General features: G+C 42.5%; 5 protein-coding genes across 10 annotated transcripts; 2 read left to right on the top strand and 3 right to left on the bottom strand.

Moving 5' to 3' along the window:
• Nucleotides 1-45,059: 45,059 nt before the first annotated feature.
• KCTD12 (potassium channel tetramerization domain containing 12) lies at nt 45,060-47,306 on the bottom strand. The gene has a single exon (XM_057424073.1). The coding sequence runs from the start codon at nt 47,057-47,059 to the stop codon at nt 46,058-46,060; it is 1,002 nt and encodes a 333-aa protein (XP_057280056.1). The 5' UTR covers nt 47,060-47,306; the 3' UTR covers nt 45,060-46,057.
• Nucleotides 47,307-48,004: 698 nt separating this feature from the next.
• Nucleotides 48,005-82,533, top strand: ACOD1 (aconitate decarboxylase 1). Of its 4 annotated transcripts, none has more exons than XM_057424057.1 (6): nt 48,005-49,438; nt 68,386-68,461; nt 76,720-76,881; nt 77,948-78,037; nt 80,018-80,223; nt 81,060-82,533. In XM_057424057.1, exons 3-6 carry the CDS (start codon nt 76,804-76,806, stop codon nt 82,075-82,077), a joined length of 1,392 nt encoding a protein of 463 aa, XP_057280040.1. In that variant the 5' UTR covers nt 48,005-49,438; nt 68,386-68,461; nt 76,720-76,803; the 3' UTR covers nt 82,078-82,533. The 4 variants fall into 4 exon arrangements, with proteins under 4 accessions (XP_057280040.1, XP_057280041.1, XP_057280039.1 ...); XM_057424058.1 differs by lacking the exon at nt 48,005-49,438 and adding an exon at nt 53,865-54,017; XM_057424056.1 differs by lacking the exon at nt 48,005-49,438 and having other exon boundaries at nt 68,357-68,461.
• A 1,315-nt stretch (nt 82,534-83,848) lies between these two features.
• On the bottom strand, nt 83,849-89,407 carry LOC130607148 (glutamine amidotransferase-like class 1 domain-containing protein 3, mitochondrial). Of its 2 annotated transcripts, none has more exons than XM_057424032.1 (4): nt 89,266-89,407; nt 87,635-87,806; nt 85,581-85,785; nt 83,849-84,137 (listed from the first exon to the last, which is right to left on the bottom strand). In XM_057424032.1, exons 1-4 carry the CDS (start codon nt 89,371-89,373, stop codon nt 83,945-83,947), a joined length of 678 nt encoding a protein of 225 aa, XP_057280015.1. In that variant the 5' UTR covers nt 89,374-89,407; the 3' UTR covers nt 83,849-83,944. The 2 variants fall into 2 exon arrangements, with proteins under 2 accessions (XP_057280015.1, XP_057280016.1); XM_057424033.1 differs by lacking the exon at nt 89,266-89,407 and adding an exon at nt 88,726-88,846.
• A 3,477-nt stretch (nt 89,408-92,884) lies between these two features.
• CLN5 (CLN5 intracellular trafficking protein) lies at nt 92,885-102,567 on the top strand. The gene is made up of 4 exons (XM_057424031.1): nt 92,885-93,034; nt 95,197-95,362; nt 98,014-98,239; nt 100,705-102,567. Exons 1-4 carry the CDS (start codon nt 92,916-92,918, stop codon nt 101,214-101,216), a joined length of 1,023 nt encoding a protein of 340 aa, XP_057280014.1. The 5' UTR covers nt 92,885-92,915; the 3' UTR covers nt 101,217-102,567.
• A 3,964-nt stretch (nt 102,568-106,531) lies between these two features.
• Nucleotides 106,532-120,320, bottom strand: FBXL3 (F-box and leucine rich repeat protein 3). 2 transcript variants are annotated; one of them, XM_057424029.1, is made up of 5 exons: nt 120,189-120,320; nt 116,083-116,446; nt 113,678-113,800; nt 111,178-111,349; nt 106,532-107,502 (listed from the first exon to the last, which is right to left on the bottom strand). In XM_057424029.1, the coding sequence occupies exons 2-5, from the start codon at nt 116,443-116,445 to the stop codon at nt 106,859-106,861; spliced, it is 1,302 nt and encodes a 433-aa protein (XP_057280012.1). In that variant the 5' UTR covers nt 116,446; nt 120,189-120,320; the 3' UTR covers nt 106,532-106,858. The 2 variants fall into 2 exon arrangements, with proteins under 2 accessions (XP_057280012.1, XP_057280013.1); XM_057424030.1 differs by lacking the exon at nt 120,189-120,320 and adding an exon at nt 120,026-120,080.
• Nucleotides 120,321-121,896: the final 1,576 nt, after the last annotated feature.

Consider the following 121,896-nt stretch of genomic DNA (forward strand, 5'->3'; position numbering starts at 1 on the left):
ATCTGGCAGGCTGCAATATTGTCCTAGAACTGTTACAGACACTGAACTAGAAACACCACACACAAAATAAGAATGAAATCTGCAAGGGCATCCAACAGGCCCCAGAGCTGAGAATTTTACAGCATGGATGTCGTTGGGTTACTGAAGTGCACGGTAGCCCTAACTATATCCCACTTGGCCTGCAGAGTCAGAATCACTGTCTAGAGCAATTACATTTGTCAGGATAGAGCTAGTCCTTCACTAGACCAGTGACATCTACATTTCTCTATTTTCTCTTTCTCTATTCATGTATATGTCTACCACTGTTTTATCTTAACTCCAGTACATATAAAGAATAACTCCACTGCAGTCAACTGGAATATAATATTTTGAAGAAAGCATGAGAAGAGAATCAGGTCTGTGTGGTTTAACCCCTGTTGCCAACTAAGCCCACATATCCACTCGTTCACACCCACTACATTCGGATGGGGGAGTGAAGCAGAAGAATAAAAGTGAGAAAACTTGTGGGTTGAGATAAGTCAGTTTAATGGGGAAAGCAAAGGCTACACACGCAAGAAAAGCAAAACAAAGAATTCGTTCATCACTTTTCATGGGCAGGCAGGTGTTCAGCCATCTCCAGGAAAGCAGGATTCAATCACATATAATGTTTTTTGGGGAGACAAATGCCATCACTCCCCCCCCTTTCTTTTTTCTTCCCCCAGCTTTATATAGCATGACACCATATGCTATAGGATGTACCTCAGGTCAGTTGGAGTCACAGCTGTCCTGCCTGTGTCCCATTCCAGCTTCTTGTGCACCCCCAGCTTACTTGTTGGTGAGGTAGGGTGAAGAGCAGAAAACAACTCTAAGCACTCCTCAGCAGAACATCCCTGTGTTATCAACAGTGTTTCCAGCAGAATTCCACAACATAGCCCCATACTAGCTACAATAAATAAAATTATCTCTATTCCAGCCAAAACCAGCGCAAGATCCAAAGTCTTCATTGTGTGCTTCTCTTTGTGTTGATCCATTCTTTAATATTTCAGTATGAGGCTATAAATACACCAAGAACCTCACAAGCCAGAGTAATGATTTTTCTAATGCAAACAGAACCAAAATTCCATTGATTGTTTTAAACCATGCAAAAGAAAATTGCATAAAAAGACAAGTTTTACCAAAGCATGAACACCTGTAACCAGCTGAATTTCTATAACATCATTGCTTTTAATTGGTTTTTGTGAAACTTGTTTGCCTGCATTTTAGGCAGCACTGGTCTACAGCTAGCAAATAGAAAATTAAGCTTCCTTCTCTTCCCCATCTGAATGGCTTGGAAGGGATGGAGCATATACTGACTTCAAAATACTACAAAAATTACTTCAGTCAGAAGGGTGCATCCACTTCACAGGGCCTCTAGTATTCAAAATCCAGACTTCAGCCTCAGCTTTTTAACCATAGTCATATAAAGAATTTATGTTAGTAATAAAGCATTTTAAGAGGTTCTTCACATATTATGACATTTGATATAAAAACTGAACTATCTATTTATTTGCTCTTATTTTCCTTGCTTAATGTTATTGATTCACTTTTAATATGAAAGTTAGTAGTGAAATAACTTTACTTATCTAGAGCTGCTTTTTCACCTTCTTGGGGGTTAGTTTCCTTTTTTCTCTCATGAGCACATCTGATATTATAGTAGAGGTATTCACCCCAGAAATCTGTTAATCAGTTTTGTGAAGTCTGGAATATTTTTCTTCTCTGTGAAGGCTCTCTTATTTGAATACTGCTATATCATCTGAACTAAAAATGAGTTATAAATTAGTTTTGCAGAACAAAGCCTTTGCTTTTAGAAAAAGTGAAATTGCTGTAGGTCACAATATTTTGAAGAGAACATTACCTAACACATTTATGCAGTCTTCATTTTAAACCTTTACTCAAATTATATCAGTTGAATGCAATGTTATATTGCAAATATTAGACACACTATTTCAGAAAGCACATATAAACATTTATTTTATTTTTTTTTTAGTAAAGACCTATCTAATACAAGTTTGTGGCCTTTCTAATTATAACCATAAAATAATTCTTTTCTTAAACAGGAAAGTAAATGACTGAATATCACAGATTTTCATATATTTTCATACTTGTATTTTCACATACACATGTCAAAAGAACTCATATCTCTGTGATGTCACTCATATTTAGTGATATGTCACAGTGATATGGTTTAGTGGTGGACTTGGCAGCCCTGGGGTTGGACTTGATGATCTCGAAGATCTTTTTCAACCTAGTCGATTCTATGATTCTATTATTCTCTTTTACATTGGATTTATTCTAGACAAAATAATGCATGTCATCTTGCTTTATGTTTTGTTGACTTTCCAATAATATGTCAGGGTTTAATCATCCCCCCTTTTTGTTTCAAGTATTTTTACATTATAACCCCTGAAGACAGACTGACAGCTGGTATATTGTAGCATAATAGTCAAACCTATGTGAACTGACTTCTAAGCTTAAATATCACAGAGCTAGAAGGGAATACAAGTAGTCATTAGTCCATGCAGGCCAGGTCTTTCAATGCAGATCATATTTTGTACATTCGTGATCACTCTTAATCCTTTCCTCTGAACTTGTTAGTTGCCTTTATTTAAAATGTATTACCCCAAAATTGGATACTGTTCTGTAACCTTGGTGATAACAAGTGGTATTTTATGCCTTACATACTAAATTTGCTGGGTATATAAAAACGACTTTTGCCTCTTTCCATCTGTGTGTTATGCTTACCTTATCATCTAATGCCGCCCCATCTGCTTTTCTGAAGTATTGCTATTTAACTGGATATTCTATTCCTTTATGTGTCTAGTTGTTTACTCCTGCCCAAGAATAATCCATTACACTTGTCCCTATTCAGTTTCATTTTACTATTTTCAAGCTACTTATTAAATTTTTAAGGTAATTTCGAATTCTATGTTCTTCTCATGCCACCCAGGTCCATGTAACTTGAAAATTGAATGGCTTAAACCACAACAGCATATTCTTCAGATCATTAAGAAAAAATATGAACACAGACTGAAGAAACATCTCTAGGGAACCATACTAGACATGTGATTTCTCTTCTTGCAAATCACTGATCATTATTTCATGGCTTATAAAACCTACCAAACCCTTCTGTATCCATACTATGTCAGTGCTTCAAGGAATTATAGCATAGCATGGGTTGGGTTGGAAGGGACTTTCAAAAATCATCTAGTCAAACACCCCAAATACAGATCATATTTTCCTATTTTTTAGTATAATATGATACATAAAGGCATTTATGTTCTCAAATCCTGTTGCCCTGCTATAGGAGGAAGTCACATGGATTTGAAATTTTTACATTGGCTGCTATTAACATCCTTGTTGTCTTCTAGTGCTAACAATTAGGTTTTCTCAGTGGTTCAAACATTTTGGAGGAGAAATTGTGCTCTTTAAGGACAGATACTAGCTTTCCCTTCATTAACCTTTCAAGACATTACCTGCCCATCACACACTTTCAAGTACAACAGTAGAATCTAATATTTCATCATGAAGTTCTTTAACTTCTTCATTAGGAAACTCATAATCCCTTGCTGACTTGAAAAACTAACCTCTAAATTGTTCCTTTTCCATTCAAAGTTGAGGTCTTTACTTATATCACTGGTATTAACTATAATACCCCTCAATTGCAATTGATCATTCCTTTAAAGACTGAGGCAAAAAAGTTATACAAAATTTGACCTTCTGAGTATCATCCAGCAGTAGCTTTTCCTCTCTAGTGAACAGCAGACCAATTCACCCATTCCTTCACTTTCCCTCTCTTACAATTGCACTTCTGAATTGATTGATATCTCTTGGCAGATGCATCTTGTTTTGAGCTTCGGCTTTTTTAAATTTTGTTCCTACATGTTCGTGTTATATTTATCACTTGTCTTCAGTAGTCTGACCTAGTTTCTGCTTCCATCTTGATTCTTTCTTGTGTTGGAGGTTCATGCACAGTTCGTGCTTTAATCAAACTGATCTCGTACTGCATTTTTTCTCTTTCATCACAGTGGGATAGTATATACCCAAGAATGGATATTATGCTATTGTGTGCATTATTTCTAAGGTGCTAAATCTTTAACACCATTTTCCTTGACACGAGATCTTGCTTACCCATTCTGTGAATATATTGAAGTCTATCTTCTATCACTTACCTGCTATTTCTCCTTCTGTCCTGAATGATCATGAACTTTTTTTCTAATGGCCACTCTTGAATGGATCTTCCAGACTCAAATTCTCATCCATTCCTCACAGTTGTCAATGAATGCAAAAGAATCTCCCCTTTATTTGCTTTCTTTACTTGTTGAATCAGAAGCATTCTCCCTGATGCAATCCAAAAGTTTCCTGAGTAATCTGCTGTATTTCTTTCACAGTAGGCATTTTTCATTATCTCCAGTCACCTTGTGTTTAATATAACAGTTCTTGCAACACATCACATATAATTTTTTCCTCAGTTCTTTTCTGTTTATGCTACAAAACTTGGAAATAGCATGCAATTCAAAGACTGAATTTTGGGAAAATTTATGTTGAGCACATGTTTTGTTTGATAGGCAGGCATATAAAGGTCATCATCAAAATAGCTTCAGTCATTGACAGCACCACCCAGAGCACATGTGATCTTGCAAGTAAGGGCATCTCACATGCTACTGATACGGCATTTGACATTAGGGAATGAATATGTCAGCAAGAAAGTCTAGATAGTCCATCTGCCTGTCTACAGTCAATCTGGTGTTTGCCTACAGGGTCTGAACACTGGAAATAAATAGTGAATCTAAGAGTATGCCAGGCTGCTTACTGCTCGTGTACATCCTGTTTAAACTCACGATAATCTCACTGAATCACACAAAAGACAGACCTGCTAAAGAAAAAGCAAGCCTTCTTGAACATAGCTGGACCTTCCCCGGGAAATAAAATTTTATTATCAAATTCCCAAAATATATATATAGGTAATTATGCTATCTTGGGTGCTATGAGCAGAAAGAACACAAGGAAGGGAGGAAGGGAGGAAGGGAGGAAGGGAGGGGAGGAAGGAGGAAGGAAGGAAGGAAGGAAGGAAGGAAGGAAGGAAGGAAGGAAGGAAGGAAGGAAGGAAGGAAGGAAGGAAGGAAGGAAGGAAGGAAGGAAGGAAGGAAGGAAGGAAGGAAGGAAGGAAAAAGGTAATGTAAAAATATGTTAATTTTATGACACTAAATGTAAACTCCTCTATTTTATTTAAACAAAAGGGGGTTTCTATAGTTCATAAAAATGCAGCATGAGAATAGTAATCTCATAAGATTATATATGTCACCTACCAGCATACAGGCCAAATGTCCATAGCAGGTGCAGATGTGGATGTTGTCATTTTAAGTCAAATAAATATTCATCAAATGTAATACAAATGATAAAACATACAGCCTGGAAGCTAAAGTTAGATCCTGAGCAGACTTCTTGCATGCAGTGACATAAACAGGATACATGAGGTAACACTGGGTTTCCATGAGATGTAAGGATTTTAACAGAATGAATATGAAATTACCCCATTTCAAGCTTGCCAAGGAGCCACAGATAAAGTAAGTGCCAATGAGAAAGGTATTTCAAGGGAAGGCAATAATGCTGCTCAAGCAGAACAAAGTGATGAAGAGTCTTCTTTTTCTTGCTATGTATGTAGCACAAATGAGTTTTATAACGGAGCCCAGAAGAAACCTTATTCATACATAGGTCTTGGGATCGTATCTTAGCATTTCAGTTTTCATTCTAAAAAGAAGTGTTTAGGCATTTTAAAAAAAGTTTTAAAATTTCATTTGAATGTAACCAATGTCTTGATTTCTGTCTGCATCTGTAAAGATCTGGAATTTATAGATGTGAAGAACACAAACTGGCCTATATATTATAATAAGGTCTAATTTTCAAGAAAGGTAAATCAATCTTTTTGACTTTTGACTTCTAAGTTTTAGATACATTAAGTAAAGATTTTTAAATCCTAGAAAGCTTCAGAGACATAAAACTTAAGAGAATATTACCAACTGTACCATAAAGCATGGAGGCCTCACCAGGGTACTCCTCGGGGTAAACATTCCTTGCAGGAAACCAAACCATGTGAAGGATGCAAGAGATGAGCTAATGCTTTCCGGAAACTATTTAAACCAGTAAATAACAGGTATATGCACTTGTCTTAGTGACTTAAAGACAAGTTTAGTACTAAAATAACAGAATGATCCAGCCTAAAACGGCTCCTTCTGTACGGAGCAAAGAAAAAACTCTCCCTGCAGGTGTATTATGTTGAAATACTTTCCTATCAAAGAATAGCCCCTGCCCATGGTAGGGGGGTTGGAACTAGATGATCTTAAGATCCTTTCCAACACTAACTATTCTATGACTCCACGAATAAGGAATAAATTGAGATTTCTGCTCCTGTACTAAGAACCACACATATTTTACAAGAGCTTGAAAAGCATAGTTGTTCTATAATCAGGAAAGTAAATGAAGCCCAGATCCATTATAGATGAACAATCTTCCCCTTCCGAGTGCCCCAACACTTCTGCATAACTTTAGTGCAACCCAATGAAACAAGAGGCAGTAAAGACATTGTTATCCTAGACAAATGCATGTGCTGAAGCATCAGTTAGATCCTTCAAGCTTTCTCTTATTTGCACCATTAGCATGGACCTTCTTTCCACTCAGACATCAGTTTTCATTACAAGGGTGGTAACACAACTGTCTCTCTTTGTAAATAAGTCTTACTTGTCTTCAAATTTGGCTTGAGGTGGGTCAACAGGCCCTAAACCTAGCAGGGGGAGGAATGTGATCTCTAAGCAACAGTTAGTGTTTTTTTCTTTTAAAAAAGAAATAAAATTTCCACTTAGAAGCCTTATGTCCTCAAACCGCTTTTCTAAAATCACAGATAACGCAAGCATTCTGTACACAGGTAGTACATACACTACAGAATGACAGAATATTTTAGCATTGTCCAGGGACGGTTACCTTAAGGTAATGTAACATTGGAAAACCTTGCTTTCTGGCTATTATTAAAAATGATACCATCAAGCATTTCCTTCCATTTTATTCTGACTATTTTATGCTTTTCTAAGAATTTTTATCTCTGATCCATATGAGAAAGATTTGATCTTATACCTTCCAGCATTACACAACTCCTTGGTGCCTGATCTGGTTTTATAGCCTGAGAAGAATGAAATTTTGAATAAACAGAAACAATTAGAAGAGGTGTTTGAAATGCCAAGGAGATTTCAGTACAGATGGTCAAAAATATGTGATAAATATGATTTGTCATACCACATGCAGACATAAAAATAAAGGAGCTGCCCCATCTGAAAAGAATTCTTTGTTTTATTTGGATTTGGAGATTTGGTTGTGTCTAATTGTAAAGTATCTACCTGTTGGGCCAGTTCTTCAAGTAGATGAATCAACAATTGAGGGAGTAAGGTGCTTTTGAAGATGTCCAAAAGGGGCTCAAATTCACCAAAATTAAGCGCTTGGTTATTGACATTATTGAATTTGAAAATTCATTTTAGTTGGAGTGGATCTCCTTCTGAAAGCCTTCAAAAGCATCTGACCTTTCTCCTACAATTAGGAAGGGTATTTAGTTTTTACAATAAAATATTTATTTATTTGCATAGAGAGAGATATAAGGGGGAATCACCAGGCACCTCGTATGAAGACGCAAGTGCTGGAGCCAGACAAATGGGTTTCCAACTATTATCTTTCCTTTTGGAAAACAGAATTAGGGAAAGTTTTTAAGAAAAAACTAAAGCAACAAGCTAGCCAGGTTGCGGAACAAAATAACGTTCCATTATTTCATTTCCTAACTTTCTTGTCATTAATGATATCTGTTGGCAAGCAAAAGTGAAGGTAAAATTAATACCTTTCCATGGTTAAATACTGATAAATGCGGTCCTTATTAAAGACAATGGTTATTACATATTCTTTATCTAAGGGTTTGCAAAACTTCTTATCTCTTCTCCTATCTCCATGTAAGAAAGCACCCTAAACTTGTCCTAATAAGTTCCCAAAGCTTCGTGTTAATGTTATAATACAGAAAAGGAATATGTTAGCCAGGCTGGTGCACAGAAGCAAAGGAACAGCTGACAAACAACCACTGTTTCTTGAGGCAGTTTCAGTAGTGGGAAAACAATACTTGGTCTGAACTCAACTACATAGGTGTAATGTCAAAAAAACGAAGTTTTTAAGGTCCATGAGAGTCACTAGAAAACTTCCCCAGACTTTGGATTACACTGTAACATATTTTCCAATGTAAATTGCTGAAGTGGTATTAGGGAAATAAACTTGTTTTCCTCTTCCTGATACACATTACCAAGAAGACTAAGGATCAGTCACAATGTAGACCTGTAAAAGATAAAATTTCTTTTTGAGTGCATACATACAGTTTTGGAATATTAAGCTGGAGGATAATGATCATACCACTTTTCAGGCTAACAGTGGAGACACTGTAAGTGTAGTGTGGTATCTGTAATACAAGACAGATGTGTATGAGTTGCTGACAACTAAGAGAAGAAATAAATGTTTCCCAGGCCACAAAAAGAAGATATTGAGTCTCTTGAACCATTGTTGTGGTTTAAACCCTAGCCAGACATTTTATTCACTCACTCCCAGTGAGTGGTGCCCGGCTGAGAGCAATCGAGCCCCCACCCCACCCCCCCAACCCCAACCCTCCCGGGGCTCTCCCCTTCCCCGCTCCCAGAGGAACAGGGAGGAGGATCGAAAGAGTGCAACTCCTACGGGTTGAGACAAGAACAGTCCAGCAACCAATGTACAACACAAATCACCACCGCTACCACCAACGACAACATTGATAAGAGAAAATAACAAGGGAAGAGAATACAATACCACTGGCCAAGAAACGAGTCCCATCCTGAAGCCCGTGTCCTTCCGGGTAACTCCCAGTTACCCCCCACCCCGGGCATGACGTGCTGTGGTATGGAATACCTCCTTGGCTAGCCCGGGTCAGGCACCCCATCTCTGATTCCTCCCAGCTTCCCCTCCTCCCTGGCAGAGCATGAGCCTCACAAAGTCCTTGGTCAGGGTAAACATCACTTAGCAACAATCGAAAACATCGGTATCACCAGCACTGTTCCCAGGCTGGAAGTCAAAACACAGCACTGCACCAGCTACCACGAAAGAGAAACATGACTGCTACTGCTGAACCCAGGACAACCACCTATGAAACAATTAAAAGGCCTGATTTTTGCCTCAAAATACGTACTAAGAAGAAAATCATGCAGAATGCTGATTTTCAGTATCTATGCCCTAATATATGGAGAATATATGTTTTAAAACTCTCCCTTTTTGTGTCCTCATTGGAAACTATACACATAGAAGCCAAGGGAATGCTACATTAATGGCACAAAGACCTCTGTATGGTGAATATGTTTATTACGGATGTAATTAATCCCTCAGGCAACTTTAGGGGAAAATAAATGCTGCTCCTTACAAGGTGCAGCATTGCAGCAGACAAGGACTGGTCCTTGACCACACACACTGCTTGCCCCCCTCCTCACTCCCTGCGTCTGCTTGGGACCCTTCCAACCTGCTCTCAGACACACTGTCCATACAGGTGGCTGGTCCCGGACTGTACAGATGCAACATTGCCTTAGACATTTACTTTAAATCAGCTAAGTCAGTCTCAAGGTGAAACAAATACCACACTATAAGCAGAACCACTAATTTGGACACAAATTCATTGAAGCATGTGGGTACAAACTAATGCGTGAAATTCTGTCTGAAGATGAAACATTTTTTTTACTGTGAGGGTGGTTGAACACTGCAGCAGGTTGTCCAGAAACGTTGTGGAGCTTCCATCCTTGGAAGTACTCAAAAGCCATCTGGACATGGTCCTGGGTAACTAGTTCTAGGTGACCCTACTTTGAGCACGGGTTGGAGGGCAGCCTCCAGAGGTGCCTGCCAACCTCAGCCATTCTGTCATTCTGAAAATCTCGTAACTGATGACTCCAGTCCTAGGCCAGCTGTTGTGATGCAAGCAGCATTACCAGTCTTGGATAAAGGGCATACAAAATTATCCAGCTATACTGCAGGTTAGTTCTGCAGTTAGTGTGCTCAATTGCATACAAAGGCAAAGACCAAGTGAGGAGAGAGCTGCTACTACTCTGGGTAGTTGGTGATTATTGTGTCTATTAGCTCAGCACTCCTTATCTGCAGTCTCCTTATAAGAAGGGTTAAATGCTACCTTGGTTTTCAGACAGGTCATTTGAAGCCCCTGGGATGTTCATGATGCTGATTTTCCTTGGGAGACTCACCTCAGGATTGCCATATGATCCATGGAGTGAGCAGCAACTGAGAGCAAGAGCCTAAAGGAAAGCGCTTTGCCTCACCAATGACAGTGAGTCTTTTACTGTGCTGACAACAGAGGAAATATAGGAAAACTAACTTCCCTAGCTTAAAATCAGCTTCTGCAGGTAGAAAGGGAAATGAAGGGAAACGTCAAAAGCTACAAATCCTAGATAGTTAACACAAAAGCAATCCGTAGTGCTGAGAATTAAGTCCTTGTTCGTGGATCAAGAATCCAAGAAGGCTGGATTTGCCAAAAGCAAAAGCCCTAATAATCTCTAAATTGAGGGCGGAAGTTTCCTTTCTGGGCTTTTAGACCATCTGAGAAAAACAGCTTCTTGTGGAAAAAAAAATTGCCTCTGCCACATTCTGGTTTGTTGTGCTAGCCTAGACTTGGAGGTTGTGTAAAGCAGGCCCTTCTGGTATCGGAAGAGCTTCTTAGAGCCTGTAAACTTCTCATAAGCCTATCTGTTGTTCTCAGCACTTCCTACTTCTCAGGTCCTTCCTTTTCTATATGAACAAATTTAACTTGTCTTTTGAAATCTCGTTACCACAAGATTGTTCCTTCCTGTGTCATCTGAGTCTTACTGGCTGATAAAGAGAGAAAACAAGTTTTAATGAAAAGTAGGATTATTAAACTGGAAGTTGCTTATACACAGACTAGTATTCCCAAATTAGAGCATGCACTGCCAGTTCCCAACTGCTGCTATGCCGTCAAGCCCTGTATGTGCCAATTGCCCAGACTTTTTTGGCTAGTAAGAGATCAGATATGGTGTTGTGGATGATGAAATGCCTCGTGAAAAAAAGGAAGTGGTGAAGTGACACAGATAAAACAGGACCAGAGCTAATGTATTAAAGCAAGCAAAAGAACCTTAAAACACATGCATCATAGTGTGTAGAAAGCTTAGCTTCACTCCAGCAGAAAGCTATTCTGGTTAATTCACATGATCATTTTGCTATTACTTTATCATACCAGCTCCTAATAACAGAAAGGCTTTTTTTACGTGTCTGATGGAAGACACTGAAAATAAGTACAAAAGCAAGGGACCCTTCAGGAAGGGATCCTGCTAGCTGACATTCCAGAAATTTCTTCTTGTTAGCTAAGTAAAAATATCAGCTAGAGTGAAGATATTTATCTGACATGTATTATGTGAGACATATGTGTGACATAGGAAGGGGGGGGTGACACACTATCATGCATAATTAGTGGCATTTTTCTGCAACTAATTTGTCTTCCTTAGTTTGCTGTCCTCCCTGTATACTGGGAACAAAATGTAAAAAGGCTGATAATAGAGATATGAAATCAAACAATGTAAAACAATTTGTATTGTCAAAAGTATTCTGTAGGAAATGTAATCTTTAGCTCCTTCTGGCATCACACAACTTGTTACTTGCAAGGCTAAAAGCTGGTTCCAGGAAGAACTGGAGATGAATATGCTCTTAACAATCTAAGGATTATGCTCAGATTGGCTGAAACCCATAAAAAGTCAGAGATCATGATGTGAGCAAGACAGTCTGCTTTTCTAAGCTGAAGTGGGAGTTAACTGTGCTGGGAAGAAATCAAAGAAAGGAGAAAATGCACAAGAAATTTCTCAGATTGTTTTTCAGAGTAGATTTATAAGAATCTGTAAATAAGTAATCTGTAATTAAGATATAACTAACTCTTTCCTGCTGATTGCCGGAAAAGTTAGGTATTTTTGTGTATCAAAAATTTTGAAACAAAAAACCTGATTCAAGCAGCATGCTTTTTGTTATGTGGATTCAAATTTATGATTATATACATGTTCAATTCAATGAACAAATAGTTGTTTCCCAGAGAAATGAGAATATTATGCCTACAGTGTCCATAGACTCTAGACACTATCTTTGTTAACTGGAAATCAATAGGACTTTACACACATACTTAACCTCCTGTGGCTTTATGATTTCAACAGGAAATCTGGCAACCAACAAACAATTTATGCTTTGGTATTATGCTGATTAGTACTGCAAAAGATGGAAAGGTCTGACCTGTGAGATTCTTCAGGGCTTGCCTTTTATAAAATCTTTTCATCAAGAAAGAAAGTGTTCAAAATATGATACTGCTTAATTGGATATATGCCAGTGAAAATAAATTACGTACACAAAGAGGTACTGAGGCAGAGCATCTATCGGGTGGTAGCAAAAGCAAGCAACACTCTCTTAGCTCATCTGATACCCATTAAAACTGTAGTGAGCAATATTCTTAAAAAGAGGTCATGTAGATTATTCCAACTCTGCTGAAAGATTAATCTCTTCAATAAATCATCATGAAGTTAATTATTTCTAGCCAACTTAAAAGATGTATGCTGAAGCAGCATTTTAAGTGATTAATTCCTTTATACAGTCATTAAATATTTATATGATAGTTTCTTAGGTCACCAAAATGTTAATCAGTGAAGGTTTATGAGTTTAATAGAAGGTCTATCAGCAGGAGCTACTTGTCAGTTTGCCCAGACCATTATATTGCCCAAAACCAGGCTTCAGCAAATATTTAACACAGTCATCAGCTCAGGATCTGTTACATTAATTGCACTTTGTAGCATTCTGTATTTATTTGTTACAGCAGAACAAATTTGGAGCAGGGCTCCCTTCAGATTTCCAAGGTTTTTATCCCCAGGAAATTACTGTTCAGGGTGAATATAAAACTTTTATCCTTGAAATTAATAGTTTTGAATGATTATTCTGGGCTTATTTACTTTATGGAACTTTTCATGGCACCAGGCGATCTCTTAATGGGGAAATGTCTTCCTGTTTTTAAGATCCCCAAGAAATAGAACATGCAGTCAGCAGATTGAGCCATCCTTTATTATTAGACAGTAAGGGTCAAAGCTGGGGTGGGGGATGGTTAAAAACTCTTTTTTGGACAAGTCTAAATTTTGCACCATTCAAAAAAGGAATGAAAAAAAACTTGCAGTGCATGAACCTAAAATTTAAAGTGCAAATCTTCTTGAAGAACAGTCTAGTTTTATATGCTTCCTTAGATACCCATTGATGGATATTGTGATACAAGACAGTAAACAGACTTTTGGTCTGACTCATGTCAGCTTCCCGCTTCCAGACCCTAAATTGCAGGACTGTGTATGAAGGAACCAGTGATGAGAACTACAAGCTACCAAGAGAACAGGAAGAACCATACTGAAGATGAAAATAGCAGAAGACTGATCAGAGGCAGGGAATGACAAGGAATGACCAACTAGACAAGGGCTTTTACCCTGGGTAATTGATGACTAAGAAGACAATATGACAGAGGGCTAAAAAAAGTCATGGAAGGGAGCAGGTGAATAAGTAATGATTATTCTTTTTCCATATAAGTACTAATGGTCATCAAACAAAATTATGTGGCAGGTTGAAAACAAAAAGGGAACGAAGATTTTTAGCGTGATATAGCTAAACCTTGGAATTTGCTGCTGCTAGATGCTGGAGATCTGAAAGGTTCATAGGCGTAAAAGTAACTACATATAAAGTCATGGACTAGAAATCCACTCAGCATAATTGGATAGACACGGCCACTGGTTTAGAATCTGAGAATGGTAATAGGAAATACCATTACATGTTTGCTTTACACTTATGGGCCTTGTATTCTTCCCTTGCTTCACCCTTTCTTCCCTAAATTTCCCTATTGCTCATTTCTAGAAAGACACTACTAGGCTAGGTGAAACTTCTACCTGACCTAGCATACTTGTTCCTATCTAGAATATTCCTCCCTATCCCCTCATTCCACTGATATTTCTCCCAAGTTGCTTTTCCCCCGCACTGCATATACAATTGAACAGTTAAGTACTTAAAACTTCAGAAACTAAAAAAGGCAGTATGTCTTTCCCTGTCACAATACATTTGGAAGTTTCCCCCTCAGCTGTTAGGCATCAGCTATAGAAAAAAATAAGAGAATTGTAAAAGATGCGGACAGAGGAAAAAACAAAAGGTATCTGCGGCTGCCTTAATAGATCAATAAACTAAACACAAACAACAATCTTGGGTTTCTTTATCCAAGGGCTAGGCATGGTCATGTAAACTCTACGGTCCCTCTTAGTCCCATGGCTCCTAACTAGGTAATTGCCAGCCTTGCCTACTTCTACCCTGGTCAATGTTCAGCCTCTGTTGGGATTATAGTTTCCTTTGCTAAACCCTTCAATATGGGTGGGTAAAGTTGATCTAGGGTACAGAGCTCTGGCATGCATTATTCAGCAGCAGTAAGGGCCAAGGGACTCTGCTGGAGATGCTAGCCTCACTAACGCTGCCAAGAGTGAAGGGGAAAGCAACTAGGCTACCCCTAATCCCTCACAAAAACTGATGGGTAGTGAGGTTACTGACAATTAAAGGAGAGGAAACCGGACTGCAAGAATGAAAATATCCCAGAAAGTCAAGCTCTTTTTCTACCCATACAAAGGAAGTGTTCTGTTATGATAATCAGACTAAGTTCTGATTTTCACTGCTCTGCTATACAGCTATATACTGTAAGGATTTACTAAAAAGTGATCATGTTAGTGTTCTTCCTGGTTATGCACCCACATCTTATAATGAAAAAATTATGTTAATGTCTTTGCTGTACTACATTGTTCTATAACTGAGAATTAGGTTGTGTTTCATTTTAAGCATTTTCAAAAAAAATACAGAAAATTAAAGCTTTTGCTAGCAGCATTGAGGTAAATTTTAATTCCCTGGTGGCCATTTAAGCCTCATCTCAGCATGTTTGATGTAGGAACAAACATTAAAAGTACTCTAGTACTTTTTTGTCAATGTTTTCCTGCATAAATCCTATTAAAAACATATATTATTTTGATCTTCCATGCAGAAAGTATAGTAAAAATAATTTTAATATTAAAATGACTCACTGAGATGTCAAAGATTAAATTAGAAATATCAGCTACCTATATTTTCCTCATTTACTTGCAGTTGGTCATAACAATCTGCAGACAATATTATGTGAAGTCATCCCTATTGTTTTTATTCCTGGGTTATGATACAATTTGGCATGGATTTTTAGCTCAGCTGCAAAAAGTAATGCTGGGCCATACATTTAGATTGATACGTGGCCTCCAGCAGATTTATGGGAGCAATGAAAAAAGTTTGGCAATTTTCTGTAATAAGGAAAACTGCATGCATTATGTAAATGATAACTTAGTGTGGTATTTGACTGACAAAGGGCAGGTCCAGTTCCTTTGCAGCTACTGCACAGATATTCTACTATATCAAATGAGAATAATTTTTAAGGAAGGAGATGTTTCTGAGCTGGAGAAAAGGCAGATGTAACAGAAGAGAAACAACTAAAATCTGGGCCAAAATATTGTCTCTAAAGGAAGATAATTTTTTTCCTCTGCATAAACACTTACATAATTATTCTTCAGTTCTTCAAACTGAAAATTTGCAAAAAGCTTTTTAGCGTGGCTTTCAGTAGTATAAAGAGCAAAAGCTCTTCAGGGTTTCAATTACGTCTTTGCAACAGCTGTAAAGAAGGTAAACATGAAGATTTTTTACAACATATGAAAACACCGTCATTTACGACTTATTTGTCATATAGGGAACAAGCTAGCATTGACAACAATTTGAAATTTTAGATAAATTAAAAAAACTCCAAAGTGGGAAAAATACTGTGCTATCAGGTAGCTGCAGCTTTGCCATGTGAGCTAATCATTCACATAGAGATATTTTCTAAATGTGTCACTTCAGACAGTAATGGCTTCTAATTCTAAAAAGCTATTTGCCTAGAGCAGTAGCTGCTATTGCTCTAACTTAACAACAAACCCAGTGCATCCTCCACTACTTTAGATGAGCAACGATACTTCGCTCTCATGTGCTATTCTTAAGATATTCACAATAATATTATTAACAAAATTTCCTTCAAAAATTTTCCACCTCTTTCCAGAAAATATAACTAATACCTTGTCTCATTTTCCTACTCCCCCACATTTTGCTGTATTTCAAAACCAAAGTTAACCAATGGCTGGTTATTAATGGAGGGCTCAGTCCAAATTTTGCTGCAGACAGACAATTTCAATTTAGCTTGGACCCAATGAATTGCTGATGAAAATAAAATAATAATTAAAAAAAAAGAAGGTATATGCAACTTCAGATTCTCTAGTAAAACAATAGAAAGAATGAAGAAATAGTTTTCTCTACTCTTTCTCCTACATGTACTGATCAGCTCCCTAGAAAACAGAGGTTTGGGGTGTGCCCATGAATACACCAGCTGAGTGGTGGGCAGGCTCAAGGACAGCACTAGAAAAAGAACAGACCCTTTTTCTGACCCAGAACCACTATTCTCATGTTCTTAACACATTTCAGGCTGGTTAGTGTTTGTGGACATATTTATTGTAACATGGGACATTAGTCAACAGTCGCAACACCAGTCAGTCACCAGCACATTTTTCATATGCTTCACAAGTGAAAAAATCCTTCACTATGAGGGTGGTAAGACACTGGAATAGGTTGCCCAGAGAATTTGCGGATGTCCCATCCCAGGGACCATCTGGGCATCAGTCAGCGAGCGGTGAGCAATTGTATTGTGCATCACTTGTATTTTTTTTTTTTTGAGTTTTATTGCTCTTTCTCTTTTTGCTATCTCCCTTTTATTACTTATTATTATTGTTATTATTATTTACTTTATTTCAATGACTGAATTGTTTTTATCTCAACCCACAGATTTTACCTGTTTCCAGTTCTCATTGCCATCCTACAGGATGCAGACAACAAAAAAGAGCCCCAGTGTTTGCTCTGAACTGCACAAGCTACAAAGACTGTATGAAGAATGCTCCCACTAGGTCTCAGCTGTGGGAATACAGAATGCAAACCTCCTTGATTGAAGAGGGAACTAAAACTAGGGTGGGATTTAGCTCACCCTAACCTCTGTGTCTCTGTCTGGACTAGGTGTCCACACAGCCATTATAGTGAATGGATATCAAGGGCTTGATGAAGCAGCCTACTCCTTGGCAGAATCTGGGTACGATCTGAGATTCTATAGGTATGTCATCTGGCTTCCAGCTGTCCCCTCCAAAGGGGAAGACTGTGCATAGGTCCTATGTCATATCTGCTAGGCTTTAGGTGCTAGTGTCATTAAGGCATCTTAAATGGCATTAAGCTGCCTGTGTGTAAGAAATCAAACTGAGGCTTTAGACAGTATCTATCTTCACCTAAGGTGTCCTAAATATCTCTGCATTTAGGACAACATGAACAACTTGATAGTCTGCTAACTGTAATTGCATCTTAGCACATTTTTACTGACTCACAAATTGCATATATTGTATTAGAGTATGTGGTCTCTGCATGGTTTCATACTAAACCCATATTTCCATCATGATTCAGGTCACTATTTACTCTGGTGAATCTGGAAGTTATGCAGACAAGCTTTATTGTCCCTGGTGCAGAATGGTGAGAGATCATCACTGCTCAGGAGGGCCCAAGAGGCTCTGTCTACTAGCAATCACCCAGCCAGGAGGACAGCACTGATGATTATTCTATAGCCAATTAGAAGAAACCTCTGAAGAGGTAGTCCTCCTCCTTATGGGAGATTTCAATTTCCCACACCTCAACTGGGAATACCATACTGTTTCTTGAAGGTAATTTCTTTATACAAGCACTCTGAGCCAACTAACAAACATGCCCTCCTAGACCTGCTTTTAGTGAATCAAGGACTCATGGGAGAGGTGGTGGTGGAGCCTGGCTTGGCCACAGTAATCCCAAAGACTCAAAATTCTGGGTGTGATGAGAAAGAAGTTCAGCACAAATGCTTCCCTGGACAGCAAGAGGGCAAACGTCAAGCTACTCACGGAGCTTATTTCAATGTCCCCTGGGAATGTGCTTTTGATGATTTAGGGGTCCATGAGAGATGGTCACTTTTAAAGAACCACCTTTGGAAAGACCAGGAGCAGCAATCCCATTGTGCCAATGGAAGTCGAGCAAGTGCAGCAGAAGACCAGCATGGAACTCCTCCTGGAACTGGGGCAGGAAAAGCAATTACATGGTCTCTAGAAGCACGGTCAAACTTCTCAGGAAGACTACTGAGCTGTGACTCACACATGGAGGGAGACATCACGAATGGCCAAAGCTCAACTACAGATCAAACTGGCCAGTGTTCTGTCAGACAACAATAAAAGGCCTTTGAAGTATGCTCACAGGAAGAGGAGGCCTAAAGAAAGTCTCAGACTGATACTTGATGAAGATGCTCAGTGAAACCTGGGGATGAAGAAAAGTCAGAGGCATTTAATGCTTTTCCTTTGCCCCAGCCTTAAATGTGCGTGGTAGGCCCGGGGCTGCCTGGTGCCATGAGTCCAATGGCTGCAGGAGCTGTGAATTTCCATTGGTGGATATTGCATTTGTAAGGGAGCAGTCCTTGGGGCCTGACGGGAGCATCCACCTCTGCCACAGACTGGGGCACACACAAACAATGTTTGTTATCATTCTTTATTATTATTATTTATTAATATGTTTGTTACTCTATTACCCTATTACTATGTCTTTTTGAAAGAAATTTTAGGATATAGTTTATGAAACACATTATACTACAGTAGTTATTTCATATTTTTTTTTAGTACACGCTTCATAGGATCATAGAATAGTTAGGGTTAAAATAGGATAGCTACAGTTGGAAACGACTTGTAGTAATTTCATGTTATGTCACAGGACTACTCTTAGAGTGACTTCTCAGCTATATTAGTAAAAAAGCAGAAAGAATTACAAAAGTCCTACCTCTCTACCTTGCCATCTGCATCCTGCAGAATGCGAAATGTTAAAGAAAGTATACTGAGAGACTCTATGGATTAGGAAAGAAATGACAGAAAGAGATTTATGAATGGAGAAAAAGAATGATAGTTTATCACATACCCAACTTGACACTTCTGAGTGAGTGTCAAGAAGGTGGATAATGCCAGCCAAGCTACACTGCCTTTTGGTACAGAAACAAACCCCTACACCTTGAAAAAGATTCAAATAAGCTGCAAAAGAGTAATGGCCTGCTATTGGAATACAGTTCCCTGCCTTAGACATCTGTTAAGGTTCAGAAGTACGGAGAAAATTGTTTCTAAAAGGAAGTGCAGACAGGCAGCAGAAAGGATCTTTGAATTGTATGACACCGTTTTTATTTGCAGCTGCTCATTCTGGTCAAAGAAATGCTGAACAAAAAAAAAAAAAAACAAAAAGCAAAAACCAAAAAACCTCCAACCAAGCAAAAAATAAAAATATAAAATATGAAAACACTAACAAAAAAAAAAAGCCATTTTTTGAAAAAAAAAAAATCCCTCAGATCCCTCTGCACTCAAAAGGGAGAAATACCAGCTCTCAAGATCTTAGTGTGATCTACCACAGATGTCCCAGTCCATACTGTGATACTTTATAAACAAAGACTATTTAAATGCCATTGGGAAATGATAGCAGGCATCTGCAAATAAAGCTGTCTCAAATCTGAGTACCAACAGAGTGATTTGGTTGTAATAGGGCAGAGTGACCGATAAACGCGTACTCCCCTTGCATTTGCCGGAATACATTGTACAGACCGCCTGCAGCTCTCAGCATTTCTTCACATGGATTATGCCTTCCTGAATTTTCTTCCCATTTACACACAGAAATAAAGTGTCAAATGTGTATCTGGGCAGTCTCTGTATTTGGATGTGTCCCTTCCCTTTTTATTCCTCTCTCCATCCCTGGGTTTCACTTCTCTCTCTCTGATGTAAGCCTTTTCTTTCTACCAGGAACTTTGCTGTTTCTCCTAAGAAACCCGAGGAGACACTTGCAACCACGTAAATGTCTTGATAAGGAAAGAACTTGAGTATGTTACTGGTTCTCCTAATTTGAGAAACAAAAAACACTACTTTTGCCCAGAAGGCCACTGGTTACTATGCTTTCATTCCATACTTCTTTACATTCAATACCAAAGTCCCAGACCTCTTGGCCATGTTGCTGTTCCACAGACTCTGTTAGGAGGAGAATCATTTAAAGACTGTAGGGAGCTTCCGTTTATAGAAAGGAGATTATTTTTTGCCACCTGGAAAAGCTAGAACTGGTAAGTTACATGGGAACGGCCACTTAAATCTATCTTGTCTAAAAAGTAGCTGATGAACTAAAACCTGTTCTCTGGCTGCAGTAAAAGCCTGAGCCCAGCACTTGTAGTTGAGAGAGCCAGTGACACCGCTTGTGTGCAGTGTGAGCAAATAAATGATCTGCTCAGGCAGGTGGCTGAACTGAGGGAGGAGGTAGAAAGGTTGAGAGCCATCAGAGAATGTGAAAGTGAAATAGATTGGTGGAGCCACGCCCTAAGGCAAGGGCAGAGGGAAGTGGTTGAACAAGTCATGGATCCCCTTCCCTCCTACCATCAGACAGAAGGAGTAAACTTAAGGGACAAGGAAGTATGGAGGGAGGTCCCTCCTCAGAGAGGTAAGAGAAAACCCTCGCAATCCCTTTCTACCTCCCAGTTGGCCTTGAATAACAGGTACGAGGTCCTGGAGCTACAGGGCCAGGTAAATGGAGATGGAAGGGTAGATCTATCTAGTGAGTCACCTAGGGCTTGTCACTCACCCCCATGCCTTAGAACTTCCTCAACCAAGAAGAAAAGAAGAGTAATTGTGGTGGGTGACTCCCTTCTGAGGGGAACAGAAGAGCCCATTTGTCGACCAGATCCATCCCACAGGGAAGTCTGCTGCCTACCTGGGGCTCAGATTAGAGATGTTAAAAGGAAACTCTCTGATCTGGTGCAGCCCTCTGACTACTATCTGCTGCTGGTTTTTCATGTTGGCAGTGATGAAATTATTACAAGCAGGGCAAGGGCAATGAAAAGAGACTTCAGGGCCCTGGGACGGCTGGTTAGAGGGTCTGGAGCACAAGTGGTGTTTGCCTCCATACCTGTTACAAGCAAGGGTGAAGAGATAAATAAGAAGAGTCTGCAGATTAATGTATGGCTAAGTGACTGGTGCCAAAGGCACAGTTTTGGGTTTTTCAATCATGGACTGCTATATGAGACGCCTGGTTTGCTGGTGGCAGGTGGGATACACCAGTCCCAGAGGGGGGAAAGGTTTTTGGGGCAGGAGTTAGCAGGGCTCATTGACAGGGCTTTAAACTAGGTAGGAAGGGGGAAGGAGAACTGTTAGGAACAAGCCCAAGAGAAACATGCTAGGGCTTGAAGGATGGCGGACTAGGGAGGATTCTCAATCTATTGTTTTATTTGGGGTAAAGGATAGCTGTTTAGACCCTGTCCTGCAGGGGGAAAAGGGTACCAGGGCAAGAGTTAGCAGAACTCACTCACAGAGCTTTAGGTTAGATTCAAAGTGCGAGGGGGTTGTAGCTGGGTTTGAACTAGTGGGGCATTGTTCTAGTATTAATGAAGACCAGAAGGCCTCCCGCCTTCAAGGGTGCCACTAGTGTGCTCAGCTCGCTCCCCGAAATGCCTGTACACCAATGCATGCAGCATGGGGAATAAACAGGAGGAGTTAGAAGTCTGTGTGCAGTCTAAAGGTTCTGATCTGGTGGCAGTTACAGAGACATGGTGGGACAGCTCACATGACTGGAATGTGGTCATGGATGGCTATGTCCTTTTTAGGAAAGATAGATCAGCAAAGCGAGGTGGTGGAGTTGCTCTTTATGTGAGAGAGAAACTACAATGTATTGAGCTCTGTCCAGGGGCAGATGAGGAGCAAGTGGAAAGTCTGTGGGCACGAATTAAGGGACAGGCTGGTACGGGTGATACAGTTGTGGGGGTCTATTATAGACCTCCTGATCAGGACGAAGGAGTTGATGAGGCTTTCTACAGGCAACTGAAAGCAGCCTCACGACTACATGCCTTGGTCCTCATGGGGGATTTTAACTACCCCGATATTTGCTGGAAGACTTACACAGCCAGTCATTCACAGTCTAAGAGGTTCCTCCAGTGCATTGATGATAACTTCTTAATGCAAATGGTGGATGTAGTACTCACCAACAAGGAGGGTCTGGTTGAAGCAGTGACGGTCAATGGCAGCCTTGGCTGCAGTGACCATGAGATGGTGGAGTTTAGGATCCTGTGTGGGAGGAATAGAATACCTAGCAAGGCCACAATTCTGGATTTCCGAAGGGCCAACTTTGGCCTCTTCAATCAATTGCTAAGGGAAGTATCATGGCAAAGGGTACTAGGTGGTAAAGGGGCTCAAGATAGTTGGTCAGCATTCAAGGACCACTTCTGTGGAGTCTCCTTCCCTGGAGACATTCAAAACCCGCCTGGACGCATTCCTGTGTAACATTATCTAGGTGTTCCTGCTCCGGCAGGGGGATTGGACTAGATGATCTTTCGAGGTCCCTTCCAATCTCTAACATACTGTGATACTGTGTGATACTGTGATCACACAGGAACTTGTCCAGGCGGGCCTTGAATATCTCCAACGTAGGAGACTCCACAACCCCCCTGGGCAACCTGTTCCAGTGCTCTGTCACTCTCACAGTAAAGAAATTCTTCCTGATGTTCACATGGAACCTCCTATGCTCCAGTTTACACCCATTGCCCCTTGTCCTGTCACTGGACATCACTGAAAAAAATCTAGCTCCATCATCCTGACACTCACCCTTTACATATTTGTAAACATTGATGAGGTCACCCCTCAGTCTCCTCCAAGCTAAAGAGACCCAGCTCCCTCAGCCTCTCCTCATAAGAGAGATGACCTTTTGAGGTCCCTTCCAACCCTTGGGATTCTGTGATTCTGTGATTCTATTAGCTGGCAATGATAGCCAGCTATCCTGGCTATTCCTCAGGGAAAAGAAAAACCCCCAAAACATACAGGATGTTGAGAACAAAGGGTTGAATGAAAACTAAAGTTCCCATGCTCTCACTCCAGTAAGAGGCAGCAAGACAGGGGCAGCTGAAGGGGGGTTGAAACATGTTCCCTCATCCCTATGGATGTTTTGTACCTATTGGAGCAAACTGGAATGCATGATCCGGAGCGCCCAAGTTGACCATGATGCCCTCTACATGGTCATTCTCAGTTACAATGTGCTGGGATGACTGAATTACGCTAAGAACTATGCGCTCATACTTACAAAATGTGCAATTCTGATTTTAGTCCTAAAAACAAGCACATACTTGGTAAACGTGACTCACTGCCTTTTTCTTCTGTCTTGAAAACTGTATTTGCTCCCCATGTGCTGGGAGAGGAGGGATATCTGGGAAATGGATGCTTATGGTATCAAAGCCAACATCAACAAAGACCCTAGGTACTGCTTATGCAAGTCCATTCTGCTTTCTTATCCCTTCCTTATCTATTCCAGTAACTCAGGAGACCTTCTTGCCATTGTAATACTCTGTGCCTCCTAAGAGAGGTCTTGTGCAGAAAGCAGCACGTGTGCCCCATGAGAGAATTTCAGAAAAAAGAAACTCAAATAAAATGCTGAGAAAGAGAATTTTAATAAAAGAGGAATGAAGTAGATGCACCTGTGTATGAATTTGAATTTGCCTGGTCCCATAAAGCCAGTGCTGGCTGCAGGTTCTAGCTGTTCCAGGAAAAGCCTCAAAATTACTCTATAAAGTTCATTAAATTTGACTGAGAGCAGATAACAGGCAGATAAAAAGTCTTCTAAAAATCTAACCATCAAAAATGGTAAATTTGTAAAATAACATTAGAGATGATAAATCATAGAATCATAGAATCATAGAATAGTTAGGATTGGAGAGGACCTTAAGATCATCTAGTTCCAACCCTCCTGCCGTGGTCAGGGACATCTCACACTAAACCATGCCACTCAAGGCTCTGTCCAACCTGCCCTTGAACACCGCCAGGAATGGAGCATTCACAGCTTAACTGGGCAACCCATCCCAATGCCTCACTACCCTCACAGGAAAGAACTTCTTCCTTATATCCAATCTAAACTCCCCCTGTTTAAGTTTTAACCCGTTACCCCTTGTCCTATCACTACAGTCCCTAGTGAAGAGTCCCTGCCTAGCATCCTTTAGGCCCCCTTCAGATACTGGAAGGCTGCTATCAGGTCTCCACACAGCCTTCTCCAGGCTGAACAGCCCCAACTTTCTCAGCCTATCTTCATACAGGAGGTGCTCCAGTCCCCTGATCATCCTCGTGGCCCTCCTCTGGACTTGTTCCAACAGCTCCATGTCCTTTTTATGTTGAGGACACCAGAACTGCACACAATACTCCAGGTGAGGTCTCACAAGAGCAGAGTAGAGGGGCAGGATCACCTCCTTCGACCTGCTGGTCACACTGCTTTTGCTGCAGCCCAGGATGCGGTTGGCTTTCTGGGCTGTGAGCGCACACTGAAGCTGGCTCATGTTCATTTTCTCATCGACCAATACCCCCACGTCCTTCTCCACAGGGCTGCTCTGAATCTCTTCTCTGCCCAACCTGTAGCTGTGCCTGGGATTGTTCCAGGATTGCCCAGGGAAGTTGTGAATGCTCCATCCCTGGCAGTGTTCAAGACCATGTTGAACAGAGCCTTGGGTGACATGGTTTAGTGTGAGGTGTCCCTGCCCATGGCAGAGGGGTTGGAACTAGATGATCTTGAGGTCCTTTCCAACCCTAACTATTCTATGATTCTATGTTCTTGGGTCACTCTGTAAATGGAATTTGGGAATAACATAAATAACGGAGAAGCAACTTTTAGATGCGTCAAAACAATGCTAGGAAAGAGCTGTGAACATACTCTTCTGGTACATTCTGTAGATATTCTTTGGATGTGCACCATAATAGATAGAACGAGATTAAACAATCAAAACAGAAAGTAACATTATGGCATAAATTCCCACTAACTGCATATCAAGAAACTTACCTTTAAAAATACTGTAATTCTAAATCCTCAGTTAGTTTCAGCAAATAAATGTAAAATCCAGAATGTAAAAGAGAGAGCATGGGTTTTGTCTAAATCCTTATGTACATCTTGCAGTGACAGCACCTTTTATTGAGAGCAGTAGGAGTTACACTTACACAGTACACCCCAGGACAGGAACCAGATATCTGCTATTAAAAAGTCAGATATAAACTCTAATAGGGAAAGAGAAGGCTATCACAACCCGTATGAGTCAAGAGATAAAAATTCCAAATGCTGTACTAATTGCATTATATAAATTCAATAAGGTAAGGAAAAAGAAGGCAAAGAAAGTAGTAGTCAGCATGATTAAAAATAAAATTATTTAATTTTATTAGGAACAATGTGAAAAATTGTATTGATTCATTACTAGATGGAAGTTGGAGGCTTGTTAGTTCAGGAAAAGTATAAATATTTTGCTCCACAGGTCTGTGGAGAATAATGAATAATTTCTGTTCTGAGCTTAATCAAAACAGAAAAGCAACAAGTATTTCTTTTAACCAGGTCTGGCCAATTTACACCTGGTATCTTTACAAGCCTGTGAAGTTACTGAGGCAGAATGTCTCAGAAGCCTGGGGAAGCTCCAAAGCAAGGGAAAAAAATGAGCAAGCTGTTTGTGTTTGAGGAGAGTAGTTAAAAACTTGAGTAATTTGAGAACTTGAAGGCTCCCAGCCTGTCATCAATCCTCAACAATCCATTTATCTAGCTGAAAACTACCTATCCAATGTAATAACTAGTAAGAAACTAGACTGAACATTCATGTGACCCAGTAATAAGGTTCACCAATATCAATGTGTAGAAAATAGATCCGCTTGTTTTAGATTTGCTTTGCTTTTTAAAGCTATTTAACTGGTAGAAGTTAAACAGTGGTATAATGTTTAATAAGAAAACAACTTAAGTACTGCTTTGCATTTGGACTGATAGACAGCATTTAGAGGACAGGTCCTCACAGCGATGGTTTACTGAGCATAAACTCCAGTGACTCTTAAATGCCCGGACTGCCGATGCAAACCTTGGACAGATGAACTTAAGGGGTAGGACAGGGAAATTTTACTTGCTTTAGTGCATTCCCTTACTAGAATGTGCAGTACCTGAAACCAGCACTTCAGAAGATGTAGATAAATTGAATTCACTTCAGGCTTCCATCTGCACCATGTCCCTGAATTGGTTCACTCCATGGTCACATAAGCAGTGCCAACACAGAACTGGTTTCAGGGACAAGTGGCAGGGAACTGAAGAAAAAGACAGGATAGTTCATCCCCAGATTTAGATCTAATGAACTGCCTCTCTTCATACATACCCTCCTACAGCACATTCTCTCCAGCCTCGTGGTGTCCATGAGGAAGGCCCTACAGACCCTTCTGGGTGTAAGCCAAAGCTGGTGACATTTGCAGAGGAGCAATTAATTGAGCACTGCTGTGTCTTCTTTTTCACCAGCAATATCATCCATGAGACTAGGTGACACTCTAACAGATTTCTCTGCCTGATTTAAAGGCTCTGCTCAGGGAAGGCCTGCAGTATATGCTACACAGAACAGTAGACTAGATGATCTAGAGATTTCTTACTGTCCTCAAACCCTTGGAAGTGATGTGTTGAAAAACATCCAATCTTCGAATCTGCAAGTAACCTACAAACTTTTATTTTAGAAACACAAAAATGTGGGTCCTGATGAGATCCATCCGCGGGTGCTGAAGGAGCTGGCGAATGAAGTTGCTAAGCCACTGTCCATCATGTTTGAGAAATCATGGCAGTCAGGTGAAGTTCCTGATGACTGGAAAAAGGGAAATATAACCCCCATTTTCAAGAAGGGGAAAATGGATGACCCAGGGAATTACAGACCAGTCAGTCTCACCTCTGTGCCTGGCAAAATCTTGGAGCAGATTCTCCTGGAAGGCATGCTAAGGCACATGAAAATCAACAAGGTGCTTGGTGACAGCCAGCATGGCTTCACTAAGGGGAAATCTTGCCTGACCAATTTGGTGGCCTTCTATGATGGGGCTACAGAACTGATGGACAGGGGTAGAGCAGTTGATGTCATCTACCTGGACTTGGGCAAAGCATTCGACACTGTCCCACATGACATCCTTGTCTCTAAATTGGAGAGACATCAATTTGATGGATGGACCATTCGGTGGATAAAGAACTGGCTGGATGGCCGCACACAAACAGTTGTCGACAATGGCTCAATGTCCAGCTGGAGAGCAGTAACGAGTGGTGTCCCTCAGGGATCGGTGTTGGGACCGGTCTTGTTTAACATCTTTGTCAGTGACATGGACAGTGAGATTGAGTGTGCCCTCAGCAAGTTTGCCGATGACACCAAGCTGTGTGGTTCAGTTGATATGCTGGAGGGAAGGAATGCCATCCAGAGGGACCTTGACATGCTTGTGAGGTGGGCTGATGCCAACTTCATGAGGTTTAACCATGCCAAGTACAACATCCTACACCTGGGTCGGAGCAATCCCAGGCACAGCTACAGGTTGGGCAGAGAAGAGATTCAGAGCAGCCCTGTGGAAAAGGACTTGGGGGTATTGGTCGATGAGAAAATGAACATGAGCCAGCTTCAGTGTGCGCTCACAGCCCAGAAAGCCAACCGCATCCTGGGCTGCAGCAAAAGCAGTGTGACCAGCAGGTCGAAGGAGGTGATCCTGCCCCTCTACTCTGCTCTTGTGAGACCTCACCTGGAGTATTGTGTGCAGTTCTGGTGTCCTCAACATAAAAAGGACATGGAGCTGTTGGAACAAGTCCAGAGGAGGGCCACGAGGATGATCAGGGGACTGGAGCACCTCCTGTATGAAGACAGGCTGAGAAAGTTGGGGCTGTTCAGCCTGGAGAAGGCTGTGTGGAGACCTGATAGCAGCCTTCCAGTATCTGAAGGGGGCCTAAAGGATGCTGGGCAGGGACTCTTCACTAGGGACTGTAGTGATAGGACAAGGGGTAACGGGTTAAAACTTAAACAGGGGAAGTTTAGATTGGATATAAGGAAGAAGTTCTTTCCTGTGAGGGTAGTGAGGCATTGGGATGGGTTGCCCAGTTAAGCTGTGAATGCTCCATTCCTGGCGGTGTTCAAGGGCAGGTTGGACAGAGCCTTGAGTGGCATGGTTTAGTGTGAGATGTCCCTGACCACGGCAGGAGGGTTGGAACTAGATGATCTTAAGGTCCTTTCCAACCCTAACGATTCTATGATTCTATGATTCTAAAAATTAGAGCATTAGTATACATGTGCTCTTCCTCTAACATTTACTAAAGAAACATGACTGTTTGGTCTGGGTATCGGCAACTTAGTGCTCTCCAGCCTTTAACATGACACAAGCAAGTCCAAGTGGATAAACATGTTGGTGCTCCAGCAAAACTAATAAAGCCTATAGAAGAAAAGGTGCCTTCACCCAATTTTATTCTAATTTATTCAGCATTTTTCATGATTTATTCAAACGCCAACATTTTAAGGAACTGTAAAACCATTTTTAGCTGAGTTGCCTTTATCACTCCTTCAGTGCCACAGGAGATAAGCTATTAGGAGCCTACTGTAAACAGCTGAATCTTTCCCATGTTCCAATCATACCCTGAGACAGCAGATAACATAAACACCGTGAAAACAAAACCTGGAAATAAATGGGTCAGAAGACTAGAAAAAGTGCCACTCTGTGGCTGTTGGGATACACAGAGCTTACCAGAATACAAATGCTGCCCTTTTATTCAGCAAGGAGCCAGAAGCAGGGCTATGCTTGCTTAGGGACTACTGAGACACTTTGGTTATGGCCGGGGAGAAGCAAGTCAGAAGGGGCAGTTCAGTGAGCCATCCTGGGGCCTGGGACACAGCTGGCCACCAAGCTTGGCTCTGACAGCTAGAAGGACCACAGCAGGAAGAGACTGCCATGTAGCACTTGTGAGTCATTGCAAGACCTTCTGGTCTTTGCAGCTTTTTGAAATACTTTGAAATGACTTGAGCTGTCAGCCACAAGAAGACGTGGACGTGAATTTTACAAGGTGAAAAAAATTGGGAGTGTTTGTACAAGATCACAGATTTGGGGGAGGGGAAAAGGAGGGAAATCCATAATTGGGATCCTTTTCTTAAAAAAAAAAAAAAAAGTCATATTCCTGGAACAATCTCTGCCCTTTTAAAAGAAAAAAAAAAAATTAACTTCAGGCTTCTAATAATCACAGACTTTGCTGTAATTTGAGGACAGAGACTGTCACTAAGCTATCTGGAAAATCTGAGTCAAAACCAGACTACATCCACATCTATGGAAGTCATATAGTTATGACAGTATGTTCTGCTAAAGGACACTTTTAACTGTAGGTGTACCCCTAAAGTTCAGCCACCACCAGAAAAACTGCCAAAACTGAGGTGGCTGCCATCTCTGAAACAAAAAATGTTGTTCCCATCACACCAGCACTGCATTCCCTCCAGAAGAATATGTGTGCAGGGAGAGGACTGGAGGAAAGGGCTCTTCCTTTATTTTACATTTATTTGGCTTTTTTATATCTGTCCTGGGTTCAGCAGTAGCAGTCATTTTTCTCCTTCTTGGTTTAAACCACGACAATATCACAGCCTGCTCCTCAGTAAACTAACCAAGATTGTGACTTTACCTCAAAATCACAAAGGAAAATAATAGATCATGTGCTCTCTATCGATGGATCTGCTTTTTGATCACAGTCTAGATACGCCGTTCTCATCCTCTCTGGCTGAACTTCAGTGAGTCAACGCTTAATTAAAACTCCAGTCTGAGGAATTTTTCCAACTGCAGAAGCCAAGTCAGAGGCTATATGAAGTTGGGCATCATCTGCATACTGACACTACAGGACGCACCAGCTCATTCCTATATGCTACTGTGCAAACTTTCCACCCATTCATAATATGTTGAACTAAAAAGCATGATAAAATACTAACCCACATTCCTAAGCAGGATGTACTCCTAGCTGTCATTTCCCAGCAGCTAATCACTAAGAGTTTTTAAAGGAAAAAAAGAATATTTATTTCATCCTGATGGTATCAAGTAAGACCTAGAACAAAACAAATTACATTAAGGACTATAGTCTTTCTGAGGTAGGTGCTAGGGCATGGGTGGTGTTACAAGATAGGAGTAATGCATGAATGTAGTATTTGCACTAGACAGAAAAATACCTTGGAATTTCTTGTGACACCAAGAATTTTTCCCAAAACTGCATGAGGCACCTCCCACTTTGTGCAAGGATTTTTCCTAGCTCATCTTTCCTCACAAGGAAATAAACCCACTTCAAAACACTGACTCTCTGTTACCAACAGTATTAATGGATGTATCAGATACTCCATAGTATGTGCTAAAAAGCTTTTAGAACAAGAAATGGATAACAGAGCTTAATTTTATTCCTTCTTAAACACAGTAGAGAGTGAACAGAGAGGAAATGTGATAATTTGACTGCGGTTATGACTGTCTCAGCAGTTGTGCTGCATGTTTCCAACAGACTACTTGCAATGGCAGTATTAAGGCTTCAGCAATCATACAAGATAGCTCTGTTCAGCAGCAGAGCCTTACATCTAGCACAGTTCACTGCAAGGAGAAAACCACATGCAGCTCATTATCATGAAAAACAAAATTAGCATTCACTGTCATAAAACTAAATGATAGTACTTTAATAAATATTTCTATTTTTCATTGGCAATTATGGTGAAGGTTTTCAATAACAATGATGATAATAATAATAGTAATAATAATAATAATAATAATAATAATAATACAACTTAGTCAAGTCTGGCCTTTCCTGAACATTTTGATCCATTTCTGCCAGCCAAAAGGGCAGGAGTCCTAAAAACTCCATATTCATAACAGAAAGTCCCTCCAACAGAGGCACTAGCTGACAGGTTTAAGACAGGCAGACAAGAAGGGCTGTTGCAACAAGTCTCAAAGGTGTTCAGGCTACATTTGAAAACACTGCAGAAATTTGGAGGATGGAAATATTGTTAAGACATTCTAGGCCACCCATTTGCTTGGCTGACTGGCCACTGTCACAAATGTAAGCGTGACTGCTCGCCTCCCCACTCTAGGGATTTAGTGCACTCAGGCTACTCTGTCTTCCTTTGACAAAAGGTTTTATACAGACAGTGCCAGACATTAATTGCAGCAATTTGTTGCCAGCCTTGCCTCCTAAAGGAAATAAGGCTTATACACTTGCATTGTCTATTTGGGTGGACATCTGTCCCCCTTAACAACTTCTGAGTTGATGGGTAGTTTCAGACACAATCGAAAGCTAAAAAAAATCACAGATGGAAAACAAAAGATGTCCTTGTGGGTGTCTACTAGCAACCACCCAGCCAGGAGGATAGTGCTGATGAGTTATTCTATAGCCAATTAGGAGAAACGTCTGGATAGGTAGCCCTTCTCCTTATGGGAGATTTCAATTTCCCACACCTCAACTGGGAATACCATACTGTTTCTTGAAGGCAATTTCTTTATACAAGCACTCTGAGCCAACTAACAAACATGCCCTCCTAGACTTGCTTTTAGTGAATCAAGGACTCATGGGAGAGGTGGTGGTGGGAGCCTGGCTTGGCCACAGTAATCCCAAAGACTCAAAATTCTGGGTGTGATGAGAAAGAAGTTCAGCACAAATGCTTCCCTGGACAGCAAGAGGGCAAACGTCAAGCTACTCACGGAGCTTATTTCAATGTCCCCTGGGAATGTGCTTTTGATGATTTAGGGGTCCATGAGAGATGGTCACTTTTAAAGAACCACCTTTGGAAAGACCAGGAGCAGCAATCCCATTGTGCCAATGGAAGTCGAGCAAGTGCAGCAGAAGACCAGCATGGAACTCCTCCTGGAACTGGGGCAGGAAAAGCAATTACATGGTCTCTAGAAGCACGGTCAAACTTCTCAGGAAGACTACTGAGCTGTGACTCACACATGGAGGGAGACATCACGAAAAGCCAAAGGCCACCTAGAGTCATTGGTTCTGCTGCTGCGGGTCCAGGTGGGTTCCCCCACAGCTCAGGGATGCACAAGCACAGCCGGGCCCTGCAGCAGCCACCTTGCTCATGCCTGACGCTGTCTGTTCTGCAGGGACGACCCTGGACACGAGCAGCAATGTTATCCTGACCCGGTGCTGCCTGAGACACTGCTGCAGGAGTGACTGAGGGTGGCCCAGAGTCATGGACAGAAGAAGAAGAGGGACCTCCTCCTCTTCAGGGACACCATGGTCATCGCCAAGACCAAGTAAAACTGGCAGAGCCCAGCTGCCTTTCCTCCCAAGCCCTGGCCCTGGCACCAGGGCACCAGAGCAGGAACAGCCAAGGAGCAGCCCCAGGCTCCCCAGCACCCTGGAGCTGGATGCACCCATGGCCGTTCCTGTGACAGGCCAATGCCAGAGCGGAGCCAGAGAGCTCAGCCACCTCCAGGTTACTCCCTGCCACTCCTCTCTGTAGACGTGGTAGCACCTGGTGACCACTGCTGTGCCTGGCCCTCGGCGTGCTCCAGGTGCTGAGCGGCGGGAAGCTGTCATCCGGGTATGCTGCCGGGGAGGAGGAAGAAGGGAAGAGCAGCAGCTTCCTTGTCTTCATGTGGCCCTGCGGCTCCTGCATTGTCACCTACTGGTGAGTCTCGGTGCTACATCACACCAGATGGGTGGGCAGCTCCTCTGTCCTGTCCCATCGATCATCATCCTGACCCTGTGGCTGTCCCCATGCGGCAGGGCTGTGCCAGCACCTGCCTCTGCGCACAGGCTGGGTCACAGTAGGCACTCAGGCTGTTTCTCCTCTCTTTTGGCAGCTCGCGGGCGGTGAAGGAGATCTGGGTCAGCGCCTTCTTTGGATAAACCCTGCCCCTGGCACTGCAGCAGGGGCAACACGTACTCCCATCATGGGCAAATGATCCACATGTGGCATCCAAAACATATGGAAACACCTCTGCTGAGCTGAGCAGAGGTGCCCCCACAGCTGCAGTCGGAGGTGTCCTACAGCTACAGGCAAAGACATTCCACAGCTGCAGGCAGAGATGTCCCTACTGCTGATCAGGCACATCTGGCAGAGCTGCTTTGTCCAGCTGTGTCCAGCCAACACCTGCCCAAGCCCCATCCTCGCTGCTCCCACTCCGCTTCCAGGCGGCGCTGGCTGGCTGTTCCAGCTGTTCCAGGCTGGCAGCAGGGGAAAGAGCTGGCTTGGGTCTCACACAGCTTCTGCTCTGCCTCTTTCCCAGGCACAGACCATCTGAAGGAGTGCAGGGAGCCCAGCTGCCCTCTATCAAGCTGGTGCTCAAGAAGCTGAGGGGCCACAGTGCTGTGAGTGTCCCTCCTGCCCCTGCTCTGCCCCTAGGGGCTGCCCCAGCGCAGCATCAGCTGCATTGCTCCTCACCTTCTGCTCTTTTTCGCTTGCCCAGGCAACAACACTGGTCACCGGCAGCCTGGAGAAGATGCTTCAGCGCCAGGCTCAGATCAGGGTCACTTGCAGTGCAGTCTCTCCCATCCCCACCTCTCACACATAGCCAGGGGCTGACACAGCTGCTGTAGGGCTCCTTGGTGAGCACATCGCATTTCTTGCAGGCTGGTGCCAAGCAGAAGCCACCTCCCATCCCCTCCCACAGTCGAGGTAGATGTGGCCATGTAGATGGTGAGTGTGGAGAAGACAAGCAGGATGGCCCTTCTCTCCTGCTGCTGCAGGCAGGCACGCATGCTGCGATGGGGCTGCTGCTGCCCTTCCCTTAGGGTACGTCCATCCTTATCCCTCTGCAGCAGGAGTGAGCTGAGCCCCAAGGCCCCTCAGTCCCAAACTACACCACCTCTCCTGTGCCCTGGGAGTCAGGAGTACAGCAATGAGGGAGTCTGGGAGCATTCTCCTGGTGCTTCTCCTCCAGGGCTCTTTGCTCTGTTTCCCTTGGCAGCAGGTGGGACTTGCAGGAGCACGAGGAGGCTGCCCTGGTCATTTGCGTGGCCAGGGACCTTGGCTGCAGCAGAGGTGCCAGGGTCATCGGACTCTGCTCACGGGGATGCTCTCTTCGGCCAGCCCCTGGCCACTCTCTGCAGCCAGGACGGCATGCTGCCCTTGACCATCCAGGTAAGACAGCCTGGACAAAGGGGTTCCCATCCCATCCATCGGCTCCTCCGGAGAGGGGCTGTCAGCAGCACCTGCCTTAGGACCTGTCTCCAGCCCAGCAACTCTCCTTCTCCATGCCCTCAGGACCTGCTGGCTCTGCTGAATGAGCACTGACTGTCCACAGAGAAGATCATCCATCTGGCAGCCAGTGAGCATGCCTCTTGCGAGATCAGGGAGGCCCTCGACAGCGGGCCGGAGGTCCAGCTGCACAGCTGTGGTGTTCTGTTCTAACCCGGGGTGGCCCAGCAACGGCCCCAGTGCCTGCAGGGACAGTGCTGTGCTCACAGCACCAGTGGCAATGGGGGTGCCGGTCTCCTGTAGCGGAGCACTCCTGCTCTGTGTGTTTTACACATGCGTTTACAAGAGACTCTTCTCACAGCTCTGCCAGGATGGGACGGTGGTTCTGTTACTGCGGGTCCAGGTGGGTTCCCCCACAGCTCAGGGGTGCACCAGCACAGCCGGGCCCTGCAGCAGCCACCTTGCTCATGCCTGACGCTGTCTGTTCTGCAGGGACGACCCTGGACACGAGCAGCAATGTTACCCTGACCCGGTGCTGCCTGAGACACTGCTGCAGGAGTGACTGAGGGTGGCCCAGAGTCATGGACAGAAGAAGAAGAGGGACCTCCTCCTCTTCAGGGACACCATGGTCATCGCCAAGACCAAGTAAAACTGGCAGAGCCCAGCTGCCTTTCCTCCCAAGCCCTGGCCCTGGCACCAGGGCACCAGAGCAGGAACAGCCAAGGAGCAGCCCCAGGCTCCCCAGCACCCTGGAGCTGGATGCACCCGTGGCCGTTCCTGTCGCAGGCCAATGCCAGAGGGGAGCCAGAGAGCTCAGCCACCTCCAGGCCACTCTCTGCCACTCCTCTCCTGTGAGATCAGGGAGGCCCTCGACAGCGGGTTGGAGGTTTAGCTTCAAAGCCAGCCCATGCTGCTCCTGGCTGTCATTTTCAAGGTGAGCCCTGCTGACCCGGAGCCCAGCAGCTCCCGGCTCTCTTGGTGCTGATGGGCACCTGCGGGAGCACAAGCAGAAAACCAGCCGCCTGCTCATGAGCCAGAGGGCTGGGGATGTTGTGGGTGCTCCTGGAGGCAGCAGTCTAAGCCTCACACGGAGCCCTTGGCACTGCAGGACCTGCTGTGCAAGATCCCCTCCAAGCTCCATGATATCCAGCTGTACAAGGAGTGGGTGAGAGCCATGGAGAAGACCAGCAGGCAGGAGAGGCTGGCAGCACTGAGAGAGTAAGTGTGGCAGCAGCCTGCCTGCTCCACAGGCACTGGCACAGGCTGGGGAGCGCCTGAAAATCAGTGGCCTGCCTGAAATAGCCATGGCTCCCGCAAGCCACCTCCTGCTGCTGTGGGGTTTATGTCTGGGGGGAAAGGGGCACAGAAATGTGTTTCTCTCCAGGGATCAATTCCCTCAGGCACTGGAGCTTGCTCCAGCAAGGGCCTCTTTCTGAAGGGCAGAGAGGGAGGGAAGTGGCAGTATCAGTGAAGGCAGTCCCCCTGCTGTAGATCAGGCGGTGGCCTTGAGTGAGATCAGTCTGGGAGACCTGTGTTGTCAACACTGACTTCATTAACGCTGTGCTCCTGTTCCCTCAGGGTAGCCTGTAAGTTACCTGAGGCCAGCTCCCGCTCCAGCACTTGCTGTCCCTGCTTCATAACATCAGCAGAATCGTGGCCACGACCAAGATGTCAGCCAGGAACCCAGCCATCTGTTTGTCACCGAACCTGCTGCTCAGCCCTCCCCAGAAGCTGCCCCTGGGTGTCCTGGTGCAGGAGACAGGGAAGGTACACTGTGTTCACTGGATGGCTACAGCCTCCCCAGCCCGCCGCAGGTTTGCTGCTCAGAGGGCCCTGGCTGCCTCCTCCCATCAGCAAAGCCGTGGGGCAGCACCCAGGAAGAGCAGCCCCACGGCTGCACGTTCCTGCACAGAAATGTGGGTCAAGCTGAGAAAGGCTGTTTGAGCCCGTACCAGCCCCCTCGGTGAAACCAGGGGTTTGCTGTGTGCAGGTCACGCAGCTCATGGAGTTCCTCATTGACCACCAGGAGGAACTTCCTGGGGAGGAGGTGGCCGGGCTGGCCAGTGAGGGGAACGAGGAGCCACCAGCACGGCAGACGGCACCAGAAACAGCAGAGGTTTGTGAAGTGTACAAACAGCATGACAACAAAAGCCTCCCCCCTCACAAGGTGGGGCTGCTGCCGCAGGGACAAGCACGGTCATCCACCAGCCTGCAGCTCTGCCCAAGTGCAGAGCGAGGCTGATGCAGGTTGGCCATCGCGCTTTGTGCGGTGATCCCAACATAGCTGGCTCAGCTGAGCTGAGCAAACCCATCCAAGGGATGTGCCTTTCAGAGCCAGGGTAGCAGTTGGGCAGGGAGGTCCTTGCCCCCTGCTAACTTGCACATTGCCATTGTAGGTGCCTCCTGTCACTCCCTAGAGTGAACAGCTCTAGAGCTGTTCCACGGAGAGAAGGTAAAACTACCTAGCTTTGCTGGGTTCAAGTTTGTCATGGTGTCACCTGTCTAACTATACTATTGAACGGAAAGGTTGCCAGGCTTTTCAGGGGACACCAGGAAGCAAAGAGCAACCTGTGAAGAGGGGAGTTACAGGCAAATCCATCAGTAAGAACAGAAGGCTGGCAACCGAGCTATCAGGGGTGGGCAACTGAGGGAATCCAAGCAGGGGAAGAAGAAAGAGGCACCCGGGTATGTAGCAGACCCTGTTTTCCATCTTTCAAAGCTCTGAGTATAGGAAACATCCCTGAGGCTCATAGGATGGTCCTAGACTGGAGGCATGCACATGCCCTTGGTGGAACATGAATGTCAGGTGCCTCTCTCCTGTGCTAGAAATGACCCCTTTTACAGCAAAATAAACAGGGGTCAAGTCCCGCCTGCTCCTGTCCTCATGGCTTCATCAGCACTTTGTGACTCTGCCCTTGTAGGCGCCCATTTACTGCTTGGATTCCCCGGATGAGCTCTGCCACCAGCACCACCTCAGCAGCATTGAGGACAGCATCACTGTGTCCTTCTGCTCTGGATGGAAGGCTCTACCAGCTCGCCCCAGGGCCAGAGCACCTCCCTCAGACCCGTCTCAGCCCTTGCAGGAGGCCTTGCTGGCTCACTCCTCGGCTCCACGAGCAAATGCCCACCCGCTGGCACCTCCCCAGGTGGGGAGCTGGCCTCTGGACTCCATCTACACATGGCCATAAAGATCATTTGAGCAGGATAGAGGACACAGCACTTATGCTGGCCCACATGTTTACTACGTTCATTACTACTATGTTCATTGCTGTGTTTGTTACTGGTATTTATTACTGTGTTTATTTTATGTGAAATAAAATTTAAGTTTGTGTGAAATTTCACCCTGGTCCCGTCAGTCTGCAGGAGCCGTGACTTTCCGTTTGTGAATACTGCAGTTGTAAGGGAGCTGTCCTTGAGGCCTGAATTTTCCTGAGGCCTTCAGACTCCTGAAGGAGTTAGCCAATGTCATAGCAGGATCCCTCTCAATCGTACACCAAAGGGAGTATACTTGGGAGCCTGGGGGAGTCCCTGCTGGCTGGAAGCTAGCCAACCTTCATCCAGTTTATCAGAAAGGCATGAGGGGAGACCCAGGAAATGACAAGACTCTTAGACTAACCTCTGTTTCACAGTAAAGAGAAGATCATCTGGGTGCTACTGAAAGGCATTTTAAAGGACAATGCAGTCATGAGGCACAGTTCACAAAGGAAAAGTCCTACTGAACTAATTTGATATCCTTCTCTGGTAAGGTCACTTGCCTGGTGGACCTCAGGAAAGCAGAGGATGGTGTTGTTCTGGATTTTTTTAAAGCTTCTGACACTGTCCCTCACATTAGCCTTCTGGGCAGGTTGCGCAGCTGTGAAAAGAACAAGACCCCGGAGTTCTGGGTGAAGAACTGGCTGCACAGGAGCACTCCAAGGGTTATAGCGAATGGATCTACATCAGGTTGGCAGCCAGTCCCCAGCGGTGTTCCTCAGGGATCAGTTCAAGGGCCAGTTCTCCATATTTTAGTCAATTATCAGGATGCAGGAGTTGAACGCACCACAAGTAAGTTTGCTGATGAAGTTAAAATGGAGGGAAACTCTGGTCTGCAGAACTTCAGAGCTCTTGAACACACTTAGAAACTCCTGGCAGGAGTCGTGCATATACAGAAACAAGGATGAATGATTATTTGTGGTCCTGTTCTCATTCTAACATAGCTCTGGCTGACTTGAGCCCAGGTCTGGGCTGCCCAGTATAACAGAGAAATGGGTGTAGAGAGGGGAGGCCTCCGGGGCCCCTGGGTTCCAGAACCGAGGTCACCGTGGTGTTCGTTCTAATCCACGGCTGGCCCAGCAACGGCCCCAGTGCCTGCAGGGACAGTGCTGTGCTCACAGCACCAGTGGCAATGGGGGTGCCGGTCTCCTGTAGCGGAGCACTCCTGCTCTGTGTGTTTTACACATGCGTTTACAAGAGACTCTTCTCACAGCTCTGCCAGGATGGGACGGTGGTTCTGTTACTGCGGGTCCAGGTGGGTTCCCCCACAGCTCAGGGGTGCACCAGCACAGCCGGGCCCTGCAGCAGCCACCTTGCTCATGCCTGACGCTGTCTGTTCTGCAGGGACGACCCTGGACACGAGCAGCAATGTTACCCTGACCCGGTGCTGCCTGAGACACTGCTGCAGGAGTGACTGAGGGTGGCCCAGAGTCATGGACAGAAGAAGAAGAGGGACCTCCTCCTCTTCAGGGACACCATGGTCATCGCCAAGACCAAGTAAAACTGCAGGGCCCAGCTGCCTTTCCTCCCAAGCCCTGGCCCTGGCACCAGGGCACCAGAGCAGGAACAGCCAAGGAGCAGCCCCAGGCTCCCCAGCACCCTGGTGCTGGATGCACCCGTGGCTGTGTCCACGGCAGGCGGGCGCCAGAGGGGAGCCAGCGGGCTCGGCCACCTCCAGCTCACTCCCTGCCACTCCTCTCTGCACAGGCGCCCGCTGCTGTGCCTGGCCCTGGGCGTGCTCCAGGTGCTGAGCGGCGGGAAGCTGTCATCCGGGTATGCTGCCGGGGAGGAGGAAGAAGGGAAGAGCAGCAGCTTCCTTGTCTTCATGTGGCCCTGCGGATCCTGCATTGTCACCTTCTAGTGAGTCTCGGTGCTACATCCCACCAGAGGGGCGAGCAGCTCCTCTGTCCTGTCCCATCGGGCATTATCCTGACCCTGTGGCTGTCCCAATGTGGCAGGGCTGTGCCAGCACCTGCCTCTGCGCACAGGCTGGGGCACACACAAACAGGGTATGTTTGTTTCTATTATTTATTACTATTATTTATTAATACGTTTATTACTCTATTACCCTATTACTATGTCTTTTTAAAACAAATTTTAGGATATAGTTTATGAAACACATCATAGGATAGTAGTTATTTCATACTGTTTGAGTATACACTTCATAGGATCATAGAATAGTTAGGGTTACAATAGGATAGGTAGTGTTGGAAAGGACTTCCCGTAATTTCATTTTATGTCACAAGACTACTCTTAGAGTGACTTTTCACCTATATTAATAAAAAAGCAGAAAGAATTACAGAAGTCCTATCTCTCTACCTTGGCATCTGCATCCTGCAGAATGCAAAATGCAAAAGAAAGTATACTGAGTCCATGGATTAGGAAAGAAATGACAGAAAGACATTTATGAATGCAGATAGATACTGACACAAAACAAAACAAAAAAAGAGAAACCACAGACAAAAATTAAAAAATAGACACACAAACATTGCTCCTCCCCCCCCCCCAAAAAAAAAAAACAAACAAAAAAACCAACAACCTAAATCCTTTTTTACAACTGCTCATTCTGGGCACAGAGATGCTGAACAAAAAACAAACAAACAAACAAACAAAAAGTAAACCCAAACAATAACAACAAAAAAAAATCCTTCAGATCCCTCTGCACTCAAAAGGGAGAAATACCAGCTCTCAAGATCTTAGTGTGATCTACCACAGATGTCCCAGTCCATACTGTGATACTTTATAAACAAAGACTATTTAAATGCCATTGGGAAATGATAGCAGGCATCCCAGTCATCTGCAAATAAAGCTGTCTCAAATCTGAGAACCAACAGAGTGATTTGGTTGTAATAGGGCAGAGTGACTGATAAACCCTTGCATTTGCTGGAATACATTGTACACACCGCCTGCAGTTCTTAGCATTTCTTCACATGGATTATGCCTTCCTGAATTTTCTTCCCATTTACACACAGAAATAAAGTGTCAAATGTGTATCTGGGCAGTCTCTGTATTTGGATGTGTCCCTTCCCTTTTTATTCCTCTCTCCATCCCTGGGTTTCACTTCTCCCTCTCTGATGTAAGCCTTTTCTTTCTACCAGGAACTGCTCTTTCTCCTAAGAAACCTGAGGAGACACTTGCAACCACGTAAATGTCTTGACAAGGAAAGAACTTGAGTATGTTACTGGTTCTCCTAATCTGAGAAACAAAAAACACTACTTTTGCCCAGAAGGCCAGTGGTTACTATGCTTTCATTCCATACTTCTTTACATTCAGTACCAAAGCCCCAGACCTCTTGGCCATATTGCTGTACCACAGACTCTGTTAGGAGGAGAATCATTTAAAGACTGTAGGGAGCTTCCGTTTATAGAAAGGAGATTATTTTTTGCCACCTGGAAAAGCTAGAACTGGTAAGTTACATGGGAACGGCCACTTAAATCTACCTCGTCTAAAAAGTAGCTGATGAATTAAAAGCTGTTCTCTATTAGCTGGCAATGATAGGAAAGACTCATCTTCCTCAGTGAAAAGAAAACCCCTCAAAATATACAGGATGTTGAGAACAAAGGGTTGAATGAAGTTCCCATGCCCTCACTCCAGTAAGAGGCAGCAAGACAGGGGTAGCTGAGGGAGAGTGGACCATTAGGCCCTCTAGGTGGTCATTCTCAGGTACAATGTGCTGAGATGACTGCATTATGCTAAGAACTGTGTGCCTCATGTATGCACTCAAACTTACAAACAGGTTTAAGACAGGCAGACAAGAAGGGCTGTTGCAGCAAGTCTCAAAGGTGTTCAGGCTACACTTGAAAACACTGCAGAAATTTGGAGGATGGAAATATTGTTAAGACATTCTAGGCCACCCATTTGCTTGGCTGACTGGCCACTGTCACAAAATTAAGTGACTGCTTGCCTCCTCAGTCTGTAGGGATTTAGTGCACTCAGGCTACCCTGTTCTCCTTTGACAAAAGGTTTTATACAGACGGTGCCAGACAATTAATTACAGTAATTTGTTGTCAGCCTTGCCTCCTAAGGAAATAAGGCTTATACACTTGCATTGTCCATTTGGGTGGACATCTGTCCCCCCCTAACAACTTCTGAGTTGATAGGTAATTTCAAACACAATCGAAAGCTAAAAAATTTTGCAGATGTTATGTTCTTATGAATTCCATTAATACTGCTGGCAGTGATGGAAAGTGGAAAAGAATCCATAGCTCGCTAAGGGAGAAAGGCAGAATTCAGCTATATCCTTCAGCACAGCAGAAGCTGGCTCTGCCAAAGAGCATGCCATCTTTTGCCTGGTAGACCTGAAGTAAAAGGGATGGGGTTAGCAGAGTTATTGAAGTGGTAGTGTAAAGGAAATGAGACCTAAGCCCTGAAGAAAGGCAGACTCAAAGTTTTGTTGCTCATGGGACAACCTCCCTTATAGTATTGTATGATAACAAAGCCCTCACATACTATCAAGCCATTAAATAAAACGGTTGATTAAACTTTGTTCAGCTGCTTCCTTTTCATTATAACCATGCTACCCAGGAAGGCTCTATTAAATACACAGATGCTTCACACACTTACACTAAAAATTCCTTACTAATTTTCTATGAAATTTACCACTGGTTTATTATAAACTATCAGGTTTGTAATAGTTCACTAGATATCACATAGTACCTAACAAGATCACCCCTTGTTCCTTAATAGAATTGCTAAGTGCATTTCTCTTGGATCATCTATATCCTTTGGTATTAATGTTTCTTTCATTAAATGAGCACTATATCCAATGTTATTATTCTTTGGCTTCATAAAAAGCATTATCATTTTATTTCAAGAATTATTCTGTGCTACTCAAGCTGTTTAATCAGTACCATTTCCTGAGGACTGATTTATATCGACCAGTGCTACAAAAATTCTCAGTGACACTTAAAAGGAAAGTCTGAGCATTATACATTTCTGTTTATCTTGCCACAGGTGCCACTAGAAATCCCTATATGCACAATATTATTTCCTGAATGTTTCTGCTTTACCATATTAATTTGGAGTCTTGATGAAGTTATGAATATGATACTGTGTAAGAGAGAGCAAAGGCAAACAACATTTTTACCAACAGTAAAAAGGACAGCATAAACCACACAACTGAGTTACTATTTAAAGAACAAGAATTTAATTTGGTATGCAGTGTTTTCCTAGGAGGATCTTTATTTCCAGTGTTATACATGTGAAAATAAGAATGAATGTGACTCATTATCTACATGTATAAAAATATAAACATTCTATCAAACATCTGCAAAGTCACTGTTCATGATATGCATCACTAGACCTATGCCTTAGCTTCTAATCAAAAGAGACACTGCCTTTTTTAATAGCACTTGCAAAACCACTGCATTAAATAAGAACATGAAATGAGAACAACAGCTACAAAATGTACACAGGACTCCAGTATTGTGCCTTCAGTTTCCTGTCCTCCTGCATGTCAACAGGTTAGCAGAGTCGTCATGGTTATCCTTTACTTGAGCTCTCAGTAGAAGAGACCAGCAAAACTCAGTGACTTTGCCTTGAGCGTTTTACCTTTAAGAAATTTTACTGAAATTACTGAGCAATGTTTAAGAAAAATATTGTCTTCTGTGGCAAACAATCAAATTACTATTACATTTATGGCAGCATCCTTTTAAGCCTAGATGTAGTGAGTTATCAGTAAATGTAGGGCCCCATTTCCTAATACTAGTAATGCTCAAGAGTTTTTAGCACAAACACAAAGGTTAAAAAATTGTCAGTGTATGGTTTTATTACACCCATTTTCACGTAAAATGTGAGAATTTCTGGGTCATCAGCCAGCAAACAGATAGGCAATCAGTCATCAAAATACAGGAGATCACTGTTTTAGAGATGCATTCAGGTACCTGTAAGTTTAGCTATGATTCACATTCAAGCAAATATGTAATTGATTTCAGTTCTACAAGCTGATATTCAATTTTTCCATAGAAACAGGTATAGGGAACAAGTAAAACATTACGATATTATGTACATAGTGTAATATGCAAATGCTCAGCTAGATATATTATGAAATTCTGTAGCACTAAAATGATTAAAAAACTAAATGATTCGTGTAAAATGTTTATATACTGTATATATATATATATATATATACACACACTAAATCCGAAGTTCAATTTAAAACTGCCCCTATTCATAGGTCCTATGATGGATATAGCAAGCTACCAGATTCTTTAAAAAAAAAAGAAAAAAAGCTATCTAGACCAAATTTGAACACTTCACTGAAAACTGATTTTATATAAAATCTTAAAAAACATACTTCAAAATTACTTAACAGAAACTAGAAAAGGATGGTCATTATTCTCAAGAACGGCATTGTAAAGACCTAGTAGCTGTGATCAATGTCCTTTCACTTGTGGTATAAATGTTAAGCACAAAGAAATCTTTTCAGAGTAAGGCATGGGACAAACAGGTTTCATTCTGTCTTCAGGTATATTGGCCTCTCACTCTTATTGCTCATGTAAGTTGGCAGGTATACGTCTCTCCTTTTAAAAATACTGCAACTATCTACAATACCCATTGCTTCCATATGTGTGTCTTCAATTTAATCAAATTGACAACCAATCTTGACAGTATAAAAAAAAAAAAAAAAAAAGCAAACAAAAACCAAACTGGTGATGCGGATTATTTCCAGTTTTATGCATTGTGCATAATGAAAGACCAAGTGGTGAACACAGAGGCTGAGCACTGAAACTCAATACATATGTAGGAATAGCTCTTTTCAAAGGAATTAAGGTTTTAAAAATAAAACCCTACTGTGAAATTCTTTGGTTAGAATACAAGTGCTGGAAGTATTTCTAAATTTGGACTTAGAACAATTTCTTATTTAAGAGTTTTAAAAATATAACTTCAAGCCTTTACTATGTACTGTTAAATCCCTCAACGCTCCAGATACATTTAGGATATTTTTCTGTGAAGGTCTGAAGGAACAGTATAGGATTTTTGATCAAGTTCAGGTTTCAAAGGAAAATTCTTTTGTACCCTAATCTTCATTAATTTATTGAGACTGAGCAGCTTGCTCAATCTTCCCTACCGTAAACCCTGCTGCTCAGATCATCTGTTCCAAAGCAAGCTATTGCTGCCTCCTCTGGGAAAGAAAAATGGTTAGATAATGCAAACAAAATACAGCTTGGAAAGGGTAATTTCCTCTGAAGAAACTTGGCGTCACTCTCAGTTTTGTAAGGATGGGGCTTAATTCTTTCTAAGAAGCACTAATTTTGGCCAGGAAGAGGTACTTAACTCTCAGCAGTGTCACTGCCCTGGTAGTACTGCCATGAAATCGAAGAAACTGGTTCTAAAAAAGTGGTTTCTGCATCAGTTCTGTTGGCTTCCAAGTTTTACAGCACTAACATGACCAAAACTAACAAGCAGGGTGCTCGTGATTACACTTGGAATGTACATCTGCATTAATTAATTCAATGTACATGATTTTAGCTTCCCAGGAAGCAGGTTCTACCTTCACTCTGGCAAGCCTGGCTTCATCTCACCCCCCTCATTCTGAGGGTACTTAAGGAAATATACATTGGGATTTCTAAGCATGTTATGGCCAGTAACTTCAAGAGAATTTTAAGGACTTCACCCATGAAAATTACGATTCACAAGCACTCTAATTTTTCAAAGCATCGTTGTTTTACCTCTCAAGGAAATATACATGTGTCTCTGAGGACACATTATAGTTCAAATGGTTGATTATCCAGAGAACTTGGCCTTTCATATCAGCCTTATGAACCTGCTTATGCAAGCCCCAGTCCAATTTAAGAACATGGAGAGGGGAGTTCGAAAAGATAGGGAGCAGGCAGGGGAGGTGGATGCAACCAGTCCTGAAGGGCCACATGCATGTGCCTCCTGCAGAATTGCTCATCTCTATAGATGAAGTCTGAGCAGGAGTGCCAACCCCTCACTGGCAGGTATCACTTGAATGTGACAGTCCTTCAGAGACAGGCATCATTTTGATGGGGTGAGAGGATAAAATGGACCACTGTGGGTCCACCCACAAAGGTGAAATCCCACTTAAGGACATGGGGATGAGAAAAAAACAGCCATTTGTCATGCTACCTTCAACAGAAATTGCTGAAAAGCAACTGGAAGGTTCCTCAGCCCCTAAATGGGTGGGTTTTAAAACACTCCACCCTGACAGAGGTATCCCTCAGCTTCTGTGTGCAGACAGGGGCAGGGGCTGGACACACGCACACTTTCCTGGGACAAGTATTTGTGTACTCCCAATACCTCTCCTTCCTCACTACCAACACAGCTACTGGGAGGCATTGGAGGGAAGATGACAGGATGAGCTGGCATACAGAGGTTGAGCAGGGACACGGTAGACAAAAAGGGACATGGTGGCCAAACGAAACATGATGACCTCCTGTCCCTGCGGCCATCAGGAGCTGCGTGTAGGAGTGATGGGGGCTGTGCTGGAGGCTGACCTGCACTTGTGCATGGACGCATGCACCGGGGTGAAGAAAGTGCAGGGGGACACTACCCCCCTCCACGTCCTCCTTCCTCCATGACGGGAGGGGACCATGAGTGTGAGGGTATGCAGGGGCCACCGCCTCATCCCCCCGCCACGGGCTGGGCAAATGCTCAGTCCCGGCAGAAGACATACTCAGTGTAGCTGGTCCAGATCTTATCCTCGGCAGGGCCGCCCTGCTCAGGGCCAAAGGCGCAGGTGCCGGTGGAGGAGCAAGCGGCCATGCGGAAACCGGCCTCGGAGAGACGGTCGAAGGCTTGCTCGAGGAAGTTGAACTTGAGGTAGTAGCGGGCAGTGTAGCGCTCAGGAGGGCGGTCGGGGTCGCGACTCTCATTCAGCGTCTCTCCGAAGACCTCCTTGGCCAGCGCCGTCTTGCCGCAGACTGTGATGCGGGCTACCCGTCGGAACTTTGCGTCTGCCTGCGCCTCCCGCCCTATGGTGTAGGACCCCCGGTAGCCGATGGTGATGTAGCCCGAGCGCCGTCCACCCGCCCCGTCCAGCGACTGCGAGGGCGTGAGCAGCGGTCCGCCCGAGGGGCTGCGGCTGGCGGTGGGAGACGGGGCGGACGCCGAGGCACCGCCACCGCCGCCTCCTTCCAGCGGCTCGGCCTCCAGACAGCCGAGAAGCGGCTGCGGCGGCTGCTCTTCAGCGCAGAGCGAGCCGTCGCGGTGCAGTGCGGCGGGGCGAGCGGCGGCGGCCCGAGCCTGCGCCAGGCGACGGGCCAGGTCCGGCAGCTGGAAGTACTCGGCCTCCCGCTGGAGGCGGCTGCGCTCGGGGAAGTGCTCGGGCAGCACTAGCTGCAGGTCCCGCAAGTAGTCCAGGATGTACCGAAAGAGGAAGCCGTCGCGGTCAAGGAAGAAGCGGCCCTTGCTGTCCCGGGGCAGCTCGCTGGGCTGCTGCTGCGAGAACATGCGCCAGAGCAGCGAGTCTCGCACCGAGACCACGGTGCAGCGCCGCGTCACGTACACCTGCCCTCCCACGTTCAGCTCCACGATCTCGGGGAAGGACGACCAGCCGCCCGCCGCCGCAGGCCCGCTCCCAGCCGTCCCGCTCCCTGCCGCCGGCGACACGCCGCCGCCGTTGGGCAGCCCGCGTGCGCTGTCCGCCAGGGCCATACCGGAGCGAGTCCGCCGCCGGCGTAGAGCCGCCGCCCTTTCTCCTCCTCCTCCTCTGGCCGCCTGGGCTCCGGCGGGGCCGCCGCCGTCCGCGAGGGACCTCGCAACCCTCCGCCGCTGCCCGCCGGAGCCTCCCGCCCCGTCTGTCCCCGGAGCCGCGCGGCCGCCGCCAACCCTCTCCCCGCAGCCGCTCTTCTGCCCGATACCGGCCAAGCGCCTCCGTCGGGCTGCGTGCAGAAAGCCCCGGCGGCGGCGGCGGGGCCGAGTTTATGTAGCGCGGCCGCACCTCGCGGGAGGCGGCGGGGGGGGGGGGAGCTGGAGGAAGGCAGAGCCGAGTGCACGGGGAGGGGAAGGGGACGGCCCCGCACTGACGCAGGGTCCCCCTTCGTCGTGTGTGACCCCCCCTCCCTCCCAGTCCTCCTTCCCCAGCTGCGGCGGCGATCATCTTCCCACCCGGTGGACGGGCACCGCTGTATGCAGCCGGCGGCGTAAAACCTTGCCCCTTCACCCCCCTCCCGCACCCCTGGGGCTTTCGGCTCGCTGCCTGGCGGCTTCCCAGGGGCGTCTCGTCTTTTCGCAGGCAAGAACCTCCCTCCGCTCGCCCCGAGGTGCGGGAGCGGGAAAGCCGCGAGACACTATTGTCCCGCCCGAGGAGCCGCGCTGAGCCCCCCGCTAGTCTTTCTAAGGCTTGTCCAAACCCTCGCCGAGCGAGACCCCGACGAGGTAGCCGTGTCCCCTCACTCCCGTCCCCTTGACAGGGGATAAACGCTAGCGTGCGGTGCTACCGCACTCGCCTCACCCTGATCCGCCGCCTGTTTCTGGGCTTGCAGAACACTCTCACTACGCAGGTTTTAAGGACCCCATCAAAACTTCTCGCTGACCCGGGACACCCCTTGGTGGCACCGGGAGCTAGCTGCATGCTGGAGTGCCCGCCGTCGGGGCTTGGGGGGAGAGGGGGGCCCCGGAGCGGATGGGGTCCCCTCGGGCTGCCTTGTCAAGCGGCTCTTTGCCGTGAGAGCTCCTCGTGTCTGCGTGAATACGCGTGTAATTGGGTGCTCTTGCAGCTCGGATTTCATTTGGATTAATTAGATAGGGGATCTGCGTGAAATATTAGCACCTATTTAACATGCATTGGCAGAGAGCATTGAAATTACGCTTCAGGCTTGAATTTTATCTACATTTCTGTGTCTCTTTGCAAGTAACAGTGAAGAGCTGCTGCCTCGCAGTACTCAGTTGCTCTCTTCTGGGAGTTCAAGTGTTAGTCTCCTCGAAAGAGCAGCTGAAAGGACAGGAAGGTCTGAGGATTATGAAGGCAACGTCAATGCCTTCCTCTCTGGACTGCCGGCTGCAAACGTCCTAATGCAGTGATCCACGAAGTAGAAATCAAAAGATGCAGAGGCAGGGGGGAAGAAGTCCTTCGAAAATTGAGAAATGGGAGAGTAAGGAAGGGCAAGTTCTCAAGAAGCAAGCTAAGTTTGCCCAAGAGAAGAAGAGGCAAAAGAGGAAGGAAAGGAAAAAGAGGGGGAGTTAAGAAACAGAAGTTTTAAAAAGCAAATGGATGAGAGAAAAAACATGTGTCGAGAGAGAGCTGAGAGGGAGATACTGTGGTCTAAGGAAGGAGATGGGGTGGGGCTTGGGGCATGGGACACTTGGAAATTACAGGAATTTAATCTGATCAGGACTCAAGAGTAGGATAGCGAAGATGCAGAACATTACTTTTTCCATGTGGGAAAGCCAGCTGCCAGGGCTTTGACCACCAAGTGTTTTCAGCTGTGGGAGCAAAATGGAAAATCAGGTTAATCTGATGTTTTGCTGACATTTTGTAACAAGCAGCTTGTTTGTCTCCTTTTTCTATTTATTTTTATTTTTAGGGGAGTAGGAGAGAGGTGAAAACAGCTCTGAAAGATCAGGGAAAATTAAAGTAAACCTCAATGAAGTTGATTTGTTACCCTTTGAAATACCCAAGTCTGTTGCTGTAGAAAAGAAAAAAAAAGGAAAATAATGTGATTTAGCTGCTAGCACAGAGGGAGTCTTTGTTTTCTTCCCTTATACTATTTTAGGTTCAATTCACCAGCCTAAAAGCACACAAAATTTTCACATGGCAGTTTGCTGGTAACAGTTTCATGGAGTTACTTTTACCTCTCAGTCTCTTAATGTGGCATCTCCCCCCACATCACCCTGCTTCTGGCCGTTCTTAGCAAGCAGCCACCTCAAGAGCCTCCCACAGATCCGTATTTTAAACTCTGCTTCCCTAGTGTGGGCTCTCTGTTGAGAGCACAGTGATTAAACTCTGCACCCAGAAGATGAAATCATATAATGTTTGTGCAGGCGCTTATTCACAGCAGAATTTGCACTGGAGTATTTTGTACCTACCAGCAGGTGAGACTTAGAAATGCTCCCATATATATAATATAGATATATATAGATATATATATACACACACATACACATATATATATATGAAGGGATAATTAATTAATCTATTAAACAATTTCTTTAGCATTGAGTATTAAAGTAGGCTAATAAAAACAGCACTAACATATTTATTATGCTTGAACTTTTTATTTGCCCTGAGATTTGTTAGATTTAAGACCAGACTTGATAAAATCTGAGCTTAATGGATCTTCCAGCTCGTGTTTTCAGAAGCTTCACAGGCAAGTAAGTTCATAGAAGCATAGAATCATAGAATAGTTTGGGTTGGAAGGGACCTCAAAGACTGCCTAGCTTCAAGCCCTCTGCTGTGGGCAGGGACACCATCCACTAGACCAGATTGCGGAAAGCCCTGTCCAACCTGGCCTTGAACACTGCCAGAGATGGGGCAGCTTCTCTGGGCAACCTGTGCCAGTGTCTCACCACTCTCAGAGTAAAGGACTTTTTCCTAATGTCTAATCTAAATCTCCCTTCTTTCATTTTAAAGCCATTCCCCCATGTTCTATCACTTTATAGTCCCTCTCCAGATTTCTTTAGGCACTGGAAGCTGCTCTAAGGTCTTCCTGGAGCCTTCTCCAGGCTGAACAAGCCCAGCTCAGCCTGTCAAGTTATGCTGCTTCTTCAGACACTGGCTCTCCAGAGCTGCACCTCCACCTGCCTGTCAACTAGAGGAGGCCAGATAAGAAGGACCCACCACATTCTCGTGCAGCAGCATGTCCAAAGTCATGCACATTAAGGGCGGTGAGTGAGGGGACGACACAGGACACAGACACACAGCTTTAACAAGCACCTTATTTGGGCCCCTATCCCAGATCTTTCTGTAGTGGTACGAACCGACCCACCCCATTGCAGTGTTCTGTGTGCCAATGTACAAACTGACGTGACCCCCCCGGCCACCGGAACAAGGAGCCTTCTCATAGGAAGATACTGCTCATACAGCCTGTTCAACAGTCCTGGGCAAAGGCCCAGCTTGCACTGTTTGTCTCTGAGATAGCTGTCATTTTCTGGGCTTAAAAACATGCCCAGCACTGAAATAGCTGGTGTGAGCCAACCTCTCTTCAGAAGAATTATCTTCTTTGGGCATCTGACTGCTGCTTTATGCATGTGAGGATACTTCACTTGGCTGCAAGGCTTTGATTATTGTAACTTCTTTCTTTAACAGATTTTTTTCTTCTTTTCACAAAATATTCAACTAACTTCTTCTCTGTTTCCTATCTCTGTTCATTTGGCTGCATTGGTCTCCAGTGAGCACAACTGGACTTCATCTGGGGGTATTATAATGGATATCAACTATTTTTACTTACGTGTCAGTTACCAGATTGTGTAATACAGTCATAATCTCAGTAGTTTATTTTTGTTTTGTCTGGGAGACAATGAAATACTAGTACATGTCACATTCAAGGTTGCCACAAAATGCCTCGTAAGGCATACACTCCTCTCTAAAGGGCACCATCATGACATTTCTGAGCAATAGCTCCTTCAGATAAGACAGTTGCAGTTTGGTGTTTGCTATTAGCTGCCGACCAGAAGTAGCTACGTGTTGATGCATGCTATCTTAATCTGATGGGATCCAACAGTTTTTAGTATTTTGAGAAGTTTACACTGGGTTTTGGGTGTTTGGTTTGGTTGTTTGGTGGGGTGGCTTTTTGGGGGGGGTGGGGGGTTTTGGGTGTTGTTGTGTCAGTATTTATAAACATGTTTCCATCACGATGGGAAGAAGAATGAGCTCCTATTTTGCATTTTGGGCAGCGCACCAACTGGTGCTCCAGGTTTATTCAGGATGGTTTCCTTCACAAACCATAGAGGAAGGGTAACACCTAGTGGGAGTAAACCTACATTGCAATTAAGAAATGCAAAGAGCTCCGAAGATTCTTAATAGAGAGAAAACTATAATTTTTCGGTCATAAAAAGTAGATGTAAACTATTTTATCCCTGTTCTGAACTAAAAATGGTGGTAAGCATTTATTAGTTCTTTTTTCAGTCTGTATTGTATGAAATGGCTTAATATTGCTTAGAAAAATGCCTAATTAGATATGACTGAACTGTTTGAATTTTTAATACTAAATTCAGTGAAATATTTAGCCTCCTGCATAAAACCAAAAACAGGAGTTAGTGATCTAAACTGAACCAGTGGCTGAAATACGCTCTTTTTGGGCTTCACAATCTTGCTTAGAGGGTATAGGAAAAAGAGTACAGTTAGTCCCACAGCAGGGTTTATTGCTGAAGAGTTGGGAACTCTTCACATTTTTGGAGCTTATATGCTCTCTAAAATGTGTGTTCTGTAGGTTTGACTTTGTCAGTCAGTAGCTGGCTATTAGATGAAACCTTTCCCATTTCTGAATGATTGCTCAGGGTGAAATTATCCAGCTCAGCATTATACTGAAGTGATACCAAGTAATGCTGCCAAAAACTTGAATTGTTATTATTCCACCCAAAGCCTAAAGAACTCAACTGCTTCTAAAGAGAGTTATCTTTCCCTGCAAACTCAGTCTCACATGCTGTATATAGCTGGACAACACAAATTCAGAAGTTATAGATTTCCATATTTCATGAGAATTGTAATGAATGTTGTTTTTGAAGTTATATTTGATAATATCTGTTCATAACCTGTATGTTTGTATATGCAGTTGAATATGTCTAGCTGGAACTGCATGTTCTAAGAAGTCCAGCTGCTATGAAAATACGTATGTTCAAGCATGAAAGATACTGAAAAATCATAGAATAATTCAGGTTAAAAGCAGGTCATTGAAGTGCTCAAGCACTTTCCTCCTGCCAGTGTCATACAGACATTGCTCTGAATAATTTTGTGACGGTAATGCTTTGCAGTGCCTGGAGAGGGAAGGAGGAAGGCAGAGAAGTAAGGAGGGAGGGAAGACAGCCATTAGCTGTCTATTCGATGTCCTTGGATGATACAGAGCTGTGACTGAAAAACATAATCAAGTGAGCAATCAGTGAAATTCAGAGCTGTATTAATTTCCTTCAAGCACCTTTGCAAGAATTGGGAGACAAAATGCACCCTCTCAATGTCATGGTGTTGGCAGGTTGTTTCTGCCTCAGTAAAGAAAAGCATTGAAGGGAACACCTTCCACACACATCTTGAGTGTCACTGAATTTGGAGGACACAAGAAAAAAGGCTATGCACCTTATGCCAAATGTACTCCCAGCTCTTTATTTTCAGGTGGTATCTAGGAAAATCTGATGCTTGATTTCCTGTTTCCCTTCTTTGGTTCGTTATCAGAAAGTTACAACTCTGTCTGATGCCAAAAAAGCAGAGGACAGATAAGTCACTTTATAATATGTAGCGGTGTGGTATTTTACATGCACAACATGTGAGGTTTTTCTCCTGTGCTAAATTGCTCATAACCCCTGTGGAGCAGTTTTAAATCAGGATTCTTTTTCTGAGCCTTGACTCTGAAATGAGTCTTCTGTATCTCTGTGAAACGTTTCATTCACATCTTCAGATCTCCCCTTGGTGATTTTCCTATCTGTGGATAAATAGCATTTTGACCTAGCTTCTACTACAGCGACAACAGAAAGACAACCAGACCTTTGCAAATGTGAGTGGCAACTAGGTTGATCTTCTACATGAATCATCCATGTGGACCAACAACCTTAAAGCCATCTCCTAGAATTTGGCAGTATGAGGATTCAGGAAAGGAGCCTCCTGTTCAGGAAAATGCCGCTCATTATCTAGCCAATTAGGTTGTCAAATACAACCTCTACTCCCACTTATCAGCCTGCTTTCGTGAGGGGTCAGTCAGGCTTCAGAATAGGTTTCAGTGGGGAAAAAGCACATATTTTTTTTGAGGGAGCTAAATCAGAATCTAAGAGCATTGTTTCGCAGAGGAGCATGTTAAGAATTGTCCCTAATACTGTTCCTCTGAGAAGCTAATCACAGTGGTGGTATCATTCCTGAGCAGGAGCTCTCTCCAATAGAAAATGCTTTTTAATGAAATTTTCAAAATTCACTGGTCTTGCTTATACCCTTTTCTTGCAAAAATGTATCTTAACAAATTAATTCAGAATATTGAATGTAATTATTCTTTTCAGCAGAGTGATTCTTCAAAGGTAAAATAGCTAATAATAATGACATTGGTGGTTGTGTGTTTCCAATATATGCATTTGCTTTAGCTGTGACTATTGGAGACATAGTACTCACTAATCTAATACATTTCAAAATCATACCTGTGGTCAGTGAACAGTAATTAATGCATTTGCTTTTTCTTTCTGCCACTATGTACCAATGCAAGCTCTGCCTAACCAGTGTTAACTCTTCAATTTAGATTAAACTAAACAAATGAAATGCAATCATTCATTCTGACAGACTCGTTTGAAAGTTCTCATTGAACTCATTGAATGTTCTGCATTGTTCTCTTTACATCTTTTTTTCTGTTGAGATCAATTTAAAATCTGTTATGTTTAATAGAAGAAATATCAGAATCCTTACCAGGGATGCTTACAGCATCTGTAAAAGTATGAAGGAGGTAAAAGTCTCAGGTGAAAGTCCACAGAAGGCACACTAGTATAGGTAAGTTGGCAACTGATTTTTTACTACCTCATCTACCTTTCTTCACTACCTAAGAAAACTATGTTTGCACTAGTTTGATTTTTGGTTCTTTTTTTCTCTATGAAGACATAAGCTCATATTCTCAATGGCAAAACTGACTGTATTGGCGTCAAACCCTGCTTGTTTCACAGCCCATGTAAACTAACAGGCAATATTAAACTGTCAAGGAATGGATACCTTCAAGGAATGAATGGCTGCACAACACTTGTATACTGTTGTGAAGTCCCCTACTTGCTCATCTCCCACCAGGGTAGTAGTCCCAAAGGATGCTTTGAATATGGTAGATGTGGTTCTAGTTTTCTACTGGAGCTCGACAGCCAAGTATCTGTCCACCAGTTTTCATAATTTCTTGACACAGACTGGAAGTAAATTAATGAAGTCTCATTACAGACTCAGTGTTCATCTTCCCACCCAGAAGATGAAAAACCATTTATATACACATAAAAGGAGAGACTCTTTATTGTCAAGATACTCAAACTTGTTTCTCCTTTGGCCTCTGAGGACAGATGCTTGTGTGTGGAGGATGCAGCTCCAGAAGCTCTTACTGCTCCAGGCATCCTGGAAAATATCCATTCTGTCAAGACTGTGCCAAAGTACATGTCACCAACAGCTATAACTAGGGTTCATGCCAGTGGAGACATCTGTGAATGAAGGCTGTAATTAATCTTAGCTCCTGCAGGCAGCGTAACACAGCTGTGCAACCCATGCCAGAATGGGATGCTGGACCTCCTATTCACTGATACCCTCCCTGACCTGCCACGTAAATTAATGTGTCATGGAGAATACATTTCACTTACTTAGCAGGGGAAATTATTTGCTGCCTGACTGCCAAAAATCTCTGCCTAGAGAGTAAAATAGCAGAAGTCAGCCTCTTCTAGGGCCAAAGTTGAGTTTGCCAGAACAACCCTCATCCTCAGCAGTGTTTCCAGAACCTTTACCCATTATCCACTGCATAACCCAACTTGATTTTCTGCTTGGGCTGAGCCAAGCTTGAAGAAACTTAGAATCAACTTCATTAGGCATAGCTGATGATTCCCCAGCTTCCTGAATTGCTATGCTAATGAGATGTTACTGCCCAAAGTAATGAAAAGCAGCTGTTTATTACCTGTAAAGAAAAACAGAGTTGCTGTGGTTCATATGGAGGTGAGTTTTATAAGCCTGTCTTCCTTCTTAGAAAAGCTCACTCCACGTATTTTGCTCTTTAGTTGCAGAGGCCTAAATAGGTTTAATTTAATGTGTCTAGAGAATTCTGAATGTGCTTTCCTGTTTCAAGTGTTCACATAGAAGGATTACCAGTCTGCTTTGCAGGAGTTTCCTGTAAGATATCGTCTGTCTACAATATGTGGGGGTTTCAGTCATGTATGTAAATAAAATAATACATTATTACTAAAAATTAACATATTGGCAGAATAAATGAGGGATTTTAAGAACATTTAAGAAGTATATGTATGAAGAGTGTGTTTAGATTTAATGAAGCAAATGGCTGAAATCACAGACAAATCACAGCCACTTAATTCCAGCTGCCTACAGACTCTTTAAGCCCTCGAGAATACAGGAATTAGATTTTTAAGACTCCCCTCTCTATATACCTGCAAGCTGTTGATAAAATAAAGATTATTTATTATTCGCTTATGAACTAAGCACAGAAATTATATTTTTTTGTATCTGCAATGGCAGGAGTATATGCCATAAAGTTTTGCTAGCCTAGATAAGAGTTATGCCCATGAAAAGGAAATTGCTTGTTTGTTTTCACCCTTTAATTTTTCATGTGTGTTATTGCCAAACTGCCTTTCTCATAAAATGGAAACCTCTCTTCATTATTGTTTGTATTTTTTAACTGAATGCCAGTTAAAGTCTAGATTGTATCAGAACTTAGTCCTCTAAGTCTAGATTGTATCAGAACTTAGTCCTCTAAATAAAATCCTTTCAAATAAAACAAGCAAAGGAAAATCTATTTATCTCAAGGAGGTTAAATCACATAGAAATAGGTTGAGATTATAGGATGGATCTTAGTGAAGGGGGATTTTATCTGAGAGGCAGCAGATAAGCGTAAGGCCTGCAGTCATAGTGATAAATAGGAAAAGATCTCTTTATAAGTCAAGATGCTGCCTGTGACTGACAGTCTGAGAAAGGAAAAAAATTAAAATTGCCAAGCATAAGGCTTGTTAGAAGAGAAGAAGGGAAGAAATGAAATATGTAGCTAAGAAAAAGCAAAATAAGTACAGAACAATTATTTCTGTATTTTATAAGCCCTGAGGTCCAAATTTTCAGTATTTTAGAGGAGTACAGTAACTATGCAGCCAGGTCTTTAATACTGTATATAGATAATAAATGTGGTTATTCAAATCTGTTTGATAGTGGAGTGACTATCAACAGCAAACTGCTCATCAATAACCTACCCAGGTGACTTCCTAACCTCTTTCTCAGCCTCTGTCATTTGCTCGAGGCTGATGTTTCTGTTCCCTTGATTTCTAGAGGAGAAAGATGATGTTTGGATGACTGCCATTTAACAACATGAGATGTACTAGGAGGGCATCTTCCAATTGTTTTCTCCAGGAAAACTCCACTTTCTTCCTTTTTCTGTGCTGGAGCTTTTTTTCCATCATCCAGAGTGAATATATTCAATGCATCTGTTCCAGGTTTTCTTGTTTTGTAGTAGGAAAAAATGTTTGGGAAGCCAGAGGACGTGCTTACATGCAACCCTAAGAGCTGGCATCTCTGCAGGTACGAGAGGACAGATTATCAATAATGCCAAATTAAGTATGCATCATGTGTCCGGAGAAGGAGTCAAGAGTAAGATGGAGTGGAGGAGCAGATGAATGGAATGGAAAGAACAAGGTCTTCTGGTTGCTATACAAAGGAAAAAAAGTATTTGTAGCTATGTTTAGTAACTGTATCACCCACAGAAGCTCTTCAGAAGTGAGGTGAGCACATTCCAGCAATACATATTTGGTAGACAGGTCGGGAAATGTCAAGATAATCCCATCTGTGTGTACAATAATGACTGACACTCTGCAAAACTGACTGTGTAACTACTGCCCAACTAGTTTTTCTCTGCTTCACGTAATTTATTCTTCTGCATAAACCTTTCATTCCCATCCACTGAGCAAAAGTCATTTTTCTGATATTGTGCTTTCTCTGTGAAGAATGAAATTTGGTTTACCAATCTCAGCTGGGTATTGTCAGGAAGCTTATTGAGCATTTAAACCTTACAGATCACACCATCTTAAGCTAACACTGGTTTTGTTCCATTCACCAGTCTTGAATCTTATTTTGAGTGTTCTTGTAGGTTTTAAGCAATACTTTTTTTATATAATATTCCTCTTACCTGGAGCATAAATACTAGGTTCTATAAGAAAATTTATGATGCTGTAAATATTCTTGGTTGAAGACACAAAACCAATTAGCAGTCTTAGCCATGCAATTCCCACTTACATTAATTGGAGCTATTTGGCTAAATCTTGGGGTGAATGATCATTGTAGGACCCTTCCAACTGAAATATTCTGCTCTGGTTTTCTCAACTTTGAGTATCTCAACTCTTGTTATGCAAATCATAAATCCATCCATACTTCTGGCAAATTGCCGCACAGGAAATGCTAATTTAATTCATTAATCCCCACTCCTAAAGCACGAACATCTCTCACCTGAGATAGGTAGTAGGTGGTTTTATGCTCTTTAAAGCACATACTGATACTTTAAAATGTCAGTGAGAGACAATATACTGGTAATGCATATGAAGTCTGTATGTTTTTTCTGCTAACACTGCATGAATAAGCAAATATGAACTAATTTAACCTGTATATTTTTTTCCTAACTTCTGCTTTCCATCCTTGTGAAGTTTGAACTTCATAGTAGCTACTACCTCAAATTATATTCAGATGATTTCTTGATTTATCTTTTTATTATTTTGTGTGTGTGTCATGAGCTTTAACTAGTCTGGAAGTATCACATTCAATGTCATAATTTGTGTTAGGATTCAGAATAATTTTCTTCAGAAAGGACTCAGTACATTCACAGTGCTTTGGCTGGGCAAACGTCCTAGCCTGATGCATCTAAATGAGGACCCAGTCAAATATGCCACAGCTGGGAAATTCCAGGAACCTGGCTATCCAAGAAGGAATGCTGTTAGTCTCTTTCTTACAGCTGAGAATCATGCCTGGCTGTGGAAATATTCCTTAGCTCAACTCTTGTTCAAACCACATAGTAGAAGCCAACCTGTTTGAATTTGCACCAAAAGGGGAAAGAAATACATTAGCATGCATTTGTCTCAGTTGGCTTTTTTTTCTGACATCCAAAAAACCTTCCAGGCATAAATAAAAATGACTAAAAGCAGTAGTAGAGCAGGGCTTAGGTTCAGGGATTTGAATGACTTATGAGCAAGGACTTTAATAGGTACAAAAAAACGGGCTTACAAAGCAGCATTAATAAACCTCAGGTAGTGCAGCAGTAGGCAGCTTGACTTGCTAAGGAAAGATGATCCTGATTCAAAGCATTGGAAGACAATGTATGAGCTGGTTTAATGCCACACTGTGTGCCAAGTGCTGTTTTTAATGTGAAAAGCAGTTTTCTTTAGAATGAAGCACAAAGAAGTGATGTTCCAAAAGCCAGGAAGTACATATTTCCTGGTGAAATCCACATGCAAATGTAAACACAGAAGTTGAAATTTTGCCCTCTCTCAGCTTGGTGGCAAACTTCCACGTGGTTTGAGCCAGGATTTCAGACAGCATGTGTGACTGACAGCATTGTATGCAGGCCTTTCCATATACGCTTCTCTACTTCATGAAAGCATTTCTTAGGGGAAGAGCTGAAATTTAATTTCCCAAACAGTTCAGTGACTTTCTCTTAAAATTTACATATGTGTTGCTGTAAGAAAAAGTCACCACCTGTTCTGCAGTTTCTGGCAACCTTTGCAACTCAGTATTTAAATCACATATTCTAATCAAATTCTTCAATAAAGTGTCATCGAAAGCTTCAGGGCTGCAGGGCCAGCAACCCTTACAACGCCAGTTTAGTTTCTTTAGCACCAACTTTATAGTCTCCTTAGAATCACCCTTCACTAGAGAGGTCTGTTGTGATTGAATTAGTGTGGATGAACCATGTCATTTGCTAGCTACAAACATCAGTGCTCTGTTTCCACAAAGCTATTAGCTTGTCCTATTAATGTACCATTTCAGTACTACAAATAATGTGATAGTTTCTATTATGACCTTAAATAGTAACTCCTTAGGTGCATTTCTGGTAGTGTTTTATCAAGGACAAGACTTCTAAGACTCAGCTTAACAATTTCAGATATATAGGACAGGTGATGCAGAAAAAATAGAAATACATGCACTATCACTTTTAGGTCATGCATTTTAATATGATTTTGAAATAAGTTTTCTTGTGTGTTATTCTTTCTATTATCACCAATGTCTATTGTCCATCATACCTTTCTTTAAGGCCAGCATTGTTAATATAAAGACTTAGTCTGGCAAGATGCTAATTGCCTCAGTTTCAGTAAATTCCTAACAAAGCTCTTTACATTGAACTAGCTAAAAATCAAAGTATCAAAGTATGTGACTAAGCTGCAAAACAGGGTGGCAAGATGGAGTTTGGTTTTTTAAACTGTGACAGGATCATAATGGTAGCTTCTTTTATTCCCTGATGCTTTGCAAAGGGAAAATTGGGTATTTAATTTTACAGTAAATATTATTTTTTTAGCTATCTATTTTAAAATTAATTTTTAACATTTGCTTTTACAGTAAATTTATTTTTGTGGTACATGCCAACTTTTACTACCCAAGCTTTTGTTTCCTTGCTGAGTGAGAGCCATGTCCCTGGTAGCAGTAGGTGGCAGTGCTGTGTCTGCGCTCTCGTTTTGAGGCAGTGCAGTAGCACAGCTCCACGAAGCCATTTCACGAGCAATGATTGTAAGTTCAGGTTTCTTTAAACAGAGGCACTTTTGCTCATGGGCAGTGCCAACTAGCCTTATCAGGTGGTATGAATTTAATCTCCAGACTACGAACAGTATCATTTTCCATGTGAAATTCCCCCAAGTCATGTATATAGCATTTGCAATAGTGTATGTAGCAAGGAGCATAGGTGTATAGGTATATAGCAAGGAGTACAAGTGACTTTTCGTTACTTCTATTTTTAACCCAAGATTTCTTTACCTAAAAGTGAACAAATCGTGTATCTTTAATGCTGCTGTTGGCAGCCCATGCTGGCAAGCGCAGTTGCCTTCTGTTTCTATAAGTTAAAAAAAAGACAAATGGTACTGCTGTTGTGCAAGTAACAAAATGTTCCAGAGCCATGTGATTAAATTGTTCCAGAATCACATCATCAATTAGTGATCGCTTTTATTTTGGCTCTTATAGAAGCCTTCCAGTACCTAAAGGGGTCCTACAGGAAACCTGGAGAGGGCCTTTTTGCAGTGGCATGTAGTGACAGAACAAGGGTGATGACTTTAAACTGAAAGAAGGTAGGTTTAGATTAGACATTAGGAAGAAATTATATACTGCGAGGGTGGTGAGACACTGGCACAGGTTGCCCAGAGAAGCTGTGGCTGCCCAGTCCCTGGCAGTGTTCAAGGCCAGGTTGGATGGGGCTTTGAGCAACTTGGTCTAGTGGACAGTGTCCCTGCCCGTGACAGGGGATCTTTAAGGTGCCTTCCCACCCAAACCACTTTAGGATTCTATGCTTCTTTTCTCAGCAGTAAATACAGTAGCAGTGTCATTGACACGAGCAAACACTACTGATGCAATAAAACTGGTGCTTCACCATGTAACTAGAAGAGCATTAGGAAGGCAGTAGATGGGATGCCTGACTGTGCCTTTGTCTTTTCCAGATCTGAAACTGTATTCACAGTCCTGGCTCTGAGGTCAAGTGAGATTGGCTGGCTCATGTCTGCTCTGCTAATGTCTTGGGAACAGGTTGTCTTGCAGATAGAGCTAACTGCAGTGGTCCAACAAAGAGCCAAACCACAAGATTAATGACTAAGCAATGCAGACAATCAGGGGTCCACAGCCAGAGCTCACTGGCTCACTCTCTTTTGTTTATGAGTACAGATAAGCCAAATAGGACATCTGTTACCTGAAAGGACTGGAGAAGGAAGGGAGCAGAGACAGAGTGACAGCAGGTGCCTTAGCTTGTTTGAGAGTGGTGGAGAGAGCTTGTTGCAAACACATGGGAGTAAGCTGTGAGACCAGGTCTTCATGATGGGTTTGATGAAGTGTATCAAGCTGGGTCATCCTTTCTTTTCTTTCTTCTTTATTTGCCTGTGATTTGAATGTGCAAGACAAAAGCAGAAGCAGGAAACAGGAAACAGGAAATGTCATCTGTGTGGCTTCTGTTACCCCAAGAGGACTCACAGAAAGGACAAATTCAGCCTCTGGAGTTCAAGGGAAGTAACATAAAAGGAACAACTATAAGAGAGTAAGTGAAGTACATTATTTTTCTTTGAAAAGATGAGATGTGAATCACTGAGGTCAACAATTTCAATACATGCTAAAAATAGATATGTGCATAATGATCAAAGCATTTCTGTCAGCTTATTTTTTATATAAATGTGGATCTGGTTTTATCTTTAATATGGACTCCTCAAATGGGACGTCTGAGTTACCTGATGGCAACATATTTGATATTGTCACCAAAATAAAAAAAAAAAAAAAAAAATCCCTGTTCTTTTAACATTACACCTTGAAAAGACAAACCTGTCAGAACGGAGGCACTTGGAAGTTCTCTCTGAGATTGGCTTTACAATTTATTCCTGTAAATATGGGCATCTGTTGAAACACATTTTACAGAAAGGGTTTGGATGAGAAGTGGTATTTCGGTTGATCAGCTGAGGAAGTCATGCTTCCATAAGGGCACACAGAAGCAAGAGAAGGAAATGAACAGAGGATGTTGACCCATGGGTTACTTCAAGGGCTGAGAAAGGGGAGATTACTTGTGCATCACCCTGCTTTGGACTCAAACTAGATGGGCTGCATCTGGCAAGAGGAGAACAGACAGCATCAGCACGGTTCAGCATTAAGTGAGTGAAATTAAATTAAATAAACACACACACAGAGGCCTGGAGGAATTGCAGACCAATCTTCAGGATTTTGTTTGCATTTTGTTCTTTCCTATTCCATGTATCAGTTATTACTGCCCTTCCCATTGAATTATCCCTATAATATTTTTCTCATCAGTCAGGCAGTCACAACCATTTATCACACTGCTGAATCAGGATTACAATGGCTTTAAAAATGTGTGACTGAGAAGAAAACTTAGGAGCAAAAAAAAATACATGGAGCCCAGAAGGGAGAAATATAGGAAGAGTCCCATTTAAAGCAGAGGAACTGATTATTTTATGAGGTGTCTGCAAACTTCAGCATTCTCACACAAAAAAAAAGAAAGAAGATGCTAATGTTAAAGGGCAGAATGGAGAACAAGTTAAAAAATAACCTCTGGTACATGTCACAAAAGGATGTCAGTGCAGACTTCTGACTATTTAGCTCACAGAGGCAGCGAAGCCTTTTGAAGTTTCCTCTCCCTCTGTAATCAGTCTCATTAGAACAAGCAGATCCCAGCTTCAAAGGTAGCAGGGCTTATAAAAGAAGAAATCTGCCTGCTCCTCAAACTGTGGATGGCAGCTTTGTGTCCCACAGTGGTGGTTCCCATATGAGGCCGCACTGGCATCAGCAGGGTGGGCGTGATTACATGGCAAGTTCTGTGCTCAGATTTCTTTGAAGGGTTTACGAAGCCTTCCCAAATTATTATTGATCCTCTCCATTTGACAGGACTTCCAAAGACTTGAAAAGACAATCGACAAAGCTTACTTCTTAGCTTGATCCCTCACCTGCAAAGTCTTAGATGATTCCACAGGCTTGCTGCATTTGAACTGTTTTGCCTAGTTACTTAGATAACAAAGTTCTATTAATGAATTGGCATATTTTCTTAATAAATGCCTGTAAAATTATTTGGTTCTATTCTTCCTACAGGGCTCTTCCCAGAACTTCCCTGCAGTAAAGGGAATAGAGAGTTCTGTGTAGGAAAGCTGTGGTGTTTTGTTTGTCCACAAAACAGTTCACTAGAGAACATCACTAATAATTGCATTTCTTGACTATGGGAAGACAGAAAGTTAAGTATATTTCAGTGTTTTCCCAATGAGATTCTTTGATTCTGCAGTCTGTTATTTCTGGAAGTTTTCCAAAAAGAAAAAGGTAAAAAAGAAGTCCTGAATGCAGCACATCCCTCTACTTAAACTTAACCCCAATTTCACAATTCTGCAGATTGAATATGAACATCACTTATATTTCAACAAAAAATTGCTGTTTGTTATACTTCTGATATGTTAATGAAATTGTGTATCTTAGTGTACCCATTTCCCAGTTGGTGACCTGATTTCCAGTGTCTACAACTGGTTTTCCATCATGCTTGAGCAACTGCCAGTGTTGCATTCCTATTTGTGGAATGAGCCATAAGCCTGGGAATCACCTCTGAAATATGACTTATTCTCATGGGATTATTTTCATGCTGTGTTTAGAAACCAGCTGTGCCAATCTAGGAAGTTTTCCAGAATATAAAGCAGGTCATGAGCAGTGTGTCTGATAATGCATCCATAGACAGTGTGTTCACAGATGCTTCTCTGGTCTTCAACAAAATATTAGTAAAGTAACAGTATTAGAATCTGACACTGCTCTTGTTAAAGCCGTTTTTCTAAGTAGTACTGAATTCAGTTAGAGCTAATTCAGGCAGAATTAGCCTGAATTCTGGTGAACTCAGTAAATCGTGAAGTCAGAAAAAGGGAGGGATGGAATGAATGTCAAGAGATCATCCTCCAGTTCACCTCTGTACCAAGGCAGCAAGAAACTTTGGACAGTCCCAGCAGACATCCACATAATACACTGGTAATGATTCCAGTGAAGGCATTCCACAATATTCTTATTTATGGTGTTTTAATGTTTCAGTACCCGGTACCATTCCTGTATTAAAGGCACGATTCAGTTTAGGGTTTTTTTCACATAAACCAAGAATCTTTGATAAATACTTAGCAGATTTCTTTTTGTCTTCTTTCTCAGCAGATAGAGCAAAGCTGCTCAACATCCTTTTCTTCCTAAAATACAGATTGTATTTCTGTTTTGTGTGCCCGTATATGGTGCACTTTCATATTAAAACTAAGCCGGTCTGAAGGTTAGCTGTTGCCAGAATTAAACACCTAAATTCTTTTCCCTGTTCAGCCAGCCCTTGTGTGATTGTGATGAACCAGTTCAGAGGGCAAAGTGGAGAAGCTTTCAGTTCTTTTAAGAAATTAATTTTCTGCTGACTTAGTTCAAGCCCTATGGAGGGCATCAAAGAAGTGCCAGTGGTCAAACTGGCTTAGCTGTGATGTGAAACAACACAATTTCTCTCTTCTAGGCTAGGCAAACTCCTTGCACCTCTTTTGCAGGCCTATTATTGTTCTTATGCTCTGAATCCTCTCCATTTTTCTGTATTTTTTTCATACTTAGTGCCTTTAACATATTTCTGTATCCGATGAATGTTTACAATGTGTGATTCAGTTATGAGTGAACAAGCCATGAGGAGGGTTAAGAAGAGACCTTGCTGCTCATATCTCTTCTGCCCATTTTTCCATGCTTAATTTGTGTGTGCCATTACTGTGACTTTGCCTATATGCTTAGTAATTGTGCTCACAAGATGGGTGATAAACACAAGCATGTCACCCCATGCCATGCTTTTGCAGTTTAAGGAAAGTCATTCCAATCTCTACTCATAGAATCATAGAACCAGGTTTAATTTTAACTTGGAGCATCATCCAGGCAAGAGTTTCTCTTGGTGAAGATAATTTCCCTTTAGTTTCCTTCAGTTTTGCCATGCGTATGCACTGACCTACATTGAGAGTAGGCACGTGACATTCTCAGTGAGTCTTTCATGTGATCTGAACTCTTTTGGGGTTAATGGCTTCATGCAAATATAATTTTGGGGCAATGTGTATGAATGAGATGTTAAGATTTCCTGTATTCTGTCTTTTAGATACGTATAAATAATTTATATTTCCCAGTATGGATTCACTCCTGATTCATATTCATATAGTTCTCTCAACACATGATCTAGAGTCTTGAAGTATTTGGTTTTTGCTTTTAAAGCCATCACCACCCACGGTCATGTACCCAATTAAGAGTTTAAGTTTTTACTATTCTAGTTTCACCATAAAAATGTGGAGAATGTGAAGCCTGAGGATACAGAAACAGCAAAGTTAAAGTAATAAAGGTCCCGAATATAAAGGTCTTTTAAATCCCATCACTCGTTAACAATAGTGAGCTTGGAGTCTGTTCTGGGGTGTCTGCTGTGGATGAAACCCGCGCTGTAGAGAAGGATGCACTAATAATGATTACATCACTGACTGTGCAGCTGAACTCATATCCCACCACAGACTGTGGTAACCTGTGAGTTACATTATCCTTTGCAACCAGATCATGACTGACATGAGCCAGCTTGTTCAGAAACATTCAGAAATGCATGATCTGAAGGTAAGAATTGCTGGTCTTTCCTGTCCTTCTTGTGAAGGCTCTCATGGCTCTCAGAGTATGGAATTAGCAGAAGCCTATGGGCAGGCTTTGGTTACTGCCCTTCAGGCTCAGAGATGATATGGATAATGAGCAACCTTCAAGCCAGGTCTCTCCATTACAGGCTTCCTTATGCTGTAATGACACTCACCTTTATATGCTGCCCACCTTCTTGAGCTTTTGAAGCTCATCTTTCCATATCCTTACAGGGATTTCTCAGGGAATGACCATACTTTTTTCACATCCCAGAAGCAGATCCTCCAATTCAGCTTCCTCCCCCAACCTTGCACATTTTTTCTTGAATGTTCCCAAAGCTCCAGGTCCTCTGTCAGAAGCACCCACCCTAATGGAGATTGTTCAGGCTGATGAATTATGGGACAAGACTGAAAAGAGGGCTCACCACTTTCCAAGTGCCACCTCCAGCACTCACTGCTGGTCCCATCATGATCTTATTCCAGCATTTGTCACTGTCCTGTTATCGGCCAGTCTGACTGAAGATCACCATTTTTTCAGCATCAGTGTGGCATCCACATCTAGGACATAAGCTGGAGTGGACTTTTTCTGATAAAGTTATGGGAACGTGTCACCCTGCACTGGTTTCAGGTGGGGAATGATCTCAGCTGACCTATGAGAATAGGAGTGGAAAAAATGAAGGAATAAAGGATGGACAATTTCTCCACATAAAGAAGGGATATAATACCAGGCAATAAATAGCACAGCATGCTGAAGGTGGCCAGAGATCTATCGGTATTTTTCACTTGGATTCAGTGAGCAAGCTCATCATAGTTCTGACTCTGTCTGGAAGCAGCATCACATTAAATGATACCGCATTTCATACAATAGATATGAACAGATACTTTCTTCCCTCTCTTAGCCATTGCTTTCCCCACCATTTTTATGGCCACATGGAGAGTATGCAGAAGTTTGACCACAAAACCTTTCTTCCTCTCTGTCTCTTTAACGTTTCCCTTTGCTGACCTATAGAGTCGAGGAGGGCTTCACAGCGCATGTCCTTCTATTACACAGGAATGAAAGCCAAGTTTGGATGCGTGATTGCAAACTTTGGAGCATCTGCCTTAACAGCTACTAGCTAGGAAAGATGTCGACACTTACAGGAAAAGACTGTGGATACAGACTATATGTGGAAGCAATCTAATCCTAGGAAGGAATTATGTGCTTGGGATTTTTGTTTGCTTTGGGGTTTCTTTCTCAGCCACAGCTCAAGAGCAGTCATCAACATGGTCAACTCCCATGTTGCATCAAACCCCTGAGTCAAGAAGTCACTGGCACAAAGTCAACTCACAGGCAACCTTCTTACTGCGTCTGGAAGAGGCAGGCAGCATTTCTGACTAGAAATGAGAACGCTGACAAAACCAAGTCAGGAGCAGAGGACAGATAGCACAAAGCTCATCCGCCCTAGGTCCTTGTGTGCATGGCCAAGAAAACAAAGGGAAGGAGCTGCTGCCATTATTGCTGGGCATCTCCTGCTCCAGTTGTGCCAGACAGCTGGACACAGCCCCAAGGCTATTTTGAGTTGTGCTATATTGTCCAGGGGACCAGGAAGAGGCAAGCCAAGTGCTGCCAGCAAGGAAAATGAGGGCAGACAAAAAGCCATATAACCCTGGCTCAGAAAGCTGTGCAGAGCAGTCTGTGTTAGTGCCTGCCAAGGCCCAGCACCAACTGAATGGTCACAAAACACTTGTAGACTATGGCAGAGGGTGGGGACCTTACTGTAGTGCCAAACTTGGTACTGATCTGCAGGGGCTCTCTGGGCTGACTGGTTACTCCTCCATCCAACAGCTCTGTATACATTGCCCTGCTCCCTCTAAAACACTGACATTTTGGAGCAGTTGCCCTTTATTTCATGGAGGTTGGATAAGCAGAGGGGCTTCTCTTGTCTCAGCCTGCTGCTGCTGGAGACATAGGATTTGATGCAATTGATTTTGACTGGATAGTTTTCCCAAATTCACATGGAGTAGAAGAGTGTTGGAAAATACATCTGGGTCTTATTAGCATAGGAGGAAAAGGGGCAGTGCAAGGCTGGGTTGTGCTTGGAAGGTGGAGGAGAGTCCGGCTGCCAAGGGTAGTGGGGCAAGACAGCAGGAAGCTGTGAGGACAAACAACTTCTCAGCATCAGTCACCCTGTTCCTCCTTAGGAGCCCTTCCTTTGGCTGCAGTGGCTGCAGAGGAATGCAGAAGCACAAAGTAGCAACGGGTGGGTCAAGCTGAGGAACACACAGCTTTATTTTTTCATTTGTAAGCAGCACAGGCAGCAAGCTGCCTCCTTAAAGCTGATACCCTCAGAAGCTGCCTGCTTTTCTTATGCAGTGAAACAGCATTGCATTGTGTATCTCTGGTTGAATAGCATGATTTGTGCCCCGCTGCAATTGTGCTGGCATTTTAGGATGTGCCATATTTCAGTATTCCTTCATTTGCAATCCTCCCCAACCCCAAGTTTAATAAAATACTATACCAAATATAGGAAATAAAAAGTCCAAAGAGAAAACATGAACTTCAACATAGACTTCAAAACTGCCAATTTGATAAAGAATGGAAATAGCCAGATCACAAAAATGGAGAAATCCTCTAATTGTAGAAAGGAGGACTCAGATTAGTTTATTTGCTTATTTTATTAAAACCATAGTGCTGGCATTGCGCCACGCAGAACAGTTACCAAAGTCAGTAGGATAAACTGTGTGAGCTGGTGGTAGCACTAATGTCATATATTCTCTCTGACTACGACCTGAAGCAACTTTATAAATCAAAAATGCCGTGACTCAATGTATTATTTTCCTTACAGCTAACTCTGTTTCTCCTGCAACATCCAAGGCCACATAAGGAGGGACATCTTCCAACTATGGCTGCAGAGCAAAAAGGTAAATAAAATACTGTCCACTACCTCTGACGGTAGGTATCATTTTTAGGTGAATAGTTTTAAACCCTGCTGATGCTGAAAAGTCAGCGTGGATGATCAAATCTTACTGAATCACTCCTTTCATTTTGTGAAAGTATTTTCCTTGATTTTTAATGCTTCCTGCATCTGTCTCAATCTACTATGCTGAAGATGAGTAATGTTAGGGAAAAAAATAGTGTCATTATAAATTCTAAAAGCCAAAATTCTTCAAACGCTACTTATGTAAAGAAGGGCCAATTTAAATCAAATAATTAGCTTCTGCTTAAATGTTCAATTAGAAAATTGTAACAATATAAATGTTCTATATATTCATAGCTCTCGTCTTCAAATTTAACTTCTCTTCTGGTTTTGCTTTTATTTCTCCCTTTCATAAATGTCAGTGTAATTACGCCCATTTTCTCTTTAGAGGTGAATACACAATCACAGCTAGAAATTCTCCGGTATGTTTTACAGTCTGAGACGTGTAATACTCAATCTCATGACTAATAACTACCATGGCATGTTTTATAATTGCACCATAAATCAGAGGCTGCCACATTTAAAGTATAATTTTAGGCCATTTTGTAATATTTCCTCTCACTTCTGAAATATATTGTGGTGGAAAATACATGATGTAGCTACGTACAACCACAGATGAGGAAAAGGAATCTTTCTCCAGTTGCTGGAGTTCCTCAAAGGAGATTTTAAAGGGCAGTGACATTCGTGTAGCTCATGGGATGTCCGAGCTACCTCGGGGACCCCAGTGAGAGCATATTTTTTGAGCAGATGTTGCAGTCCATGTATTAAGAGAGGGGGGTGGAAGGGAATCAACCCATGGCCCAGGCTTGCAGAGTTAGCAATCCATTAGCAACAAGTACTCTGTGGCTTTTCCAACATGGCTGGTTGTCTGAATCTTTCCAGGGCCTTTATGCTTAGGAGGAACTAAGCTGGGAGGAAGAGAGAGAGCATCTGTGGTGAAAGCTGGAGAAACAATTCCACCAGCTTGCATAGCATCTCCCAGTACCTGTCTCAAGTGCTTCTGCAACTGCTGACAGGATGAACTCCCACAAAATTAGATTAATTTTTCTCCCCAAACCTGTTTCTTCTTGAAGGAGAATGTTTTATTATTCATTCTGGGTTTGCTGTATATGCTTTAGGTGTTATTTTAGCCCTACCACTGCATAAAAAAGTTTGTAATGGCATGTGGGATAATTTCCTAGTGGTTCAAAATCCCTGAGTAATAGTTTAGATGCAGAGAGGCTCTTTTATCCCTCAGTTAGTGTTGAAGTTTGTTGTATACTAGGACTCGATACTGTATCTGCCCACTGGACCACCATTGTAGGCTTGCTGGGACCTGATACAGCCCAACATTTGGGCTCACTCTGAAATGATCAGGAGGGTCTCTTTGCTGGGTACCTTTGCATGTACGATGCAGCAGCCCAGCACAGTGACTAATGCCTCATTTGCACCACAGAGATTTGCTGTTAATCTAATTAAAATTGCCACTTCCTTCATATGTGCTCACAGTAATGTGGTTTCCACTAATCAAACTCTGAATTTATGTTAGTTAAGTTTTAATGTCTCCCCAAATGGCACAAGTCCTATAATGACATCTGGACGCATTTTTGGCCGAGTACAGACATCTTGACTGCTTTTTGATTAAGAGAGCAATGTGTGCCCCAAGCTGCCAAAACCATCAGCAAGGGGAAGTTACAGCAAAGTCTATGCGCATACAGAAAACCTACGTGATCTCCTACACTTGCTGCTATATTCAGAGTGGAGGTCATGCCATGCAGAAATCCTACAGCCACCTGCTAGGTAACCTTATTTCTTTAGCAAATAGGGTAGGAAGCTACAGTGGGATAAAGAAAAGCTTTGGGAACTTGCCTGTGAGGCATCCCAGGGAGAAGAGGTGGTACTCCAGGGTGCAGAGTGGTTCACAGGGGTCTGGGCCTGGCTGTGTCACCTTCCGCTACACCTCCTCCTCCTGAGCTGTGAACCTGGGGCAGGTAAGTACGGTGTAGCCCCTTGCACTGTCAGTATCTGAACACTGGCACTAGTATCACAGGTAAAGGCTATGGTATGGGTGAGACCTAACATTTGCACTGCGCCAATCGGAATTTCATAGAAATGTGGTGTCTTCTCGCGCTGTTATAGTTCATGCCCCTTCACATTACTCCATCAATTATATCAAAGGGACTTGCCTAATCATCCTGCAACACACTCTTTCGCTTCAAACATGCTTTTGCCTCTACTGCAGTTGCTTGAGGCCTGTTCACAATATGTCTATACTGAAATGATTGATTGCCTTCACCAAGACCCTACATGATTATCCCAGCTATGTCTGGTACCTCTTACAGCTCGTTTAAGCAAATCAACATCTGCATTGCAAGTTTAAATGAACCGCAAGGACTTGCCTTAGGAATAGCACAGCTAATTTATGAAGGTTGTAAGGACTGTGTAATGTAGACCTCATGTGCTGACTTGTAGCAGCTTTTACCAGAATAGGGCCTGGCACTTCCAAGGCAAGTTTGAGAAAAGGAAACAAGAGTGTTGTAACTTCTCAGAGACTGTACTGCTGTTGTCACTAGCTGTGGAAGTAAGGGAACTGGGCAACTACTGTAGGCCAGAAATTTCCAGAATTATACATTTTATGGTGCAATCATTGCCTATTACATATGCTGTGTGTTATGGCTGGCTGGCTCAGTAGCTGCTGTTGAACATGAGATGGTAGGCTTGTGGAAAAAAGAGGCACAGAAGACTGTAATGATAGTGGTGAAGAATTGTGGGATCCCAAAGTTTATGGCTGTATGGCTGTTAGCAGCATTCACATTAAACCACGTATTCCAGGCCATTTGCTAAGATTCTTAGCTCTTTATTGAACTTAAAATATCCCAGCAGAGGGCAGAGGAGCAGGTCCTGCACTTGTAAGGTGCTTTCAGACCCTAAGCAATTCGAAAGGTTCTGCAAACAGAGCACATTGGCACCTGCCTCCCATTTTCTCATCTCAGCACAGCCCATGAACAAAGTCACATCTTAAAGGCTGGCTTAAAGAAAAGGAAGCTTGGACTCTGCATTTTTGTCATCATTTTTTATATTTCTTTAGAACAAAAGAAACACAAGGCTATGGCCAAATCTGCTTTCAGTTGCAACCATACAGCTTGCAGGTGTGGGCAGAGTTTAGCCTGAAATAACTGGAGGCAAAAGAAAGAAAAAGCAGCTTAAAAATGTGATGTCAGCATGAGAAAATAGACTCTGTGGGGCACTGGTTTTCTAAAGCCTTGTTCTGTAATCAACAGAGCTCATTACTGTAGCTGTGCATGATGTTGCAAATGGCATTTGGATGAATGCATTTTGTCTTTCCATCATGCTCACTAGTTAACAAATTGTCTGCCCAAATTGCTGAACCATGCATAGAGTGTCAAAGAAGAGGAAAGCAGCAGATTCCCTTTGTCAGGGTGGACAGACTGTTCCAAACTCTCGGTCACTGCTTTTCAACCTTCTTCTGTTTCGACCCCTACGAATTCTCCTGTGGATGTACAGGACTTTGTATAGATGCCTCTTCCCCCTACAGTGATAATCATATTGCTTTCCTTTCACTCCTAAGTCTACAGTGTCCATCTGACTCTGAGGTCTTCAGACCACATTTTGGAAACTGGTCTCCCAGGTAACTTAATTATTTGCATTTACAGCTTCACTTCATTTTTTGTTTAAGGAAGTCACTTTCTCATATCTCTGTCCAGTCCTTAAATAGTACTGATCCTCCTATTGCAATACATGGGACAATCCATCCTGCAATCAAGGTTATGTAAGGAAGTGGTCATGTATCTGAGATCAGCTAGCAGCATGTGACCACACATCACACTGCAAGGCACAAGTTCTGGCTCCAATCTGAATTCACTTTGGAGTCTTAACATGGGATTAAAGGCAGCTATGCACTTATTACTTCCACTAACAGTGTTTCAAAGTGTTTGGGGGGATGTAAGGCATTGCAAACTGTAAGCTGTTGTATGGACCTTGTTTTGAGGAATAATGAAGGCTGAGGACACAGTCCTACAGGCTGACACTACACTGTGCCTTCTAGAAATAAAATGATTTATGGGCCATTTTTTCTCAGTTCTGATTGTGGGCTTTCCAGTAGAATGCCAGCTGTATTAGAGCAGTCATTAAAATAATAAATTAATCAGGAATTGCATTATTGCATAGTTTTCTCATGCTTTTTAGGCATTCAGATGTATTCACTGTTCCGTCCATTGGAGTTGTCAGGGGAAATAAAAAGGGTCCCACATTGCTTCTTATGTGGGGAAATTCTCCTGTGGGGCGGTTGTGTCTCCTTTGTGCCATACAGAAGCACAGAGGGATCAAGGAGATATTAAAACTTTCACTTCAGCTTCACTTGAGGAAGAAATCAGAAACAGAATGAGACTATAACAGATACCCCAAAGGTAAAGGAAGCAAATGACTGAAAGGGGACTGACTTTAGGGTATGAATATGCAATTTTTTGGTGGTCAAACACTGTCACAAGTTTCCCAGAGAGGCTGTGGAGTCTCCATCTTTGGAGATATCCAAAACCCAACTGGACACGGTGCTGGACAACCTGCTCTGCATAGCTCTGCTAAAGTACGCAGTTTGGACCAGATGATCTTTTCCAACCTCAGCCACTCTGTGATTCCGTGGTTCTGTGATTTACATATTTTCTTCCATTTTCTGCAGGGAAAAACAAAAATGAAAGTTAAGAAGATGTTTCCGTTTTTCAGACTAATAGCATTAACTTCTACTAGCCTTTCTAGCCATTGCCAAACTTGTCTGTGTGAGTAATCCTGTTAGCTGGGCTGGATTTTATCAGCACCAAAGGTAATCCTTCAGCACATCCAGGCCACCTGTGAGGTTTTCCTTAGCATGGAAATGAGGGGGCAAGGAAGACACATTGATGAACATTCTGGTTCTGTCTCCCCATGGGCTCAGGATTTGGCCAAAATGCACATCTCACCCAGGAACTAGTAAATGCTGCTTGGATATTGTATGTAGATGCAGGTTATGCATACATGAGTGAAGAAATATGCATAAAGAAAGTGGTATACTCAAAAAGAAATGTGTGTGGGAAGAGGTTTAGCCATGCCATGCTGAACAGCTGCTCATACTGAAGAGAAAGGATAAGATTTTTAAATGGAGCTTACACATAATGCAGATTAGCCCATACAAAAGTGTGTATGTGTTTGTAGGGCTGGGGTTTGGGCCTCCTGGGCCTCAGCCTCTTTGGCTAAATCTGAAAAAGTCACATCACTGCTTCTATCATTTAAGGCACTCGTAAGCTTACCCAGTGCAATTTTCAGCATCAAGTTAGGCACCTGAAGATGACATCCATAAGCAGAGCTGGCTCAAGGCACAGGCAAAATAGGCAAATGTCTGGGTTAGAGCTTGCTCAAAACCAGCTAATGCCCTCTCACCTCTTTTTACCTGCACATGCCCTCCCAGAATTTCCTGGAATACTGCTAGCCCTACTTCTGTTTCCCTCCACATGTGCTCCTAGATTTCATTTTGCATTTCTGAGGCAAGAAACTCAGTTTTGCCTGGCTGTTGAGAATCCCTGAGCTGGCTCTGGAGACAGGCTGGACCAGCTCAGAAAAGGGTGTGCTCAGCTTCAGCACTGGCTCAAGGAGGATGAAGAGGACTATGTGTCCAGGAACAGGAGAGGGAAGAGGATGCAGCCTAAAACAGGACCTGTTAGTATTAATAAAAGCTACTCAAATCAATGTTTGACTTCATCTACAGACCTATGCCAGTCTCTACCTGGAAGCACTCAGGGATTAGATACAGCTTTACAAAATTATTTGAGGCTAGGCTGAGTAAAGGGCTGAGGTTCCTACAGTAAGTTTTAGGCAGTGCTTTAGCATGGAAGTGCAAGACTGCAATCCTGAGAAGACTTGATGCTTTGTTTTGTAATCCAGGAGGTGCCAAACTTCTGACATACATTACTTTTTCACTTCAGAATTACTCAGTGGCCTCTACGCCTGCTCCTCTGGGGTCTGCTCCCTTCCTGATGGGATGGGCAGGGATTTCCGACTCACTATCTCGTAGCAGTCTGGGATTCCCCCAGATGCCTAAACTGGTGGTGGGAGAATTGCCTCCTTCTTGAGAGAAAGCATCCTTGACTGAGATGCAGAAAACCTGCTAGTAGAAATTATGGTCTCACACAGTGATTCATGCTGTTAAAACACTGTTAAATACCAAGAACCACAGAATAATAGATTCATAGAATAGTTTGGGTTGGAAGAGACCTTGAAAGGTCATCTAGTCCAACCCCCAAGAGCTGCCTTAATATAGTTTATGTTCTGAAGTTCTTATGCCATACATTTCCCTTGTCTGAATTCTACATATTATAGAAGAGACATATAATGAAGGAAGAAAAAAACAAAACAACAGATTGTTTAAGTTAAAACAGCTTCTGCCATCCTATAGTCTAGTACTGGGCTGATTGCTCACTCAACCAGTAGAGTTATCCATGGACTACTGTGGTTGCCCAAGATTAACCTGACACACCTGATGACCTCTTCTTTCCATACTAACAAATGTAAGACACTCAATATACTGGTTTCTATCTGGTAATAAAACATCACATGTATCAGTTTACACAACATGTGAATGTGACTGGTAAAGTCCCATAGCACATGTCCCAGCAGTTTATGCTACAGTTAGAGGAAAGTTGAAAGAAAGAAGAAAAAGGAACATTTCCAGGCAGAGGAGGAAATGGGCAGGACATGATGAGCAAGAAAAAAGGCCCAATATTTCTTTTCCCCACCCCAGACTTACCCGTATAAATAGTGAGAGAATTATTTCCCCTGCTCACTGGCTACCACTCATTTGCTGCATCTCTCTGGAACCTTGCACCATCCCTCTGTGATGTGGGCAAAGGTACTGTCTTGTTTCTTTGCACTGTAAGATGCACTTTTCTGTTCTAGCTTTTGTATCCTCACTCTCTATGTTTAGGGAACCACTGGGATATGTGGTTCACCTCCTTTAAATGACTTCTGTTCCTCAAGATAGTCTTAATGCTTTAGTACAAAGCCGAGTGAGAACTTGTCTGAAATAATGGGTACAATTCTGGTCACCATTGCTATAGGATAGAAATCAAATGTGAACAGCGCATTGAAAAGCTACTAGTATAGTTAGGGGTGAGTCTACATTATAAAGGAGAAAGCAGCACTGTTTGGTTTACTTTAGCAAAATGCAGGCTAAGAGGAAATACCACCTTGTGCGGATATGTACAGGGGAGTAGAAGAAGGGTTAGGATGAATGGAAGGAGACAGTTTCCAAAAGGGACAACAGCTATATTCAGTAATACCAATATGAAAAAAAAGCAAGTGTGTGTGTATACTGGTTGTAAATAATATATACCTCTATATGGGGATGTTTCTAATGGTCAGAAAAGGGAAGTTCTAGATTTCTAATAGATGTATTAATGGCAACTAACAGCTCCAGCCAAGAAGCAGGCTGAACTTGCATAATAGGTTCAATAGGAAAGTAAAGGGAAAAAAAAAAAAAAAAAAAAAAAAAAGATATAATTCCCAGATCAGCAGGAACAAAGAGCCACTGCTTTCAAAGAGGTGAGATCTTGTCTTGGAGAAAAGCTGGGACCCCAGCTGAGTATGAATTCAGTGAGAGCTGGGAGCTAGGAGCATCAGGTGCAAGGTAGAGATGCCAGTCCTACTGAACTGCAAGCTCAGCAAGATTTGGGAAAGTAATTCTGCTACTCGGGGAGATTAAATATTTCCTCCTTGTGTGGCAGTGGCTGCACGGGATTGAAATGCTGCTTTCCCACTGATTGCAATAGCAAGGTGCTATAGAAAGCGAGGTGGGTTTTGCTATCTATTTGTTTTATATATGTTCGTATGTGTATAGAGGTGGAGATGAAGATATCTTGCAAAGTTACATCACCTGCAGTACTTACCCTCAAGGACTCAAGGAGGAAGCGGCAGAAATACAGAAGAGAGACAGACACTGATGAAAGTATAAATAAAATATAAATAACACTGTGGCATTTCTGGGAATAAAAAGAGGAAGAATTCAAACCTTAGTTTTGCTGATGCAATTCATGTAAGAATGGGCAGGGCAATAGAAATAGCTGGTATGCTAAGTAGTAGTCTGAAACTGAAAGAAAGAGGAAAGAAAAGGAAGAAAAAAAAATGTGTTTTCTTTAAATTAACAGAAATATATTTTTTATTTTTTTTTCCCCCTCCCAGACAATTACAGGAAATTTTGCCAGTGTTATTCATGGTTTGAATGCAAACCACTTGACAGACCAAGTCATTCAGAGAAGCAAGCGAATGATTCTTGATACTCTTGGAGTGGGGCTTCTGGGTACCAACACTGAGGTCTGCCACAAAGTGACACAATACAGCAAGGTAAGATGCCTGGCATTCATAGCATGCCCTAAAGTTCAGCTTTAAGGACAGTAAGGGAAAATTAGGGCTATAAGGGGAAATTTCCTCATGGTGAAATTCTTTGGGGGACAGAAAGAGAGACACAGGGTTCTTCCCACTTCACACAGGGAAACTTCATTGCTTGAGTTATTAAACTCTGGATGGGCAAAAGCCTCTGTAACAGAATGCATGTTAAGATAACCCCCTGCAAGCACAGATAATTAAGAATTGTTGCTATTTCGCCTGTGAGATTTTCTCAGAAACATCAGCAAAGTAAATATCCCTTATCATCAACTTTCAAAAAGAAGAGACTGTTAATGGGATGGAGAGCTATAAGTGGCTTACTTCCCAAAATATAATTATTGCCTGGAGTACACTGGTTATGTTTCTCCAGTCCTGCTTTCCCTAAACTTGAGCAGTACTTGACCCTGAGGAGAAGCCTTCCCAACAGAGGAGCACATGAGGAGGAGTTTCACCTGCTGTTTTATTGACCAGACTTGCCCAGCTGGACTCGTGCTCCAGAGTTCTCTGAGTCCATTTGCACAGAGCTCACCCCTTCCCAAAGCAGGGGGGTTTTGTTCTATTTAATTCTGTAAAATCTTTTTATTGGCTACAAAGATCTGCAGAGCAAAAGGAAAGGAGCTTGGGGCTACTTGCTCCAGGAGCCTGTATATCGTTTATTCAGGGTCTTCTGAAAAGTAGAAAACCAGAACCTTTAGCTGGAGATCTTCCCCAACAAGATGATGACAGTATTGAGACAACTGCAGATGGGCTGTGGGAAGGGATACCAATGGCCAGAGGTTGTGTGAAGGTATTGAATGGCTGGGTGCATGGTGTTGGTCTGGCACCTGAGGTCTGTTCAGGTGGTAAGGGACATAAACCAACAGGAAAGTTTCTTTTCATACTTTCTAAAAAACAGTGTTTTTCTCATGAAAGGGAACAATTGGGTCCCAAGAGGGTACAGCCTGATCTGGGTTACGTCAGAGATATGGCACACATTCATCCTTGGGTTCAGGATTTTGAATTAATTTATGACAATTTCTTTCAGATCTACAGCTCAGATATATCCAGTACCATCTGGGGCCACTTGGATTTCCGACTGCCTCCTCTGTATGCAGCTTTTGTGAATGGAGTGGCTGTAAGGGATGCTCTTTTGTTTGCTCTTAAATCACAGTAATTGATGCCATTCTTGATCTAGAGAGAACAGAAAGCTCCTAAAATCTTGGTTTACTTTATTCTTCTGCCTGAAGCCTGCTACAAAACTTTCCTACACCGTTCTCCTAATGCGCTTCAACTTTCTCCCAATGAAACTGAGATCACGGTATAATACATATCTGACCCAGCTCAATAGCATCCCTTACCTTTAATGTGGGACTCAAGGGTGTTTTCAAAGGTCAGAACTCTACAGCTTGTTACAACCTTGCTACAGCTGCATTATAAAGAGATACTCCTAGCTCTGGCTGATTTCACTGGGATCCAAATTTCATGCCAGCTGGCAAAGTACAGTTGCAGAAAAACGCAAATACAGACAGATGCACATATACATACACGCATAAAATATCACAAGGCAATTTAATCTTTGGTTATGCAGTTTGCAAAAGCCAACCATACGTTTTGGACACATACATTGTCATTAAAGCAGTAACAGTTTCCCCATACATTTGTCTAAACTCAGATTAAGGTTGAAACCATTTGAAACTGAAATATGCACAAGAGGTGGGGTAGACAAAATTGGCAATTATGCAAAAACTAGCAAAGGTGACCAACAAAGGAAATGGTAATATTAAACCTATCTGAATTACTGCAACAACAAGATCAGAGGTCCAGTTTGACACCTCATTTCCAATGTAGAAAAAATTACCTTGGAAAAGAGATCTGGATCCTCCCAGCAACTAGCAGTCCATTTGACATTCAAATGTGGCTTTTAACATGTGTATGATCATTTCAGTTTACATCTCAGTCACGGGTTAATTCTGAGTGCTTATTGAAGATGCCAAGAACACAGCTTACTGGGTATTGGGCACAACTTTTCCAGCACTGCAGGGCATCTTTCCAGCTGGCATCTAAGTTTTTCAAGGTAGAAACTATGTTTTCTTATGCCTGTTCAGAAACACGGTCCTCAGAAGTGCATGTTCCCTGTGTTATGGGGCAAGACTTGAGCGCTGGGGAGACTGACCACCTTCCCAGTTGCTCTGAAGTAAGACATGGGTGAACAGGCATGAAAGTTCAGCTTTTGAGATATTGTTATTAGAAGTGCTGCCCCTGATGTTCTCAAGTCCTTGGGGATTCTCAAAATCTTGGTGGGAGGTGTGGGGGTCCGTCAAGCAGTACGTTGCAAACACTGACTGCATTGCTGGCAGTAGTCTCCTACCATGCTGGGAATACCCAGTCTTCCCAAGCAGCTGGGCTGTGGGCATGGGAGAGAGGAGGCACCTCTCTGGACACTCTCAAGGACTAAACGGCTTATCACATTTTTAAGACCAACATTCTCCCAGTCCTAGCAACCCCAGGGAGTCTGGTTCTTCATGTGATAGGTCAATGTGCTGAGAATTCAGGCTAAAGCCTCATGTACATTTGCAGGCTTGTACCTGTTGCCTGTGGAGGGTTGCACTGAAGAAGCTGTTCTGATGGTATAACTTAAGAGTTAGCAGTATGGACTGGACTGCTACAGCTTTAATGGTGTGAGCCCTAATGGCAGCATCAGTTGCAGCACTGGGGAAGTAGTTTCAACATGTTTATATACTGTTTTGGGGGAAGTGAAAATTCACCATTCATATGATGAACCTAGAACTGCTGCTTTAATTATACCAGTCTAATTAAAGCAGCAAAACCCTATTGTAGGAAAGATGAATCATTGTCATATTGGTTTTAGACTGCTACAACTTGAATTAGAATTCCACTCCCTTGAGGCAAGATTTGTATTGCATTGCCACTTCTCATGGAGCCATGTTGGGAGTAAAGGCCTTTGAAAGAAGGACTTCTGAAGATTTGTTTTCTAAGGAAAATTTAGTTCTTCAGCCCTTTTTTATACTGATTTCAGTAGTTTCATTTGACTGAGCCAGTCTTGCCAACTCAGAGTTTATTTCTGATGACACGTCGAGGCTTTTCTTTCCATTAGGTGCACTCAATGGATTTTGACGACACGTGGCATCCTGCCACGCACCCATCTGGGGCTGTGCTTCCTGCTGTGATTGCACTCTCAGAGGCCTTTCCTCAGAAGAAAAAAATCTCAGGTCTTGATCTGCTCTTAGCTTTCAATGTGGGAATCGAAGTGCAAGGCCGGCTGCTGCGCTTCTCCAGTGAAGCCAGGAATATCCCCAAAAGGTACAAAGAAATGCTTCAAGTGGAAAGTTGAGTGGAATGGGTTTGTTTTCTCAGTGTTAATACACTTAATTAAATGCCAGTTAAAATACAGATAGCATAGACATTCATATTTTCTATGTTGCTTGTCTGGAAAGTTAAGAAAGGTTCATCTTAAACATAAATACACTTACATGACTCCTTATGGCTTAGCTAATAGCTGTCTTTATGAGAGCATTGAGCAGTTTACAAGAAGGATGTAATGATCTCCCTATCTATTAAAAACAGCAGCAAAAAGGCAATGATTAACAGCAGAGATTTCAAGCTCTCACGAATACATACGATCATGCCTCTACTGCAAACAGTGCCTCGCTCTCAGCAGAGGGGAGCCACTGGAGCTGGGCCCAGAGCAGAGCCCAGGAAGATGGGGTGTGCTTAGGGGAAAGCCTTGAAACATGGGATGGACTAGATGTCTTCTTGCTATTTTTTTGTGTGTTCCTTCTATCAGTTTTACAAAACTACTTCAGAATGACAAAACTTGCCTCCCCCAATGTACAGAAGACTATAAACTGTGATGCTTTTGCCATTATTCTGCTTGGTGTGCCTCAAATTATGAGCAGTTCTAAAATTTCAATTGCTTTCTGGGGAAGACCTATTGGAAGTAGTACTATTCCAGTTTAACTTATTCCTGGGGAAAACCAACAACTTTTTCCACTAGAGCCACACATGAATTTTGAGTGTATGTTTCTTTATGCCTCAATCTGTCTTCCACAGCAGTGCTAGGAAATTGGAGCTTTTGTATATAGTGAGTTCAGATGACTTTTTGAAATATGGTAATGAAGATATTTTTGTTTTCTCAGGTTTCACCCACCTACTGTGGTTGGTACAATGGGGAGTGCAGCAGCTTGTGCTAAACTGCTAGCTCTTGATCAACTGCAATGTAAAAACACCTTGGCTATCGCTGCCTCCTATGCAGGTGCCCCACTGGCTAATGCAGCAACCCAAACGAAGCCCCTCCATGTTGGCAATGCTGCCAAGCATGGACTGGAAGCAGCTTGCTTAGCATCACAGGGCCTTCAAGGAAACAAGCAGATCTTGGATATGGAGTCCGGAATAGGTGCCTTTTATACAGATTACAACCCACAGACTCTGCCAACCTTGCAGTCCTATCCGTGGCTGTTAGACCAGCAAGATGTCGCCATTAAACGCTTTCCTGCTCACCTTGGAACACACTGGGTGGCTGATGCAGCATCTTCTGTTAGGAGGAAGCTTGTGGAGAGCAGCAACTTGCTCCCCCTTCATAAAATTGAGAAAGTCATTCTCAGAGTCCCAGACGTCAAATACGTGAACAGAGCCAGCCCTACCTCAGAGCATGAAGCTCGACACTCCTTCCAGTTTGTTGCGTGCTCTGCTTTGCTGGACGGCAGCATGTCGGTCCAGTCCTTCACCAGTGAGAACATTCACCGGCCGGCCTTGCGGGAGCTCCTCTGCAAAACACAACTGGAGCACTCTCCTGATAACACACCTAGCTTTGAGAGTCTTTACTGCGAAGTGAGCGTCATGCTTCAGGATGGCAACACGATCAGCGACCGCTGCGACACGTTCTATGGGCACTGGAGGAAACCCCTGAAAAAGGAGGACTTGGAGAAAAAATTTCAATCCAATGTCTCCAGCATCCTGCCTGCAGAAGCCACAGAAGGCATCATAGAGACCGTGTACAATCTGGAAAAAGTAGAGGACTGTTCTGTGTTAAGTACATTTTTATCAGGACAGTCAGCTAGAGCTCTTCTGGAGAAGCTGCGCTTGCTTTGGCTGCTTGAGCCAACAGCAAGACTGTTCACAAGGCAAACACAAAACTCAGGACAAACTCTTATTTAGTGACTCAAGCAGTTTTGAACAGGACTCCTGTAACCCAAGAGCCACACTTGGTCAAATACCTTGGGTTTTGACTAAGTAAGTAATTTAGTGATTATGTACACAGCTCCGGCTGAATAGAAGATCCTCTGCTGGCATGATCAGTGGCACTTCCATTATCTTTATACCTCTAGAGGCAGAGCACTGCTTGTGCATGACACAAAAACATGCCAGCTCTGCTGCCAAAAGTGTCTGTATATTCTGCTTCTGCTAAGTAAATCCATAAAAGAAATTCTGGAGTATAGAAATGCTGTGTCCATGGGAAACATCCCTGAGAAGGACAGAGAATAAATGCCTTTATATATTTATTTCTGTAGATTTCGCTCTAAATCCTCCTTGAAAAAGCTACCAGTTACATCTGAACTTTGATGTTTGTGCTAGAATAAACACGGCACACATAGAAAGTAGTAGCACTCAACGCTCTGCAACATGTCAGGAATCACAGGTAAAGGTTAGCGCCCTCCCTGACCATGCCAGCTGCTGAGCAAGAGGCACAACTCAATGCTCCCCATCACAAAGGCATTATTTCCTAGTCCCATCTTTTGGCTGCTCTGTGGTACAGGTTTGTTCCTGCTGTATTCCCACTCCAGGCCCTTGATCATGATTAGCACTAGTGATGATGACATGTTTAGATTCCTTCAGGCACTGCAAAGCATGGACTGCAGTACATTTGCTGTGAGTAGTGAAAGAGATCTGCAAGCATCATACCACTTCTTATGCTGAGACAATTAAGTGTCTACAGTGACTCTCAGCTTACCTTAAACAAATTCTGGGAATTTCTAGTTCCTTCAGGAGTACAACACCTTGCCATATTGTGCTTATTAGAGAGGCTGGCCACCTTTGCTCACATTTGTGAGATCAAAGCACGTGTTCTAGCATATGTGAAGTGTACCTTCCTTAGGGCAATAAACTATGTATAAAAAAAAAATCATAATATAAAGCTATTTCATTTTACCAACTGAACCTCAAGTAATTTCATATATTAGAGCAAAACTTGCGTGTTTTTCTCAAACAATGTATTAATTTGTACTTGATGTGTACCTCTGACTCTTGGTTTCTAAAGTTAAGTCCATGCTAAAATTATACGTGCTTAAAGACTTGCATGCTTTTTTCCTTCCTATTAGAATTTAATTACTCACCTACACTGAAGGCACGGAGACTCATTTAGAGCTATTTCAACAGTAATTATAGCTGGGTAACACCAAATATGAATTACTGATAATCACACCGCTGGGCACAGAGGGGTCCCACATTATCACAGAATCACAGGATGGTTTGGGTTGGAAAGGACCTTAAGATCATCTAGTTCCAAACCCCCTGCCACAGGCAGGGGCCCCTAGACCAGGTTGCTCAAAGCCCCGTCCAACCTGGCCTTGAACACTGAAAAGGATGGAGCAGCCACAACTTCTCTGGGCAACCTCTTCCAGTGTCTCACCACTCTCACAGTGAAGAACTTCGTAATATCTAATCTAAATCTACTCTCTTTCAGTTTAAAGCCATTTCCCTCTTGCCCTGTCACTAAATGTCCTTGCAAAAAGTCCCTCTCCGAGAAGGACTGTCTCATCATGACTGAATACACTGATTCATGAGAAAAAAAAAAAATGCTGACACCCACATACACAACCTTCAACACATTTTCTATTTTAAAAAAGAAATAAATAGGATAAAATTAGCAATAACCCTGTGATGTACAGATTTTAAAACTAAACGAAACAAAACCCCAAGAACTGTGAAGTTTAGTAGTTGCATTATTTTATTACTACGTTCAAAGGAAGCTAAATGCTTATTCTCAGTTACACTGATTTCCCTGTAGAAGTCTGTATGATTCCGGTCATGCAAGTTTCAGGACTTCTTGTACCATTGTTCCAATTCCATCAAAGATTTCATGCAGAGGAGCCTTGCACATGAAGGCACAGGTAGTAACTATTTTATTGGCTTTGTCCACATGGGATTCATTTACATTTTTGCAAATGTGCTTACATCCAAGCTCAACTATAGCAGATGCTGTTTCAGCATCAGGAAATCTGTAAATAAAAAGGCTGTCATTAACTTAAAGAGAAAACACAGGCATAAAGTTCCACCAACATAACTTGAATGAGAGAACTACAATAATATTAAAGTGACTCTTGATGATGACAAGGGAATCACGACTGCTACTGCCAGGTCCTTCCAGCCCCTATGGCAAAACAGATTATCTGATAGCTTTGAAAACAAGGTAAAAAATGCAGAGCGACAGATTGGCAGAAGGCGTAATTCTGGTTTTAACAATCTTTCAGTAGTTTACAAGATGATACCAAGTGATCATAACTGATCCTCAAAAGTTTGAGAGATGCCAGCTGAACTTGCAGACACTTTAGACCTTTTCCAACACCTTCATGTAAAGTCTTTTGCTGGGATTCTGCATAATTTTGTTGTCTTTTTTTTTCCCTAAGAATAAGGAAGGAGCAGAGACAAACCCTCGGTATCACTGCTGAGATGAAATTCCATTCAGAAGTTTTATTGGAGTTGACAGTTCCTGAAGCAGCACATACTTCTGCCAGGTCCTGTTCTCAACTACTTCCCCTAAACTGGCCCCAAACCACTACTGACTGAAAAACTAAAAATCCCTGAACAGACAAAAGCCCACAGACGCAATTTAAACAGCCGCTCCAATTACCACAGGGTACCAAGTTTCTGAATGCCAGCTGGCCACATGCCTGTTCTTCATTCCCACATTTGCAATATGAATCATGGCCTTCAAAGGCATTGGGTAAGCACATTCTGTACCTCCCTCAGTATGAGCTAAAATCCATCGCTCAGTTACCATGAATATAATGCAGAAAAAATTACTTGATATCCTTGGTCATCTGCATGTTCGCACAGCTATGATTCCATAAAAATTGCTTTGTTCTGTCACTTTTAGGACTGACAGATGCTACATCCACTGACTCATTAGTGCCCACACTGCATAATAAAGCCAGTGCAGGAACTTAAACTACCTTCAGTGGCTCACAGAGTGACAGCTTACGCAAGAGATAAGGCTACCTAGAGTCGCCAAACTACTAATCGTAGTGTGCCTGTAGATGTTGGTATCAGAACATTGGAGGTATGTAAAAGACATGTAGATGTGGTGCTTAGGGACATGGTTTAGTGATGGACTTGCCAGGTCTGAGTTAATGGTTGGACTCAATGACCTTAAAGGTCTTTTCCAACCTAAATGATTCTGTGATATCACAGACCAATGTATTTCTGAATTTAGGGATAAATCGTTCCAACACTGTAGTGCACAAGTCACCTGACCTCACAGATTCAGTCTGTCTCCCCTGAGAGCTCTGCTCATTATACAAGAACTATTAGGCAAGTGAAAATTATAAATAAGTGAAAAAAGTCACTCAGAAGTTACCCAGGGCTTACTGGCACTAGAGACCTCAGAAGACTGGCCATTTCCTAATCTGAATTCCCATGTAAATTATCCATTTCCTTCTTACCTTCCATCTACATCTTTATCTTGGCCAACTGTAACCTCACAACCAGGAAAGACTTTAGCTGCCAGAACCGGTGATATGCAGCACAAACCAATGGGCTTTTTAGCACTGTGGAAAGCCTGGAGTGTGGAGTTCACGTGCTCATTGACAGTACAGTTCTTGCCATCTACAGCCCAGGAGCACAGGTTCTTTGCTACACCAAAGCCACCTAAAAAAAAAAAAAAAGGAAAACAAACAAAAAGCTCAAATATATGATAACACTAAATGTCATTCAATTCAATACTAGACAACATATTACAACATAATCTTGGCATACATAGGACTGCTAAGTTACTACACTGTAAGCTTTCAGCACCTGAAACATGACGTGTTTACAATGTTAAACGTTTAACTGCGCTTTTTCATATCACATATGTTACATAGGCCAGAAAGCTTAACCTTGAGCAGCAAACAAACAGGAAGGCTCACCTTAAATGCTAGTCACTGGAAAAGCTGCACCATCTGATATACATCCCTCAATAAGCAAGAGAGGGATCAGAAAAAAAGACCAATGACAGTCAGAAGTAGAAAAATATAAGTCACAAGAATAATGCAAACAGTGATTTGATGCTCAACAGTAATTCACTCTCAAGTTTTAGTTGAATACTTAAGCTTTTTTACTCCTCTAGTATTATTTTTGGACTTAAAAGAATGGGTTAACATAATAAAACCAAATGAATATTACATAAAAAGGAAATTATAACATATGATATTCTGAGACACACCACTTGTGAATGATAATTTCCTATTAAAAATAATGCAGGATTTGTCTTTCTAGAAATTAGTTATAGCAATAATAACTACATATCTATAACAATAAACTTGCATTTAATCTTCATTTAATTGTACAAGCAGACTGTATTTTACAGCATCTTCACTTGCCAGATCAGAATAATCAGAGAAGGTTATTAATAAGAGTAACCATCCACTATATTTGAGTCCTTACAGGATGCGCACAACATCAGCTTTTCTACAGTAAACAAAAAAATTTCCACAAGTATTTCAACAGACAACACCAAGTAGCTTTGCATTTTTACTATTTTTTTTTTCACCCTTTGCTCACTTTCAAGTGCTATCAGGAATCTCTAAAGTAAGATTTTAATTTTCAAACTTCTCATAGAGTTTATTTCCCTGTGACAGTTATTACAGCAACCCTTTTGAGCCTGGGTTATAACAGCATGGAATTAAAGTGGAAAATACTTGCTAGCCTCTACTCCCTGATCAGCAATGATGTCACCCGTACACTTTAGCGCTGGAAGTATGTTTCTCTTCCCTTATACACACGCTCCCTCTGCTGGCTTTACAACAGAAGACAGTGTCACAACTCCAAAATTAAAGCTTAGGCACAATCATGAAGGCAGTATTTAACAGTACTATGAATATTCTCGAAAGTGATCTTCAGCAAATCGTAATTTCCTCGTGAAACTTTGGTTTCTGCATTTCTAAAATGATTACAATTAACTCCGTCTGAAAGGCAATTCTGTGGTCTATAAATAAAAAATTATCCATAAATATGTTTAGTGTAACTTGATCAGCAGCAGATCAGATACATAATTAAAACAAAATGTACTCACATCTGACAGGAAACATAATCTATTTGGAAACCTGCTATTTTGCCAACAATTTCAGAGGTCCTAAAATCAAGGCATTGCCATGTGCTGTCAAGTTCTGGCCCTACTTTTGTTTTTATCCACAAGTAGGTATTCAAGTTTTCACTATCTTTAGAAAGAAGGCACAGTGTGATGTATAACTTAACACCAAAAGAACAGTCTGGCATTTTAAATTACTTAACTATAAAAGAATAAAAAACTCATATGACTTAATCAGCCCGCAAAAGATTGCTGAAACATTTTCTCATCCTTGACAGAAAATAAGTTAAAAAAAAAAAACCACCCCCCCCTCCATACCTCTCAAATCAACAATTTATTCTCTAAATGGATCTAAAAATAGAAAAGTAACTGAGGAATTTCAATTTGCAACTGAAAAATCACAAATAACTTTCTTTTAAAAGCACCTACCCGGGAAAATGACTGCATCAAATTCACTAGCTTTCAGTTCAGCCAAATCTTGAATGTTTCCTCTTGCCAACCTGGCACTTTCTACTAACACATTTCTCTTCTCTTCTGTTGGACTTCCTTTTAGGTGATTGACTACATCCCTTTGCTCAATATTTGGGGCAAATATCTTCACCTAGAATAGAGAGATAAAGCAATTTTGTGAATGTAAACAGACCTCCTACATATTGGTCAAAATAAACAAGAGAAGTGGATTCCACAAGATGGATCTATGGCATTAAATAACTAAAGCGATAGGTGGCATATTAGGACAGGTAAACCTGTTCATCTTCCCCATCCTATTCCTGCAGTTTTTTGACAGGACTGCATTCTGACACCAACATTAAGCTTACTGATTTTGCCACAGCCTGCTTTCCTTCTGCAGATAATCCCAAGGACAAACAGAACACAATTTATACCAGCAGGCTGACCGGGAACACAGCTGAGTCTGAAGAAAGGCTGCTCTTAACAGCTAGGGGATCATACTGCTAAAAGTTTTACAGAAAAAGTTTAAAATATAAGGATGCAAACTTCACAAGCATTCCTAGTGCAGACATTAAGAGTTAGCTGCTTTCTCAAAACACTGGTAGCAGGAAGGGAAAACAAAACATGGAAGAACATATTTTGGTTAGGCACAAGAGGGGAAAGCTGCATGGAAGTGCAAAGCTTTGTGAGAGGTATACTGCAGGGCCTATTTTCACATATCTGCTTTTCAAATCAGAAGTCTTGCTTTGCAGACTCCAGTTAATTTTAGAGAGGATAATTTTGTGCTAAATATGAGGGTGCTGTTGTTACCATCAAACACCTGAATGCAGCTATAAGCAGACAGAAAGTGACCACCTTCCACTGTCTGAAGCCACAGACAGGACAACACACCACCACATCACTTTGAGCAGCCTGGTTTAGTGGAAGGTGTCCCTGCCCGTGGCAGGGGGACTGGAACGACGAGATGTTTAAGGTCCCTTCCAACACAAACCATTCTATGATTCTATGATCTTGGCCCATGCTCCTCCAATTGCTTAAAAGAGTAATTGTTACTGAACTAGCCCAGTTACTGAAAAAGCCCAGAAACAGGTAACAGAAGGCATGCAGGTGAATGCAAGCAAAGGTGAGCCCCCGATCTCTGCAAAAACAATCAGAAAACAGACGAAGAATTTTAACTGGACCCAATCTCCAGGACCCTACAGACAAAGGAGCAGGGCAGGGCCTCCTGCCACCCGTCACAACCGGGGCCTGCCTGGCGCCGCTGCTCCTGTCAGGGGGACATTTACGGCTTCGGGGAGGGGCTCACTAAAGAAAAGGGAGAGGGCAAGACAGTAAGAGAGATTATGGTTGAAAAGGCATTGTCGTGTGCTGTGGCGGGGAAAACAAAACCGTGAAGCAGGGGAGGCTCGATCCCACAAACACCAGGAGCCACGGGATGGCACGGCCCGCTCCCCGGCACAGGCCAGAGGGTGGGGGGCCAAGGCGGGGGTCTCTCGTCTGCTGAGGGATACAAAGAGACGGCGGAGCCGTACCCCGCCCCAGAGAGCCTGCCACGCCCAGCTCCACACAACCCCGCGGGGTGCCGGGGAGCGGGACCCGCCGCCCCCTACCTCTGCGCCGCCGCGGCTGAGATGCACCAGTGCCGCCGAGGCCTCGTGAATTTCGGTGCCATCGAAGACGCCACAGCCGGCGAGAACCAGAGCTACCCGCTTGCCCATAGCGGCCGGGCACCGCGCAGAGCCTGTCCAAGCTGGTGAACCCGGGCCTCGCAGCACCCTCCCTTTTCCACGTCCTGCTGCTGCGCCTGCGCCGCTGGGCTCCGGTTGGCCTACGTCTTACGGGCGGCACCGACGGGTGCTCAGCGTGCCCCGGAGGTCTGGCACACCGCATGTAACCCCCTGCAGGCAGCTGTGCGGTACGTGCTTCCTCTTCTGCCTGCATGTAGGTGAGGATGGGTTTTAAATGGCAAGGGGAAACCTGGGGAGTGATGTGAAATAAAGATGTGCCTTTTGTTTTAAATTAAACAGGCTCAGACGTGTTTTCGGTCTCACTTTCTGGCCTGCTTACCGTAGCGGAGCAGTAGCACTGAGCTGGTGCTGTGTGGTGCTGTTACTTACCTGTATTGCTGCAGCTCTTCTGGAAGTTGGGTTGCTTCCAGCAGGACCTCACAAAGGCTCACCAATGTGGTTTTTTGGTTTACACACAGGACTGTAATGATGTAATGAATGTACAGCTTTGAAAGCAAGAGTAAGTGGAGTTTAATCAGAAGGCTTCTGGGTTCTGATGCTGTTGAGGATCCGTGGTACCCTCACACATCAGACACCTTTTGTCTATCCTAACCTCAGACTCTGTTCTAGGGAGTGGCTCCATTTTGCCAGGAAAACCAGAGTTTCTTTAGAAAATGAACCTACGTTCTTTGATCTGCTCCCAGCTTCACAAATTTGTAGTATGGGGGTTCTGCAGGGGAAACAACAGGGCTTACACTGGAAATGGCATATGAAAGAAAGCAAAGTCCCTAGCAAAATGCATTCAGCTATGTATTGAGATGTTGGAAGTCTGTGCAGGATGATGCATAGAGATGCTTGAACAGCAAAGTGCTGAGATAGCGAAGGTCCCTGCTTGAGGGCAGACTGCTGTCTGCTGGATAGTGTTTGCTTCAGTCTTTTTTTTTTTACAGCGTAGTGACTCCTGTAGATGTTCAAAACCAAACTAGCTATTCAAACCCACAACCTTTGGCTGCAGCAGGGGTTTGTTTTCCCCTTTCTCTCTGTTCCTTCCATCCTGTTGCTCTCAAGAGTAGAGACGGAGAAGGTACTTTTATAATTGGAAATCATACTGAAGAGTCTTCTTCATTGTATCAGGAAAATGTTTGGTTTTCACTAAACAAAAGAAAATACTCCAGGAAATGAGAAAAATGTAGGAATCTTGTCAACTCCAGAAGCTGATTTTTCACAGAATCATAGAATGGCTTGGGTTGGAATAGACCTTAAAGCTCATCTAGTTCCAATCCCCTTCCCATTGACAGGGACACCTCCCAGTAGACCAGATTGCTCAAAGCCCCGACCAGCCTGACTGTGAACACTGCCAGGGATGTGGCATCCAAAACTTCTTTGAGCAATCTGTTCCAGTATAATCTTTATAGCCAGTCTCAATCTTTCCTCTAAGCCTGCCAATGGACAAAGATGCAGATCAGTTCTGTGGGTTTATAAAGGACACTTTGACATGTGTCTGGCTAATAGACACATGTCTATTGATTCAGAAATAGCTAACAGTAGCTTTTTAGCTCAAGTATATTTATTAGTTTATTTTCTATGTTAAAATATGTTTCATAATGTAACTTAGGAAACTTTTGCTGCACAGTACACCATTTTTTTTCTTCTCATACAACCTAAGGGGTGCAATGAAGTGAGATACAGAAATGCTACTGAAATGAAAAACATCAATAGCTTGGCCATCTTAGCCACTTGACCCAACACTTTCAGCAACCACAGCAGTGCCTGAATAGAGACTTTAATAGTCCAGACTGCAAACACATGCTGAGCCAGGGCTAAGAACCAGTTCATACTGTATTTCTAGTTTGGCTAATGAGTGATTATGGCACCTTTATTATGTCATTTCACTTCCCTCCATCCTGGCTTTGTGGAAAGGATAAATTATCCTTCCCTTATTTCATAAAGTACTTCCAAGGTTACACATCATAATCTGTAAAAAAAGGAATGACAGCTGTATTCCACACAAACACATAACCTTTTCAAACACATGAAAAAGCTGGCATCTTGTACTACACTGAAGATAGAAAAAACATGAATAATAGCACACTTTATTTTATAAAGCTCTGGTTTTGTTCTTTACTTTAAAGCAGAGACAAATAACATGCATGAGATTAAAATGAAACACTGAAATATAGGTACCAGAATCCCATAGAATTATGGTAGAATCATGGAATCATTGAGTACCAGGTTGGAAGGGACCTCAAGGATCATCTGGTCCAATCTTTCTTGGCAAAAGCACAGTCTAGACAATATAGATCATGTATACATGCATTAAATTAATGTATAGTGCTGAATGACATGGATTTTAAACATAAGCAGTATAGAATCAGGCAGCAATGAACTGAGAGAAAGAAAAGTGGCTGAAATGAAAGATTTCAATAGCTGTGCCATCTTACGGTTTTTTGAACACCTCTAGTACCTCCAGCATTACAGAGACTGGTATTCAGCAGCCTATCATGCATATTTACGTAGGATGCAGGATTTTCCACCTCCAGTTTTGTTTGGAGATAGCATAATGCTGACTAGAGAACTGATTGTTCTTTAGGGGCTTATATGCAAGGAATGAAATGGTATATTTCTCTGCCTCCTGGTAGACAGAAGTTCACAGCACAGTTATTATTTATCCAGTGAACAGCATACACCAGCTCTTTCACCATGGATGCTAACTACCAAACATCCTCCTGAGCTCTGATGCTAGCATAGCCGGTTTTGAACTTTACAGAGCTGGAAAGATCTCTTTGCTGCAGGGATGCACCTTGCAAAGCTGTAGTTGCCGTTCCCCTTAGCCAGAGTTCCTCTGATATAGTTCTTGCTATGTTGTAAAAATGAGAGAATAAACCTCTATCTAATGCCCATAATGTAAGCTGTTACAACCTGAGTTAAGTGTTCTAGAGTGGGTGACTGATGTATAAACTTAGCTTGAAGCCCTGAAAAGCTTCAGACGAGACTTCTGGGCAGCCAGAAGAGGCTCAGGACACCTCTGTTTGTCACAGCAAACGACCTTCTGCCACTTGGTGAGGCCTCAACTCATCGTCCTGGTCCAGATGCAGGTCATCCCTCTCGGGGCGTTCCGCTTGTAGGAATGGGAGTTTCATGTGTGTTTTAAAGTGGCCCCAAAGCGTGAAACAACACCCCGAGCTGCTAACAAGTGCTTCGCATAAAAGAATGCATAACTGTCTCCAGAAGACCGAAATCGTGGCTCATCAAGTGACGTTTTTAAAGGCCGATTCACCACACGGCAGGTTTCCTTCGGAAAGAGGTTAAAAACTCCCTGCGGTTGGTCGGGACCCCACGTACAGCGCGCACTCGCCCTTCCTGCCTCACGCCGTCCGGCCCGCGGACTCCCTGGCCATCACCGCCTCTCCAGGGACTGTGGGCGGGCTCGGGGGCGGCCTCACTCCTTCCCTTCCGCCCGGCCGCCTCAGCCCCGCCGCCTCCCCCGCCGGGCCGCAGCACCGGGGCCCGCAGACCCCGGAGGGCGCGTCGCCATGGGCGCCGCTCGGCGCTGCCGGCTGCTGCTGCGTCTGCTGCTGGCGGCGGCGGTTTGGGGTCTGTGTTTCTCGGCGGGGTCCCGCTCCCCTCAGCGGCGGTGGCCGGTGCCTTACAGGTGAGTGAGTACACGGACGGGGCCCAGCGGCCAGAGCTGGAAGAGGCACGGCTCCGCGGCTGCCTGCACCTATCCCCCCCCCCCCCCCCCCGCCGCCGCCGCTTCCTTCGGGGCCCGTCAGCTTTCTGCTAGTTTTCTTTGCTTATTTAATTTTTGTACTGAAATGGCCATGAATAGTTTCCCCTTTCTAATCGCGGGGGTATTTGTCATATATGCAATATTGGGTGTATTTAGCTCGCAAGGGAGTGGGTGTCCCATCCCTGTGAGCTCTGTCAGCAGTGGGAATGACTGCCCTTGCTTTAAAGATGGTCCTTTAAATCCCATTCTAGCGAAGAGTTACGATGAGGAAGTCAGGCTATGATTTATTGTATTTTTTTTAAATTTAACTTTCCTTCATAGTTCCGCTCATATTAAATGAAATCGTATAAACACCCCATTTCTGCTGCAGAGCTTTTTTAGCTCCAGAGGAAGATGTGGTGGTGTTGGGGAAAGCAGAAGAGTGCATGTTACTGCATTTTACTGGAGCAAGTAGCTGCAGTTTGAGTTATGCCGAGGAAATGAGCTGCTTCAGAGAAGAGCTATGCTTGTGTGGGTTTGCTGTTTGTAAAGGGAGGTGTTCCCAATATTTAGCTGCTATCTAATACACACCTGAAGTTTTGAAAGCCTGTTGTGTAATTATGAGCAGTTATGTTTGTATCAGGTGATGCCTGAAGGAGCTGATCTTGCAGTCACGAGTTGTTCAGATTTTCCAGCAAGTTCAGTAGTTGCAAGACTGGGTCTTGGGGTGGTTGAACTGGAGTGCAAGCCTGTCAGTGTGAGAAACTCAGAAATGTGGTATTTTAGTGCTTCTTAACATGCTTGTTACCTCCTTGTCACATGCAAGGTGCAGTGGGAGGGGAAGTTGAAAATACAAGGTGTGCAATTTAGAAACAGGATTTAAATGTGTGGCTGGCGTAAGTCTTTGCTTTGTAACTGTGTGTTCTTTTTTCAGCTTCCTTTCCCTTCTCTTTTTCCCTGGACAAAATAAAGCTGACATGCTGAAGTACCCAGCAAGCTTGGAGAAGTCGGCACTGACAGTCAGTCATGTCTCAGCAGGGCTCCTGGCCTTACTATGGCTCAGGAAGTCCGATGTCCTTGAGTCATCTCATGGCTGGGCTATTTGTGTCATTCAGTAGCTCTGGGTGACTGTGTTCGGTTCTCAGGCTGTGCCCTGGGCAAAGCTGTGTTTGCCAGTCTGTCTTGGTAACAGGAATGTGTTACATGTGTTTTAACTGAAATACAAGGAGTGAATCTGAGGGAAATTGGGGCAAGGAAGACTTGTTGGAAAAGTGTTTTGCTGGTTTTATATAAAGTGACAAGTAACCAGATTCGGTCTTTGGTTTTTGAGGCTTAATAGGAATGGTGGATGGAAACAGTGATCCTTGCGAGGTTCTTAGACCTCATTATCTAAATTAGCATTGAGGAATAGATTATCATCGTTTCAGCTCCATTGCAGAATCAGCCAGGTTGGAAAAGACCTTCAAGATCACCATATCCAGCCATTACCCCAGGACTGCCAAGTCCACTACCAAAATCAGTCATTAACATTATAATGTCCAAGTCATATAATCAGTTAATTTCTTCCATTTGAGCCGTAACATGAACATTTTCATTAAGCTATTTGAACTTGGGACGTTAAGTGCACAGAAATAGTTACATGTTCAATAGATATCCATTTCCAGTAGTGTTAGTTAATAAATAACTGTGCTTACCAAACTTGTTCTTGTCCAGGTTATATAAAAGAAGTTAAAAGAATTCAATGCTTGCTGTAATTCACAACTGGCCATATGTGCTCCTTGCATTCAGGGTTCTTCACTGAATATTTCTTATAAACAGTCTTTTGTCAGTTGCAGAAGAGTTGTATTTCCATTTGTATTGTGGTCAGTACTGTATACAACATGGCTGGCATTTACGAGTCTGAAGTCCTGTTTCTGCAGATGCGCACCTCAGCATCTGACCAACTTGTGTAGCTCCAGGTGTTGCAGTGTCTGCATCACAGAACCCATCTTTGGGGTGGCTGGACACTTGGACTGTCCCACTCAGGCCCTTAGGAAGCCACAAGGCAGTTACTCCAGCCAGGAAGCTGTGCTTATCGTTCTCTGTGCTTCTCTTTCTCAACACAGGCGCTTTGACTACCGTCCAAAAACCGATCCTTACTGCCAAGCTCGTTACACCTTCTGTCCCACTGGCTCTGCCATTCCAGTTATGAAAGAAGAGGATGTCATTGAAGTGTATCGATTACAGGCTCCAGTATGGGAATTTAAATATGGGGACCTACTAGGACATTTGGTAAGGTGATGTTTCTGTTTAACAAAGTTGTAGTGGCAAATTAAGCTGAGTTCAACAGAAGTTGTCAAGAAGGGTAGCTGTAACATTGGGATGTGTTTGCATGGAAGAGTATTGGAGCACTCAAGTTCAGCTATCTATAGGAAAGATACCCAAAGAGCTGTAAGTTTTAAACAGAAGTTACAGAGTTTAGCTCAGCTAAAGAAAAGAGCATGACCAGCACTGTTGGTGGGTTTGAATGTGTTCCCCCATGAACCTTTGGCAGTGTTTTGTTTACTCACACCGTTACATTTGTTCTTTTTTCTGCACCAGAGCTGCATGAAGAAAATACATTTATTTATCCCCTTATATCAGATGAAGTGCTTTAAAGAATCATAGAATGGCTTGGAAGGGACCTTTAAAGGTCATCTAGTCTGAGCCCCCTGCCGTGAGCAGGGACATCCTCAATTAGATGAGGTTGCTCATCTTCGGTGAGATGAGCCCTGTCCAGCCTGACCTTGAATCTTCTTTGACTTCTTCTGGCAATTCAGGTGAACTTAAATCAAGCATTTACCTGTATCCAAAAACTTGTTGCCTCCTTCAAAGCAGACCTAAGAAGCACATCTTCCCTCTGCAGAGGTTTTGGACCTTTCAGATACCCTGCTTTAGCCTTGCTATTGGTTCAGTACAATAATCCCGTTTTGCAGTGCCAGTTCTGCTCTGCTTGCTTGCCACTGTCTAAGTTGAAACACTAGGTTACAGACTGCACAGTTAGTTCAACACTCTTACTTTAGTTCCTTTACACCTCTTGGGTGAGTACCATCTGATCCCCCTGGTTTGCACCTGTCTTATCTGTGTTCATGAAGTTTAACCATGCTAAGTGCAAGGTCCTACACCTGGGTCGGAGCAATCCCAAGCACAGCTACAGGTTGGGCAAAGAAGAGATTCAGAGCAGCCCTGTGGAGAAGGACTTGGGGGTGTTGGTTGATGAGAAGATGAACATGAGCCGGCAGTGTGTGCTCGCAGCCCAGAAAGCCAACCGTATCCTGGGCTGCATCAAAAGGAGCATGACCAGCAGGTCGAAGGAGGTGATCCTGCCCCTCTACTCTGCTCTTGAGAGACCTCACCTGGAGTATTGTGTGCAGTTCTGGTGTCCTCAACATAAAAAGGACATGCAACTGTTGGAACAAGTCCAGAGAAGGGCCACGAGGATGATCAGGGGACTGGAGCACCTCCCGCATGAAGATAGGCTGAGGAAGTTGGGGCTGTTCAGCCTGGAGAAGAGAAGGCTGCGTGGAGACCTCATAGCAGCCTTCCAGTATCTGAAGGGGGCCTATAGGGATGCTGGGGAGGGACTCTTCATTAGGGACTGTAGTGATAGGACAAGGGGTAATGAGTTAAAACTGAAACAGGGGAAGTTTAGATTGGATATAAGGAGGAAATTCTTTCCTGTTAGGGTGGTGAGACACTGGAATGGGTTGCCCAGAGAGGTTGTGAATGCTCCATCCCTGGCAGTGTTCAAGACCAGGTTGGAAGAGGCCTTGGGTGATATGATTTAGCGTAAGGTGTCCCTCCCCACAGCAGGGGGGTTGGAACTAGATGATCTTAAGGTCCTTTCCAACCCTAACGATTCTATGATTCTGTGATTCCAAACCGTCTGTTGCCAGTTCTGTCCCATAACCTTCGCCTACTGGAGTTGAAGGTGTTTTGTCCTCAAACTGTGATGCTGAAACCTGAAACAGAGCCATGAGCTGAGACCTTGTGAGTGCTAAAGAGAGCAGCAGTATTACCTGATATTAATACACTTTCTTAGTGTATTAACTTTTCTGTTGTTAAAAACTTATGTGTTTGCATGGACGTGAATACCTGTCAGGAGTGGACAGCCATCTGGTCTGAATGGTGGATTGTGGGGAGTTGGTTGCTTTCATGGTTCTTTCTTGAATGTTATGATCAGTATTTAAGACTGATCATTAGACTTTACTTAAGACTGATCATTAGACTTTACTTAAGACTGATCATTAGACTTTACTTAAGACTGATCACAGACTTTCATATTTGCGTGACTCCATGAATGAATACTTTAATTAAAGAATCTCAACTTCAGTGATAGTTTTATCAGTAGCATAATTAAGCTTCAAAGCACAATCCCTAGTGAATAAATACTAGTGAACATGAAGGAGCAACATCAGAACCAAGCACACAGAGTCAAAAATTGAAATAGCTTCAAATATCAGAGTTGCTAAACTAAGGTTCGATTGATTTATTTACAGCTTTTAAAAGAAATACTTATCTCATTCCTCTTGTGGCTTTAATTACTAAGATCTGGTTTTGGCAACTCTGTTCTGGTCTTTATTTCTTTGATACCCCTTGTGATGTTGATTCAAAAGTGAATTTGAGTTTTGAAGATGAGCTCCCACAGAGTATCTGGAGGCAGAATTTGTAATGGATGGATAGACAACCACTGAGACAGTATGGTTCTATGATAAAAGTATGTGTGTGATACAATCCAGTACGTTGTGCACCTGTGCTGAATAATCCAAGGTGTTATAGGACCCTCTTTCTGTCTTCTTGCCCTATTACACAGCAGCTTCCAGGTGTCTTATTTTCTGTACAGCTCAAGCTGAAGTAGTTTTTATGTTAAGTTCTAGGACTTTAGTGGGTTTTTTCTTTTTCAGAAAATTATGCATGATGCTGTGGGTTTCAAGAGCTCTCTAACAGGCAAAAACTACACAATGGAGTGGTACGAACTCTTCCAACTTGGGAACTGCACGTTTCCACATCTCCGGCCTGGCATGGATGCACCCTTTTGGTGTAACCAGGGCGCTGCCTGCTTTTATGAAGGAATAGATGATGCACACTGGAAGGAAAATGGAACTTTAGTTCTTGTGACCACAATATCAGGTAGGTTTCAGATGCTTTGGGTAGTGCTAATATAAAATATAGAGTCAGCCTTGTCTTCATGTAAAGCAGTATCTTTTATGTTTGTAGGTTATTTACAATGTTAGTCACCCGTGCTAATTTCGAACTGAAATACTGTCTCTGCACTCTATACAAAAAGTGGTCTGAGGCTGCTGGTTTTTGAACAAAATACCCTGAAGAGTTGTTAAATGAGAGTCATTTGTTGTTGCTGTACAAAAACATTGAGTCTCTTGAGTGTAAAAATGGAAAACAGCTTGTACAGAACCATTATGGACTTGTTCACATGATTTCACCAAAACAAAATCTTCTATTGTGAAGTGACAGATGACTGCTGAGATAGAAAAACTGGTGGAAATGTGTAAATTACTGGGCAAACAAATAAGGCATATTTAGAAATTGTCTCAGAAATACAAAGAATACTAATCCCTTATTTCTGTCTCCTCCATTATGTGTTATAAAAACTGTGCAAATGTCCCCAGTAATAGGTCTCTGTCATATGGTGTAGAACAAAACCAGGAATTACACCTCTAAATAAGTGGATGATCACCATAATAGCTTCCTTGTGTATATTGAACACTGAAATCCTAAAATAAAAAGGTCCTTTATATAAATCTGACTGACTACTGTAGTAATACAGTGAATGACTTACAAACAAAGCCCACTGAGGACTTGGAGAATTGCAAATTTTGTGATAAAATGACTTACTCTGCAAAGTTAGCTGTGTACAGGGCACAGTGGAAAGTTACAGATAGAGTGATGTGCTGCTTTATGTTTGCTCACATCCACCTTCAGCAGCTTTACTGGACTTGGTCTCTAGGTAATTTATCCAGTGCTGAAAGTTACTGTGGAAGAAGATGAACGGGTGCAAGTTCAGATGAGACGCTGGAAGAGGTTGCCCAGACAAGTTCTGGCTGCCCCATCCCTGGCAGTGTTCAAGGCCAGGTTGGATGGGGCTTTGAGCAGCCTGGTCTAGTGGAAGGTATTCCTGCCCATGACAGGGGTTTGGAACTAGATGATCTTAAGGTTCCTTCCAACCCAAACCATTCTATGATTCTGTGATCATGAGCTGAACTTGCTTTCTTCAAAGAGCAGGCAAAAAGCATCCCATCTTGTGGGAGAGGGCTTTAACGTATGAAACAGCTGGTCCTCTTTGCCTGTGTGAGATCCTACACTGCTTTTTGTCAGCAGACCATAGTGAAGCAATCTCATTTTCCTTTAATGCCTGCTGGCTGTGTTAATGTTACTTAGGGGTATGTTTCTTCTGTAAAATAGGTCAGGAATAGCCAAAATCAGATTTTTGATTGCTTAGGCATCTTCCAAGAGATTATCATGGAGATACGCATTAACCTGTAATAATTTTTGTTTAATTTAAGAGGTTAAGGCCAGAACTTCATATGAAGTTCATCTCAGTCGTGTTAGGAGAGACAAATCCTTCTCAATAACATGCCTTAAAGAATACACACTTGGAAGGTAATCTGGTAGGAATTAGAGAAGCTGAAGGGGATCTTCAAGTCCGTGTATAGCAAGCTGTTTGACTGTGTCTTCTGATGTGTTGTGCAAGAAGAATCTGCAAAATTTGGTCATGCTGTGAATATGAGGTGACAGATCTGAGTCATGGATGGTTGTACTGTGCTGTGGCTGAGGAAGGAGAGGATGGGAAGGACTCAGCTGAGGTGCAGTGCTAGGACTGCAGGAAAAATAGAAGGCAAATTAGCCCTGTGAATCAGCTGTATTTTGGAGCAGAGGCTGGTGCATCACCCATAGCAAGCTGCCAGAGAGATGAGTTGAGTTAGAGATGTTTTCCTCATTCCAGTTGTGAAAACACCATCATCAGAGTACTCCAAACATGTATTCTGAATTAAGAAATAATCCTCAAGGGCTTTAAGTTTACTGGTCTTCACACCCCACTCATCATTTGGCTTTTAGTTCAGTTTGCTGTCTGAGGAGCTGCTAAAACAGCAGGTATCCCAGTCTGGAGTTTCTTGTGTGGAGACATGAAACTTCTGCCCTGAGGCTCTTTAAGATCCTTTCCAACCCAAACCATTCTATGAATTTCTGAATTTAGGTAAAACTTCAGGAAGTGCAGAAGCACCTGTTGTGCCAGTGAGCACTTTGTTAGCATCTCTGGTAGGTTTTGCCACCTGCACTGCTTGTCTGCATGGATAAAACAAAATCAGAACTGTCATGGTTCCCTGACGTTTGGATGTTTTGGCATAGTAGCAGGAAATAGGGCAGAAAAAGGAATTACAGTTTAAATAACTTACCCAGCTGAAAAAGCTATATTTACATATATTGCTTCTCCCTCCAACTTACGCCTTGTATGGTCAGGTAATGTTGCACATAAACTTCTTCAGGGAAGGAAAGGTGAACCTTGAAATAGATGGAAAATATTTTGAGTCATGTATTTGTTACGTTGTCTCTGTAATACCTATTTTCATCTCTTGCAGGAGCCATGTTTAATGAAATGGCAAAATGGGTAAGACACGACAATGAGACTGGCATTTACTATGAGACCTGGACAGTTCAGTCAAGTCCTGACAAACGGTCAGTAGTGTGGTTTGACTCTTACGAATGCTCTAAATTCATACTGAGAACATACCAGAAGCTGGCTGACTTAGGAGCTGTCTTTAAGAAGATACAAACAAACTATACAAGCATAATTTTATTTAGTGGTGAGCCTGTTTATCTGGGAAATGAAACATCTATTTTTGGACCGGTAGGAAACAAGACATTGGCAACAGCTATAAGGGACTTCTACTACCCATTTAAACCTCATCAAACAGTCAGGGAGTTTTTTGTGGATCTTCTAAAAATTATTGATCATGTCATCTTGAATCATCAGTTTTACTTCTTCTACAACTTGGAATACTGGTTTTTACCTATGAAGTTCCCTTATCTCAAAATAATTTATGAAGAGGTCCCTTTACCTACTGGAAGCAAAACATCCTTTGATGTGTAGTGGCTTACAGAAGAACCAAACTTGCCCTTATGACAGAATAATCTTAAGGACGTGGGAGGGCTGCCATGACGGAGCTCAAGTGTTTCACTGCCAGCTGTAAAAGTTGTGTTGGGAAAGCTTTGCTAGACCACATGAAAGACTCTGCCTTTTTTTTTTACTTGTTACCTGTATAGCTTCAGTGTCTCTGACATGGCTGGCTTCTGTGTGACGTGTTATCTAACAATGGGCCAGCGTGGCTGCTCTTGGCTAGACTGCAGTGCCAAAGGGTGCATGGGAGGCAGCCTGCCTGCTTTAGACTCCACATAGGTGGCCATGTGGCCACCACCAAGGGTGGACGTGAGCATTACAAGGACTTTCTGGTCTGACCAGCTCAGCTAATCCATGTGTTGGAGCTGACAAACCCGAGTGCCTGGATGTGCCCAGTCCCCTCAACATGTGCCTTACATTGACATTTCCATATTTCTTTGGTTTGTCCAACTGGGACCTATGAACTGTTCTCTGATTTGTGACGTAGGTTTCTGTCAGGGTGTGAAGAGGCAGAATCTACTAGAAGATGGCATGGGTGGTATCTTTTTCCCACTTTTATTTCCTTTACTTGCACTGTAAACATAATATATATGGCTCTTCCCAAGATTCGTGTGTGTTTTCTGGCACAGATAGAAGGCAAACAGCCTGTTCTGATGTCGGCATTGATGCATAACTGCAGCATTCTACAAGTCTCCTGTCTTGAAATCTGCTGGAGGCTTCAATTAGGTCAGTTTCATAGAAATCGTGTTTATATTACTTTTAAATGTCTTCAAAAAGCACTGAATCCTTACTGTGAAAGAAGCAGTGGCAGTTTGTGGGGTGTCAAAGTCACAGAAATCCATGCTGGTGATGGATTTGCCTGTGGGAAGGGAGTGCTGTGTGCTTAGTGCTCAGTGCTGTGTGCAGTGATGGTGCTGTGCCAGCTGCAGTGTCCCTGAGTCCTGTTCCAGGTGATCATGGTGGAGCAGCTTGGCAGTGGGTTTCCTTTAAACCCGATTGACCAAAGCAAAGGGAACACCGGTTTTCTGGAGACTAGCAAGGTGCCTGTACCCTAAACACATCAGCAGCGTAATCGTCTCCAAATGTACACTGGTCACTTTATTTTTCTAACTAGCTGCAGAATGATTAGTGCTGCTGCAGAGGTTATTGCCACATCATGGCTAAGCAGTGACACAGGAACCCAGCTCTGCAGTTTCAGCTGGCTTGGGCCGAGTTAAGAACCTGGTGCAGGCAAAGAGGGGAGTATACAGTGATCTGATTCAGTTCATAAGAATGGCAGAAAATTAACCTTGTGTTAAAAAGTCAGTAAAATTAATCAGTTGAATTGCATTATCCTGTAATGGGATGAGCATGACAGTGGGAGATGAATGAGGTAAGCACCTCTGTGCTACAGGGGAAGGCTGCTCATTAGTTTCACATACGTGAGACTTCATCTTCTGCCTCACCCTGAAAGACTTTACTCTGCAACCAGCTCTTGCTTTAACCAGCTGAGGGACTCCTGGGAGGAATTTTTCAACTGATACTATGCCATCTAGCATAATATTATCAAAATGGCTATGAACAGTTAGAGCAAAGCATCATCACCTCTTGAAACAATTTAACTTTGAGGGTTCATACCACCTCTGAGAGTCAAAATCCCTTGAAGGGCTTGATGCTACAGGCCACAGGGAAGGGACTGTTCTAAAGCCTGTGTCTCTTCTACTGCATCAAGGCTGTTGTAGAGTGCAGAGGACAGCTTTTGGGTGCCTGAGCCTCGAAGGGAAGAAAGACGCTGGCCATCAGGTAGGTCTGCAGGACCTTCAGCCTAGATATTCTGTTACTGTCAAGAGATTTCAGCATACAGGATTAGGAAATTGACCCTTTTCCTCCTTATCCCACACCTTAAATACTCAAGCCTTTGTTTGGGGGAGGGTTCAGGGGTGACACTTAGATCTTGCTCCTTGGGGATAAGGCAGCAAAAGGGGTCTGATGCTACATCCACCAAAGTTCTTCCCTTACTAGTGTTCAGATCAGGCTTTGAGATCCAAGTTGCCTGGTTGCACATCACAGTTCTTTATCTTATAACCATGTAAGACTGTACAGCAGACGAGGTACCAGGTATAACAAGTCTCCTTATTCATGTAACAAACCATGACAGCTGATCTTCATGCAAGAGCTTCCTAAAAAGGGAAGCTATGCATTTTCTGTCATGTTGCAAGACCAGAAGGAGCAGGTACTTTCCTGTGAAAGGTCTAAAGCTGTTCTAGTTGCTCAGCATGTTGCCAGGAAATGCCAACTAACAAAAGCCTGGGTGGAAAGCAGTCAAAAGCATACAGCAGTCTCCATTTCAAAGCACGTGAACAGCAGCTAGCACTGGATGTGATCCCGCAAGAAAAACTTTATAAAAAGTACGAAAAGATGAACATACAGAACATCTGAGGCTAATTGTGGTCTCACCGTCCTAGTTTTGATGCTATTAAACTTTGATCACACCTCCAAGGAACTTGTTTCTACAGCCCCTGTATTTTAGGAGAATTAACTTACAGTTTGTAGTCTGAGCTACAGACACTGGAGTCCCTTTAAGACTTCACTGATTTCCTCATAAAACAATGTTCCAGTTGTACATACAGCAGCAGCATCCACACTTGTGTTTACCATTGTGGGTGCAACCTACTAGACCAGCCAGAGGTGAAAACAAATCTCTGAAGTAACATGACAAATTCTAGGTTTCGAGTCAGTCTTGTTTCAAATCTGAAGAGACCTGGTTGAAACCTGCCTTAAATTCACAGGAAGTTAATTTGGCCCACTGCAAAATTTTACCAATGACTGGGATATACATAGCTAGTGTATACCTGCGCAGTTACATCAGTTTACATGAGTTTTAGTGAAAGTTTCTGACTAAAAAAAAATAAAATCCTAACCACCCACTTAAATTCTCAAGTTTGTAGCTTTAGGTAAACTACAGGAAATTACAGGAAAAGACAAAGTTAATGTAAACAGCTGCTCTTACATTACTCACCTTTTCACTTTCATTATGGCATGGAGCATGACTGGTCAGGATTACCCCAGCTGCAGTGATCGTGTATCAAAAACCTCAAATGATGTAGCACTTATGTCAGAGGTGAGATTTGTGACTGCACATGTTAACAGCTCCTACACAGAACCAGACAACCAAGCCAATGCTGGATTGTCTTCTGGAAACAAGAAGAAATAAAAGTGAACCCAGGGAAAATTATTTTATACAGCTGTAAGACACCTATGTTCATGTTCCTAGTGAATATGATGACAGTCTGTGGTACTCGGGTTACTATGTCATGGATTTTTACTTATTTTTTTATTATTATTAATTTGTTCCAACATAAGAATTGGCAAAGTAAGAATTGTGCAAGATGACTGGCTAAAAGGGAGCACTAGCTTTTCCTGAAGCCACTACATAGACTTGGCCTGGGCAGTTTGTTTCATAGCTGCATTATTTGAGCTAAGAATGCTGTAATAAAAAACTGCTGACCTTCAGTGGAAAGAAGAGATTCAACAGAGATTTCTCTGTGGGAAGCAGAATGCTGGATTTCAAAGACATGAATTTCAAAGTGACGGAACACCGACAGGTAGGTTGTGCATTGCCTCTAATTATTCCCACTACCACAGTAGTAAGCAATAGGTTTGCTTTGCTGACATCGGGGCACTGGCCATCAAGGTTCAGAGATGTTCTGCCTTCATTATGGGCGAGATTACTTCACACGCGCATTTAGTGATTTAGTAATTCCTAGGGGTAGTCCACCGTATCAGGCAGGCAAACCCAGGAGTCAGAGTATAAAAAACACTGATCTTTTTTACTGTTATGGACTAAATATATTGACACCTTTTATACAAATAAAAGCAAATTATACTATTACACTGATTTAACAAATTCTAATACAAAAAAATGCATATTTCAGAAAATGTGATTCTTAAATCAAATCTCTAAAGAAACACACAACTCCCCTATAAAGATGTCCAGTCTGCTGAGCTGTGCTTGCTCAAAACAGTTATGAACTTAAATACGCTCATGAGCGTATTATACTTGAACTGTACATTTGGATAAACCTTCCCAAGTCAGAAATGAAGAAAATTTACTCATTTTCAGGAATAGCTGTACTGCGCATATGGGAAGAGGCTGCCTGCTCAGCTGAGCCTGGCCCATAGCTGGAGCAGCTCCTCCTTGCTGACGGCTTCCAAACACCTTCAGCAGCCATGTGAAGACGTCAGTGTTACCCATCAATAATGGAGGAGAGCAAATAACGTAACTGGCGGTGGTAAGAAATGAAGTCACAAGCCACATCCAGATCACAGGCAATACACTGCCTACAGCACTTACAGACTAAAAACTTTCTTTAATAAAACTGATGAACCAAATATTCAAAACAAGGTTTTGCCTATTGCTCTACTCAATGCAAGTTTACTGCTGTTAGGTTTTTTACATATGAAGTGATCGAGCTAGCTGAATTCAAAGTATACAAAATGATCATCTATCAAACATTCAGTTTATACATAAACGTTTCTGAAACAGATTTACAGTATACAATTAGTTTATACAGCTTAAGCAACTGTTACAATGTCATTTTTCTCAAATTGAAAGCAGCCAAAAGGTCTAAGGTTTTGTTAGAAGATTCCTGGTCACCACTTAAATTTTAGCCTTCACATCTCATGCTCTTCACGTCCATGTCATCACATTTAACACTTCAGGGTTCACTTCATAAACTACACCTTATTCCATCTGACCCTAGCTGCAAAACTGGTTAATGGGCAAGAAAAGCTCATTAACTCTAATGTGGGTTAAATACAATGTATCTACATTTTTCCCCAGAATGCTTTCGCTTCCTGAGCTAGACATAAATACCTTAAAACAGGTTTAGACATAGATCTGAGGCCCCATAAGCAGACTACATTAAAATGCGTAGAGGGTAAGAAAAACCACACCACTTCTGGTAGCTCACACTACTATTGCACTCCATTTTAGATGGACTTAATAATCCGTTGAATAAGGTAACAGTATTTTAGTAGTCTAAACTATGTTATTGTGTATTGCTCCTGCCTTTTATGACTTTGATATAAAAGAATGTATTATTTCACAGCCTACTAAATACGCCTCTAGGTGTATTTATCTAGGTGTACTTATCTATTTATCTAGGTCTTGCGAGCTAGGTGCTTGGGCTTAGAACTGGTGTCTGCAGTCTGCACCAGAAGCATGCAGTTTATGTGTGGCTTTGTTTTGCTTTTAAGATCACATCTGATCCTGTTCAATAACAGTATCTAAAGAAAAGAACAGCCTATTGAAATTGACATTTTGTAGGTACATTTCCATATTTTAAAATGCATTTTTTATTTCCATAAAAGTTTGAGGTCACTGACAAAGAACAAATTCAGAACAGAAAAAGGATTTTCATTTGGATAAAAATGGGGTTTGGAGCTATCCATGATTTCTATTTTTGAATGTGGATCTCATAAATAATTCTGAATGAAAGATTAATTTTCTAATCAAATCATGAAGTAATTTACAGTAAAAGCTGTATTATTAAATATGCTTATACAATAAATTGCAATATGGTAACCTTGGGCTTAAGGTACTATTCCATCTGCCCTGAAGTCTTTTAAGGACTTTACCATGTAGGCATCATGTCTGGGAACCAGACTCTACCAAGATGCTTTGAAACTTCCCAATGAATCTGCTCTAAGCTGTATTTCTGATCAGGAATCAAAACTTCCTCCATAATAGAAAGCTGTGAGAGACGACCACCACACATCTTCACAAACTCAACAAAGGCACTGCAAGAGACTTCACATTCTCCAAGGCCAACGGCTGATAGATACTTGCAACGTTCTGCAATACGGATCAACTCCTCATCCAGTGGCCGTAATCCGTTGGCGCACACAACCAGTTCAACCAACCGAGGACACGTCATCCCAACGCGGCCAAGTACATCTTTGCTTACTGATCTTCCAAAATAAAGGTGAGTGACAGGTATTTCGTAACGAAAGAACGGGTCAAACTCTTCTTCGTACAAAAAAAAGTACATGACTAAATTTACTTTAGGAGAATGCTTGATAAAAGCGTCCCAGCTGCTCTTCTGAATTGTGTGGAACTGAGTCTGTCCGGGGTTCTCACTGACAACATCAATGCGCAAGTGTTCCAACCTGACATGTTTTTCTGAAGACAAAGCAAGCAGAAGCTCATCGCTCAGCAGGTGGTAATTCAGTGCCAGCTCACGTAAGCCATGACACTGGTCAGCTACGCAAAGGATACCTGGGAAAAGAGAACACAATCACAGAATGGTCTGAGTTGGAAAGGACCTTAAGACCTGTGGGAGCGGATTCTCATGTGACAAACTCAGAACTATCATACTCTGACTGTTCTGCCCTTTGGTAAGGCCGCATATACTCAACTTCATTTTTGTAAAAGAGGCTTATACAGAAGTATTTCCTTAGCCTGCTCTGGAGGAACTGCTGTCCCCCTCTGGCTTACAAAGCCACCATGAATGAGATCTGTCACCTGAGCGAAGCAAATGGAAAATGCATGCTAGATATTTAATTAAATGTGGAAGTTGCTGCTGTCAGTATTTGTTCTTTCTAGCAAAGCACTAATACTTAAATTTGGAAAAGCAACAGCAAGAAGAAAACAGAAGAGGCAAAACACTAAAAATTAGAAGCAGAAATTCATAGAACAGCAATTTCTAGACTCTCCCTTTCATCAATCAATATAACCTGCTGCTCATAGCAAAGACATTAACAAAAAGAATTCAGTTCAGCCTTTAGGCTTCCCACTCATTCTATTTGCAGACACAAGCAATGGTACCATGCTGGTAACAGTACTAAAATAAACCCAAAAGTACTAAAAAAAGCATGCAGTCCTCTGTATTCCCTGTGACCCAGAAAATTGTGTGAAAACTGGGATATGGTCTTTCCATTAATGGGAGAGATGGGAACATCACGTTTAATACAGAGCTGAAAAGCTTGAGCTCAATACACTACAGCTTTGAAGCAATGAGAAGAAATACAGAAAGACAGCAGTTATTTTAAGATCTAGTTATTAAATTCAAAAGAGAAGCCTATACTGAGTCTAAAAACACTTTATGAAATAAATTACTGTAAAAATATTGCATAACTGTGTACTCCAAAGAAGTTTGTATTTTCCACCTGAGGATCTGCAAGAATACATGCATCAGAAGCTCTTTTAACTATATCAAATACTATCAACTGCAAAAAAAGTTAGATAAACTGAAAAAAAAAAAGGGGGGGAGCAAAAAAAAAGCAGAATTTAGGTAAACAGAATTTTAACCCAACTCTGACAGCGACTATTTCCTATAAAAACAATTTCTAGATGTAACAGTACTCATCAGTTCATTCAGGAAGGAAAGGATGGGATCCAAGATGAAGAGAAAATACAGATTTTTTTTTTTTTTTTTTCAAGATTGGAGTACAAAATGAAAACTAAGCATAACTACAAACTTGTGTGTACCTCCTGCACATTCCAGAGATAATGTCTTGGCCTGAAATAGTAGTGAGGTTATTCTTACAGCAGTACTCCTGGAAAGGCTATTCTGACCACTCCCCCTCAGTTGACTCAAGCATGCTGCTTCGTAATACCTAGGGCTGTTGGCACATGAAATATTTTTCAGCAGAGTTTCAAGATCCACATACACTGTCACATCACTCACTAGTGCAACGCACATATGGGAAGAATGGGGGTCAACTTGCTGTGATTTTTGATGGGTCAAGGACTGAGATATCCACATCGCATTCTGTCAATGAAGTTACATAGCCAATGAAGTCACATAGAACTGACCATTCATAGTGTAGACAGTTACTGGAGGGCCTGCCTGGAGCCCATGCTGTTCACAGAACATCCCTCAATCAACACTGCCTAAACCTATGTGTCACTGAGAGGTAAATCAGTCTTGATACCATATAGCACCGATCTCCATCAAAGAAATCCCTCTACTGAACTGCTAATGCAGACGCACCCAACAGCCACTCTTCTCCCCTACTCCCCCACCCGAAAAGAAGCAACTCCCTGCCCCCAAAGCAGAGCAGAAAGGCTTTCAGTTCACGCTGTTTCAACAGCTAGTATTTCTGGTAATAAAAAACAGCATATCAGTGTGGATTTAAAAATTACCATTATTGTTTTGACAAGTTACTGTTGCAGTTCTAATGCAAGTTAAACTTCAGAGAGGAAACAGCAAAGAGCAGAAACTTCAAATATGCTCACAAAGATTAGAAATACATCACTGCCTTTGTTTCTCCAGCTCAAACCCAAATATGCCTCTTTGTACAGTAACTATCCAGGAACTATTCAGAGCATCCTTTGGAAGCAATTCACAGTTTGGTATCAATCTTTCTCCTTTATCCCTGTAGTACTGGAGTCTCCCCCTTGCACTACCTTGCATTACTCTTCTCTGTCCTTCAGGAAGAAATTTCTTGAGAACTAATCCAGTAATGAACATACTCCATCTCACCCTGATCTGCAATCTGAAGGCATGTTATACCATCTGAAGTGCATCTGTAAGTAATTAGTTTTGCATATCTCATGGCCCTTTCGGTTCAATTCATATTTTTCCAGAGTCTGCAAATTATAATATTCCCAACAGAAAAAAAATCCAGGTAGGTCTCAGTGCTCAAAGTTTCTAATTTTCCTTCAAGAGGAGTCCAAGTCCAAGGAACTGACTTACTCTGCTTAGTTACAAATTACTGCTGGAGCCTCTTCCCCTGGACAAACACGTTATGGCTCCTGTACTTCTCAGGCACAAGGATTCTTAAACAAAATTTTAAGTCAGAAAAAGCAGTCACTCAAGCTAATTCAAACAACCTACGATTACAAAGCTTTGAAGGAAATAACATTCCAGTTAACATGCTGGAGAACACCTTGTTGGACAAACCTTCCAGAAAACAAACCTGCATTTTCAGAAATTCTGTATACAAAACCAAATACCAGGTTTTGTCCGAGACCTTTGCCTGCAAAAGGTATGTGTTTGTGTTTTCTTTGTTATCACTATAGTAACATGCCCTCTGCTACAGTATCATTTTCCCCACATATTAGGAGATGAATTTTACATATACCGAATATTTACAGTTGCAATATACTTGCATGAAGAAAGCTATGGTGACTACAGCAGTTTCTACTTATCCTCAAATGAGGAACTGAATTAAGTTGCCCGCATCTCATTTACAATTCCTCTTCCATTTCTCAGTGAAAAATCTGAACTGTCAAGTTAATGAGCTGTGAATCAATCTTAGATTTGGGGTGTATTGCACACGTTTTCCACAAATGTTAATTCTGTGAACTCTGACAATCCTCAGCTATTTCATTCCGATACAAACTGGCTTCATTCTTGCCACAAACACGCTTAGAGTGCTAATGAACTACATCTGGTAATGACAGAAGTTCTGCACATCTCAGTCTCATCTCCCTGCTGTTGATCCTGTTTGCACTTATACTCCAGTAAAAGATTAAACTGCTTTCTTTCAGAATGACTAAACCAGCATCTTCATAATCCAAAACATCGCAGCACTCAAAACCCATACAAAACCCATACTCAACCCATACAAAAACTGCGGAAAAGGAACTTATGTTCCAAAAAGTTTAATTACACTGCAATACTTAAATAGTCACTGAAGAAGCAGTGCACTATCAAGTCAATATATATGCCTTTAAGTTCCACAGGAGGTTAGTTATTTGTCCAGAACAGACATACACTGTTTTATTATTAGTTCAGTAGTCACTCTGCAAGTGGTAGGATGGATGGATGGACAACCAGCTGAATTAGTATTTTATTCAGTGACATTTTCTGTAGATACCACATTCATCCTTGCTCTCACCCCACCACTATTTTTTCAGGGCTTTATCAGTTTCAGACAGAATTTAATGAATGCATTTCATGTTTAAAACCAAACCAAACAAAAGAAACAAGCCACAGTAGCTTACCAGCTGGAGAAACATGAGGACAACTGCTCATTTTCAGTAGTTTCAGTGTGTCGCTGTTGTTAGCCACTAGTACTTTGAGAGATGGATCATCTACTGGTGTATCATCAATCTTAAGTGAAGAGAGGGATTTGGAGTTTACGAACACCACTGTCAGTGCAGAAATAAAGTGAGACTGGAAAAAAAAGAGTGTAAATGAAACACTAGTACTTGAAATAAACATCTCAATGGTTCTACACTGTGCACAGCAGTCCTAGTTTTATTTTACTTATTGACAACATTTGCTGAAAAAGCATTCCCTTGATATTGCATAATTAAAAATTAATATTAAAATTTACATTTTTTGAGTAGAGAAAATACAGTAACTTTTTGCTATCAGTCTATGTATTTGGCAAATCAGAATGTCTAACATTAGATATCAATCAAGAACCTGGCCCAGGACAATCCACTACACAAACCTAACTCTATAGGAAGACCACAAGCAAAGAGAAAGCCTACAAGCCCTAATTTTGAGGGTTATTTGCATGTCACACTCTCAAAGAAACATCTTCGAATACAAATTTCCATGTGGCAAATTAAGCTGCACCAGTGACATGCAAACACAGTCAAAATTGGCAGCTCTATACTGTTAAGATATGCCCAAAGTCAAATACTACTACTGCCTGCCTAACATCCACGCAGAGAATTTAGGGTCTGAATGGATTTGTCTTGGAAAGCAGAGTGGTGCAGTCTAAACAGAGCCAAGGAGCAGGAGATAATTAACTATTCGATGATTCCAAGTAGCACAGGTAATGGAGTTCCAGGTTGGTCCTCAGCATTTCTATGTAACCACTGAAACATACCAGTAAAGGCAGAGCCCAGAGCACCTGAACTTGAGAAACAGACTATGGAGCAGCTGCAGCAGTGCTTACAGAAATCATTGATGGTATGAAGGAAGTGAATAATAGGCTTATCTTCATGATTTCTTACAGGATTTACTGAATAGAAGACTTAAAAAAAGTACTTCCTCCATGCACTACATTAAGTATCCCACAAAATTACCTGCTACTTTGACTTCAATACAGTTTCACTCTGAGCCACATGCACTTATAGAATCCTGAATAGAGTTATGTGAAAGAAGGCCTGGCAACAGTATTAGCCCATTCTTACGTGATGCGTATGTGGTTTTGGTAAAACTCACACACACTCAGAGCAGGAATTAATATTTTCACATAAACTGTCAAAATCAGTCAATGCAAATGGAAAGTTCAAGTCAGAAGTATTAGGCATTTTGGCTTTAGGGACCACTCCCAACTGTACTGACAAGCTGAACAGGATCATAACATATCCCTCCAGTGAAAACTAAGTAAAACAGCTAAACCAGCATTCAGATTAAGAAATAAAACAAGAATCAAGAGCTGAAAGGACAAAGTATTTACAACACACTATGGATTGTTTTCACCATGTTCAGGTTTTCTTACAGTCACTTCTCAAAGCAGATCAAAAAAAGGGAAAAAAGCATACAGAAAAGAGTTAAAGATCTGGAAATCCCCTTTGAAAATTAAGGATTAAAAATACATGTTCAAGAGAACTACATGATGTGGCTGTGATCGCTGCCAAGGATAGTAATTGATAATCCTTCTGTAACTAACCTTGCTTAAGCCCTATAACCTACTTCCTTTCCTGAGGCTGTCCCTAGTTCTTCCTTATCCTTGTTGCCGTCATTAGCAATGACGTCACTGAGATCCAGCTAATAGTCTAGCTCTGTTTGGCCCTTCATATATATGCGAGACTGGACTCAAGAACTGAGGCTGTAAGACATCCAAGATATCACTGCCATAGAACAAGCAGTCCAGTTTACCCCAACCACTCTCCTGCTCCTCAGCAACAGCACCCTTCTACCTCACTAGCAGGAATTCTTGTTTAGAAACACATATAAGAGATTTGTTGTCATCTACAGCAGATGCATTTTAACAAAACCTAATTTTTGGTAAACATTCAAGGTAAAAATCTGACAGAAAATTTCAGAAATACAGTGCACTTTGCCTAAGAATCTGACATTGTGTGACATGAAGTACTGAAAATCACGATCATATTGCTTTCTGAACAAAGCTCATTGAAAATATAATCCCTACAGTAAGCCTACATGTATAAAACTCTACCACTTGTTTGACTGAAATAGTCTCCTAAACATCCCCACAGTTCCACAGTACAATTATACAGATACAAATCGTCTACCCTCCTGACTTGCATCATGTTGCTCAGTATTACATTGAGGTCAATAGACAAAAGGACTTAGGAAAACAAGGTCAGAACCAAGTTCTCACATGATGCAGAGAACGAATGAAACGTAACTATCCATCTTAGTACAACACCTCAGTTCCTTCCTTTATAGAGCTCAGTAATAAAGCTTTCCTTAACCAAAGATTCATATTCTTACAATAAAGCTTTTCATAAAGTTGTAGGAATACTGCATGAAACACTGAAATACTGCACTATAGAAAAAATATACGTATCAAAATACCTTTGGTAAATCCATGAAGCTTGGCCGCGCAGTTGAAATTAACCCAAGCGTTTTCAGAGAGCAATTCACAAGCTGTGATAAAATATCACAAGCTGCTTCTGCAGATTCTTTGCTACTGTCCACCTTAAAACAGAAAGATTTATTATTCAGAAAACACTGTATCAAACACACCCTTCTTACAAAAAGCAAAGTAGAGCAGATACACTTTAATGTTTTTTTTTCCACTTTACCTTCCGAATCGTGATGTCAAAAAAGCCCACAAACCACCTCACTGAGAATCCATCAGTGCCATTCTTTTTGCCCCGAAAAGCACATACCAAAAATCCAAGATAATTTGCTGTAAATTTGCCACTCTCCTGTACACTTTGGTAAAACTTATCACGGTGAGGGATCAGCTTTACAGTTATTTCAAGATATGCAATCCACATCAAATAATAAGCAAGTAGAGGTTGACTTGGGTCTAGAGCCTCCCCTACTTCCTCTTCACATGCTTCCTTATCCAAAATGCAAGAATTCTGTAAGTTGTTTTTTTTTTTATGGTGACTCAGATCATTACATACAGCTGCTGAAGAGTTAAGTGCATTATTACATGAACCTCTATCATAGAATGGTTAGGGCTGGAAGGCACCTTAAACATCATCTAGTTCCAATCCTTCTGCATGGGTACCTTCCACTAGACCTTCATCATTAATACCACAACAGACATCAGTGGATACCCTGAAAAAAATAAATCGTTAGTAAGCTTGTTGCAAAACTGAATCACTTAACGTGCCTCAAGTGGATTTCCCTCAACACTCAGATGCTCTGTATGCAAGACAGCTTTGCAAATCCACAGAACACGGGTTTGACCACAAGATCAATTTGAAGTCTACCATAAGCCATGCTAGCTTGTCGGCAACTGACCCAAGTCCAATTAATGTCCATTTTCTGCTTGAACACAAGCTGAAAAGCTTCATTTCAACAATCCAGTCTTTCTTTGCCTACAAAACACTCCTCACATTTTCAGCCTTGAGAGAGTAACATACAGTATTATATCCACTTTCTTGTGATTACCCTTGCTACTTCGTATTCCCTGTGATCTAGAGTTTATTCTACAACACTGAAGGAGAACTGAAGGAAAATGTTTAAGAAATTATGTGGGTATTTACCCTACCAGTGAAGGGCATCTGAAATCCTTCAAAATCACTTGGTGCAAAGCAACATAGACAGGAGATAGCACTGGAAGGTCATTTCAACACTGCCATAAATATTCTTTATTTGGACACTGATAAAAACCCTGCAAACCTTGTGATAACAGTTTGTACCTGGCACTGCATGAAGTAGCAATATATCATCAGGCAGAGGTTTGTAGCCCGAGCTACCAACACGCTCATGATTCCTACATTAAAACTGCCAGATCTCTGACAGATCTAGTATGTCCACTTGGCTGCAGAAGTAACTTCTTTTGTAAATTTGTCACTTAGCTCATGCATACACAGCCATGACTCTTGCACAGCACCCTTCCAGAACAGTGACATGTAAGCCAATGTTAAAGGTTTTCATCTGCTGAAATTAATTCCATGAGTCCAAAGACCAAGCATCATCCTGTGCAAATCCCATGTTAACTGAAATGCAGCTGTGCTAAGTAGATGCCATACACAGATAATCGCACTCAATTCAGTAGTAAAACCAATAGTTGCTTATTAGTAGTACTGAAGTCACTCTCCGTGCATTAGATTTTTTCTAACGATGGGAAAACATTCAATTTATGCATCCCAATGAAACTTAATTCTGAGGCAGGTATACACATGTACAGTAGTATCAGAACTGAAGTATTGCTTCCCACTCATTGATGCAGAATTTTAAACAGCTAGAGGCGTTACAAGAAAAAACAAAAAAAAGCACCAAACAAGAAAATCCCCACATAACTGAATTAAAGCAATGAAAACTTATGCTGAGAACTGTTATTCCAAAATTTAGTCCTAAAAATATATCCAAATAAAAAAAATTAACTGGGAGGTAACCTCCATGTCCATATGCTCATTTAGAGAATCCATTTCTGCAGTAGGCCTGAAAACAAGGCCTACCACACTGAGAGCTGTCATTTTTTCTTTCTAAATAACTGACAATTCTAACCACAAAAATAACACCATAAGCCTTTCTTAACATTTAGTGATGTTCTTTAATTTTCAATGTGTTAAAATGTTCTGATCGCAGTTGTCAATTACACTTTATCATCAGTTTTTCAATTACTGGGACAAACCATACGTCTCATGCTTTGATATTTATTATAGATGAACCATCAGTACTGTCTCAAAAGTATTTGAGATGTTTCTTAAAAGCACTCTAAATGGGGGGGGGGGATCAAGTTTAACAAATGCTTTTATTTTCATAAAAATTGTTAAAAAGCCTATAAAATACACTACCTTGAAGCTTACATACTGCAGGTGATTGGAATGCCTCTTTATTATTTGCTTGATTAGTTCAGGATGTGTAGCCCTCAAGTAAGATGTAGCTGGTTGATTCAGTTCAAACTCAAAACACCTCCAGAGATCAGGCATATGAAACACTTGGTTCCAGCTTCGGCAGACCTGTGATGCATGAGCACGATCCAGAAGGGGCAAGTACTGAAACACCTGTAGGATAATGTCTTGAAGCAGGTTTGCCCAGTCTGGACTCTGCACGATTACGGTTTTCTCATCTGTGACCTTGTGTCTCTTGGATTCTTTCTCAGTTGTCTCTTCAGATGAACTGCTGTTGGCCTCAGTAGTTTTCCTTCCTCGTTTCATTCTACAAAAAACAGTAATAATAAAAAAAACCTATACATTTTGTAAATGCAACAGTATCAATAAAAAAGCGATGAGGTGAGAAGGTATGTTTTCTGCAGACACCCTTTTGCAGGTTTTTCCTCCCTTACATGGAGAAGAGAAAAAGAAACAAAAATTCCTCAAACCAATCCACAAGTAACTATGATTCTGAAGTGGTAATCCAAAAATAACAAGGAAGGGAAATGTCAGGCAAGAAAGTAAATAACAAGTGTATGCATGTTTGCAGGCACTGCATCTTGCAGAAACTGTATCTGTCAAGTTCATTTTATTCCCAGAAAGAACCTTTATTTATTTCTTTTTAAAAAGGTTACTTTGAATGCACCTATTTTAAATCAGTACCCTTAAAAACATATTTCATTGAGAACACTGGTGTCCTTCTGGTTTTCCAACTAACTAGTGAAGAGGGATTATGAAAGATTTCCAGTAACTGTGGAAGCTTTAACCCACAAAAAGAAAAAAAAAAAAAAAATTACAAAAGAGTTCGAAAACTTTCATCAAAATCATACTAAATTCAACAAGTCTGAGGCAAAAGGTTATCTCATTCTCAAGAGGATCCATAGTGGTTTCACACAAGTTCTACCTTAAGCTACATTATTAAAGAGGGGGAAAAAAACCCACCACTACATAAATCTGGAATAAATCTAGCACTGAATTTTGATCAAAGTGTATTCTTTTATACATGCCAGCTTACAATTGAATTTAGCAGCCAATTGTTTTTTTTTTTTAAAGCTCAATGCAAGGCATACCATATCCTAAAGGGTGATGAATGAGACTCACACTGAACTAGAACACACTCAATTCTAGTTTCTAAAAAGCTGAGAGAATCCAGAGGAGGGGTGGGCTTCACACGCATAAACACCTCCCAAGCCCCCATGATTTCTGTAAGACAAACTTACTTCATAAACACTGACATCATTCTGGTTTAACATTCAAATACAATTACACATATAAGATTATCACATCCCAGTCCATGGGGGACCTGGACACTTAATTTTCCTTGCTATGTGCTGCAACTAAACGGAAGTTCAGAAGTCTTTTTAAAAACAAAGTGTAATAAAAGTGGAAAATTATACTGTTTATCATCCAGTGCATCATAGGTTATTTTTTCAAAGCCAGCATCTCCTTACCTATCTTTAAAGCACTTTAACCTTACCTACTCACATGACAAAAGCAAACTGTCACTTAAGATCTGAAGCTATTCATAAAAGGATGTAAAGTTTGAACAACTGTCACGAAAGACTGATAAACAGAATTTGTATCTTGATTTTCTTCAATTTAATTTTCTAATCCCAGTGGCACTTGGGGGCAAGCACAAGATGAAAACACTGCTGCGAAAAATACCTACATTTACTGTAATGCACAGCTCATGACTATGAGACGATGCAAAACACGACTCCTGTGCTGAAACAAGCTTTCCACCTGGCAGAGAGTTCTGCTGCTGAGCCACTAACTTCACTAGTACAGAACAAAAGCAAGAAAAGTGAATAGTGACTAGAACCATCTGCAAAATAAACTTAAACCTAATCAAGAATTAGATGAGCAAATCTACTGCAAACCTGCCATGTTTGTCTTTGAGACAACTACTAAGTACAGTCCCAGAATATTATTTGTAATAAACTAGTCTGAAATGTAATATTCCTTTAAACATTAGGCTAAACAGCTATTCCTAACAACTAGGTTATAACAAGCAATTGCCATGTGCAAGCTATTCACTTGCCAAATTTGGGATGTTTGATGTTTTTAAGTCTTTCCAAAGCCATCTCTTGTCAATCTGTCAAAAACTAAAGGTAACGGAGACTTCGCTCTCCAAGTCTTCCTCTAGCAAGATCCTGCCTCATCTTTTGCTAATAAGGTAATACATGTGCATAGATTTTTTAGTTAGATAGGCTGCTTTTATCACTGCTTCAGGGAGACAAGTTCTGTATTTTCTCCCTTACCACATTCCAGGTGTTATTGTGCATGTACAGTAGAGCCAATCCACATATGCAGCATGCTTACTATAACTGATCTTTTCAAAGACAAGAGGACTAGATCTGACACCTTCATTTTCTTCTGAAAAGACTAGGAGTGAGCTGCCACTGACAAAACTGTGAATCTGTATTAATTTTTCAGCTGGATAATTAACTTCTGAGAGATGGCTGACAGAAGTGGCCCAGGTCATCCACAGCCAACTTACAAACTGCACCTCTGAGCTAACTTGCACAAGTTCTAAAGTAGTTAATTTATGATGGTTGCAGATCAAAACCCACTCTGGAAGTTGTGGGGTACTATCCCAAGTTAATTTCTTATTAACTTGTTCATCTAATTTTTGTCATCTTGTTTCAGAAATTAAAGTATTAGAATAGCTTTTTAAAAACATAACTGGTTTCAACTTTTTAATATGCCTAACAATGAAACAAATGCAAAATTGAAAGAATACAGATTTGCCTACAAGTTTCCAGTCTTATAAAAATTATTTAAAAAGACCAGTTAAAAGAATAAACCTTTCTGCAAATTTAATATAGGAAGAGGCAGATGCAATCAGGCAATTCAGTTCATTTTATGTATATGATAGTCTAAACACGTAACTATTTTAAATCCAAGGCCAACAGAAATAAGTTTTCAGCAAGGAAGACAGTGATGCTGGCACATTACTGTATAGGCACAATAAATTTTCCAAACAATGACTGCTTATCACTTCCTACAATGCCTGAACCATCAATCCTGCTTTTAACTCTCTCAGGTACATGCAGGAGACACTTATCAGTGATCAGTTTTTCCACGTCGCTGCTATAATCAACTTTGCTTTAAAATCTCAGGAAAGGAAAGCCAAAAAACAAGAATAGCCAACTCTGCCAGGACAGAAAGACGAGTGAAATCAGGATGCGTGACTCTTTAAGACATTCCAAGTACATTTCTCAACCTATTATAACGACTGGTTTCAGAACTCACTGTTCTGAACTCCGCACCTGGGTGCAACCCACTCTATCTTGTTTGCAATACAGTCATGTTCAACCATAATCACATAGTTCAGTCAACAAGTAGGAGGAGCAAAGCACACGCTTAACATGGTTTTTATTGCTGAGTGAGGCGCAGACGAGACAGTTCCAAAACCAAACAAAAAAAAAAACAACAAACCCAAACAAAACCCCCCAAAATCAAACCCCCAAATAACCAAACAGAAAAAAAAAACCAACAAACAAACTAAAAACCAAACAACAAAACCCAAAGGCCAAAACCACAAACACCCTAAAACCACAAAGCAAAACCCAAGCAACTGTGCACGGCTGTTTCCATCCTGCTGCTAACGCTTTCCCATAAACAAGCCTAACTGAGATCGTGGTGCTGCTTTACACCTGAAGGCTGTTCCAGAAATAAAAGGATCGCGTTAATGGGGAGAACGTACTTAAAGACCCCTACCCGCCACGAACCACCAGCTCCGCCGAAACCAACGAGGGGTTTACACTCTGTTACTGTTATCATTAGACGGCTGCGAGACAGCGACACCCTATAAATATGAAGGGATAGGCTTTAAGCTCCGCTACTCTCGGAGAAGCTTCACCTCAGGGTCGGCTACTTCCGGCCGAGCCCCAGCCCGCGGGGACTCCGCTCCCAGACAGGGCCCTTTCTCGGACAGCCCCCCCCTCCCCCGGCAGCGCAGCCAGGGTACAGACGAAATCCTGCGCCGCCGCCGCCGCCCCCCCACCCCCTTCCAGCCCCTTCACCTGACGGCTCGCTGCTGCGCTTCGCATTAACCGGGACTCGGGCCGCGCTGGCGCCTCCGCTCCGACCACATCAGCTCCCTCCACCGAAGCCTACCCACAACACCTCCTCCGCTCCCCTGTCTGTCCCGCGTCGTCCCGTCCCACCCACGTCGTTGTTTCCTTCCCTCCCTCCCTCTCTGTTTACTTCACAGCAGCGGAAGCGACGCAAACCGGCCAAAATGGCGGCGAGCGGGCTGTGAGGCGGAGCGCGCCCTTCCCTTCGCAGGCGGGAGGCGGTGCGCTCGGGGCGGCGGGGGGCTGCCGCCCGCTGCGGTAGTGAGGCCCGGAAGCGTTAGGGGTCAGCGATCTTGGTCTGTTCCCGCCTCCACAGCAGCTTCAGTTCCCAGCTCGGTGCCCTCTGCCTGGCTGCTGCACTGCGGAGCGGCAAGGCCCGAGCTGCAGGGAGGGGTTTCGGTCTGGTGCTGAGCGGCCGGGAATGGGGGAAATGAAGCCTAGAGAAGTATAGTGGGGGTAATATTGATAGAGGAGTCTCGTTGCTGATAGAGCCAATGATCGCAGCAATTTGGAAGCTCCATGTTAGGTTACCCTTAGAATCATAGAATGGTATGGGTTGGAAGGGACCTTCAAAATCACCTAGTTCCAACTGCCTATCTTGTATCCTTCCACTCAACCAGGTTGCTCAGAAAGCCCCATCCAGCCTGGCCTTGGACACTGCCAGGGATGGGGCAGCCACAGCTTCTTTGGGCAACCTGTTCCAGTGTCTCAACATCCTTACAGTAAAGAACTTCATGTCTAGTCTAAATCTGCCCTTTTTCAGTTTAGAGGCATTCCCCCTCATCCTGTCACTACAGGCCTTTGTAAAAAGTCTCTCTCCAGATTTCTTGCAGGCCCTCTTTAGGGACTAAAAGGCTGCAGTAAGGTCTCCCTGGAACCTTCTCCAGGCTGAACAAGCCCAACTCTCTTAGCCTGTCTTCATCAGGGAGGTGGAATAAGAGAGGAATAGATGGAATGGAGAACACAAGCAGTTCTCCCTGGGTCCAGGAGGCTTTGGGATTGGAGTGCTTGGGTTGCTCCAGGCAAAGGGGACAAAGCAATGAGTGACAGTTTCTGTGTGTTGCAAGTACCTGTGCATATGTGGTGCATGGCATATAGCTTGGTTTTCAGTCCTCTGTGTGACTGAACTTTCTAACGTTGAGATCCCCCAAACTTAACTATTTATTTACTACAAGATATAATAAATTACTGCTTGATTTTTCAGTTTCAGGCTAGTGGATTCTGATCACAGTGATCCCCATTAAGTTCTTAGAAACAGGCAGATGCGATCCAGTGCTCTCCCCAGTCTGGAAATGACTTTGAAACAGGGTGCCGGTGCTTCAGTGATCTCTCAAATGTTACCATGCCTGACGTTTTTGAGAACACTATATAAAAAAACTTGAGCATTTTCTTGCATACTTAAAGTCTATTGAAAAAGAAACTTTTCCCCCCTCCTTCTGTTTTAAGTCTAGGTCTTCGAGACTATTAGTGGGGAAATATGACTTAAATAGAATGTTTTTCAGTGAGACATGTTCATTTTAAATTTGAATTTCTATGAGAGAATAATCCGTCCTTCTCCAGTTCAGAATGTCTGGAGGCATTTACTACAGCTCAGCTGTTACGGGTCTGTGTGTGTTTATAAATCTATGTATGTCCAGCCTTCAGCTTTTTAGGA

Source organism: Pezoporus wallicus, unplaced genomic scaffold (assembly GCF_028554395.1).
Source record: "Pezoporus wallicus isolate ANWC-B61680 ecotype Strahan unplaced genomic scaffold, APGP_CSIRO_Pwel_v1 contig_16, whole genome shotgun sequence".
NCBI lineage: Eukaryota > Metazoa > Chordata > Aves > Psittaciformes > Psittacidae > Pezoporus > Pezoporus wallicus.

Bases quoted from the DNA above. Each gene is read 5' to 3' on its own strand.
- FBXL3 (XM_057424029.1), bottom strand. From the start codon at position 116,445: ATGAAACGAGGAAGGAAAACTACTGAGGCCAACAGCAGTTCATCTGAA. The intron at 111,350-113,677 runs GTATTTTGATAC...TTTTTTTTCCAG, and splicing joins GCTTCATGGATTTACCAAAG to TCTCACTTTATTTCTGCACT. The intron at 107,503-111,177 runs GTAAGCTACTGT...CTCTTTTCCCAG, and splicing joins TCCTCATGTTTCTCCAGCTG to GTATCCTTTGCGTAGCTGAC.
- CLN5 (XM_057424031.1), top strand. From the start codon at position 92,916: ATGGGCGCCGCTCGGCGCTGCCGGCTGCTGCTGCGTCTGCTGCTGGCG. The intron at 93,035-95,196 runs GTGAGTGAGTAC...TTCTCAACACAG, and splicing joins CGGTGGCCGGTGCCTTACAG to GCGCTTTGACTACCGTCCAA. The intron at 95,363-98,013 runs GTAAGGTGATGT...TTTCTTTTTCAG, and splicing joins GGGACCTACTAGGACATTTG to AAAATTATGCATGATGCTGT.
- ACOD1 (XM_057424055.1), top strand. The intron at 78,038-80,017 runs GTAAGGGATGCT...TCTTTCCATTAG, and splicing joins CTTTTGTGAATGGAGTGGCT to GTGCACTCAATGGATTTTGA. The intron at 80,224-81,059 runs GTACAAAGAAAT...TTGTTTTCTCAG, and splicing joins GCCAGGAATATCCCCAAAAG to GTTTCACCCACCTACTGTGG.
- KCTD12 (XM_057424073.1), bottom strand. From the start codon at position 47,059: ATGGCCCTGGCGGACAGCGCACGCGGGCTGCCCAACGGCGGCGGCGTG.
- LOC130607148 (XM_057424032.1), bottom strand. From the start codon at position 89,373: ATGGGCAAGCGGGTAGCTCTGGTTCTCGCCGGCTGTGGCGTCTTCGAT. The intron at 87,807-89,265 runs GTAGGGGGCGGC...TCTCTATTCTAG, and splicing joins TCAGCCGCGGCGGCGCAGAG to GTGAAGATATTTGCCCCAAA. The intron at 85,786-87,634 runs GTAGGTGCTTTT...TTTTTTTTTTAG, and splicing joins TGATGCAGTCATTTTCCCGG to GTGGCTTTGGTGTAGCAAAG.